A 122,860-nucleotide genomic window follows, 5' to 3' on the forward strand; every position below is an offset into this window, starting at 1 on the left:
GAATTTAGCTGAAACCAAACAAAACAACATGTTTTGGGAACTTGCAATATCATACCTCCTGTATAAAAGTATTTTTACTGTCATCCTCACAAATCCTGGGATTTTGTCAAGAGATCAAATGTTTATATTGTTATTTAGATTAAAATTCAGGAATCACACAGATACAGCTTTTGGTCTCGAAGTTTCTAGCACTTATAGTGTACGTGAAAATTTGAAAACCTTCATAAATCACATTCCCTGTCTTCTTCTTGTCCCCAACCTTCCACCCCCCAATAATAATAATATAATAATAATAACAATAATAATAACAATAATTATTACTATATATTATATATTGTAATAAAGAGGCCCACTATTATTTTTACATCTCTGTCATAATATTCAGATGTCACTTTAACAATATTTTTTCATGGAAAATTTATGAAAATTGTTTGCTACCACTAGTTACATTCCTTGATAATAATCTAAGATATTAAAATAGATTTTTCCTTACATGAAAAAGACTGGAGCATTTAAATTAGCCTTCGAGAATTAGATAGAGATAATTTTCTCTAATTAACCATTCCAATTTCTTCCTAAATGACTTCCCCCAGTAAGTCAAAGATATTTCCCTTCTTAATTCTGCTACTACTGTGTCTAAAATAAGCCTACACTCAGTTTTACATTTCATTTTCTGCTACAGTGGATCTAATAAAGCACCTGATTTACAGAACAGAATGCAAAGTGCTTAGAGGCTGCAGGGAGAGGTTGTCCAACCCATTGGTTTCAGAGAGTAATTAAAATTCACCCTTCTCTCCAGCTCACAGCAAATAAGAGACATTTTGCAAGCTCACTTCCCAAAGGTCAGCAAAGACAACCATGACTGGAAGAAGAAGATACTTGAGATGATGTGCTCTGAGGATCAGTGATTAAGAGCTGGGAAGGAGTGAGAAGTGGTGGTACTCACACAAGGTAACCTGCTGCTTGGTGCTGCAGGGGTAGTCACATCAGGCAGAATGGGCCAGGGAAAGGACACATGCCCTGTGTGACAACAAGGGGCACAGATTTCTGCTGAAGAGGGACAGCTGGGGATGGTGAGGGCAGTTCTGGAGTGGCAGAAATCACTATTCCCACACCATGGAAAAAGAGCCATCATTGAACTCTGCAACCACCTAAACACAAAATGGGAAAAAGGTTTTTCTCAAGAAACTCAGCTGTCAGAGGTACCAAGAAAAGGATTTTAGGTGAATTGTCAAATGTCTCCAAATATTGTCTCCCATATTATCCTTATGCAGAAGATATTTGTCACTGGTGAATGTCAATGTCACTTGTCATTTGTCACCAGTCCAAGACTGGATACTGGAGCTAGGTGATATGTGGTCTCTAGTCCCAGTCAAGCATTTCTTCCATTTCATTTATAGACTTCTCCAGCAAAAGGGAGATCCTAGTCTCAGGGGGAAGGTAATCTCTCTTATCTTGTGAACAAGAGATTTTCAATATCCTGTTAATCATGAAAATACTTTAATCATTCAGTATCATACATATTACCCCCAAAGAGGCCCATCATGTTTCTCCTCATGGAGGGTTTTCTGGGACAGAAATCATGCCCATGCATGGAAACAAACTTTATTAGGACATGCAGTGATAGGATAAGGGGGAATGTTTTAAAATTAAAAGACGAGAACTTAGATTAGATATTAGAAAGAAATTCTTTCCTGTGAGGGTGGTAAAGCACTAGACTACAGCAGAGAAACTGTGGATGTCCCATCCCTGGAAGTGTTCACAGCCAGGCTGTATGGGGCTTTGAAAAACATGATCTTGTTTTGATCATGAATTTTATGATTTGGATTTGGAGTTAGGTAATGCTTAAGGTCCCTTCCAATTCACACCATGCTGTTTCCAGCTCACTGCACAGGACAAGTCCCATCACAGACAAAATTTTGCCATGAACCCCTGGGATCCTGAGTGATTTCCTCTGCATACAAAAGGTTCAACACATCCATTTCAGTGTGTAGCAAATATGGCACTTGCATAGAACACACCAGTTCCTCTGCAGTGCTCCAAGTTTAAATTTCTGCATAACAACTCTGATCAGGACATTGAACATCTGGAATTACAGGCAAACATCCAAATATGGCAGATTTCAACCAAACATCATTTTCAGCAAAAATGATACATGTGGAAAAGCTGGAAGCATAACAGTTTCACGAGCCCAGAGCCAGCCAATCCTGTCAGAACTGAGATCTCCTACTCACTCATTATAAAATTGGCTTTTATTTACAACATAAAACAAGTCTTTTTGGCGTTTTTTACAGAATTTTATATCAAAGAGCTCAGAAGAGCCATCCCATCTCTCTTTCTATTCTTCCTGTGCTTCTGAGGTACTAATTCTCTGGTTTTCCTTGTTCTCACTACTGGCCTGACATTCCATGCCTTATTTAAAGTGTAAGGAGTCACTGAAAGTTTTTCTGTTGATTCAAGCCCTGAGCACACATGCAGTCTCCAGAGAATTTGTCAGGGAAGGATTTGCCTTTATCCAGTTCAAAGCCATTTAGATTGCAAACTCAAGAGAGGCCTCTGGAGTCAATAAAAGGAAGCTGTGTCTCCCGAGGCTCTCTGTGTCCCAGCTGTCTCCTCCCTGCCTTGTGAAGCAGTACAGACATGAGCAGGACAGTGGAGAAAGCAGGTTGCCACCATGGGAAACACTAGGAGTAAAAAAAAGAGAAAGAAAATCCCAGGAGCTGCAGCCAGTTTCCCCACAGACCAAAAACCAGGGGCAATCTGGACAACCAAAAAACATATTTTCCTCCAAAACACAAATCTGGTATACACAGCTGTGGGGCCACTGGAGATGCACATGCAGAGGACACATCACCCGGGTCTGCAGTTTCTAGACTGAAATGTTTATGACAGAGGAAGAATTAGCTTTAGACCTCTGGTTAGAAGAGCATTATAGCTTTGGGTAATAGATAATCACTTTTCATTATCATCTCCGTGAAATACGTTAAAACTGGATAAAAATTTAGGTACAAAAACAGCTTGTATCATGCATACAGTAGCCTTCTCACCTTCCTCCAAGGGAAGAAAGGTTAAACGAAATGATTCTTACAGTCTTCTTCCTGGCAAACAAAGTTTCCTCTTTAGAGTACTTCAGTGTTGCAGTGCATATTTCACGAAGAGCAGAAAATCATTTTGTAGGGAGCAGCAATGTGCTATTAACAAATGCAGTGTTTTACTGCCTAGTGGAGCAGAGCAGCTCACAGAAAATCTCTGTGCTTTCCCTTTTTATTCAAAAGGTCATACAATGTCTCAGAGACAGTATCTACTACTTTCATAGCTACTTCCATAGCTAGGACAGAACTTTGCATAGCTGCCTGAACACTAGAATTAGTCCTTGCCATAGCAGTGAAAATTTGGCCATTGAGCTACCAGTAAGAATTTGACCACTCAGCTAGCAAGGAAAACCTAAGCTTTTGTGCAAGTCTTATAAAATATTAATATATCCAATAGCAGGAATAGCAGTACAGTAGTACTTCAATACAGCCGTAGACAAAGCCATGTCAACAGTCCAGGTCCAGGCTCCAGCCCAGGTCCAACTGTTTCACTCCCACTCTGATCCCAGATCGATAGCAAAGATTTCATTCCATGAAACTCCCTCTCAAAGAATGAACAGCTGACAGGATCATTTTTCCATTATCGTCTCCAGACATGATCATCTTATAGACCCATCCCCTAAAAGTTATCCTGTTTCATGGTGCACACGACAGAGCACAGAATCTAGAACAAAGAAGAGCTGTCTGCCATGAAATGGGGATGTGCTAGTTCCAAGGAGAAGAGAGACGAGTTAGCCTAAGATGAAGTTTGTCTTCTGCAGACCATCTAGAGCTGTGGCAACATAGATAACCCAAACATACATGCTTTGATTTCACACTTGTAATTCCATGTGTCTTGCCAATTCTTCTTCTGTCCATGGCCTCCCTTGCATAGGCCAAAGAAGAACTTCCTGCATGGTCTCTCCATTCCTGAAGTAGCAGAGAGGAAAGGGTGATCTAGCATCCAGTTGTGGCCCCTTTCCCTCTAAATCTTCCCTCTCTCACTTGCGCTCTCAGCAGCACAAGCCAAAGCAGGATAGACTTGCCTTGCACTTGGATCAGCCAGGTTTGGGGCCCAGGAGGAATTGAGGGAGCAAAGGATTATGCTGAGATAGAGGAGGGAAGGGACATGATGTGAGATCCCTTAATCTGCAGGCAGTCGCCTCTCTAGTATTCAAGTGGCTGGGTACCCTGGGGTTACCAACAGTGATATCAATTGCCTTCAGCTCAGATCCCTGGCCAAGCACAGCCAGGAGCTTCAGCTTCCTGAAGCACCAGCACCATGGAGGTTACCAGTGATCCAGCCTGCCCCATGCCCACAGAGCTGTAAAGCAAGCCCTGAGATGAGCCAGGGGGGATGAGGCGTTGCTGCTGCATTCCTATGTGATTCCTCCACTTTGAAGGATGCAACACCTGCAAGCCACTCTGGGGAAGAAGACTGAGCCACTGTGGGGGGTTAAAGCAAGCCCTCACCGCCCTGCCAGCCTTCCCCAGATGAACAGCAAGGTAGGGATTGCTGGTCTGCTAAAGCCCCCTTTCATGTAGCAGGAGTGCTGAGGTTCAAGGACAACCTCTGGAAAAGGACTGAGACTCCACCACAGCCCTCAATTAACCCAGATGGGAAAAACTACCCTTCATGTCAGCTTTGAATTTGTTTTGTTTCAAGCTACAGCAACTGGGTCTTGTTATCTGTCTGCCTGCTTTACTGAAGAGCCCTCTGTCATCACATCTCTGTTTCTAGCAGGTACTTACAGATTTGGATCAACTCAGCCAGTGGCCTCCTGGGTGATATGTCAAATAAATTGAGCTCCCAACTGTTGCATTACATAAGCAAGTTTCCTGGTATCCTACTTGTTTTCCTCCCTCCTCTCAGAGCCTCCTCCAAATCAGCAGCATGTTTCTGAGCTGCAGCTCAGTTTCTGAGCATTTCTGCTGCAGTCACCCCAGTCGCAAGCACAGAGGTGACACTGTTGCTCCACCTCTATCCCAGTGCTGCTGCTTACGTCCCAGACTCACGATAGGATACTCCGAGTGAATACCCAGCAAAAGATCTGTCATGCTAAGTATGTGCTGCCTTCTTCATTGACAAAACCTTTGTCCAACCAGCTTGTCTGCATGCAGCTCAAATGGGCTCCAGGTTCTTTTTAGCAGGGGCATATTTCAGTAATTTTTTTATAATCTGTTTTTATTACAACCTTAGTATTACAATTTCTTTTATGCCTTGATACAATCCAGCACCACATCCTACTGTTATCTGTCTCCTTAAAGTGGGCAGGAGGATCCCTTCTCTTCTTAGAAACAAAGGCAGATTTACCTATCAATGGATATGTTGGCATACATCCCAGGCCATGTCAGCAGGTTTTGTCCCACCAGCTGTCAGTCTGCAAAGGGCTCCTGGGTTTGTGCCACCAGCACACCTTCATCATAGTTGACTGCAATATGCCAAACCAGCCAGAAGAACCTCCTGGAAGAGACAGTTTCTTCAGGGCAGAGTGGGATGCAGCCCCAAGCTCTGTACCTTGTGTAGCAGAAGCCAAGAGAAAGGAAGGAGGGAAGCAGTTCTGTGGCTACGGCCCAACCACCAAAAAACAGCGGCACTGCAGGGAGGATCCATGCTCCTATCCCCCTGCCATGTCAACTGTGCCAAGGTGCTGCCATTCCCTGAGCAGTGACACAGCTCAGCAATTTTACATCATATGAAGGAAAGAATGTCTCCCAGATCCCACCTCATTTTATATTCCTGCATCATGGCCAATGTGTATTCCTTGAGCACTTGGGGCAACCAGGATTTGACCAAGGTGGCAGGTTGATAGTCTCCAAACCTGTGTCATTCCTTCATCCAGCATTCATCTGCAGCAATGTCACAATCACTGCTGTAAAGTGCTGTAAAGTGGTGGCCTCCTTGCAAGGAAAAGAAGGTGCATTAACATTGTCTCTGTATGCCCAGCTGCTGGAAAAAACTTAAAGGTATTTCCAGCTGTTTGAGAGAGAGAGTTTAACGCACAAAAGGGTCTGTCCCAGCTCTGCTCCATAGTTGCATCCTGTCCAAAGGAACAAGAAGATGCCTCCAATTGCTGTACAAGTGAAGCTGTGCTTGGAAATCTGACCTAAGTCCCCTGGCCTGTCATCAGGGAATGTTAAAAAAGAAGGACCATTCCAAGAAGACAACTAGGGCTTTTCTTCCTCATTATGTGTTTTCTCCAGGGAACTTATTTACTGCAAATTTAAAGGTTTTGCTTAGCACTAGTGTGAGCCCAAAACACTCCAAGGCATTGGGGCATGAAGGGCACTGGGAAACATTTTTTAACCAAACAATTGTTTAATGCTTTTTCATTTAGAAGGCACTTCGATGACAAATTCCCCAGGGATGTATTAAAACACTCTCTCAAGATTCATTTAATGTGGGCCAGGTGCAACATGACCATAATGGGTTTCAATTTGATTTGGATTAATTTTACTGCCTTTCCAGAACTCGTTAACAAATGTTTGCTGTGTGAACTTTTTTAACTAATAAAGTATTTTATACCCATCAGTAGCTGTTTGGCTCGACTATTACTCCAGACACCCGAAAAAATCTCACATTCCCTTTGATAAACATGGAGTCATTGTTGCAAGGCACTGAACATGACACAAAGGAGCTTGAGGGCCGAGTTAATCTTGTGTTAGGAGGAAACCTCAAGTGCAGACATTATCCTTCATTTCTAAGAGCACATTTGTCAGCTCATTGAATAAGGAAAATAAATTAACTCAGTAGACTATGGACCATTTTTTAGAATAAATGCAGATCAGACATGTTTAGTTTTGGGGTTTTAGAAGAAGAGCCATGCAGAGCTATGAAACCGTGTGTGTGTATGTTTGGAGTGAATTCATTGATTGAGTAGCAGCAAACTCTGTAAGGAGGTGGACCAAGAGAGAGCTGCAGCAGTCCAAGCAGTAGACAGAAACCTCTGTCCCTCAGGACTGAGCATTCACAGATTTATGCCTAAATTGATGGCTTCGAGCAGCTGGGCAAGCAAGGAAGACCATATGGGTTTTTTCCATGTTGTGGCTTATACCAAACATTTTGTAATGCATGTTGGGGTTTTGGGGAGGTTTAGCACTTTATAAGCACACATTACAGGAAGAGGTCCATAAATGGGGACATGATTGCATAAATGAGGAATGTCCATTCTGGATGCTGCAAGAAGAGTTTAAGGGGTGGTCCTGTGACTTACAAGAGAAAATAGGCACTAGTTTCATCATCCTACAGGTTCTCCCTACCCTGCAATACTTCCTTATCTTCAGAATAGCTCCCAGAAGTTTACAAGAGTACTCCTGGACACTGCTGATGTTCCAGTCTGTGATACAACCATCCCCCTCCCTTCCTCCCAGGACTCCTTCACCAGATCAGCTGGGGATCTTGAAGCTACCTGAGGTTTACAGAGAGAAGAAAATATTAACATTTCCAAAATCACAGGGCTCCTAGAGGGCAGCAGGGTGGCCAAAGCCATATCTGACAGAAACCCACCCCTCTGCGTCCTCATCCAGTACCATGTGACTTTCACGAGCACACACTCCTCCATCCAAAATAAAGGCAGAGGCAAAGGGCTGTTCTCCTTGCTGTGGAAGCGTTGATAATTTTCCCACATAAAGGAAAATTTCCTCCAATGCACAAAAAGAGAAACAGTAAAACCAGCTATGTAACAACAAATAACATTTGTTTTGAGTTGTCAGAACTTAGTTTAGTATCTCCATGTGAAATTCTCAGATCACAGAAACCAGCTCTTAGAGTGAATAACTTTTAAATCTGTTATATATTAAAGGATACTAATAATGCTACAGCACTAGGTTGGAAGAGTGCACACATAAACACTTAATCCTAATCCAGAACACATACATGACTCTAGCTCTCTACATTTCCCACTCTGTATCTTTCAACAGCAGGAATTTCATATTACGATCACTTCCAACACTAGGTATCTTATTTTGGAAATAATCTTTTTAAAATATGTTCATGCTTTAAGCATCCCACACAGAACTGGTTGCTCTGAGTTCTCCATTATTCTTTTAGCATAGTGAATGCACACTTAAAATTTCCTAATAGGTACTAAGAAGCTCAAGGCAGAAAAGATTTCTAAAATAACTCATGCTATTTTCAGAGAATCCAATTTAAACAAGTGCCAGCTAAAATATTTCTGGATTGAAAAGTTTTCTATAGTAACTTGCAAATACAAAATCAGTCACCAGGACAGTTCTAGCTCCTTTTTTTTTTTGTCATAGACCTATACTTCTGTCCAGTTAAAAATTCCTATTTTGAAAATAGGAAGGTGTGGGATGAGCACTGATTTTTATCTAAATGTTTCAAAAAACAAATTCATGTTTCTAAACCACAGATCACAGGTAAGGTCAAAGAATAAGTCTGCCCAGGGGTTACAAGGCTTGCTCCTACAGCTGCTGGAGGAAATAGAGCTATAGCTTCTGAACACAGGATTGATGGTCAAGTTCTGGCCAGTGCAGGTTTGGGCCAGCTGTGGTCAAACACAGCCTTCTCTGTGGATCTCATAGACCTTGTGTTGCAGCATCCCAGACAAGTGCAATTGTAAGATCAAGACCAGAAGACCCACTGTACCTACTCTCTATTTTTCATCCTGACTCCCCCTTTAAATTCACACTGCAAAGCAAAGCAAAAGCTACTCCATGATATAAAAAAGGGGAAAACCAGAGCTGGACATAAAAAGAAGCTGAAAACTTGATGTCAGTCACACAATCCTATTGGGTAGTTCTGTTGTTTTGTTTCCAAGTGGTTGCTATTAAAGCCTTTGGGATATTCTCTGCCCATCTGAAAGTCAGGCTGCAGATCTCAGCCTCTAAGTGTGATTTTAAGCACCTGCCTTTCAGCAAGTAATTTCCAGACTCCAAGCTCTTCTCACAGGCTCTTGTGACCCTTACTGCATGCACCCAAGCCAAAGAATCTGTAGAAGGAGGCATGGATATCCAGGTATGAAAAGTAAGAATGGTGTACTTAAATGCTCAGGCAGGCAGGGAAACATGACACATCCTCTTCAACATGTGCTGCTGCAGTGGACCCTCTTGCCCACACTGGTGCTGGGTTGGGGAGAGGGCAGCCCCTGCTCAGTGCATTCAGGTCCCTGGACACAGGCTCCTCCTTCTGCTCTCAACAGTTTGGAGACACCTTCTCTCTCACAGCAGCTCCTCATGCCCCTGCACCACTCCCCAAACTCCCCTGCCACTTTTTCATAGCTCAATCTTTCTATTTAGCTGCTTTACTTCCAACACCAAAGACTGATCTCCTGGGGCAGCTCTCCAAGTAGAAGCAGCAGATAGAATTGTCTGCATCAAGAAGCAAACAGCAAAAACCAGCTGCTTTAGCCCCAAAGTAGTGGCTGTCAAGCATCTCCCCTTCCTGGAGAGACTGAGACTGTACAGATCTCTAGCAAGACATTAGCTGCCACACAGCAGACTCCAGCACACAGGAAGATTTGAAAGCCTACATCTTAGAAACTCAACAAGATCAATCCCGCTGGGGATGGAGGAGCCAAGGCGGAGCACTGACTAGCACCCACACGCATCACTTCTCCCTCTGTCTCAGCTGGACAGGCAGAGCACAAGCCATCAGGAAAGTTCACACACTGCTGCTTTAAATAGCAGCTAATCCCCAAAGCCCAGAACTCAACAGAAAGCTGCCTGAGGAAAAACATTCAACAGCCTGAAAATCCCAAATTAATTCATTCTGATCGCTGCTGCCAAATAAACTGAAGTGGATTAATGGCAGCACATAGCAGACAACTGAATGTAAAGGCTTGTTTTTGGCTTGTTGCTGGGTTCTCCAGAAGACATCACAGCACATCTCCATGTGGGGAGCTCCAGCTGCTCTGTCCCCAAGCAGCCTTTGTAAGACAGGAGGCCAGGGGCTGGGGCTGTGGGTCCACAGTGTGTGTGGGCATGCATCTGCTTTCAGGGACATGTTGAAAATGCACTGAAATCAGCCTGTGGAGGACCAGGGCTGAGTTTGCACCTAGCCCCAGCAGCCCTACTGCAGCTGTTCACCTTCATACAGTAACACTGCCATTGCCTCAGCATAAGCACTGAAACACCCACCCTGGCCCATTCATGTCTGCAGAGGGTGGCCTCCTCGCCAAGGATCTCACACATTCCCTTCCTGCCATGTTCTGCCTGTGTGAGACCCTCAAGGTAGATCCTCTTAAGACAGAAGCAGCAGTTACTTCCAGGCAGTGCTAGTGCCCACATCATGGATATGCGGTTTATGTCTTCCCTCACAATCCACCTGTGACAGAACTTCACACGTTGCACAATGAAATCCCCCAAATGAGCATGTACACACCTGGGAAAATGGTGGTGGCTTTCTGTAAAGCACAGAAATTAAGAGCTCCCCATCTTCCACTGCATTTGCGAGTCTCATTGTCTGGCAGCCCTCAGCTCCTTGAAACAATGCCCCAAGGAGCTCCACCCTTACCTGTTAGCACCTCATCAACTGACTTCTTGCTTTTGTTGGCTGCACCTGAGAGAGCAACATGGCCAGAAAATTGCTCCCCTCTTAGATCAGACACTGGGGATCCACGCACACCTTCAGATAACTCTATTCTTGACAGTACACAAGCCCCTTGAAACTCTTTGTTGCTTTTCTTTCAGACTTTTCATCTGGACAAGACAACCCTGCTCACTTCATCCAGTTTAAGAAAGTTCTAGCCTTTTCTTCATGCAGTAGTTTAGATTCACCAATTTGAGTTTCCCAGCCAATGCACCAAATAATGTGGTGGGTTTTAGCGCTGGCTAAAATCACCTGGGTACTTATTAATTTCTTGCTGTGAGATATGGATTAGGAGAAGGGCAAAACAGGCCTAAAACTTAAAAGTAATAAGGAAACTTTATTAACAGGACTACAAGAATAAGAGACCAGAATAAAACCTCCAGAAACCTTTCCTCCCCCTACCCAACTTTTCCTTTCCCAACTGACAACGTAGAGATAAAATTTGGGATGTTAAAACAGTACCAACTATACAACAGTCTTTTCATCAGTCTTGGTAGTGAGATGAGTTTTCTCTTGTCATGCCATGGAGACTTCTCCACAAGAAAGTTTTCTCATGGCTCTTCATCTTACAAATAGCAGCTGCCCAGGCATAAATTCTGCCATTGTGCCCTCCTCCCATTTTCACAGCCCTCCTACAGCTGTGTCCATGGACCATGAATTCAAAGGGCATTGTTTTAAGGATGAGTTATTCAAAGGCAAAGGTTCTTTCCATCTGTCTCTGTGATCATCTTTGGGAATAGAGGTTTTCTTCTTCTCTCTGTAGGGGCAGAGGGTCTTCATCAGCTCTCATCTCTCTCTGTTCAAGCATCTCATGGGATCACAGCTACTCCAACATCTGCTTAGCTCCATCAGTGGATGCCTTTGCTCAGATCTACAGCTTGAATACTTCATTCCCCCAACACTCTTTCATGAATTAAAGGAGTTATTTTCAGAACATTATTGTCCATCTCCATGGCCCTACCAAAAGAGTATTTCAGCCTATTAGAGCATCTCCTCATTCTCCTTCCATCTGAGGCTTGACTCCTTCTTTTACTGACCTTGGTGTTTTCATGTTGTCTTTCTACGTGTTGCCACTCCTTTCTCTCCCTTGAGAGAGGATCGAGGTCTGCAAGTCTCATCTGTGTAGTGAAAGGCTTAAATCTTGCCCAATCTGCAGGAGTCACAGTGTTGGATTTCAGGCTGCGCTGGTGCCTCTCTCAGCCTGGCAGTCACTGGGAGGGAGTGGATGGTCCTTGGCCTGGAGCTGTCAGTGTAGGCCAGGGCAGGGTGGAGAGGTGTCGGCAAGTGTCAGCAGCGGTGGCCTGGCCCAGCCTAGGGCTGGGGTCCCCCCTGGGAAGGGCTTTGGTCCCCCCGCTGGGATGGGACCCGGAGGGTTTCCCGGGAGGGGCCACAGCAGTGCCCGGCCCAGCCTGAGGGAGGCCCCGCAGTCTCCATCCCCTGCCCGGGAGCCGCTGAGATCTGAGCCCAGGCCGCACAGGCCGCAGGGGAGTGGGGCCACCCTCAGCCAAGCTCCACTACCTTTCAAAGCTGGAAAAAAAGAGGAAGAAGTTCCCAGGCTTGGATTTTTAAAAGGTGGTATTCACAAAGATGATCTTACTTTTCAGTGGCACAAAATGCTGTCAGTTCTCAGAACTGGCCAGCTGTTGGCCTAATCTTAAGCACAGAAGAAACTCCCAGGAACTTCTCTCAAAGAAATCATTTCCGTGGGTATTTCCCACTTCTTTCCCTGAAAGCCAAACCACAACACTTCACAAATTCTCTTTGAGGTCTGGAAAATAGTTATCTTCAGGTCAGTAAAGTCTCCAACAGTTGGAAGAAACCACTGAAATGTTGCTTCTCACACACTAGAGGAGCAGACTCACCAGAGAAATCACTCCTGGCTAGATACTCATGTGGACATGGACATTCACAAGTCTGAATGGGACCATCCAGAGTCTGTTTGAGCTGAGCCTTAGCTCAAAGGACTAAAGATCACCAGTTGAAAGCTTCCCGCGGGGCTGCAGGAATCTCCAAGCTCTTCCTTCCTCCACATCAACTGGGAGTGACAAGTGCAGGGCTTTACCCAGCCACCTGCAGTGTAGTAAGTTACCTTCTTCCACAAGCCCTTGTAGATGGCCATATCAGGACATGTCATTAGTTGGGGTTACTGGAAGGTGGCATGTTTCTCTTTGGCTTTCCAACTTTTTATCACTGATATTTCCCTCACATTGATATTCTTTGTGTAGCCAGGTGTACAAAAACTTGCCTGATTTTTGCCTTAGCTAATAAAATTTATTTGCTCCCCTGCATACCTTGCCTCTACAAGAAATCATGTCCTTTCTAGATCTGACCTGTAGAAACTGTCTTTGTGCGCTGGAACATCTCACCTGACTCCCTGCAGGTCACACTACAAGCTGTGCTGAGGGTGGTGCTCCTTGTTTTCCCTCTCAGTCCTTCAGCTTGACTAATCAGGTAGATTCCTGTGAATACATTGCACAGAAAGGATAAGGTTAAGTGTTTCTCTTTTGCCCTCCTCATGCCTCCTCCTGCAGGATCAGAGCTAGACCAGCTGCAGTTTCCACTCCATAGTATGCTGCCAGCCTCATCAGTTACCAGAGTTAAATACTCATGTTTTCCTAAGTGTTGTTTCACACAACAGACAGCAGTTATGGAAAAGCATGCAGAAAAGGATGAGTTTGATCTGTCATTTAATTTGGGAAAAAATTTGTCATTTAAAGCAGTAGAATCCCAGACACTTCCCCCTGCCTCATTTTGTCTATATACCACCAAGGCAGTAATTCCCCTGAGAAAGTAGAGGCACAGCACTACCAGTCTAAAACAGCTTTTTCCCCTCTTGAAACATAGTTTCATTTCTCTCAACATAGTGACGTGAAATGCAGCAGATGGATAAACACATACATAGAAAGGCATGCATAAAGTTGTAAGATGCACCCTGAAAGAGGCACATAATAATGGTATTCCCACAAGCTGGCTTGTGTGCAGCTGAGTAGTGCAAGGACTCAGCAGCTGAAGTAGTAAAAGAAAGAGAGGGGTAGAAGTTGCTTGAAAGCCAGAAGTGATGACACAGAAACAACCAAAACAAGCAAATACAGGTGCCGCCTTCCACTTGGAGTGGTCTTGAATGTTCCTGTAAGAGACTGTGTTCAGAAAACAAGGGATTTCTACATACATATCTACTCACAGATTTGCTGTGTGTATCTTCCACCAGTAAAACTCTCTCTCTTTAAAGCAATGAAAATTCTCAACCAATTTCTAGAATCTTGGCTTCAATCTTTTTAAAACAAACTTCCCTGCTTCATTCACAAGCTGTGACAGGACCTTTCTTGAGATGTTACCTTGAGGGAGCAAGCAACTCTGTGAAGTAGGAGCCATAAAATGAGTGTTTTGTAAAACATTCATGCATGAAAAAGGAAATTGCTCTGTACTATCAATTCCAGTAATGCTCAGGGTGAAATGTCTATGGATATTTGTACATTACATTTACAGCTTTCCCACCCTACGCCTGCTTTTCATAGCATCATAGAAAGATCTGGTTTGTAAGGGATCTTTAAAGATCCTGTAGCCCTGCAATACACAGGGACATCTTCAAGTCTATCAGGTAGCTCAGAGAACAGTTCAGCCTGGCCTTGAACATTGCCAGGAATGGAGCATCTACCACCTTCCTGGGAAACTTGTGCCAATGTTTCACCACCCTTACCAGGAAATATTTATTCCATATATCCAGTCTAAATCTCATAGAATCATAGAATCCTAGAGTCATAGAACAGTTTGAGTTAGAAGGGATCTCAGAGGTCATCTAGTTCCAACCCCCTTGCCATGGACCAGGACATATTTTACTAGACCAGATTGCTCAGAGCTCCACCTGGCCTGGCCTTGATTGCTGCCAGGAATGGGGCATCCACAGCTTCTCTGAGCAGTAGGCTCATAGTAAAGAATTTTTTCCTAATTTTAAATCTACCTTCTTGTAGTTTAAAACCATTACTGCAGGTCCAACTAAAATATTTGTCCCCATCTTTCTTACAAACTCTCTTTAAGTACTGGATTTTGCTGTAAGTCTTTTAGGAGGTTTTTCTTCTCCAGGCTGAACAGCCTGAATTCTCTCATTCTGTCCTTCTAGGGGAAGTACTCCAGCCCTCTGATAATTTTTGTAGCTCTTCTCTGGATCCACTAGGTGGATCTGCTTAGGTCCATGTCTTTCTTGTACTGTCTTTCTACCTTGACTACATCAAGAGATATTGCCCTGAAAATGAAACCTTCTGATAATGTTTTCATAATTTTAGTTACTTTCCCATGAAAGTCCTGTAAACATAAATTGTTTATTACATTCCCTCTACGAAACATCTTTTGATAGATGTTTCACATGACCAATGTGCTTGGGAAGGTGGTAACTTAATTATCCAATCCCGGGTCATTCTTGAGAATCTATAAATACAGAAGTCAGAGAATAAAGGGACAGGTTTTGTTCTGACACTGAGAGTGGTTGTGTGAATCATTTTGTGTCCCTCAGCAACAAAGACACATTGTTCTGTGCAGATCTGAAGCTGCACAGAGGGTGATCATGATCAGAGGGTGATCATGACAGGATCCCATGAAGTGCTTACTAGTTGTCACACTATATAAGGACTGGCAGAAGCATGACACAGACTCTCTCTGCTGGGTTGCAAAAGAGAGCAACTTTTATTCTTCCATATCTTTTGTAGAAACGTACAAGAAGGTTCGAGAGGTAAAACTCTCATTGGTCATTAAATCAACACGTCACCATCATTGGTCAGTTAGGAACACCACGCCTTGACTGTTTCTTGCAAGTAAACAACAAGGATCCAAACAACACCTGCAGAGGTTGTTTTCCCTCTCCAAGGACTGTTTGGATTCCTCCTTATGATTTTCCAGGCCACACTTCTCAGGCCAGTCTGAGAAAGTTGTGTGACTTGTATTCACACAGGGTCAAGCTAATGCCTGAAGCATAAAAACTCTTATTTGACCATTTTCAGTTCTTGTAACTAGTCAGCAGGTAAGGCTAAACATAGTGAGAAACCAGCACTCTAATATTGTGGGATGCTGCTCATCAAGAAATCATCCAGTGTGAAACAGAATGAATATTCCATGAGATGGAGAAGGAGAGTTCTTAATTAGAGCAGGTAGTTTTAGTTGACAGTTCTTATAAATGGTACTGTTCTTCAAGCCAGACTTATTTTCCAGAACTGGTCATTTTGTCCAGCCTATGTTTTCAAGCCCCCTTTAGTTTTCTTGCATTTAAGTTCAGAAATAGAGTGGATTGAAGTTTGTCACAAGCCCTCAAGAAACACCTTGAGAACAGACTTCAACCTAGCTTTTTCACATATCCACCAATAAGTTGAAGGATCACTGCTTGACACTGGTTTCACATATTTCAGCCTTCCTCTTTTTCCTCTGTTCATTTGTCTTCACGGTGTTTTCTATGTTCCATCTGATTCCAAACACTCCATCTATACTGCTCCTTTCCTGCCTGCAATTATTCTCACCACTTCTCTCCTGACAAGTCTCTCCCTCCAATGACCAGCCCTGCTCAAGGATAAGATGCAGAGAGCCTCTCCTAGTATCAGTCTACTAAATGCAGACCCAGCCTTGAACACAAGAGTGGCTGGATGTCTGTGTCATCCCTTGAGAAGGCCATCTCCACATGCTTAAGCATTTGCAGGATCTGGGTCTTTGATACCCTTGAATTAGAGAAAGCACCATTCTCTTTTCACGATCAACAGCACTTAAGGCAATTACACTCAGAAAATAATACTCAAGATGCATATGCCTACATAAAAGCAGCATGACACTGACATTTCAAATGAAGAATTAAGCTGATTTAGTCTTTATTTTCTAAGAGTACTTCATACATCTCAAGCAATACAGCATCAAGCAAGTAAGAGATTTCAGTGATGGCAACTGGAAATGATTTGCAAGTTAGGGCTCTCTTGGCACTATGAACAAAACACCCCCGATTTCAGTGGGAATAAGCAAGGTTCAGTTAAAAACCCCATTCCAGGGAATGTTTAGACAGATTTTGGACTGGACACATCACATGTAAGAATGTAAGATAATCTAATTGGTATGATGAAAAGAATTCAGCAATTCAATTTAAGCATCTAACAGCAGGTGAAACATTTCCAGGGAAGTTACACTTGCTCTGTACTCAGCTAAGATATTTTCAAACCATCACATATCAAAATACAGACTAATTATAGTCTTTGCATAAAAGAGGAAAACTGCCCAATCTCTGCGCTTTTGTTTCATCTAATCTACGTTCATTGCACTCCTCATGCAAATGAGTACATTTGTTACAAATGGAGTAAAATTACTTTGCTAATCATCTGGTATTTTATCATCTGAATTTCAGGCTTTAAATATCTTGTTTGTCTATACCTGTCTGCTAGCTGTGGTATATATCACGTGGTATACTTTCGGTGATGTTTGCTCTGCAAAATTCACCCTAGGGCAAGCAAGCAGGCTCCACATAAGTTATCCACAAAATGCAGAAGGAAAGCCAGACCTTTATCAGTCTGTCTCTGCTGATCTGTGAGCTAGGAGAATGTGTCCCTTCGGGTGGCAGACAGCCCCCAGTCATGTCCCTACAGCATTCAGTGAAGAGGAAAAAACATTCACTCGCAATTCACTGTCCAAGTCTCAGGCAGGCTGTGTGACACTCCTGGCTCCCTTTCTGCTGAGATGGGAATCCAGTGCAGACAGTGTCACATACCCTGAGAGATGCAGCAGTGTGGAGGAAAGATGGAAAGGGTGACTCATTTCTATCCTGCACTTGTACTCAGGAATCAAAACAGGCAGCAGCTGTCCAGACTCCACCACAAGGATGCTAAGGCAGAGTTGCAGGTGTTGGCCATGGTTGTAGATAAGAGCCTTCATCAAAAACCCAGTAAAATTTTGCTACTGAGGCACATTTGTCAGATGGCTGTCTCTTTAGTGCATAAGAAGGAACTTGTAGGAGTTTCTTCACTTTGCATTTAAATAAGGTTGTTCCAGGACCAGAGAAACTAGCAAAACCATGTTTCAACATCTGCTCTTTGCCCAAAGCCCATGTGCATGGTCTGGTCAGGCTGCTGCTATGTGGAATGGACAGTAGCTAAGTCCTGACTGCTCAGTCTTTACAGAATCACAGAATTTTTAGGGTTGGAAGGGACCTCAGAAGATCATCCAGCCCAGTCCCCCTGCCAAGGCAGGATCACCCTGAGCAGGAGCCACAGGAACATGTCCAGGTGGGTTTTGACATCTCCAGAGAGGGTAACTCCACAACCCTTCCTGGGTAGCCTATTTCAGTGCTCTACCACCCTCCTTCTGTTGAGGTGGTATTTCTTGTGTTATGGTTATAGCCATTAACCCTTGTTCTGTTGCTGGCATTGCTAAGAGAGTCTGGCACCACTGGGCATGTGCCTTGAAGGTATTTGTACGCACTGATGAGATCCCTCTCAGTCTTTTCTTCTCCAGACTAAACAGGCACAGCTCTCATAGTTTCTCTTTCTTCCCATAAGAGAGGTGCTCCAGACCCCTCATCATCTTAGTGATTCTCCACTGGACCCTCCACAGTAGCTCCTTGTCTTTCTCATACTGAGGAGCCCTGAACTGGACACAGAACTCCAGATATGCCTCACCAGAGCAGAGGGGGACAATCACCTCCCCTGACCTGCTGGCCACACTTTTCTCGATGCTCCCAGGGTCCCACTGGCCCTGCTGGTTGCAAGGGCACTGCTGGCCCATGGACAACTTGTTGTCCACCGGGACCCCCAGGTTCTTCTCCACAGAGCTGCTTTCCAGCAGCTCAGCCCCAGCCTGTGCAGGTGCCTGGGGCTGCTCCTCCCCAGGTGAGACCCTAAACTTGCCCTTGTTGAACCCCATCAGGTTTCTCTCTGCCCAACTCTCCAGCCTATCAAGGTCCCTCTGAGTGGCAGCAAAGCCTTCAGGTGTGTCAGCCACTCCCCCAGTTTCATGTCATCTGCCAGCTGGCTTAGGGTTCATGCTATCCCTTCATCTGAGTTGTTGATAAACAAGCTGAGTAAGACAGGACCCAATATTGGTCCCTGTGGAATGTCACCACTACAGGCCTCCAATTGGATTCTACTCCTCTGATCACAACCATCTGAGCTCTGTCATTTCAGCCAGTTCTTGATCCAGCTCACTGTCTGTTCACCTAACCCACAGTTCCTGAGCTTACCTGCGATGATGTTATGGGAGGCAGTGTAAAAAGCATTGTGTAAAAAGTCAAGGTGGTAGCAAAGGCCTGCCCTGGGAACTTTGTACATGAGACATAGTGGATATTTAGCCAAGACATATGGGAACTCAGAATAACCTGCAACCTCTGTTTTGTTCCAGGTTTGATTCAAACAGGTCAGCAGTACAAATAAGGCTACATACATTTTGTTTGCTTCTGCTCCCCTTTCTCTCCCCTAGCAAAACGTTCTGAGTAGGATGTTGAAATGAAAGCCCACTGGAAGTCAGCTGTTGAATTTATATGTAGCTGAACAATTGGTTCCAGTTAGACAGCTATCTTGATTATGGTGATCGGATTTTTCTAGTTGGGGTTTGGTTTTGGTTTGATTTGGTTTGGTTTGAGGGTTTTTGCATGGTTGGCATTTCCTTTTTTTTTTTTTTTTTTTTCCTGGGTTTTTCATAAAAGGGATTAATTTTGGCTTGCTCAGAAATGCTGCCTACATGTGTTGAAAGGGCAGATGGGATTTACAGCACAGCCCACCCTGCAAAACCTACCCCACAACAGAAAAATTCAACACCACTGCTATAATAACTACCATTTTGTTTCATCCTTGCATATCCCTTATCACAACTCTACTTTCCCTTAAGTGTTCTTCACATCCCATCCCATAAGGTAATCATCTCCGTCTGCTACTGAGAGCCTTGGAAATAAGCCCCAGTGTCCTCACCGGGGTTCCCCAGGCTGTCCTCTGTGCACCCAGACCTGCCAGGCATGCAGCTTCTAATCACACACAGCTGAAGTGGTTCACCACATATTAATCTTTCATACACTTCACACAGCAGACTGTGCTTTGTAAACCAAAGCTGTGTCCCGTGCTGCTGTTCACCAAAGGGTCGATCACCTGCAGGCATCTCAGTGCAAGTGACAACATGAAGTGCTGCACTGTGCTGGAGTCCTCGAGGCACTGCCACCCATTTCACTCCCATGGTGGATCTCCACAGGGTTGCCCTACATGCTTATGGCAAAGCAGGAGACAAGGCACTACTTAAGTGCTGTAGCACATTATTGAGCAACATTAAACAGGAAACATTGAGATTTTCTGCCTACACAGAGCAGAAAAGAGGTGTTTACACTCCCAGAAGCATGTCTTTGCCAGAGTTGTGGACAGCAAATCTCCAGTTGTAACTGCATCTCCAGCTGTGACAACCCTCTCTAACAGGCCTCTGTCTTTCCTCAGCAGCTGCCTCATGTTCCAGCTGGAACCGGAGACCTTACTCCACTGTGTTGGTTTGAAAGACACGTGTCTGCTAGGGAAGGCAGGAGCCCACCTTGGAATGAAAATGTAAAACCCCTCCCTCTGAATGATTATAATTTTGCAATTGAGGGGCTCTCAGGCAAAGCTATGGTGGTAGGAATGTCAGTTCTTTACTGGTGTGTACAATAAAGCAGACAGCAGCAGCTCTGGCACTCACACCAAACAGAGCAGGCCCCAGTGACCCCTCCGGGCCGCTCTCCCCTCACTGCAGCTCCGGGCACGGCCGCCAGGGGGCGCTGCTGCTCCCGCCGGGCGGGGCGGGGATTCCGCCGGGCCGGCAGGGGGCGCTGTGGCGCGGCCCGGGCCCTCACGCGGTGATGGCGGCTCGGCCCGGACGGGAGGGGATGGGAGGGAGGCTTCGCTTCACAAACTCCCCTGGGACAGCCGGGCCCGGTGGCCCCGCAGGACTCGCGGAAGGTCCGAGCTGGGACCGCAAGATGTCTCGGCAGGGAGGGGTTCGGGACTGCAATGCAGCGAAAGCACGGAGCAGCGCGGAAGAAGCGGCGGGAGCGGGACAGCGACGGCCCGGCTCCCAGCAGGGCAGGGAGAGCTGAGCTCAAGATCCCGGGCAGCCGAACAGACGGGGATCGGTCCCTCGTTTAGTGAGGGTTCAGAGGCTGCTCTCAAGAGCAGAGGCTCACCCCACGGCAGAAGAAACAGCTGCGGGCTGGGCTCCAGTGGCAGCAGCGAACTCCCTTCCCCAAGCAGCAGCTCCGACAGATAGAGACAGACGGATGCTGACAGAGAGACAAAGAGATAGCCAGCAGCTTCCCCAGCCTCGTCCTTTACCTGCCTAATCCTCACGGTCTCTCTACACCTCAGAGAGAAACTCCAGATAAGACTAATGCAACCCAATGCCCTCCTCCCCTGAGCTTGGCCGCTTGTTTTTCCCAAGTACCCAATCGTTAGTGTTTCCGAGCAATTTAGGGGAAAAAAATCTGTAAGTAAAAAGAAACAAAAGGAAAGAAACCTAACCCCCTACATCCACTGATAAGGCACTTTCAGCATGGCTTTTGTGGAGGAATTACGCTTTCAGTGCCACTGCCAAAAGGCCTGAGCACTGATGTGTAGGGTGAGTTTATGTGCAAACAAAATCTAAGCTGTTCACCCACTCCTAAGCTGTTCGCTGCTCTGGGCGGTTGACTCCAGTCATGTTAGTCTCTTAAACATTTATTCAAAACAAAAAGCCACCCACAATACAACTAAATACTGCCTGAAAATTTCCCTTTTGTCCCCACCTTTCATTTCTTATCAGCCAAGCACTTCTGGGAGTCTACAGACAACATGTAGGGACTGAGGCAGAATTGGAACCAGTGGATCTGTTTGTCCCTTTTCCTTTTAGCTCCCACTTTTTATTTTTTCCACAAAGATGTTGATTTCCATGGCCCAAGGTATGATTCAGGTATGTTTCCTTTCATCTGGCCTTGTGCCCAGCCACCCAAAGACCTATGGACTAACACTGCTCAACAACTGCTGTACACCAGTGGTGACAAACCAACTTGTGCCAAATCAGCAAGCCAGACACTACACCACTCTCCAGCACTGTCCCTCTGACCACAGACTCAGCTTTTATAGGGGACCGCCGCATACAAACAGCTTTTGCAGGTCAGCAAAAGCTTAAGACCAAGAAGGGCCATTTTGGGTACTGCTTCCGTCTCCAAAGACAGCAGGTTTTCAGGGCTTTTTTTCTATTAGGAAAAGTTGAGCTCAAGTCTTCCTATCTTGACAGATAGAACCAGTTCTCAGGGTGACATGTACAGGGTCTTCTGAATGTTTGGAACCTCCTGTCTTCCTGCTGGTGAGTAATACGCCAACATGCAGTACTGGGTGCGTATTTGCTGTGTGAGTGGGTCTGTGTCAGGTTCTGCATCACCAGCAGTCTTTGCAACAGACATCAGCAAATACACTGCAGTGGTAATGTCAGAGGTCTAAAAAAGACATAGGTGATTAAAGTTTTGCCATGTATAGTTCATCTTGAGATGAAGTACGATGCTTAAAGCCCATCTCTAGTGGCTGGCACCCTTAATTCTTCAGATGACAATGAAGTGATATAAAACAGTGGTGCACTAAGTAACAGATTGAACTTTTCACTGAGTTACACCTTAACAATTGTATCACACTGAAAATATGTCCTCAGTACCCTGCATGTGGGCAAATATACTGAGTGGGAGAGACAGCTGAAGGAACAGGGCTATTCCTCATGGCAACCCAAGTGTGATAGGTTAGCATTTAGGAAAAAAAGTCAGTAAACACCCACGGATGCTGAAGGCTCTTAGAGAGGCTGCTGGGAGTTTCTTCTCTGCCTGAGACCTGGCCAATAGCTGGCCAGTTCTGAGAATTGACAGTATTTTTCACCACTGAAAAGTGAGATCACCTTTGTGAATACCGCTTTTTAACCCTAAGCCTGGGAACTTGGGACTCTCTTTCCAGCTTTGAAACGTATGGGAGCTCTGGTGTATGGGAGCTCTGGTGTGGCTGGCACGCTCCCTTGTGGCCTGACGGGGGCTGGGCTCGGCCTCCCGCATCTCCCAGGTGGGGGGGATGGAGCCTGCAGGGAGTCCCCGGCCCCAGGCTGGGCCAGGCTCTGCTGCACCCCTCCTGGGAAGCCCTCCAGGTCCTGTTCCAGTGGGGTGGCTGAAGCCTTTCCCAGGGGGGCCCCAGCCCTAGGCTGGGCTGACATCTCACCAATACTGCCGCCCCTCTCATAGGCGGCACAGATGGCTCCAGGCCGAAAAGCGAAAAGCATCTGCTGCCCTTCCAGCGCTGCTGAGCTGAAATCCGATACCATGAATACCTACCTTTCGCAGCTTGGGCCAGATTTTCACCCTTTCACTACGCAGATGAGACCTGCAGATTTAATCCTTTTCCAGAGAGAGGAAAGTGAGAGTGATCAACATGTAATGAGACAACATAAACCATCAAAGTCAGTGTAAGAAGGAGTAGAGCTTCCAATAGAAAGAGAATGAGGAGATGCTTTAATAAGCTGAAATACTCTTTTGGTAGGGCCATGGAGATGGACAATAATGTTCTGAAAAACTCCTTTAATTTATGAAAGAGTATTTGGGGGGAATGAAGTATTTCGAAGTGTAGATCTGAGCAAAGGTATCCATTGATGAAACTAAGCAGATGGTGGAGTAGTTGTGATCCCATGAAATGCTGGAACAGAGAAAGAGAAGTGAGAGCTGACGAAGATCCTTGGCCTCCAGTGACAAAAAAGAGAAAACCTCTGTTCCCAGAGATGATCACAGAGTCAGATGAAGAGAACCTTTGCCTTTGAATAACTCATCCTTAAAATAATACCCCTTGAGTTCACAGCCCATGAACACACCTCTGAGCGGTGTGAAAATGGGAGGAAGGCATGATGGCAGAGTTTCTTCTGGGCAGCTGCCATCATGGGAATGAGGAAGGGTTTCTTGAGGTTTTATTCTGGTTCCTTATTCTTGTAGTTCTGTTAATAAACTTTCTTTATTCCTTTTAAGTTTTCAGCCTGCTTTGCCTTTCTCCTATCCATATCTCACAGCAAAAAGTAAGTATTCCAGTGATATTTAACTAGTGCTAAAACCATGACACCAAGCTTTTCATCAAATGTTGTGAGAGGTAACAGGTCCTTTTAGGTGACCCTCTGTCTCCAATCAGGCAAAACAAAAGTAATGATGTCCACAGGCCTATTTCTCAATCTGAAAACAGAAAAACAACTTCAGAAAGTTAGTCACCTATGTGCGTCCTACCAAACATACCCAGCATGGACCTGCAGAAGTCCCAGCCAGGCCACAAGTTTCACTTCAGGCATGATAGACAAGCTGAACATTTTAGGGAGCCATCCAAGTCATGATGACATAATGAAGAGATAAGAGATAATGGCAGAATAGGGCACCTTTTGTAATCAAGTCTGGAAACAGAACAGCTACAGAGGAACTGAAAGGCAGGTGACATTGCAACTAGGGGTAAATGCATGGCTACAGAAACACCAAAATTAACAACAATTTTCAACTGTTTTGTTTATCTATTAATAAAAAAAAAAAATTACACAGACATATTCTTGTTTGGTTTGTTTTTTTTTTTTTTTGTGGTGGTGGTTTTTTCACTTTTTTTTTTTAACTTTTTTATTATGAAATCAGTTATAAAGCTTTTTGACTTCAAGAAGTAATCTGTGAAATGACCAGCAAGAAATTGCAGAGACAACTTCAAACACAGCAAAACCACAGAATTCTTGCTGAGTGTTGGTTGGAAGAGTTCTTTGGAACACACACAGTAAAACTTCCAGCCCACAGCAGGGGCAACTAAATGAGGTTGCTCTGGTGCTGGAAGATGTCCCAGGGTGGAAGCCTGGGCGTCGTCCCCACAGTAAACACCCAAGTAACAGAAGAGTCCCCTGACCTCCTGGAAACTCCTGTACTGCAACTTGTGCCTGTTGCCTTTGAGGCTTTCCCTATGCCCTTCTGCGAAGAATTCACCTCCGTGCCTCCCCTCCTTGGAGCTGACTGCAGCCGAAAGGTCTTTGATGCATCCTCATTCCCAGGCTGAAACAAGGCACAAAATCACTGCGAACTTAGGTGATAACAGACTGTTCATGACTTCACAAAGGTCAGATGGGCAAGGACTTGCTGAGGATCTCAGCCCACCTAATTGCTCAGTCAGCAATTTATAGTAATTTATTTAGATAACAATATAATCAGTCACTAAGCGACTGGACAATTATCCCTGGTGTGAAGCACACCAAGATTAGTCAAAAAAAAAAAGTGTTTCCTCCCGAAGACCTTGCAGACTCAAGGAATTTACTGCCTGGAGGAGCATAGGACTCATGGGATCCACAGAAAAGGCACTTCAGGATTCAGTAAAACTTACAGCATGTGTTTATGGGGATTGATGGAACATGCAAGTTATTACATAATACTTAGAGAAGAGACAAAACGATGGGAAAAAGAAAGACCAAGATGGTTGAGAAAGGAATAAATGTGGGAAAACAGAGGAAAATGTAGAGAAAAAGTGCTGGCTTTGTATAAACAGGCCTCTAGAGTGTGTATTTCTTTGTGAGTCCTTCCCTTCATCACTGCTGAGTGCCTCATCCTCTCATTAAATCCTTCTTTGTAAGTGCATCCTCAACTCTTGATAGATGTGTGAACAGTAGTGAACTTCAGGCTGGACTCACTTTTAAGAGAAGAGGTCTGGATACTAGCAATAGAAGCTGGAAACCTCTGGGGTTTCCTTGTCTGGGTGACAGCAGCAGGACAGGCCACTGGGACCTAGGCCAGGTTCTGGATAAAGTGTCCATGCAGATGTGTGTGTGCTTCTTGAACACTGATGAGCTGGGGAACAGGATCAGGCTGTCACGGCTGCTCAGCAGCCCCTGGGCACCATCCTGTACCATTACCAGCCAGGGGCACATGCCCAGCTGTACTGCAGCCCATTTCTCCAGTGTGCCAAACTCCCTCCAAAGGGTGATCCTTCCCTTCAGCATATACACGCCTCCCCCTACTTGGTACCATTTCCAGATTTGCTCTGGTCTCTCCCCTCATCCAGTTTAAGAATGATCCTAAAGTGCCTTGCCCTAGTAACACATCACTTCTCTGCCAAGCAAGGCTGAGATGGAGTGACTCAGACCTCAGAGGTCAGAGCCCACATATCCAGCCCACCTTCAATCCCACTCATCTATTAGCTCAACTAATACGAGCTCAACTTGGCTGCCAAGTACACCCTACTGAAGGCAATGCTGAAGTTGTCCAACATACAGTGCTTTTCCCTTCTCCACTGTCTGTCATCTCTTAAGAGAAGAAATCAAGTGCCTATGGGCCAGGCAGAAATTATCCTGCAAACTCCCTATCAGTCATTTTCCTTCCATCTAGCTTTTGGCAAAGAGTCTGCCTCTGTATTATCTGCCTGTAGACTGAACAGAGGCAATTGCCCAGGCTTTCTGTAGGTTAGATGGTGCAATGCCAGCCTCACAAACATGCGCTGATAAGTCTTTCACAGTTAGGAGGGTAGGAGGCCTATAATGACACCAGCCAGCTCCTTCTCCTGCCCCGCTGACCAGTGGAAGCACAGTTTCTTTCCTCTCCTGCTGGTGAAGCACTCTGGAAAAACCTTGGTTTTTCAGAGGAAGCCCTTCATTTTAACTTGCAACTATGGCCTCTCCTTTTGCGTAATTGTAGAGCTAAATCTTGCTCTGATGCCTGACATGAGGGATTTCAGAAACTGCCCTGACCCTCACAGGGATGAGCTGGGGATGAGCATGGAACCATGAAGGAACAGTGGCCTACCCTACATGCCCTGCCTGTGGTTCATGCTGTGGATTTTGTGCTGGCTTATGTAAATACAAGGAAAACTGAGGCTTCTTTTCCTAGAGAGCAGAAGTACAAACATATAGTACCTGAAATACTAATAGATTTATTTTTTTTTCGTTAAGCAGGAATTAATTTACAAGAAGGAGGCCCAAGCATCACCCCTGTGAATCCATGGGTTCATACTGGACATCAGTTATAAGCTTTAAGTTGTGCTGACTGGTGGTCAGTTGAAATCTAGTGAAATCCAGCTGAGCAAACTGTAGACCGCAGTAACTTGTTGCACTTTGTGACCAGCAGTGAGGGTTCTGAGCAGAAATATTTAACATGGCAAAACTTTATCCAAATAGAGAAAACATACCTGCTTAGAAGTTAATTAAGGAGGAGTCTGTGTCTGTGCACAAGGCAATACCGAGGAAGCCCAGGCTGATCCCACACAGAAGCAGAGACTACAGGTGACTTGGACAGAAGAAACTGGTATGCTCAGAACAGCAAAAAACATCCCCAGTAGTATTCCTGCTTCCCACATCACTTGTCTCCTTGTGCGAGGGTTTGAAACACGCTGAACATGACAAGAAGTGAGGTGGAACAACTAACTAGTGAGATAAGAGAATTTGTGTTCAGGCATTTGCTTTCTCTGTACATTCAGATCAAATGCCAAAACTTTATGTTGATTTAAAATAAAATTATTATAACATAATCCTCCAGTTAAAGCCTGGTTGCCTGAAGCAAGAATTCATTCCTTTACTGCCTAAGATCTGCATTGCTAGAGCCCATAAGCTCATGAAGCATTATTTCATTTGCCTACACTCAAAGGGAAAGGCTGAAAAGGAGTAAAAATGTTGATTCTGAAGTTGAAAGCATCATGTTTCTTTCCCATGTCATGCAAACTCATCAGCTGACTTGAGACAGAGATGCAGTCTCTTCTTCCTTCCTTTCCTGGTCTTGAAGACCTAAGTAGCAGCTTTCCCAAGCCATTTAATGCTGGATCCAGTCTGGACATCTTTCAACTTCAGAGGAGAAGGGGAACATGAATCATTTAACTAAGTAATCTGAAAAAATGCAATTTTAATACACACACAATAGTTTGGATTCCACTATTTGATAAAAGAGGTATTACTAGAAGCAAAAAAAACCCAAAAACAACAAAACAAAAACAAAAAAAAGAAACAAGCCAAAACAACAACAACAAAAATATAACAACCACCCAGGAGGATTGAATAAAACTTGTAAATGTCATCCCACATTATTTTAGGAATCTGTACACCAGAAGAAACTTCTGCTCTATCCCTTTGATCTCTTTATTAGCACCCTTTCCCTCTGACTCAAATATCTCATAAACATTCTCAGTATGCATTTTAGGGAGGACTGCTTACAAATTAATGACATAAGTAAACAGAGAATATTTAGATAATGCCACATGGCTGCTAGTCAGCAGGTAACCAAAAAATATTGAGATTTGTGAAAATGGTAGATGTACATTTACAAATACAAACTCTTTTAAATAACCACAGTTGGCAGTAAAAAATTATTTATTAGAAGTATTTAATTTTCAATCTTCCAGCAGGTCACAGTAAGTGACATTAAGATCCAGTACTCCCTCTGCCAGGTAAAGAACAATACGTTGCTAGTGTATTGAAAAATTTAATTATTTTATAGCTGAAAAAATATTTCATTATTAGTAATCAAGACGGCCTATTATTAATGCATAAAAACTAAAGGCCTGAGATCTGCATTATCTGTAACATGAGACAAAAAAATGCATCAGTGATTTTAACAACTGTGCTGTAAGCTGTATTGGTCCTGAAAGCTTTCTTTTTCCATATTTGTAACAAAAATTAAAAGGTCTCTGTATGCTTCTCTTCTGATATACCTCAAACATATTAGCCACTAACATGGACAAAAAACATGGACGAAACTAAGAGGCAAAAAGACCTCACATGAATCCTGATAGTAATTAACATGTATCTTCTTGAAAGAAGCAAGGAAAACAATATTGTTAGAAATTAATTACAGCACATTCAAATGAGAAGGCTAGACAGGTCACTAGGGGGGTGATGATGAAAACTGCAAACACACCTTTTACGCCTTTTATTCTGCTGGTAACTTAATCCATTAAACTGTTTTCCTGTTCGCTGCTCACAGCTTCACACCCATGTGTGGAAAACGTGATCAAATGTTCAGTATGGCTGCACCAACCTGATTTATAATTTATACATTGATAAGGAAAAACAACATTTGAGCAGCGAATGGACTCGTCAGAAGATTCATTACTTTGTTAGACAATAAGTATTTCATATTCATTGTCTGAAGTGCAGATCAAAATCCATTACAAATAATGATTGCACTCATCTTACAAAGAAAAATACTGCTTTTAAGCAGAAATGCTTTCTGCCTATGCAAAACAAACAAAATCTCTTACCTGGAATGCTTGTACAATAAAAATTTAATAATAATTTCAATGCATCCACTAGAAAGAAAACAAACATAAAAACACCCTGAGGCTAATGGATTCAGGATCTTTTGAACAGTACCTGCACATTTTTTAGGATTCTATAGTCTAAGAAGGTAAAAAAATTGTATGCACACAAGATTTTTTCAGTGCCCACAAGGCACTGGTCTGTATTTATATTAAGATGTATATTTTTTAATTCAAAACATGTAATATCACCATTCTGTTATTTGGAAAGTGCTATAATGACAGCTACAGAGCAAAAGGTATCCATGAAAAAACAGTGTATTTCAATTCAACATTTTTAAAGAAAACTCAGTTTTAACACAAAACTAATCTTAACTAAAAGAAACAACTCTTTTAACAATTTACTCTTCAAAATCTGCACAACAATTTAAAGCCAGTATTTTCCTTCTTCCATTCCAGTGGCACACTGGACATCGTAACGCAGAGTCACATACCACACTTATTTTCAGTCTTGCACTTTTATGTAAGAGTGGTTCTGATCCATTGCTGTGAAGAACAGGCAGACAGCAGCTGTGATGAACACATGCACTCCCTCATACAGTAGCTTTGGCGAGAAGACACTCCATATGAACAGGTGGTAGCGCAGACCTGTTACCAAAATAACGTAGATGGCAACTGGAATTGAACGCATTAAAGCGTAGCAGAAACAGCCGTGACCCACTGCTGCAGAATTCCTGGTAACAAAAACAGAGGAGTTCATTCTCAGGCAAACTCAGAAAAGACATTGGAGTTCCTCCCCTCTTTAGCATTATTTCACAACACAAGGAGTATTCTGAGAATTCCACTTTGTATTAGAAAGCTGATTGTTTATGCAATGATGAACCAATAAAATTTGTTCTTGTCACCTCTAGATATCCTATAACGTGTATGTCAGGTGTAAGCATAGCAACTGTCTCTGCAATAAAGGCACCCAGGAGTTCACTTCATACTTAGATTGTTCTGTGCTTTAATGTACTAGTTGTCAAAGTTTCAATTAAGTAGTTTCAAGACAGCTTTGTCTCCTGTTAGCCTTATAGTGCTGCTCTACAGAACCTGAATGGTAAGAGGAAGAGAGGACTACAGTACTCCTCACAAAGCTTCCTAACCTGTTCAACAGACAGTTCAGATGGAGTCTGTGTCCCCACCTTGTGAAAAGCATAAAACTTGTCAGAGTACACTGCTGCCCATAGCCAGCAACACTGTACAAAACAACATAAAAATTGTGCTATTGGAAAACTTCACAAAGCTAACATAAATATATTCTCCAAATAATACCACATTCTTAGGTTCACAGGAGTGATGCATTGTGTTTCTGTCACAGCTACTTAGCTCAGCTGGGTCCGCGGCATCCCAAGAAATGTCTGCCCCATGTAGCCTACAAGGTCCGAATTTGCCACATTGATGTATTTTGGTGGGTTACAAGAGCCAGATGAATATGGAAGTGAAAATGTTTTCAGCACTTGGATTGTCCTCCCTCTCCTGAGGCACCAACTCAAAGCAATGATGCTGGGTTGGCCCCTCTCCAACATATATTTATTCCAAGATATATTTGCCCAAAATACATCTGCAGAGATTAATTCACACTAAATTCAGATGTTTACCCCTTCAGACAAAAGGAAGGAAAAAACTATTTAGCTGGAATAATAAGTGAACATTTTCCTCTCCCCATCAAAATATTTTACATCATCAGCTCCCAAAAGAACACACTGGCAGAGTGGAAATGTTTTACAGCGAAATCCTGATCTGAGACTCTGTTCTGCTCCTCCCAGTTTTTAATTCTAATCTTGTTCCAAGTAATAAAAATTTAACATGGCTAGCACTTCTGCAAGATGTTAATTAGTCATTTATGACTAAGTAAGCTACAGAATGCAGTATTTTACATAAACCATTAAACTTCTTATGCTCTAAATAAAAATAACTAGGATACAGCCCTGTTTTCCAGTGAAGTCAAGATCTAAATTCCCAAGGCTTTCTGTAGAAGGAAGAACAGGTCATGAAAGCTGAGTTTTAAAATCAAGAACAGTAGGCACAAATGACTGAAAAACCTACACCCAGTTCACAGAAAACTATTTCCCTTGCTGCTTAGCCAAGGAAACTGAGACTTGGGAGTGAACTAGACTGCTCCCTGCTTCTGCATAACTATCTTAGTCTTCAGTGATCTTGTGTAAATAACCAGCTTTATGTTTAATAACTGATTTTGTGGGCAAGGATTAAATGAAGTGCAGTTCACTCAGTCTTAGCTGTTTTCATGCTGATATGAGTTAAACCAGTATTTGTCATAAAAATAGTATTTGTAATAGTCAGATGACCACTGAATAAACAGAGGAAATGGCTTTTCAATCAGATAAACAAGCATTTTAAAAAACATTTTCTTGAGCTAAAAAATGCACTTGATAGACCATATAGATGAATCCCCAAGTCAATGATACAATTCTTTCTGCATTCTTTATCAAAAATATAGCTAATTCTTTCCTACTTATAGGATACCTCTACTTACAAAAGCTCTCAGCACTCCACCTCTCAAGATAACATCGACATTGTACCTTCAGAGGGAAAATCTGAAGAGTTTCACTGTATAATGCAGTGGTGCAATTTAGAGGAGGCAGCAAAAGCACACTGCAGCCACAAAATTAAACTGTTAGTGGGATTCAACAGCAGAATAACTGGGTTTATCTCAGAGCTGGTTCACACATCCATCATCGTGGACGGAGCACTGGAATGACTGAGCATAAGCAGCTAGACCTTCTTGGCCTGATTCTAAGACAACAGCTGATCCTAAGGCAACAAGGCTCTTCAAACACATTTTTGATCTTACTTTGGCCAGGGACAAAATCTGAACAGCTAACAGTAATGCTTTTGTGTGCTCCTTCTCCTCATTCTACAGTGCCCACAGCATCTCCAGGCCACAAGAAAGGCAGCATCCAGAGATCAGGCAGCCAGTGATAACATGACCATGACAATCCAGCTAGTTCAGACGGTTTCTGAGTTACTCCAAATGAATTCACCAGGAGAACAGAGAAAACTGGCTGTGGGATGCTGCTCATGTATCCTCATGTTTATGATCTGGACCAGCCAGTAATGAATAACCTTCCATATTATCAGTGCTGTTTCCATTAAAATAATGGAACACTATAGGACGCATTTAAGTATCAATCTGTAACTAGTCCATACTGAATCATCTCTCCAACAATTAATACCTTTCATTGTTTAAAGGAGAAGAGATAAACAGATATAAACTGTGCACACTACCTCCATGTTCTGACAAAACCAGTCTGCATTAAGGCCTCTGCACAATGCAGGAGTAACAAAAAGGAATTCTAATATTCTCATCTATAGCTCATCTAGGAAGTTAGCTTATGGGGACTTGAAAGAGAAAACCGTATGTGTTACAGATGACAAAGCATATCCAAACTTCATGTGAGATCCAGGAAAAAACAACTTTTTTGGAGAGTTCTGAAGCAAAGAACACTACAGATTCAAATCACTAAACATGCTGTAATTAGAATGCAAACATTAAGTGTGGTCTAAAGAACATACTGGCTTTCAGCAAAAATAGTCTATTTTTCATGGAAAATGTTTAATACGTAGTAAAATATGCCCAAGAAACAGTTACATTAATAGGTTTACCACTTCTCTGGATATCCTAAACCGTAATTGTAGATGTTTCATCAACAAATCTTTCACCTCTCAGTCCATCTCTAAGGTGCCGCCAAGATGACTAATATAAGGCTTGCTAAATGAAAAAATTATGATACCAAAAAATCCAAAAAACCAATCCAAAAAAACAATAAGAAACTATTTTCTTGTGAAAACATATCTCCTAGTTATATAGAATTCTTGGCAGCTGGTGGCAATAAGTTTTGTAGCTTAAAAATCAAGCAAAGAATCTCCATAGACAGCCCTACAAATGCATCTACAAGGAATTTTTAAATACGCTTTACAGTGTTTACAGTGTTCCAACACTTTTTCTAATACACCATATCAAATAAATGGTTTAGAAATATGCAAGCATATGATGATGGAATACCCTAGGTATTGTCACATTTCTAGGGTTTGAGAAGGAGGGTTGTTCTGGAGGGTTTCAGTATGAATGTGCTGAATCCTTTCAGTGCAAATTACCCTCTAGCATTTCTGCCCTTCCTTTCCCCCTTTTCTCTCTGATTATCACTGCCTAAGTTACCTCCCACGGGAGATACTGAATTTGCCTATTTGAAGGCAATTTTTACTGTATTAACATCTTCAACAATATTAAGCAGCACTTCTCTTTCTTGGCATTCTGCAGTTTCAAAGATCTCCCTGTTTAGTGTCCTCTGAAAAATACTTGGCATTTCATTCATCTGCCCCATATATACTAATGAAGGGTTGCACTCCACATGTCTCCAACATCTTAGAGTATCTGCAATGTGTAAGAAATTTCTCTGATCTAAGCAAATATCAGTTCAGCAGCAAGAACAAATTTGCTACATCTCTCCCACATGTCCCACTCTCACTTAGTGTAATTCTACAATACTATTTTAGATTACAGAACACAATCCTGCATTGTCATGGAAAAACACTTTATATTTTTAGCAGTTCCAAGGAAACCAAGAGTCCTCTGGAAACTTACATGATTGACTCTGGTAGAAACTACCAATCAGAACAACATTCTTAATGCTACGAAGTCACAATTTTTGTCACCACATTCTATCAATGGATAGATGTCAAAAATGGTGGTTGCCAGAAAGATAAAAGGGCTGTAAAGTGTATTCTGCTGCCATGGAAAGGATGGATCTTGGGAATGACTGATTCTTCTCTGCCCTCTGCATTCTCTTTCCCAGTAAGAAAGGCAGAAAAGACACAACTACCCTAGCAAGGTCATGTCTGTAGCAGCAAGTTACAGGGAACTGTAGCACATGTGGACTGTAATACAGAGTTCAGCAGGTTCACACAAAGGTTTAGCTGCAAAAAGCTATCAGGACTTGAAACTTCTCTTCATCTCCATATCTAGAATATGAAAAATATAATTGTATCAATGTTTTTTCCTGTTCTCACTGCTGGCATAATCAGTTGCGCTGTGAGCTTCATGTCAGCAAAATAAAATAAAAAACCCCACACAAAAACCCCAACAAAACAAACAAAAAACATCCACACAAAAATAACAAAAACAAAGCCAACTCAAAACCAAACCAGCCTATTCGCGTTGACACTGGCCCAGATTTTATTGCAGCAAGGTATAACCAAACCATCCTAACAAGCAAAACACAAATCCTAAGTATTTCAAAGCCCAGCCTTGGTCAATTTTCTGTGACTATTCTTCCAAAATTCACTGAACACTTCATAAGTTTCCAGTAGGAAAAAAAACTTATGCATTTTATATTGGCATCATACATGCAAGGAATAATAAGGAAATTTACAGCTTGATTTTCTGTTAAAGGTGCATCTGCAGGCTTTCCTACACATTTTTCTAAGCAAAACAGTTGTTCTTCATGATGTTAGCTAAAGGTATAAAGAAAAATTGCATCCAACAATTGTTATTGACAGATGGGATCTGAAGAAATTTTACACAGAGTGTTAGTGTCCAAGTTATTCAATTAAATTCAAACTTAATAAGTTAAAATATACCAGTATAAGAAGACACATCAACAGTGACACAAGGCATTTCTAGAAAGGCAAAGCACAATTTACTTAAGTAAGGATAGGAAACAAGGCCAAAATGGGTGGTGATCTGTGTTTCTTACTTAGTGGGGCAGCCAGTCACAAGTAGGGTCCCACAGTGTGTGTTACTGAGCCCCAAACTCCTCAACATTTTCATAAATAGACTAGATAGAAGGATTGAAAGCACCTTCACTAATGTGTTGTTGGCACTAAACTGGGTGTCAAGGTGGACACATTAGAAGGGAGACCTGTCTTACAGAGAGATCTGGTCAGGCTATCAAGAACTGTGTGAAGTTTAACAAAGATAAGTACAAGGTCCTGCACCCAGGTTATGGGCTAGGCTGCATGTGTTGCTGAAAGGAACCTGGGAGTACTGAGGGACAACAAGCTAAACATGAGTCAGCAGTGCACTGCTGTACCAACAGGCACTACTAGCTGCATCTTCAGGGGCACTACTAGCAGGGAAAGATGTGATTATCCCAACTCTACTGAGCGCTTCTCAGGCCATACCTGTAGTACTATGTTCGGTTCTGGTCCCCCACCCTTCCAAAAAGACATGGACAGGTTGGAGGGGCTCTAAAGAAGGACTGGAGAGCATGAAAGAGCTCTACAACGTAGGACAGTAAGACTTAAGTCTCTTCTTTATGGAGAAGGCTCAGGTAGACTTCATCACAGCATTCCTGTACTTAATTACTCAAAGATGGCAACAAAGGATGGAGGTGTTCTTCTTACCAGGTGCTACATAAGAAGACATAAGGGAAAAGTTGCACTGGGAGAGGTTTCATCTCAGTATAAGAAAGACATGTTCTACAGTGAGAATAATCAATCACGGATGCAATCTTGCCAGGGATCTGGTAGAGTCCCATGGCTGCAGTTTTTCAAGACAAGACTGGACAGCATGCTAGATGATCTTATGGAGGCTCCTGTTCCCAGAAAAGGTTAAACCAGATGATCTTTTAAGGGCACCTCCAACCTGGGGTGTTCTGTGGTTCTGTGAAGCAATGCTCACTCTTCTGCACTGAGGGCAGAGTCAATTCTTTCTTACATTTTTCCACTACAGTAACTATTTTTAAACTGGTGACTTAGATAAAATAACAGTTCTCTCCTCAAATTACTCCTGCCATCCCAGTAACACATACATTCAAGAAGAATTTGTTAACTTCAAGAAAAGGTGTGAGAAAAGAAGATAGAAAAATCCTAGATAAACACAGAATGACAGTATGTCATGTACAGTCCTATCCACAGCTACCAGAACTAAGCAGTTATGTTGGCCATGGAACAGAGGAGAACAGAAAACTAGTGGTGAAAAAGGAACTAACTTGTAAGAATAGTACAACTAGGCCAATACCAGCAAAAAGTACAGGTTACATCTAGAAACATTGCTACAATAAAGAGGTATGTAAGCAAAGGTCTACAAATATGACCCTCTCTTTCAAGAGAGTAGTGTTCTTCTGAATGACTCTGATTCTACTTGAGCAGCAACATAAACCAGAGTCCAGCATCACCATTCAGCTCTTGCTAATTTAAGAGGGGAAACAAAGTTGGTACTATGCTGCAATCTGTTCCAGAATAAAGAGGAAGGAATATGCAAAGTACTGAAGAGAAAAAGGGGATGGGATAATTTCTTCAGTGCACTGAATTAATGCATTTTTTCAGAATATTGCTCCCAACTTTCTTCACAGTTTTTTCTAGCAAAATGCCCAGCATATTCATCTTCAGACTCTTTATTCCTTGTGGTGCAATGAGATGTCTTCTGGGATTATACAGGGATACTCTTACTAAGCCCAAGTGTCATACTTCAGCAAGTTTATAGGAGTGTTGAACTTCTTAATAATTCAGCTTTGTGCAAATAGCTTTTAAGAACAATACTCAGCATTAGAATAAAGACTGTAGACATAGGCAGAAGGAATGTGCATGAAGGAAACTACATGTGCAATGGAAATGAGGAAAGTGGAGAAACTGGGCAAGAGAGTGGACGGAGGAAGAGCATTGGAGTCAAAGAGGAGAAGTTACATGGGCAAAGGTTGTCAAAAGGGGGAGAAGACATGGAAGCAGAAGCTGAGAGAGAAGAGAGCATAGAAAAAAGGGAGAGAAGGAACAGATAGGAAGACAAAGTAAGGCAAGAAAAAAAATGGATGGCTGTGGGTGACATGACATTAGGAGAGACAAGGATTGAGCAGAGGGAGTGTGAGAGTGATGAGGGAACTGAGGGAGAAGGAGAAGAGAAAATGGGATTAAAAAAGAGGGGACAAAAGAGGAACAGAAATGGCAGAAGGAGCAAGGTAAGACAACAAGATATGCAAAGGAAAGAAGGAAGGTGAGAATGAGGATTTCAGGGATTTGGAAAGTATCACTGGGGGTAGATAGATTGATTGAGATCCAAAGAAACATAAATAGAAGCAGGGCAAAGAAAGCCAGAGTGGGATTGAGAGAGGAGAGAGAAGCCAGATACAAAAGAATGAGAAGGGAAAAAAATGAGTCAAGAAGAGGGGAAGAAAAGCAAAGGTAAGAGAGTAAGAAAGATGGAAAGAGCGAGAAGGAAAGGGCAAGCATAGGCAGAGATTGACAGGGAGCAAACTAGAGAGAAGGACACAGATAAGAGGGAGTGGGTAAGACAGTGAGCATGACATGAGGTAAAGAAGGAAAATTGCACAAGACAGACATAAAAATGCCCAGGGCAACCAGAAATAGAAGCAAAAGAAGCTGTGCACAGGATAGAGTAAAGCACTCATATGCAAGAAGGAAAGAGCTTGACAGAAAGAAGAGGCACAAGAGAAATGGAGCACAAGAAGGAAAAGTGCATGTAAGAGAAAGGGACAGCATGTGCATGTGCAAGAAAAGTGCTCAAAATTAGGAGAAAGAATACACAAGAGAGCAGAATTACATAAAATCTGTAAGAAACTGTAAAGCAGACAGACACATAAGAGAGTGCATGCATGGGGGGGAAGAATGCAAGACAAAGTACAAGGGGTAAACATGAGATACAAGGCAAGCCTGGCACAGAGGAAGCACGTAAGGTAAGAAGAGAAAGTGTGACTGTTAAAAGAAAGCGCAAGGCAGACAAAAAGTGAGATGTGTGACATTTAAGACATGAAGTACCAGTGAGAGAGCAGACAGAGCAGGAAAACAGGCAAAGGAAAAAGGAAAAGCATGAAAAAGGAAATGCAATGACTGGCAACAGTCAAAATATAGCATGTGACAGAGAAAGGATAAATGTGCCTTAGAGAAAGAAATCATAAGAAAGGGCAGGAAAGTACATCAATGAGAGAGTGATGGTGCAAGACAGAGGACATGTATTGTATGCCAGAGAGGAAGGGAAAGCTCATACATTAAAGGAACGTTACAGTGGTTAGAAAAGAGAAAGTGGGGAAGGGAAATCAAGACATTATTGGAAGGTGTGAAGAGCGTCTGAGAGAGGAAGAGATGTACAGGACAGAGGTAAAACATTTAAGAGAGGAAAGGAAACTTTTCACAATAAGAAGGAAGAGAAATGCAAGAGGGACTGAAAGAGGATCAGACAGATGTTCAATCAAGAAGGAAACTTCTTGATTTCCTTCTTAGAGGGGAAACAGACACAAGAGGGGAACATATGTTGTTTGAGACAGACCAAGAAAGTGTAAAAGTGATAAACATTCACAGTAGAGACAAGGGACACTTGAGCACACAAGAGATGTGTACAGGAAAGTGAAAGAACCTGTCAGAGAGGGAATGCACACAATAGAGCAGGAAACTGGAAGAGAAAGCACACAAGAGAAATACGAAAAGTATGCGAAAAAGATGAAAAACAACAGGGAAAAGGAGGGAAAGCATACCAAGGACACACACTGAATGTGTCTGTAGGTGTGAGCATATGGGGAAGCCAGATAGAGAATGAGAGAGTATGTGCACAAGAGAGAGGAAAGGTGCAACAGAAAGAATGAAAAAGTGCCAGAGAGGGGAAAGGCAGGGGAAAATGGATGAAAAAATGAGAGGGAATTTATGTAGAACATACTTTTATTATGAATATACATGTGGAAGATCACAAGCATGTGACAAAACAGGAAAGTACACAAAAGAGATGTAAAGCTTCCAAGTCAGCACAGCAAGGGAGAAAAATGGCTGAGTAAGGGAGAGAAAATATGCCCAAGAGAGAAAAAGAAAAGCAGGAATAAGGGGGTAAGAATAATCAATGGAGAGGAAGCAGAAGCCTGAGATGGGGAAAGCATACTAGAGAGGAAAAATATATGCACTAGATGGGGACACACTAGAGAGAGAGAAGGAAAGCATGCATGCAAGGGAGTGGAAACTTGAAAGATGAGGAAACCAACAATACAGTGTGAGGCAGAGAGGGAGGGGAAGTATACACAAGGGAGAAAAGTGTACAAGGGCAAGAAAGGAAAACTGCCGTAGACCAAATAAAAAGCACATGCAACAAAGTAAAGGCATGAGAGAGAGAATATTCTAGGAACTGAAAGCATTATCTAAAAGGAAAGCATAAAAAATAAACAGGGATGGAATATGTGAAAGACAGAAAGAACGAGCAAAGGAGAAGAGGGGAAGTGAAAGAGCAAGTGAAGGCACGTGTAAGAAAAAGACTGTGCATGAAATTAGAAAAGTACAAGCAAGAGAGACTGGGATACTGTTCAACTGAAACTAAATGCAGTTAAGAGAAAGCATCAAATACAATGAAATATAAAAGAGAAACAGAATGTGTGAGAGAACCCACAAGAAAAGGAAAAAAAATATAAGGAGTGCAATAGGGATAGGGAAGTGCATATGCAGAAGAGTAGGAGCCAAGAAAAGCATGGTAGAAAGGGAAGCCCTGTGAAGCAAGTGTGAGAAAGCAAAGTGATAGAGGGAAGTGTGTGAAAAAATAAAACAGGGTAAGAGGGTGAAAGACTTCTGATAGGGGAGAGGCAAAGGGTACAGTTGGTGGGAGGGAAGGGATATCCACAGAGGGGTGAAGGGAGTGCAAGGGAAAGACCCCAGGGAAGACAGGGTGATGAGGAAGGAGCATGTGGGAGTGACAGAACCTGTGTATGGCAGTGAGTGCCAAGGTGCGTGAGAGGCAAGAAGAGTAAGGAAACAAGAGAGGAAGTGTTAGGGTGAATTTTGGAGGGAAAGTGAGGGGGCAGCAAGATGAATTAAATTATGGAGGAGAGGAATGCAGAGAGAGAGGGAACTAGCAAGTGTACAGTGAGAGGAGTGCTACTTAACCGAGTGAGAGACACACAGGAAGCACAACCAAGAGTGACAGCATGTGCTGGGGATAAAGTGCAAGTGAGTGAGTGACATGAAGCATGCAAGGGAGAAAACTACAAGGTGGCAAAGCAAGAGAGCATGATAGAGGGAAGAGTGTGAGGAAGATGGAGAAAAACAGGAAATCATGTGTCAGAGAGAAGCAAAACAAGAAGAGAAAGAGAGAAGGGAAAGCAAGAAGAGATAATAAAGGATGGAAAGGGGCAGCATGAGAGAGAGGGAGGAAAGGAGCACAGGAAATTGACAGTAGAGTAACAGAAGAAGTACAAGCAGAGGGGAGGAGAACTGTGTGCCTTGTACAGCAGTGCAAGAAAGGGGGGCAGCAGAAGAGCAAAGTGACAAAGGGCAAGATCACACACAAAGAGAAAGATCACACACGCAAATGAGTGAAGGCTTGCAAGCGAGAGATAGAGAGCAAGAGAAGGGGTCAAAGTGCATCCAAGAGAGGGAAAATGCACACTCGAGAGGACATGAACATCAAGGACAGCAGTAAGAGCATATGACAGAGATGGAAACATACCATGAGAGATGTAGAGCTAGGGGAAGTGTGAAGGGCAGCAAGTGGGACAAGGACAGAGCAATAGAGAGGAAGGTAGCAAGCTAGAAGGGGAAAACAAAAGCCAGAGACTGGAAGCACAAGAAAGAGGGAAATCCAAGAGGAAAAATGTGAGAAAGAGGGGAAACTGTGAGAGAGTAGGTTAGTGAGTGAGAAAGACACAAGATAAAAAAGGAAACAGTAAAGCACAAGGGAAAGAAGCAGCATGCAAGGGAAGTAAAACATTAGAGGGCAAGCACAAAGTGCATGTCCAAGACAAAAACCGCATGCCAGACAGCAAAACTGAACAACAGCATGAGGGAAGATGTCTGTGTCAGAGGGAATATGGATGAGGTGAAGATGGGGAAGGGATGTGAGAAAGTGTGAGGTGAGCAGAACATGACATCAGTACACCATGCAAAGTTCAGGGGAAGCACATGACAGAGGCACACAGCAGGTGAGAGGGAAGCAAATCATATACTGCTGGGAAAGTGTGTGAGAAAGACAAGGCAAGTGACAGAGGGGTGGGAGTTGAAGAAAGAGAGAGGTAAGGGAGAATTAAGGACAATAAGAAAGGGAATGAGGAGAGAGGGAAAGCTAGAGAAAAAGAGGGAGCAAGACAAAGGGATAGTGACAGCAAGAGAAAGGGAACAGTGACAATAGACAAGACAAAGCACAAGTGGCATTCAAAGTGCAAACAGGAAGGGTAATTTTGTGAGACAGAAAGCATGCAAGAGAGAGAGGAAGACACAGAAATGAGAATAGTAATAGATGTGAGAGAGAGGAGTGCCAGAGAATGAGAACAGCAAGCAAGGAAAAGGACACATGGGAGATACTGTAAGCATGACAGGCGGAAGTCATATGAAAGGGGAAACACATGAGAGTGAGGAGGATGCCTGTGAGAGAGAGGCTGTTAAAACAGACAGGCACAAGGTGCACCACACATGGGTAAAGGACACAGAGAGAGGAAAAGGTGTGGGAAGCCTGTGAAAGGGAAAGTGTGAGAAAAAAAAGCAGAAGTGAAGAAGAGGGAAAGAGACAAAGCATCAGAAAGGCAAAGCAAACATGGGTACCAGGAAGAGGAGGGAGGAAAAGAACATGTAAAAATGGAAGCAAGAGGAAAATAAAATCAAAAGAGAGATGAAGCATCCAAGAGAGAGGGATGTGAGACTAAGAGATCAGAACAACAGACATTGAGACAGGGAACCATTTGAGAAAGAATAAACATACAGGACAGCAAAGACACAAGAGAGGCAAAGTGAAAGTATGAGAGAAAACACTAGAAAGAGTTGAGAAAGAACACAGAGAGGTGAGATTCACGAGAGAGACATGCAGATGGGATGAAGGAGACACGTGAAAAAGTGTGCCAATTAGAAAAGGAATATACATTGGGACAATGAAGGCAGAGAATGAAGGGGGAGGGAAAGGAAGAGTGCTGGCAAGCATACTAGTTGGGGAGAAGAGACGAGAGAGAGGGGGTTGGTAACAGGTGCAAAGCATGGAGAAATAAGAAAAGCACACCTAAGAGACTGAAAGCATAGGCAAGAGGGAAATCACATCAGGAAAGCAGGAATAAGCTGGAAATCACTGCAGAGAAAGAGCAAGTATGCCAGAGAATGCAAATCCACAAGAAAGAGGTGAAGTAAATCCACAAGAGCGGGCAAACATCTGAATAAGGCAATGCAGGACCACAGCAGGTACAGTGCATTCAAGAGATGAATTATGTCAGATGGGGTGACCAAGACAGGGGGAACGCTTCAGAGAGAAATCTGTGACAAAAGGGGAGAACAAGCACATCAGGGAGGAACAGTATGCCTGAGGCTAAGGGGCAAACGACAAAGGGATAATAAAGGGAAAAGAAAAGGATATTTAGGGAGAATTACTGAATCATAGAATGCACCAGGTTGGACAAGACCTTTGAGATCAAGTCCAACCTATGATCTAACACTCCCTTATCAACCAAACCATGGCAGAGTGCCACGTCCAGTCTTTAAACACCTCCAGGGACAGTGGCTTCACCACCCTCCTGAGCAGATGATTCCAGTGTCTAGTCTTTCAGTGAAGAATTTTTTCCTGACATCTAACCTAAACTTCCCCTGGCTCAGTTTAAGACTGTCATCTCCTTCTGTCAGTTGCTGCCTGGAGGAAGAGACCAACCCCCACCTGACTACAAACAACTTTCAGGAAGTTGTAGAGAGTAATGAGGTCTCCCATGACTCTACTTTTCTCCAGGCTAAACAACCCCAGCTCCCTCTGCCACTCTTCACAGGACCTGTGTCCCAGACCATTTACCAGCCTTGTTGCCCTCCTCTGGACGTACTCAAGCCTCTCAACATCCTTCCTGAACTGAGGGGCCAGAACTGGACACAGCACTCCAGGTGTGGCCTCACCAGTGCCAAGTACAGGGAGAGAATGACCCCCCTGCTCCTGCTGGCCACACCACTCCTGATCCAGGCCAGGATGCCATTGGCCTTCTTGGCCACCAGGGCACACTGCTGGCTCATGCTCTTGTCTGTCACCTGTACCCCAGGTCCCTTCCTGCCTGGGCACTGTCAGGCCACTCTGTCCCCAGCCTGTGGCACTGCAGGAGGTTTTTGTGACTCAAGGGCAGGACCCAGCACTTGGATTTGTTAAATCTCGCTGGAATTGGCCCTTCAATCCAGGCTCTCCAGGGCCCTCCTACCCTATTACAGATCAATACTTGCTCCCAGCTTGGTGTCATCTGCAAATTTACTGATGGTGGATTTGATCCCCTTGTCCAGATCATCAATGAAGATATTAAACAGGATTGGTCCCAGTACAGATCCCCAGGGGACTCCACTGGTGTCCAGTCCCCAGCTGGATGCAGCACCGTTCACCTCCACTCTCTGGGCCTGGCCACCCAGCAAAGAGTGCTCCTGCCCAAGCCTGGCCTGCCAGCTCCTCCAGGAGTGTGCTGTGGGAGACAGTGTCAAAGGCCTTGCTGAAGGTCAGGCAGACAAGATCCACAGCCTTTCCTGCATCCACCTTGTGGGTCAGCTGGTCAGGAAAGGAGATCAGGTTGGTCAGGCAGGACCTGCCCCTCCTAAATCCAAGCTGGCTGGGTCTGATCCCTGGGGCATCCTGTAGGTGCCGTGTGACCACACTCAAGACGATCTGTTCCATAATCTTGCCAGGCTGACAGGCCCCTGGTGTGCTGGATCTTCCTTCCTGATCTTCTTGTGGATGGGTGTCACACTGGCCAACCTCCAGTCATCTGGGAACTCTCCAGTGAGACAGGACTGCTGGTAAATGATGGAGAACAGCTTCACAAGCTCATCTGCCAGCTCCCTCATCACCCTGGGATGGATCCCATCTGGTCTCATGGATTTATGACCATTCCAGTGACACAGCAGTTCTCTGACTGCCTCCTCCTCAATAACAGGGGGACCATTCTGCTCCCTGACACCATCTACCAGCCCAGGACAGTTGTCCTGAGGACAACTTGTCTTTCTGTTGAAAACTGAGGCAAAGAAGGTGTTAAGTACCTCTGCCTTTTCCTCATCTTTAGTTATTGAATTCCCTCCTGCATCTAATAGAGAACAGAGATTATCCTTGCCTCTCCTTTTGCCATTAATGTATTTATAAAAATATTTTTATTGTCCTTCACAGAAGTGGCCAGACTGAATTCTAACTGGACTTTTGGGCTCTCTGAGTTTTTTCTTACTTGATCAGCAACTCTCTTGAACATTTCCTGAGGTACCTCACCCTCCTTCCAAAGGTGATACACCCTCTTCCTTAGTTCCTACAGAGGTTTTTTGCTCACCCAGTTGGTTGTCTTCCTGATGGCTCATCTTTTGGCATACAGGGACAGCCTGCTCCTGTCTGCCTTCAAGATTTCTGTTTTGAAGCATGCCCATCTGTCCTGGACCCCTATGTTTTTAAGGGCTGCTTCCCAAGGAACTCTCTGAATAAGTCTCTTGAATAGGCCAGAGTCTGTCCTCTGGAGGTCCAGTGTGTAAGTTTTATTGATGCCCCTCTTTGCTTAACCAAATACTGAAAACTGTAATTTCATGATCACTGTGCCCCAGACAGCCTCCAACCACCTCATCTCCCACCAGCCCTTCTCTGTTTGCAAACAGCAGGTCTAGTATTGTCTCTTCCCCGGCAGGCTCCTCACCATCTGTCACAAGAAGCTGTCCTCCATGCACTCTAAGCACCTCCTAAGACTGTCTCTTCTCTGCTGTGTTGTGCTCCCAGCAGTTATCTGGCAGGTTAAAGTCACCTATAAGAAAAGGGCTAGTAATTGTGAAACATTTTCCAGCTGTTTATAGAATAATTCGTTCCCCTCTTCATCCTGGCTGGTGGTCTATAAAAACTCCCACCAGTTGGCTTTCCCCTTGATTCTTACCCATAGGCACTCAAACATATAATCATTAATCTCAAGTTCTGTGGCATTGAGAGCCCCCCTAATATACAGAGCCAACCTTCCACCTCTTCTCCTTCTCCTGTCTCTTCTGAAGAGCTTGTAGCATTGCAGCACTACAGTTATGCGAGTCATCCCACTGCTTCTGTGATGGCAATTAAGTCTTAACTTCCCTGCTGTACCATGGCTTCCAGCTCCTCTTGTTTGTTACCCATGCTGCATGAAGTAGTGTACATGCACTTCAGCTTGTACTGGTTTCACCCCTGATTCTGGCTTACTACCCATAGGCTTGTTTCTGGAGAGCCTGGTTGCATCCCCTTCTCCCTCAGAGACTAGTTTAAAGCCCTCTAAACGAGTCCTGCTAACTCACAGGCTAGAATCTTCTTGTCCTTAATAGATAGATGGAGCCTATCTGGCTTCAGCAGGTCAAGGTGCTGTAAAAGTTGCTCCATGATCAAAGAACCCAAAATTCTACTGATGGCACCAGCCCACTTGTTGATAATGTGAGTTCTCCTGTTACTTTCATCATTTGTCCCTGCCACTGAAGGGACTGAGCAGAACATCACCTGTGCTCCTGCCTCATCAACCACTCAACCCAGAATCCTGAAGTCCCTTTTAATTACTCTAGTGCTCTTCTTTTCAATCTCATCACTGCCGGCCTCGAGTATCAGCAGTGGATAATAATCTGAGGGCTGAATCAGCCCAGGAAGTCTCAGTAATATCCTGTACCTAAGCCTCAGGGAGGCACAGACCTCCCTGTGGGATAGGTCTGGTTGACATACGGGGCCCTCTGTTCCCCTCAGAAGGGAGTGACCTACTATGACTACCCTTCATTTCTTTTTAATGCTAGAGTAGCGATCCATCTGACAGATGAAGTGTAATTGGCAGGCTCTCTGAGCAGATTATCTTCTTTAATGTTACCTGGCTGACCCTCTGGATCGAGGGCCTCGTACCTATTCTGAAGTGGCATCTGGGTAGGTGATGGGTCGGAAGGAACTTTTATTAGGTCTCCAAGTAGGGGGACCCATTTCCACTCTCCTTCATTTATTGGGTCTCCTCCTTCTGCCTGATTGTAGGAGGCACAGGAGTCCTCTGGCTCCTGGTGGGTTTCTCTCAGGGATGAAAGGGTGAAACTCCATAGTATTTCCCTTTCACTCTCCCTAATACACTTTAGTCTTTCGACTTCCTCTTAAGCTTGGCCACTGGACAGCAGAAATCATTCACCTGTTCACACAACAGGCAGGCATCTTCTGCATCATTCCCCAGTACTACTGACAGGTTCAAACACTCCTTAAGGAAAGGGTCTGAACAGATGTGTCCTTCTTGGGAGGTTCTGTTTGGGTCGGCACACTTTTACTAGGTATGGCTTTTGATCTTTTGGAGACCGCTGCTGGGAAAAAACCCAAAACCAACTAACCCCCAATATAAAATACAAACCTCACTAGCAGGAGGACGACTGCAACCCTGCCTGTGTGAACTGCCATGCCACTCCCTCAAACACATGCGGCATCCCTGTTCACAGTACTCCCTAGAGCCTTCTTTTAGTTGCACCTCTGATGGCAGGAGGAAGCCCCTCCCTGCTTGAATGGAGGCAGAGACAAGGGAACCACCTGCTCAGATGGCTCTGAGAGAAATCTGTGAGGAAAGGGGAGAACAAGCACATCAGGGAGGAAAAGCATGGCTGAGGCTAATTGGTAAATGACAGCAACAAAGAGAAAGAGGTAACAGGGGCAAAATAGAAGGCTACTTAGGGAGAAGTAAGGGTAGCAAGCAACGGGAAGAGATAGCAAGCAAAAGGGGTAGGGAAAGTATGAGCAAGAGATTGCAAGCATGAGGGAAAGTGCACACATCAAAGTAGAAAAATGTGCCTAAGATGGAAAAGCACCCAAAGGAGAGCAAAGAATGACAGAGAGAAGTAAGAGTGGGAAGAGGGAAGTGCAAAAGAAAGTAACAGCACTCAAGAGAGGCAAAACATGTGACAGAGGGACAAAGGACATATCAGACGCAATGCAAGAGAGGCAAAGAAAGTAAGTAAGGACAATCATGTGAGAGAGTGAATGTGAAAGGGAAAACGTCAGAGACAGAGTAAAAGGAGGGTAAAGAGAGACACAGAGTGGGGAAATGGAAATATCAAATGAGGGACAGAGTGAGGTGGAAGGGAGGGAAGGAAAAATAAACGAGATTGAAAGGTGAAAGTAAGAGAAAGAAGAAGAGAGAGGGATAGCATGAAAGAAGGTGGGGAAGCACAAGAGACAAAGTATGAGGGAGGAAAGGTACTAGCAGGAGAGAAAGGGATTGTGTAATAGAAAGCATGTTAGGAAGATGAAGAGAGAGGAATAAGAAAGGGCAAGAGAATGAAGTACATGCAAGGCTGAGAAACTACGAAGAGATGCAAAGTTGCACATGACTGAAAAAAAGCACCTGACAGTGGGAAAGATAAGAAAGAAGAAAGTAGACAACTTTGTGAAAGTATGGGAAAGAGAGGGAAAATATGCCAGGGGAAAAAATTATACAGGTGAAAGGTAAGCCAGAGACATACTGAGAGCAAATGAGGGGAGTAATGAGATAAAATAAAAGGAAAATAAATCAAGCTGGAGAGAGAGAAGAGTGTAGGGGAGAATAGAAAGAGTGGGTGAAGAGGGGAAGCAAGACAGCAAGGAGTAATGAGGATAGCAGGGCTTAACAAGTGGTCATGCAAGAAAGGGAGGAAAATCACAAAGCACAGGAAGCAAGAGCAAAAGGAAAACTGAAAGCAGGAGATAGGAAAATCGTGTAACGGGGAGAAAGCATGCAACATGAGGAAAGACTAGGAGTGCAAGACAGAGAAAGAAAATGCAAAAGAGTGAGAAGGAAACAAGAGAAAAAGAAACATACAAGAGAATCAAAGCATATGAGACAAAAAGGCAAAGCATAAGAGACTGTTGAAGTGTGTGCAAGAAAGTCATAATACATCCAAGAGACACAGGGATAGTGGTGACACATGCTGTGCAGTAAAGGCAGGATAATGAACCAAAAAGAGGGGAAGGCATGAGAAAAAGAGACTAAGAGTATAAATGCAGGCAATAAAGAACACGTTTCAGAAATAGAAAAGTATGCAAGGGATGGGAAAAATGTAAGACTGAGCACTGTAGCAAAATAGGGAGAGGGAAAGTGAAGCAGAATTAGAAAGTGAAATGAAAGGAAAGATGAGGATGAGTGTGTTCAAGAGAGAAGACAAGTGAACGGAAGGGGTCAAGAGCAGGAAAGTGCACAGGGATACACAAACATACACACCACAATGACACAGCATTCAGAAAGGCAGATAACGAGAGAAGTGAACCATCTATGAAGTAAAGTCAGGGAGAGGTACAGCAGAAGAGGGGGAAAAGTGAAAGGGAGAAAAAGCACAAGGAAAGGTGAGCTGGTTGGAATGTGTGCATGGAATGGAAGAGACAAAACATGCAAGACAGGGAGGAAGTGAGAAACCATGAGAAAATAAGCATGCTAGAGGAAGTCCTAGCAAGCATGTGTGCATCAGGGAGATGCGGAAAACAAGACAGAGAAGAAAAGCATAATCAAGAGGGAAAGCTTACAGGAGAATGGGAAAGTATGTCCAATAGAATGGCAAAGCACATGCAAAAGAGAGGGAAAACGTGTCTGAGACAAATGCAAGGCTCAGGAGAGAGTAAGCATGAAAGGGAGGAAGTGAGCAATTGAGAATGAAATAGTGAACAGAGGACAAACAAGAAACCACAAGCATTAGAGTAAGAGTGCACACAAGAAATGTAAGCACATAAGAAATGTGTGCATCTCAGTGATGGAGTGGCATGTGAGTCACAGGCAAAGTCAGTTAAGACAGAAAATCAAGCAAAACAAGGTGGGTTGGAAGGGCATGGGATGCAGGAAAAGGAATGAGAAAGATGAAAGGGAAAGAGAGAAAAAGGGAAATATGAGTGAGTGACAGCAACAGACAGTAAGGAATAGCACAAGAACAAGAAAGCAAAAGCGTAAAGGTGCAAGTAAAAGAAGAAAACTGGAAAAGCAGGAATATATTAGAGAAAGAGAAAAAAACCTATCAGAGAGAACCTACCTCAGAAAGAAGGGGAATTCGGAGATAGAAGAGAGAAAAATACATAGGGAAAGTGAAAGCAAGAAAAAGAGAAGTCAATGGGGTAACAGCAAGGAGGGAAAGTGAGGAACACAGAAAAAACAGAAAGGAAACATACAAGAGCATGAACATCCACAAGTACCTAAGAGAAAAGCAAACCAAGAGAGAAGCAACATGCGTGTGAGAGGGAATGTATGTGAGGGAAAGCAGATATGTTTAAGGTTGTAGGAGAGGGGAGGGGTCTGTGAAAGAGAAGCCTGATCAGAACAGAAGAGAAAGCACATCTACAAGGAGAAAGAGCTTTTTTTGGGAAGGGGGCAACATGGCCAAGAAGGAGGCAAAGGTTGAGAGGTAAGAGGGAATTGACTGAAAAAAGCCCACTGCTAAGAAGGAAAACAGAGAGGGAGAGAGACAGGTGGAAGGCAGAGAGGAGTCCCAAGAAAGCCTAAGACAAACAGAGAAAGTAGAAGCTATACAAATAGAAGAAAAGTAAGAGTGAGACTGGGAGGTAATTTGTGAGGCGGGGAGGGAGAGAAAACACATCTAAAACAAAGGAAAAGCCCAAGAGACAGATGGATAGAGAAAGGAAGGCAGTGGGATGCCGAGAGCAAGAAATAGCTAGCAGTGAAGAGAAAGTACAAGAAAGGGAATGAAACCATGAAAGAGAGGGAAAGCACATGCAAGAATGTGTCAAAAAGGTGGGGAAGCACATGAGGAATGGAGAAAGTGAAAGAGGCAAAGCAAGGGAGAATGTGAAAAGGCAAGCATAGGAAAAAACACCATGCCAGAAGCGAAGTGAGTGAAAGGCAAAACATGTCTGAAAACAAGAAAAGCTGCAGGGTAGGGACACAAATGAAAAAGGAAAAGCCCATCTCTGGAAGGCAGAAAGATAGGAGACAGAGAAGAGATGAGGGAAAAGAAGGGCAGAGGCCAAAGAAAGATACATTGATGGGAAAGAGAGAGGGAACAAGAGATGCAGAGTGAGATGGAAAGTTCAGGAAGGAGAGGAATGGTTGGGGGGTGTGATTGGGAAGGAGGGATAGTAAGCAGAAGAGAAAAGTACAGTGAGGCAGAGAGTGGGACAGCAAGTGACAGACGGGGGGTAGTGAAAGACACAAAGCTGTAGTGAGACAAAGTACAAGGAGAGAAAAACTGAAAGATAGAAATGCATGGGAGAGAAGAATATTAGACTCTATAGCAAGAGAGACTAGGAGAGTAAAATGCCTATATCAACACATTGACTGCAAAGCACAAAACACAAAGCTGCAAACGTGTATGAGGGAGACAGACTGGCAAAGCACGCACACAAGAGACAAACTGCACATGCATGCACAGGAGGTAAAACATGAGCACAAAACACTGAGGAGAGAGGCAGAAGGAAAGAGAAAAAAGGGAGAAAGGTAAATCACATGACACAAGAGACAAAGCACAAATGAGAGAACAGCAGAGCATGTGACAGGTAAAGCCCACAAGATGCATGTAAAGATGACAGCATGCAGAAGGAAATGAAAGAGGGTAAGTGTACAAGGGAGAGAAAATGCATGCATGAAGAAATACACAAGGGAGGGAAGTACATACAGGAGGCATGGGTCAACACACAAGAAATCAGTGACAGAATAAGAAAGGGAAGTTCAGAGTTACAAGAAAAAAAAGGCACATGAGAGAGACACAGCACAATATTCAGGTGAAAGGCAAGAGAGGCAAAGCATGCAGGAGAAAGCAAGCATCAGACAGCAAGGAAAGAATGAGAAGGAACATTCACGCAAAAAGCATATAGAATCATTTAGGTTGGAAAAGACTCTTAAGATCTTTGAGTACAACCATGAACCCAGCACAGTAAACTCCACCCCTAAACCATGTCCCAGAGTGCCACATCTGCACATTAAATACCTCTAGGGATGGTGACTCAACTACTTCCATGGGCAGCCTGTTCCAATGCTGGACAACCATTTCAGAAAGGAAACCTTTTCTTAACATCCAACCTAAACTTCCCCTGGCCCAGCTTGAGGCCACTTCCTTTTGTCCTATGACTTGCTGCTTGAGAGCAGAGATTGACCCCCACCTTGTTACAACTTTTTTTCTGGTGATTGTAGAAAGCGTCCTTTTTCCAGGCTAACTAACCCCATTCTCTCAGTTGCTTCTTGTAGGACTTGTGCTCCAGATCCTTCACAAGCTCTACTGCCCTCTCTGGACATGCTCCAGCACCTCAATGTCCTTCCTATAGTGAGGGGCCCAGAACTGGACACAGAACTCAAGAAGTGGCCTTACCAGGGTTGAGTACAGAGGGACAATCCCTGCCCTGGTCCTGCTGACCATACTATTGCTGGCCAGGATGCCAATGGCCTTTGTGGCCACTCGATGGTTCATGTTCAGCTGCTGCCAACCAGCAGCCCCAGGTCCTTTTCCACCAGGAACCTTTCCAGCAATTCTGCCTTCAGCCTGTGGGTTGTTGTGACCCAAGGGCAGGACCTGGCATTTGGCCTCGCTGAGTACCATACCATTGGCCTTGGCCCATTGATCCAGCCTATCCAGATCCTTCTCCAGGGCCTTCCTATCCTCCAGCACATCAACACTTCTACCTGACTTGGTGTTAACTGCAAATTGACAGAGCATGACTTGATCCCCTTGTACAGATCACTGATGAAGATACAGATGAGGGGCAGGCAAAGCAAAGCAAATGAGAAAAAGGCAAAGCCTATCAGAGAGAGGGAAATACGGGTGCAGAGAGAAAGAGAGTAGTCTCACAGTGAGAGGGAGAAGAGATGCGGGAAGGGAGCAAGAGAGAATATGAAGAGGAACTAGTGGACATAATGACAGAAGGGAGAAAGGAGGGAAGGACTCAAGAAAGCTTGAAAGACAGATAGAAAATCCCCAAGAAAGAGGAAATGCAAATCTAAGAGGGAGGAAAAGCAGGTTCAACACAAGCCAAAAGTAGGGTATGGCTGGAGAAGCTCTACAGATTTAGAGGAAAAACTATAGAGATGGAAAGGACAGAGAACAAGTGGGAAGAAGAAAGCAGAAGTGAGACACTGCAAGCTTAGGAGAGGCAGAGTGCATGCAGGAAAGCATGTCTGTCAAGAGACTGGAAAGCAAACAAAGGAGAAGGTAAAAGACAAAGAGGCAAAGGGAATGAGGGAGGGAATGAAGTCCTACAGTAAAAGGCATGTGAAAGAAGGGTAGGAGAGAAGATGAGGACTCAGGTAAAAGGACAGAGAAGGAGAGTGCAAGCAATTTGGATTTGAAAGTATTTGCATGGGAGTGCATGGGAGAGCTGGAAAATCTGTGAGACATTGGAAAAGCATGCAAGAAAGAAGAAAAGCTACGAAAGACAAAAGAAGACACAAAAAAGAAAAACAAGAGACATAAGGGTGTACAAGACAAAGACACAAGAGACTGAACATGCACAAGAAAGCAAGAGAAAAACAAAGCACATTCAAATGAGAGGGAAAGCATTTGCGTGCATGCAAGACGGAGAAAGTGCATGAGCAATGAGAGTTACATGCATGAGGGAAGCATACAAGGGGAGAGCTGCAAAATGGGAACACACAAAACAGGATAGAAGTGTGCCAGCCAGGGGAAAAGCATAAAGGTGAGGAAGCAGGCAAGACAGTTGGAGAAAGGTATGTGAGAGAAGGGGAGAAATGTGTGAGAAGATGTAAAGAGGACATAAAGCAGGAAGAACACATGTGAAAAGGAGCAAGCATGATAGGGAGATGGAAAAAGTGAGCATGAGAGAAGGGGAAAGGCCATAATGGGGAGTCAGGAAGCCATGAAGTGTGTGTGAGGACGTGCATGAGGAGGAAAGCTCATGCAGAAGCACAAAACAGGGAGAAGCATGCTTGCAAGGGGTCAGAACCATGAGAGTGACAGGGGTAGACTGAGGAGGAGAGCATGAGTGTGGTGAAGCCCATGAGAGAAAGGTAAGCATAGTGAGGACAGGAAGAACATGCATAAGAGGCAGAAAGCCCATACATGTGGAAAATGGGAAAAGTCTGCAGGTAAAGGAGGTGGGAAACCCAAACATGAGGGATGATGAAAGCACAGCCATGAGAGACAGTGCACAAGAAGGGCAAGTGTCTGACAGGGTAGGAAAGCCAGAGGGAGGAATAATTGAGGGGGTGGAGAGAAGACAGGTGTAGCACCAGACAGAGACAGACTGACACAATGAGAGAGGAGCATGAACAGAGGTGGATGTTAAACCACATCCAGATGCCTCAGTTTGACTGGGACACCTCATATGCATAAATAAATATTTACTCTTGTAATTCTATGCTTTCCGTCTTGGTCTCCCTCCTCAGTCTGCATAGAACAGTCTTGTCTTGATGCAAGTGTGAATTAGGGGGAGAGGTGATGCACATGCAAGTGAGAAAAAGTATGAGAAACAGGTTCAAAGTGTGTCCAAGAGAAGAAAAGACTGGAGTAGGTGGTGTGATGGTGGCAAGGGGCTAAGAGAGGGAAGATACCAAACAAGCTAAAGAAAGGGATACAGAGGAATGAGAGGAGAGATAGCAAGCAAGATACAATGAAGGGAATCAGAGAAAGCAGGAAAGCATATAGGAAAATGAAACTTCATCTTACAGCAGCACCAAGCTTCACAGTCCTTCATCTACTATCAGCTGGGTTGACTAATCAAAGTTTTCTTACATGGCAGTATAGAAAAACCTAATCACTTTCATATGAATTTACTAAAATTCCACTGTTTTTGAAAATAACACACTGCACTACCACCTATTATCCTGCAACTTTGAGGAAAGTTAGCTTTCCTCTGTTAAGCTGAAGTAACCATACCTCAGTAACAGTAGAAAGGACTGCCATAAGTTTATTTACAGACAAAAAACTTACCCAACCTTTCATTATTATCTTTCAGCTTTTCAAGTCCTTTTAGAATCCTGCTAACAGTTTCTGACTAGACTGTCATTTTTCTCTGAGGATACTTTGCATGCTTACCATTGGAACACAGAAATTCCCCTAGGTTACTCATGTCCAACATGGTTAATACCGATTATCTTAATATATTCAATAAGCTTTGCATGTATTAACATTTAGTGAACTCTTTTGTGTAAGCTACATTGGGAAATCTAACCATACAGAAAAATACTGTCTCACAACACAGAGGTTCCAAACAAAAATAAAGAACAAATACTGCACCCTTTTGTACAGCTAAGTGGTACTGCATATTCCAGGTAGTTGCAGGTATAAAGATGCAATGAGAACTGTCAGCCTATGTGCTCTTGAGCAAAAGTCACATGAAAACCAGAAGAGCAAGAGGAAGAAGACAATGTAAGCATAATAACTTCAAATAAGAGCTTGGGCAGAAATAAAAAATATTTTCAGAACCCTTTCAATTCAATATTACCCACAAAGAAAAAGTGATACCCCACTTAAATTAAAAAGTATAGCTGATGTTACTCCAAGTGATCTTTATCTAAGACTGCAGTTCTGTCAATGAGATGATCTCATAGCAATCATAATAAATAGCATCAAGAAGACCATTTGAACACCAAGTGAATATGCCTCAATTATTTGATCAGAAGCTAGCACAGTGGAGGAAAAGTTCTCAATTAGGGTCATCAGTCATTACTGGAAAGCAACCTTAATGTTGGATAGGCTAAATCTATTGAAAATTAGATCACCAAATATATTCAGAGGCTTACTTTTATCTACAGAAAGCAAAAATAACCTAACCTGCCCCAAATCTGGTTAGATTCTGAACACACAACTTTCCCTAATATTTACATAGAAAGTGCTTCAACTCCTAAAACTGATCCACAGAGCAAAAGGATGGTATTTATTTTGGAAATGGCTTTGAAGAAACTTTTTATTTGTTTATAACGGAGGCAACCCTACTTTGCTGGATCACCTTCCAACTAGAAAATACTTTTCAATACTGAGAGTCATGGCTGCCTGGAAGAAGTCTCATAGGAAAAGTCAAGGTCTTGACAACATGAAAAAGAAATGAATGAAAGGGTATGCATCACAGAGCCAACATCAACAAAGTCCAAGAGAAATCTTCAGCCATCTCTACAATGACAGCATCTCAGGAAAAACCTAAGTGAGCAGAATACTCTTCCAGCTTGTGGCAATAAAACCCCAGCCCAGTTTCAGCCAATCACTTTCATATTTCCATGCATATCAACAAACAAGTAGATGATCTCTGTATTTCTTTTTATTTATTTAGATAATGAGACTGCTGGCAGTACAACAGTTAAGTATTACATGAGAAAGCAGCAGCATATACTCTTAGATGCCAACATTTCTTTCAGCCTTAGTTAACCTAAGAGAGGTTCTCTCTAAGACAGAATGGAGTTAAACAGAAGAATTAAAAACTACTTGGATAAAATATTGAAGGGTTTAGTAGAAAATGTTTGGATTGTCATTTGTCTTTAAGGAGGACTCCACTTTCTACGTAGGACTCAAAAAAAAAGGTATATTGAAACACTCACTGCACGCCCAGCTCATGTCAGAAAGAAAACTGATTAATACATTAACATGGGTAGTGAACGGGGAACTCAATCAGTCAAACACATTAGGCTGAAGATGGCAAAAGCTGACATTAACTGTTGAAATTCCTAGCACACCTTCCCAATTCTGTTTAGATCAGCATTATAAAAGAATTCAGAGCAAAATTTAAGTTTTCTGTGCCAGAGTTCTAAATTAACAAAGTAAAGACATAACATTAAAGTTATGCAACTATTAACAACCTCCTGTTGGGCATACACCCATTTTCATTATCTGAAAGCCATTTGCCAACATGAAAGCACATTACAACTTTTGAGATCTGAGGAACAAAAACGAATAGGCATGCAGGCCTCTAGTGCTGGGAAACTCCCACCAGCTCACCCTGACACCTAACCAACTAAACCAACTAAAACACTTATTTCAATGTGCTGGTAATCTGAAAACCATCACGATGCCTAAGTGAAGAGTGGTAATTACACAACACTGTGAACATCACCCACATGACAACTTTGTTTGGGTAGGAGCTTGGAAACTGAATCCATCTGGAGTGTACTGCACAGTGAGGTCATATAATATAGGTCAAATTATCCAACAACATGGCCCTTTTCCAGTTGTAAGGACCCAAAACCCCAGAGTTCTAATTCAGATCAGAGCAATAGAGTGGTTACTGTAAAAACTACCTTTTACATGAACCAGATGCTCACAGGAATTTATGCAAGTCACACATAGAACACTTGGTTAAGTTCAGGCATCAGTTTAATCAGTACTCCCCATCTCAAAAATAGTTTCAAGAGTTATTGCACAGTTTCCATGGAGACTGAACCTAAAGAGTTCTTTCTATTTCTGTCTGTGAAAATCCCTTCACATTTATGCTGCCAAGTTTCTCAGGAGAGCCTGAAGGATTAAAAGTGGCAGTAATATCCATGTTAGTGTCTATCACATGCCACTTAATTATTTTAGAAACACATTTACCTTTCCATATGAGGAGAATATCTTATAGTTTCACAAGTTTCTTCAGATGAAAGCAAATTATTTAAGGACCTCCAACTGCACTTCCACAGCAAATGTACTATCTGAAAACCTCCATATCTTCTATTCTACCTTATTATAGCAGCAAAATACACATGGGCTACATGTATCTAATGCACTTTCATCTCACAAGTAGGCTCTTAATGTCTCTCGTCAGATCTCCACAGACAAAATGATGCAGTCCAGGCTAGGAAAAGTGGACATTCAGGTGAACTGAAAAACTACTGAGATGCTGCAGAAGTTCCATCTGAAGGCCAGTCACCAGTGATTAACCACAGGATATCACACAGGGGCCAGTACTGCTCAGTATCTCCACTAATGAACTAGGTGATGGGACAGTGCCCCCTCAGCAAGTCTGCACACAATACAGAACTGGGAGGAATAGTCTGTGCAGGAGCTGGGTCTGCTACTAATCAGAGGCATCTTGACAGGCTGGAGAAACAAGATCTTTAACAAAGGGAGATGCCAAATTCTGCACCACACACCAGAACAAGCTTGGGCCTGATCATCTGGAAAGCAGCTAGGTATAGAAGCACATACAGCATTCCTGCTGGACAACAAGTTGAGCAAGCACGAGCAAGCAATGTTCCCATGAACCAGCTCAGGGCTGTAATGTGAAAAGTGGAGCCAGCAGGTCAAAGGAGGTGATCTTCCCTCTCCGTTGAGCAGTTGTGAGATCACATCTGGGGTTCTGGATCCAGTTTTGGGGTGCCCAATGCAAGACAAACATGGATGCACTGGAGCGAATGTACTGACAGATCACAAAGATGTCTCAGGGACTGGAGCATCTGACAAAGTGAGAAGCTGAGAAAGCTGGGACTGTTTAACCTTGCGCAGAGAAAATCTGACAGGGTTCTCACCAATGTTCATAAATGTCTCATGGGCAGAAGATGTACTCGGACTCTTTCCATTGGTGTTCACCAAAAAAATGAATGATATTCAACAAATTCCCCTTAAACACCAGTGAACAATTGTTTAACTCCAAGTACTGCCATATGCTGGAACAGGTTGGTCAAGAAGACCCCGGAGTATTTCTGCTTGCTCTGACTGACCCTCCTTTGTGAAGGAGGGTTGGACTCCAGGCTCAAGTATTCTGTGGCTTCATAAGTGCAAAGTGCCAGAAGAGGGAAGGGTATGTATTTGTACTTGCCCCTAGGCAGTGACACCCAATGCAGTGCAGCTTTAAAGAATTTCAGCAAGAAGCTCTGGTAAACCAACCCAACTGATGCAGCTGTAAATTACATAGGCTCTGCTAAGTGATTTAAATTAACAAAGACAGTCCTGGAGTAAGACTTTCCTATCCAGGCCGACCTCCTCAGATGCAACAGCTCTTAAGACTGCAGAATGCAAGGCTTTTTGTTAAGAATGACACTGCTGAGTGGTTCTGGCCACATCTTCATTTTGCTCTCAGGACATCAAAAAATAGGGGTTTGCATTCCACTGACCAAGGCACATTGCTATAAAGCAGTTAATAAGAAGCTTTTATAAAGAATATCTAGCACTTTTTAAAAAATAAGTTCAGTTTCCCATACACTTAAGAAAACACATGAAGCAGCTGACACCCTGCCTTCTGCATTTTCAGCTTTGGTTCCAAGGAGTAATAAGCAAGTAATAAGAATCATTTGGACAGCAATGGCAATGCACACATTTTCTATTTTACAAGAGTAAATAGAAAGCATGTAGACCAAATTCTGAGTAGATTAACATACCAATTTAAGTAAATCCCAGCTGTTAGAGATTCCAGTCCATACTTATTTACTATTTCATTGAAGTAACAGCCTTACCAGTTGATCCAAATGAACCTTAAAATGGCTATAGACACAAACTGCTTGATGGAATCTACTTACATAAGTGATGTGGGTGTTACAGGCCATAGCTACCCACTTGAGAGCAGGTTAAGCCAGCACTGTACCTGGCAACACTACTAGCTGAGATTTAATCTGCAAAAATTCAACCAGGAAAACATCAGAACAACAACCAACACTACTGTAGAGCCATATTATTTGAACAATATAAAACAAGTACAGATACTCAAACATTGTCACCAAAAGTTTTTTGTTATTTTGTTAGAAGAGCTTTCCAAAAACATGCTGTATGTTATCACATTCTCTTCACTGTATGTTAGTGTTCATCACAGTCTGCAGTCTAGGTTTTAAACAACAATAAAACTGCAGTTCTTTAAATTACAGGAGCTCATTTTTTATCTCCTCCTTCCCCAGACAATGCCAACAAGGCAGCGTTCTCTACTCTGCTTGGCTCAAGCTCAAGCAAAAAGTGTCAGTTCCAAATAATTAAGGATGAAGAGTGGGACCACAAGAAAAAAACCCTAAAATAGCAGAAACATGGATGTGAACAGTTAAATGGCACAGCACTATTTCAAACAAATCACAGCAGAGGTATAAAGGCATACCAGGACATTCATGGAATGCAAGCAATACCCAGATTAATGGGTCACACATTTACCAGAAGACAAGTGGCAATACTTTTTATATGTACATGTTCACTATTTTCTTAAATAGAACTGAAAGAATGGAGAAAACTTGAAGAATTTGGACACTGGAAAAATGCATCAAGAAAAGCAGTAGCTAAAGCTAAACTGGGGAGCATTAGAAACAGAGTTCAAACTCAGTTTGGTGTCAAGTCAGCAGGTAGTACAGAAAATTCGAGAAAGGGCTTTCTGAGGTTACACAAATCAAGATACCAATAATTAGTGTGCTCCACATCCAACTCCTCCTGAAGCAAAAAAAATACCAGAATTAACAGAGAAAAGCCTTCAGAGGCTTTAGAGGTATTTTCAGAGGTATTATACTCAAACACCAGTACTTAGACCCTATCAATCTATTTAAGACCTAAGACAACTTCAGGGTTGCTGGCCTCAGACTAAGAGGTAAGGTTCTACAGTGAGTCTCAATTTACACTAAGGAGTGCATGGGCACATCAGTACAATGGCCAGTACTGGTCTGCATAAATCCACAGCAACCAAGTAGAGACTGCTGGACATCTTTACAGAGCCATGTAGCAGACAGGCAAATCAGAGAACAAAGGTTAATCACTGTGAATACCTGCTAAAGAAGCCTGTTAATCCAGAACAATGGACACAGTGACTGTGCAGGAATTTAGTCTGCTAGAACAGACTCCCTCAAAAACCTCCACTGCTCTGTGCAGCTTGGTCAGCTGGTGATCCCATCTCCTTACACCTTTAATGAACAAAACCAAGCCAACACAAGAACACAGTGTAGGCATAGCCTAAAACAAAGAAGCAAAAGAAGTAGCCAGAAAGCTAAAAGCTTTCAAGAAAGAAAGAAAACAAAAATCACTGACAGGGTGGAACCAGATGACACTCTATAGATAAAAGGGAATCAGAAGTTTACAGAGGATGACAATGCATATGGCAAAAAGCTGTGATAAACTACTGTCTAAAATCCCACCTGCCAAGCTTACTGCAATATTTTTTTAATCCCTAAAAAAAAGAAGTAGATTAAGACTCCACAGATAACAGAAAAAAGACTCTGAGATGGTAAGAATTTAGTCACTGTCAAATGTTAATTCTTTGCAAATACATCAAGTTTTGGCATTTGTGTATTGATGTGATATGATGTGGAATTCACAACTCCCCTATTTTAATATATTGTATTGCTCAGTTTAAATACCCTGAATGATAAGTTAAAACCAATTTTAGAGTGTCCAATTGGATTTTATATGCACACTCCTGAATTACATTAGCATTTTACAACTGTTTTCTTAAAATTCCTGTGCATTATTTTGTTTTAACTCATCCACCACACAATATACCCAGAGAAGTACAAATATTTTAGCTACAAATGACTGCAATAACCAGTAATATACAATAATATTCGTATGTTTTATTTATAAAACCTTGCATGTCACTTTGTCAAAGAATGAAATTCAAAGAATATCATGTTAGTTAAGTTTGATTTTTATTATAATACTTTAAAAAACCCTTCTCATGTCTCTAACTCAAAAGGTTTCAAGAAAAATGTTTTTAGGCAGAATGTGCTGTCACAAAAAAATAATAAAATTTTAAGTAATTTAGCACAGCAAACTGAGAACTCACTAAGAAACAGTATTAGTAAAGCATACATGTATATTCCCAGAGCAAAGCTTCTGCAGATAAAATGGAAGTGGAAAAGTTAGGTGATACAAACTTATGCTGAAAAAAGTAACACACATTTTTTTTAGTACAAAACTAACTTTCAGGGCAAAAGATTATGTGAACAAAAATTTCTTTGAAAAGATATACACTTTACGGATGGTATTTATATCTGCAGCGCGGAGCATTACGTTAGTTCGAAACTTATTACCTGCTAACTTCAGAACTCAAGTAGCACAGCAGATGGATGGCCCAAAGGAAAGGTCCTGCATATGTTGCAAATGCTGTGAGGAAAATAGCTGGTATCTCCACATAGCTGTCTAGTCCCACAAAACCTGCTGAAATGTCCACAGTAGCAATGCCATTTGAATTCCCCTGAAAATAGGGATAAAATAGTAAATAACCAAATACCTCAAAAGACACACTTAGAATACATTAGTATAATATTAATTATTGCACCCATTAAGGACTTACTCTTTAAATTGCTTTACAGTACAGCCATATTCTTTACATCTGAATTTCAATAAAACTGTTTACACAACACGTGCTTTTAATTAGAATTTACAGATTAACAAAGAGATAAACAGCATGCTATTTTGTTAGTCTTATTTTGTCTGCAAATTAACATGCCTACCGTTTAATAAGTTAAATTAAAAAAAAATAAATTAAGTAAACAGCTACAGTTGCTGATTTCAGACATATCAATGAAAAATTCATATTTTTCATCAGACAAGGTTGAAACACAAGGTTTTAGGTCTGCTGCCTAAAATTACACCAGGAAATAAATATTTCTTGCCCTTAGAGACAGTGGGACTCTAATTTAGGGCTGAAATGGAACACTGCATCGCCCACCTGCCTGCCTCATGGCACAAGTTCCTGCATGTAAACAGATTAAGACAAGCAAATTTAGAAAGGTTTCTCCCTTCCAGATCGTTATACAACACAAGATTGCATTGAAATAGACCAGAGTTCAGTCTAGATAGCCTGAATCATCAATAAAAGGCTTTTAAATCTACCAAGAGAAAAACAGAAGGAACATACAGCAATTAAAGTATCAAGAGCTGTCAAAGTCTGGTTTTACCTGGTTTTCTTTTCCAGTGACCAGGACCACTGAATACTAAGGAACAATGTAAAATTGAAGGAAGTACTTTCTACTGAAAATCCAAAAGTACTTAACTTTACCCAAATATCTAGAGTAACAACACACCCTATGATTAAGGCAGAATATTTCTTACATTAACAGGTCACAGGTAGGTTTCCTCAGACTAGTGAGAAAGTTCTCAAATATTCTTGCTGTACCTTAAAAACTGATCTGTTTCTACAGCACTGATATTCTAACAGCCATCCAAACCTCTTTTTCCACTCACAGAATCCCAGAACAACACTAATGTAAGGACTGTCATCACCAATAGCCTTAGACTCAATCCCAGCAGAGCATATGGGGAGTGGTGGCTCCCTGTTTCCCTCAAACCTGACCTTGGCTCCCCTTAGTGACTGCAGTCCTCTTGAACTGAAAGTTACCCCAGCAAGGAAGTGCTATCATCAAACACATGCTTCTGTCACAAAGCCCAGAGCACACAGGGAAGCACAAAAGATAGGCAGCTTTTTTAGGTACATAACTAACTAGGCACCAGCAAAAAAAACTCTTCCTGAGGCAGTTCTAAAATCTAAGAGAAAAAAGGCATCTGTGTTGATGGAACTATATAGAGCTCATTATAAGCAGCCACCATCCCCATCAATCCCACCAAAAAGATATCTCCAGAATGTAAAGGGAGCCTGAAGCTGTAAGGGGACTGTATGGTATGGATTTTACCAAAATACCATACAGTAGAAAAATCTTGACTTATGACTGTTAGTCTTCCTCGTTCTGACTTTCATCATGCGCCACTGTAGTGAATCACTGCAGTAGTATAATCAATTATTGTTATGCATTTAATGCAATGTCCAGCAATGCCAGTAGCAAAGCACAGCACAACTAATGATAAGCAGCTAAAAATAAAAGCATGTCTGTATCCTAGAACCTGTAATATGAGACTGTAAAAGAAAGCTGGATAAGACCAATCCTCAGGTTTAAGAGATATAGACTGAGGTCATGGCAAGAGCAGAAAGGGAAGAAGGGAAGTGTAGCACTTTGAACACTAAGCAGGGTGTTGCTTCTCAACAAGCTAGAGTTTGACAGGAACCGGTAGGGAGGGAACCTGCTCTCTTTTCCTCCAGTCCCTGTACACAGCAGCAAGTCTGCTGCCCACCCCATCTACTTATTTTTCCTTCCCCTTCTCCTCTGCATGATGCATATAGAGTAGAAAAGCTGAGACATCAGGAGATCCTTCCTGCTCTTGTCTTGAGGGACTGAAAGACCTCTTTACACTGTTGAATCCACATGCACAGGTTGATCTTGAGCACCTTGGGGCAACTCCCCATGTCACTGTATGTGAGAAGAAGCAAGAATAAATGCAGCACTGCAGTGCATGTCACTGGTCCTGAAGAACCGGTGCAGGCAGAAAGATGAACTTCCCTATGGAAGATAGGGGAAGTAAGGAACCTGGAGGAAGGAACAGGTTCCCCTTCTCCTCAGCTCCCCAACTCCTTTCCACACAGGGCTCACTCAACCTGTCTTTGACTTTGCTTAAAGTGACACAGCTGTAGAACAAGGATGCATGTATTTGGATCCACATACAACTCCAATCACACTCTGAAGTGTCCAAACGTCTTACTACCCTGAATCCGCTGTGCCTCACAGAAACTACTGCCACTGTTACTATTAGAAGATCCCTGGTGAGTAGTAAGCATTTTTTTCTTCACATTAGGTATTTTTCTCCAAGACAAATTAATGTATTTACACTAAATTTTGTTAGCTATAAATTCTAATACTCCACACAATAGGTAACAGACAGTTCAGAGTGCCTCCTTTTATTTTAACTTATCACCCTAGTATTTCAGAAAAGGTTGCCCAGAAAGATTCTGCTGCCTCCAGGCAGACCTTGGAGCTTTGAAGACCCTTCACTGACTCGTTTGACCTCACAGGTGATGCTGATCTGAAAATGGGACTGAACTGTGAGCCTGCTGAAGTCTTTTCCAATGTAAATTATCCTACATTGCTTTGAAATCATAACAAAAAAAAAGTCCCTTTAAAATGCCACTCAGTCCATCTCTTTACCTAAAGGCGAGACAAATTAGGCATAAATGATTTTAAAAATGTACAAACCTATTCTGGTTTCCTCCAGTGATACAAACAACCAGAAACTGGAACTGTACGTTCTTTCTCCCATCCCACAGATATACTACTGCTCTAAGCATGTCAACAAAACCCCACAAGACTAATAAATAAATACATGGAATTTTTGTTCATTTATGAGCTTTCATGCAAAGAAACAAAAATATTTTTAGCAATATTTACTACAAAGTAAGTTTTTTAGGAGCTAGTTTATTAAAGAGAAACAACCAAGTTATTTATTTCTATTCTTACTGCGTTTTAAGGAAAAATAATAAAGATGAAGATACAACATATTTTTGGGAAATGACTGCAAAATTATGAGACATGGGCAACTCAGGGCTTAGGAGAAAACAATCAATTATTCAAGATCATTGAAAAATTTAACAAGATATTCTCAAGCTTGCAATAATATCCTGATAAGTAAGTAGTATTCTGACTAAATGTATTAATTTCATCTATTTTTGACAATACTGGAGTGTTTTAAACTTTGCTTTACCTCATCAATTCACACAAAGTGATAAATAAAGTGAAGACCTTAATTACTAAAAGAAGACTAGAAAACAAATTGGGTTTACGCAGCTCCACATAAATAACACAGCACTTTATCCAGACAATCTCTAAAAATCTCCAAGCATGAAGACTGCACAACCTGTATGAGCAACCTTTTCCTCTGCTTACTATTCACAAAAAACATGCTAAAATACTGGAAAAATGACATCACACATAGTCTTCCCATTTAATTTACAACTATTTAACAAATTTTCCTTTTAGATCCAAATTGCCAGAGAGCAGAAGGGGACAGCTGGTTCTGCAAAGGAAGGTAAGCTGGGAAATGGGTGTGAAAACAAGGCAGGTGAGAGCAGTAAGTCAGGACTCTTCAGTGGCACATCCAGGTCAGGGCTGGATCCAGAGACAGTGATCAGGGCTAGACGCAGTCCAGGGACTGCAAGTCTGTGGTGACAAGGCAAATCCAAGATTAGGCAAGAAAGCCCAACCACCAGGTCCAGGGCAGGATCAAGAAATTACAAGACAGGCACACATATAGCTACTTACACAGCTGGGATACAACAAAGGCAGTAAAGCATCAGATAAAAACAGAACCAGAATGGAAAGAAGGGGCAGGCCCCTTCCTCTGCTTTTCTCCCATCAGCTCCTCTGTCAATCAAGGACACGACCTTGAAGTCTGCTAACTAAACTGCTAACTGAGACAGGAGATGCACTCAGGGTTCTGACACAGAAGAAGTGTAGAATGCAAAACTAAGTGTAAGATCAAGGCATTTGTTTTCAATCCACCCATATTTTTTTTTTCCTACTGACATTCAAAATCAAAAAATTAGCTTCCACACCCAAGCACTTTTTTTAATCCCATGTGCACCAACGATAGCAACTGATTAATGAGAAGTAGTACCTGTTCCTGTCAGCTTAGCTTATACAGTACACATAAGATTTTCACAGATCTACTTACATAAAATCTTGAAGGACCCTACAATACTTTTTGAAAGAACAGTGCCTCATTCATTAAATATGCTACCCTGAAAAAGGCTATTTTTACTACGATATTCAAAAGGCCATCACTTACAATCCACACTCAGCAAGACAGAGTTACTGCTTTAGTCATTATGTACCATATTGTCTACCAAGACTTAATAAAAGCTCAGCAACATAGGCAAGTCTGATTTAGTTCATAATCACACCAAGACATGTGCAAAAAAGTAGTTCTCCAAACCTCTCTCCTATTTCCAGATGGATACATTCCATATTTCATTTATATTTCTCTTCTGCTGCCTCATTTAGCTAGGACAGTTTAAATTTAGTATCCAATGTGATCTACATCACCAAAAATTTCAGTGGTTTTCAATTTTTGTATTTCAAACCCTAAGCCTGCTGGTTTTTTTGTATGCTACATTAGATCTTTATGCCTGTCTGGAAATTAAAACCCTAGTATCACTCTGAACTCAGGCAGTTTCATAGTGACAGCTCTAGTGACCACAAAACTTAGAGAAACAAAGTCAAGGAAGACATTTAAATCTATGCCAGCAGTACACATCACACCCAATAATACAGTTGTGCTTCCTTCACATCTCTCCCCTAGAATTCTAGCACAGGTATTGCTTGCTCCTGAGGCAGTAAAAAAGTGACTGTTACCAAGAGCAAGTTGAACAGAGGTCAATAGTGAAAGTGACAATTTGAAGGATTCCTCCAGCAGAAACAGCCCAGCTGTACTTCTTTAATGTTTATTCAGTATCTAAGAACAAACCATACGTGCTCTGTCTGAAACACAACATGTCCTAAGTCAGTCAAAATGTAAGAACTCAGCACTGACGGTCACCAACAGGACAGGTAGTTGCTAAACCTGGGACAACTGAACTGTAATCAATAAGAACAGTGTCACTTCACTAGGAGGCACAGAAGTAAGGCGGGGATCTGACAGTTGTCAAGCAAAGACCTTCCTGCTTTTCCCAGAAGGTAAATATGAAAAAGATCAAATGGCTTATTCAAACAATTAAAATCAGTTACTAATCCAGTACGGGTACATCCAGACTTCCAACTTGCATCACTTCCTTAAGGAAGAGCTGGAAAATGTACACAACCATGCAGAATCGTCTACGGCTTCACCTGAGTCACCTGCCTATGGTACTCTCAAGATACATAAAGATGTAAAGCTTGAGTGCCTGTATTTGTCAAAGGATGTGTGAGTAAACAGGGAAAACTGCACTGTCTTTAGAAGAGACTGAAACACACCTGAAGGGGAGCAGTTACCTCCATGAGTTTGGGAGAGGGGTGTCCCAGGGCATGGGATAGATTTTTTTTTCCAAATCAGGTACACAAAATGGCATAAATACTGGTGAAAGTTCACCTGTTTTATATCTGATATGGATCTCGCATCTACAGCTCAGTGACTGACAATTAATTACCAATATATAGTTGTCAGTTAATTATGTGTCCATAATAAACCAAAGAAACATTTCAGTCCCGATTTTAAGCTATACAAACTGAGCACTTTTCACTTTGTGACAAGTCATTCACACTCTAGACAGAGCTCAAAGGAAATGAAAGGTGATATTTAAATACATTAAGAAAAAAAAAAGGTAATGAAGAATTCAGTTTTGTATGTTGCTAGCTTTTTGATTTTCCCAGATAATGCAGATCAGAATGCCACACTGAGAAAAACAACATAAAAGAGGCATGAAATTACATATAATTTCTGAAAGAAGATCCTTCCATTCTTGGAAATACGGACTCAGATTGGAAAAGCTATTCTCAGAATAAACTGAGAGAAATTTAAAAATTGAAGAGAGAGCATTTATTAGATTTTGAGGCACCTCTGTAGCCTCTCTAACTGACAACCTACCAGCTTGACCATTCTACTTCTCTATGCAAATATTCTGCATATCAAATAACTGCTTTCAATTGTGAAATGCAAAAAAAAAAAGTCACTCTTACCCTCATATGATTCAATTTCTTTCTTTCCATACCTTCAGAACAGTTTTTTCATCAGAGAATAAAAGGACATGCTAACATCTAAAGATGGGTATTTTGATTAAACTCTTAATATCCATCCTAAAAATGCATCTAGTATAAATGTACTTACAACATTTTTAAAAGAGAACCAAACACTTGTTCTCTAACGAGTGGGGAAGGACAGACTGCAAAAGAAAATTCCATCTGTCTTGACCCTTAAAAGCTCTTTTTTCACTAACAGAACTGATTTCTCTATTTCTGAAACATTTCTAAGATGTTCTGATAGAAAAACAAAAAGAGAAATAAAAAGAGACAATAGAGGAAATTCTTCCTGTTCTATTACAATTCATTTGTCATTTTAATCAGTCTTGGGCATCATGAATAGGCACACACATTCATTTTTGTGGCCAGACACACAAAAAAATCCCAGAAGACTGCAAGCATGTTCTTTTGAAATTTATATATTTTTAAAGGGTCCTGTGCTAAAACAACTTAATGCCTCAAAAATTTTGCTAAGCCATTGCTAATTCAAAATAATCTTTTCAAAGATGGAGCTTTGGAACATGTGATGGGATACAAAAAGGCAGCTTCATATCTGGGCCTGCTCTGTTTCATACAAAGCAGCATGGGAAACAATGTGGCGGAAAAAAGCTTTGTTCTAAACAGAAATTCTAACAGAAGTTTTGATAAGTAATTATCACCCAGATCAGATCATTTTCCAGATTTTACAAGTGATGGGAGATGCATAAAAACCCATCTAGAAATCTGGCTCATAACAAAGCAATGAAGACTTTCTCATTTATGAGATTTGGATGCTGTGACTCAGCAAGATGTCTATGTTAGAAATTCCCTTGTCAGAACTAATTTTTCAAATATCCTAAAGCTTGCTGCAAATCATACTGGAAGTTATTATTTGCAAAGGAAACACTTCTAGAAGAAATGTCAAAATTGCCAGCAAAGTGATGCGGCCGAGGCAGTTGCTCTGAAACTGCAAGATGTCCAAAAACACTATTTGCAGTCAAGTAAAATGGAGATCACTACTTCCAGTCTTCTAAAAATAAAAAAAAAAAAAATCTCAATGGCAAGGATTGTTGAAACTACAAAACATCATGAAAAAGAGCAGTCTTTCCCATAACACCAATTTAAGACCAGTAGAAAGCGGAAAGATACGTTACCTTTATGAAAGATAACAGATCCTGTTTTCTTCTATTGTCTTGCATAAATATATTTTTATCGGTTTAGAAAAAAAAACCTTTGACACAGCACAGTCAAATGGAAAGATGTGTCAAGCTCTTGATAGCTCTAACAGCTTATTTCTGGAAGATGTTTATAGCTGCTTCAAAGTTGATGTAAATTCTTCCACAAAATTGAGTCCCAAATTTTTGGCATCATTCAGAGCAAAAAAGACACAACATGTAACTGCCATATTACACTTCCAAAACAAAACTATTACTTTAAGAAGCTTTTTTCTTTCCCATCATGCTGTACTGGCTGAAGATGCATGAAGATATATTTATCTAAGGCACTTTTACCTCACATACACTTTTAAGCATCTCCTCAGGCAAACAAATGGATACAGTCCAGGCTAGAAAACTGGACACTATTGTGGACTGGACTCACAGGACTGTCAGCAGCAGCTTGAGGTCCACTAGTGATCAGGCACAAGGATTGACACTGAGGCTGATACTGTTTAACATCTTTACCAATGACCTTGGCAGTAGGACAGAGAGTTCCCTTAGGAAGTATGTACACAATACAAACTGGGAGAATGGTAGATTACAGCAGGTGGGTCTGGTGCCGTCAGAGGTGCTCCAACAGCCTGGAGGATTGAAATGACAAGAAATTCAGCAAGTGCACCAAAGGGAAATGTCAAATCCAGCACCTGCGGAGGAATAAACCCCTGACTTTAGTCACACTTGGAACTAACCATATAGAAAGCAGCCTGGAAGAGATCAGACAGCCATTGTCTTATTTGTGCAAAGACAGCAGCACCCAGGACTCCATTAAGGGAGAGCCTCACTAGCTGTCACTCTATTAGGAACGGCGAGAAGAGAGGCACAGACTCTCTATGGAGTCGATTAGGAGAAATTCTCCTAGTTTATTACTTCAGGTCTCTTTTATAGACTGATACACGGAAAGCACAGAAGGAAACTCTTATTGGTTAGCAAACTACTACATTACCATCATTGGTCAGTGGGGCACACACCCCCCAACCTTCTCCTGCAAAGAAAACAAGGGACAGAGAAACAACACCTGCAAGGCTGTTTTCTGTCTTTGAGGATTGTTTTAAATCCTCCCCATGAACTTCCCAGACCAGCTTCTCTGAGAAGAAGTTCTCAGAAGACTGAGAAGCTATATGGCCTGCAGTTTCACAAGCTCTGTTTCAGAGTTAGCATCCACAACTAGCTGTTCAAGGGATATCTCCATTCTCTCTAATAAGCAGTGGTGAGATCCACATCTGGGTGCCGGGGTCCAGTTCTCAAGACCACACTAAAGCCATGGGTGTGCCAGAAGAAGTCCACTGAGGCACCACAGATGATGGTGGGAACAAAGCACGTGTCATACAAGCAACTCCCTGGGTCTTTTTACTCTCAAGAGGAGAAAGCTCAGCAGGGATCCTAACAATGTGTGTAAGTACCTGATGAAGGGAAGTACAGAAAATGCAGCCAGACTGTGACTTTCTTGGTCACCCGATAGTGACTAGCAAAGGGATGAAAAGCAATACACAGAAACAGAAATACAAGAAGTTCTGATTAAAATCAGAAAAAGATTTTTTTACTAGTTAGGGTGGTCAAGCCCAGAGAGCTTGCAGAGTCTTCACCCTTTTGGGTATTTGAAATAGGGAATGGACACAGTTCAGACCAACCTGGTCTGCTGCTTCATGGGGTCAGGTTGAACTAAATGATCTCCAGAGGCATCTTCCAGCTTTAACTCACCTGTAATTTCATGGTTCTGCGAAATTCTCAGCCAAGTGTACCAAGAATTCAGCATCACTGAAAACATTTATAAACCGTTTGCTGCTTTATGAAAAAATCTGAACCATTCTTTATTAGTCTCTTTTCCACAACCAGAATTTTCTTGCCACCCTCCCCACCATTAAATTTCTGGCAGCTGTTTTTGTCTGGCACCTCAGTATAGAGATGGCTCTGTCTTCAACATTTTGCCAGTTGCACTAAGGGGTGCTCTCAGAAGGCTGTAATCAAAGCTGACTGCCTGAACAGTAACATTCAAAACATGCAAAAGCCACTCAACCAAGACATGATATGCCCTCTGAACAGGAAAAGTAGGTAGGAATGGATGAATCATGATGACCTTACCTGCATCAGCAATGCCCTATCTGGACATACACTACTCTCAATCAAGCCAACCCTCAATTTGCAGTTACAGTACCTTAAGCTTGACCAGAGTTTTAACACTCCCAGCCATGCCGCAGAGGTAAAGTCAGCAGAGGTCCCACATTGAAATTTTGTAAATCCCACCTCTTAAACTTGATTTCCAAGTTAACAAATGCCCTCTTTAGACAGCCTACTACACTAAGGTTGCAAAACTACTAGAAGTAAAAAAAAGATCCTCTCCAGCTTCAATGCAAAGAGAAGTTTTTGTGGAATTGCAACCTTATTTGCAATGCAGAGAACTAGGTTACCAAAGTTAGTAAGGCTCCTAAGGAAAGAAGGTATCAACTGACATAATAAAAAAGAAAATTAGTTCTAGTTCTCATAAGAGATATTACATGCCACAGCATTTTCCTTCAGTCTTAAACAGTATATATACCTATTGTAAGCCTCAAGAACCAGTGACAAAAGCTACCTGCCTTTTACTGGTATTAATCAACTCAGATGACATTTTAAAATTAATTATCACCTGAAAAGTACTTACAAGGCCCATTAATAGACCAAAATCATCCTGGTATAGATCTCTGATCCTTGAAATACTTTTGGAGATCTACACTGAGGATTAGACACTAAGGTATGCATCTGTCCCTGATTCTGAAAACAAAACATTAATAAAACATTTAGAAACTAAATCCTTCTGAGAACTCAGTGAACTCTTACACTGTAAGATTTAGTTAGCATTTTATTTACAATGAACAATATTTCTTTGAAAAACTATTCCCTCTCCCACCTCTGCAGTGGAGAGAGCATTCAGCTTACCTGAAAATAGAAGAAAGCTTGACCAAACCAGTAGTGCATGATAGTAATCTGTGCTGCATCAAATTTCAAAGGTATCCAAATATATTTTGTCATCATTGTCTGAATCAGCAGACAAAACACCAAGACTGGTAAATTGTGAGGTCTAAATAGAAGAGCTGCTAGTAGAACCAATCCGCTATATACTTCCCATAATCCTGTGCTCTTCGTGGTGGAGTCTGCAGAAATAACCTGTGACTTTAGTAAATCTTTAGTGCCAGTGAAGACTATGCCAAGAACAAAGACATAAACAAAACGGGCTTCAGTAATCCCCCTGAAGAGAAAATAAAATCAAAAAAAATTAATAAATAAATAAACCGAAAAGATTAGTTGCTTACTAATACCTACTTCAGAGCCTTTCAAGAGAGGTCAAGACCAACCAGTTCTGCCAAACAGGTTAAATCCTAGGCTAGTATTTTTCAAATCCCTAAAAAGTTCCATTACCAAAAAAATTTATGTTTTAAGTTGTAAGTGTAATTAGCACTTAGACTATCTTCAAACCACCTATAAATTCATTTGCTTCTTAATTTCCAGTGAAAGCCAGTTTCTGAAGGAAACACAGCATGTTGTCCAAAAATGCGAACAAGGACAAGGACCGGAAAGCCTAAAAACTGTGACCTGCTATTCTAGAAGTACAAGGTCTGAGAAACTAAGGCTGAAAGGGACTACAGCAAGTCATCTGGTCCAACCTTCCTGCTCAAGGTTCAAGCAGGGTCATGCTAGAGTCATTGCACAGGACTGTGTCTAGACAGTTCTTTAATATCTCCTATGAGGGAGAGTCAACAGCATCGCCATGCAACCTATTCCAGTGTCTGGTCACAGTAGGTGTTTCCTCATCCTCAAGTGTAACTTTCTGTGCATCAATTTCTGCCCATTGTCTCTTGCCCTGTTGCTTGGCACCACCAAGAGCCTGGATCCATCCTCTGACACTTTTCCTTCAGAGACTCTGCTGAGGCTGTCTCTCAGTCATTCTCTTCTCAAGGCTGAACAGGACCAGCTCCCTAAGCCTTTCTTCATAAAAGAGATGCTCCAGTCCACTAACCACTTTCAGAGTCCATCTCTCAACTCACTCTTGAATCTCCCATGTGTCTGTTGTCCTGAGGAACCCAGAACTGGACACAGTATTTCAGATATGCTTCATCAGGGCTGAGTAGAGGGGCAGGATCACCTCCCTTGAACTGCAGGCAACGCTCTTCCAATTTTCCAGAATCCCACTGGCCTTTTTGGCCCCCAGGACACACTGCTAGCTCCTGGACAGCTTGTTGACCAGGATACCCCAGGTCCTTCTCTGCAGAGCTGCTTTCCAGCAGGTCACCCCCAGTCCATTCTGAGGTCTGGGGTTGTTCCTCCCCAGGTGCAGGATCCTGCACTTGGTCTCTGCTAAATTTTGAACAGCTCTCTGCCCAATTCTCCAGCCTGTCGAGGTCATTCTGAAGGGCTGCCTAAGTGTCCACTCATCCAGTCCACACTTCTTGAGCTTGTTCATGAAGGCATTGTGAGAGACAGTGTTGAAATCCTTGCTGAAGTCGGGGTAAACAACATCCACTGTTCTCCCCTTGTTCATCCCTGTATTTGTTTCATTGCAGAAGGTAATTACAGGATGGTCAAGCATGATTTACCTTTGTTGAATCCATGCTGACTACGCCTAATCACCTTCTTGTCATCCATGTGGATAGAGACAAACCCATTCCAGAATGAGATGCTCTCCCATCACCTTTTCAGGGATGGAGGTGAGGCTGCCTTGCTGATAGTTTCCTCGATCTTCGTTCTTGCCCTTTTTGAAGACTGGGGTGGATGAAGACTGGGAAGACTGGAATTCTTCCAGTCCTCAGGCACCTCTCCTGATTGCCACAACCTTTCAAAGGTGATCATTAGAAGGCTCACTATGCCCATCAGCTCCCTCAGCACCTGTGGATGCTTTTCACCACGACCCATGAGTTTGTGGATGTCAGATTTGCCTACATGTTCTCTAATCAAACCTCCTTGAGAAAGTCTTTCTTTCAACATTCTTTCTGCTGGATCAGAGATCCCTAGCTGGTCTTGTCAGTGAAGACCAATACCAAGAAGACATTCAGTAATTCTGACTTCTCTGCATTCTGTTACATTTCTTCTTGCATGTACATAACCAAGAAAAAACCAAGAGAAAAAGGCGAAACCATAACACAACAGTAATGTGGTTTTCCTAAACCTGAATACAGTGCACTGTTCTGTCATTTACCTTTCAATGGTTCAAAGTTATACCTAACAGCCTGTGAAAAAGGGCTTTACTGTTTTATTCTCTTTAATAGCAACCCTTTGTAAAAAACCTATATTGCCCATTGGATTTTTCCTTTAGGGAAGAAAGAATAAAGTTCTCTAAACAATAAAGTTTAGAGAATTCCTGTGTTTCTGGCTAATGCAGAAATTCAGTGCCCCTTCTCAGCATCTCTGGTAAGTCTGATATAATTATTACTGTTATTATTACTATAATTATGTAAAAAATTACATACTTACTTTAGATGTAAAACTTTAGAAAATACATTGAGGTATTTGCCTATTCAATAAATTGAGTGAAAACTGGAATTAACCAGTTGATGGAGATTCAAACTAGAAAAAGTGCTCCTCAGCAAATGCACTACTATTATTTTGTTTGTTTTAGTATACTATATACTCATAATTTTCATTGCATAGGCTACATTTTTTTTTAAATAACTCGGAGGCAAAAAGAGCAAAAATTCTTCATCTTAGAGAGGAATACACTATGCATGAAAATTGCAGTGGCTGCCTACAACGTTTTCTCATATTACACAAAATTACCTCTGCCTTGCACCTGGATCTGGAGCTATTCCACAAATCATGAGTACACTAAAGATACCTCTAGACACATTTATTTATGTTTGCATTTTAAACAGTATTTTATCATATAAATCACATCAACCATCCAATTAATATAAGCAAGTATCACTGTGACAACATGTCACCTATCATCTGAAGGTGAGACAATCTATTAAGATTTGTCTACCATCTCTTTTGACATGCTGTACTGGGAGCCTTGCTGAAGGTAATGTTTGATGAGTCAGTGACCATGCCTTTCTACTGGGCCTTGTACTTTTCTCCTGAGAAGCCCACATGTTAGCACATGGATAGCCAGGGACCATGCTGGAAGCCCTAAGCCAGCCTGGTAGGTAGGTATCGTGATAGAGACAATGTTCTGATCTGGCAGGCATAGACTCAAGCTCATTTTGGATTGTTTGCTGGTTTGTTTTTATGCAAAAGTGAAAGGCAGCATGGTATGTGAGGGAGGCAGAACTTCTCTTCAGATAGGAACCATGTGCCACAATGTGCTACGGGAATGTTCACTTGGGGTTTATATAAAGCTCTGGCATAATTTAAGTAAATCACTGTGTTCACTATTTATTTAATAACAGAAATAATACAAAAGGCTTTGTATTTTGTAATAATTGAGATTCATATGCTGACTATAGAATTAACAAGTTTCAAGTAAATGTTTGACTTCAATACTTAAGTACTGCACTTATTTCTCTAACCACATTTTATTTATGGCTCAGTTGCTGTATTTAATGTTCTGTCCCATGCTGCAAGGATAGTATTATTCTCCAAGGCTTTCTTTCACTGAAAAAAGACACAAAGCAAAAATAGACATCACACTCAAAAATCAGGCATGTTTCAAGCATAGAGCCAAATTCTGCATAAGTAGAGATTATTATTTTCTCATGAAGCAGAACTAACACACAGTGTTAACACTAGTATGGAATTACAGTGATCTTCAATATTTGGAGAGATAGAATGTATGTAAATATATCCAGATACACATATAAACAAGTATTTCTAGTAAAATATGCCATGTTTGCAAACCTGATGTTCATTATTTCCTAAGATCTTAGGCTGAAGGGCTTTTTCCATCTCTACACATCTCGTGGCCCCTGACTAAGAAGCACCAACATCATTTATATTGATAAAAAATTCAAAATGAGTGCAAGAGGAAGTTCTCCATCTAGAAGACAATGGTTTCAATAGCTTCTCTTCCATAATCTCCTACTTCTCATCAAATGTTCCCACTGACTCTGGAAGTTTTCCACAACCCTCTGACATTTAGAGAACTTGAGACTGCAGCGCCAGACATAAGAAAACTGAAGTCACTTAGCTACATGCCAGAAGTAGTCATTGGTGAAAGAGTTAACTTCCTAACAGTTACTGACTAGTTCTTTAACAAACTTAACATCAGAAAAAAAAACCTTACTATGCAGTGCGCTGCACAGGTGAGACCTTGAGAAGAGCATGGTTCATCTTGAAAGCCCATGTTACAGAAATTCAACTGCAAAAGCAAGGTATGGAAAAGCAGCTCTCTGAACTACTAAGCACTTTTGAAACTAAGAAATAGCTAAATGAGCTTGGCTTATGAGCTGCTAGATGTGTTAAGTCCATCTGAAACAACAAGAGATGGTGCATTTAGAGTCTTTTGTAGCAAAAATACAGATTATAACTAGGTCTTCCTCATATTAATTCTTATCTGACTGGCTTCTCACCTGTCACAGTCAAAATAAACTTCATGTGGCTTAAAATTAAGCATGCATCACAAAAATTCAGTGCTGGTCACCTCAAACTACAATTCTATTTGTAAGAACATAATTCCAACCTAGAACATCCTGTCCACCTCATCCCCTGATAGCCAAAGGGTTCAATACCTTGCTAGAAACAGTTACTTATCTGTTGATGAACTTACTTTGAAATATCTTTGCCACCATGTTGCCATGGAAATATGACATTTCCAATAGCTGCCCGGTAACTGTAGACTCCCAGGAGCCCGAGTGCCATAGCAATTTTTGAAACCAGGGAGCATCTTCTTTGAACCAGAAAGAAGATCATAAGAAGGGAGACTGCAGCCAAGAAGGAGAGTTCAGATTTATGCTCAGAGCTGGGAAAGAAAATGAAACAAAAAATTCCTTTTAAAACAGTAATTAGTGCTAAACACATTTGATAGAGCCTTAACTACAGCACTATATTAAATAAACTGTATTAATTATTGCAGCACCAAATTAATCAGTGTAGTGCTATCTGTTACAAACTTTCCAAGAGGTACGGTAAAATATTCTAGTATTTTCAGAAAAGCAGTTTTATTAATGAGGTTTTCTATTCAAGCATGCACATTTGAAAGTGTAATTATTGTGTTCCACCATATGCTAGTTACTCTCTTAATTATATAAAAACTGAGCTGCATATTGCATAATAGAAAAGGTTCTACTGCTTTTATACTAGGGTTTTGTTATTTATACATTTTGAAAAAGTGTGTTTCCCTTATACTACAGCATTGTATTTTCTAACACTACACAAAAGATTTTTGCACTACAAGATTAAAACTTTCTTTTGAAATAACTACATATAGTAACATATAATAACTATATTTGTTTAATTTGACACATTATCTACCCTACTACCTACCTATTACCTATCCAAAATGAACAAAAACATAGTTTAAAACACACACACACAAACTCATTAGCACAATCTGATTCCCTTATGCAATTATAGCACCTTATATTGTGCCAATACATAGAAGAGGTAAGACATAAAATTTGCATCATTGGCAGAGAAGATCACAGATATAGCTTCTTTGTTTGCTCCCCTGCATCCTAAATAGGTAACATTCATTGCGGAATCAAGGGCATTTTATTGAGCTGTGTTATATACGCTGCCAATGTTATATACTTAAATCTTCAGTAGTACCAACTAGCGCCAAAAAATGTAATGGGGTAAGGCAAAGATCTACACCCATCCCTTAACACAGTTTCAGAAAGTCTGCTGTAGTCCAAGAATTGCCAACCCGTGCCTACTGAAAACATTCCCAGTATACCAAATAATATAAAACCACTAATTCTGTTAAATTTGCCTTCAGTTAAGAAGAGCATGTAGATTTTTAAAGCTAAGGGCTCCATCTTCTGTTTTCCACAACTCAAAATCCCATGATAAAAGATTACTAACTTCAGGAAAATAACAGTGTGCCTGGGCTGTTACTTGCATTGAATTCAATCACACTTACGAAATTCCAGTTTTATCTCTGACTTAATAAAAATTATTGTACTTCTAACAGGTTTACTTTCCTATTCCCTGGTATATACTGTATCAGGAGCTTGACCAATAGCTGTTCCAGCTATTGTTGTGCTTGAAAAGTCATGAAGGAAAGTTGTAGAGCAGATAAATTGTCCCATTTGTCCTGCATACAGGACCCAGTCATGTAGTTCTTACACCTTAACAAGATTCCCAAGAGATGCACCATTCTCTGAAAGCCAGTGGAGAAAAGTGAGAGGAATAAGATCTAGAACACTATGAGACAGAAAACGTAGTTCTGATGTTTCTCCTCACAGTTATTCTTCCTCTACACATGGAGAGAGCAGAAACAGTGGACTCCTGCAGCAACCTGTGAAGATAATGCGCCACCTGCTTTATGATCAAAGCAAACAAACTAATTTAGTAACCACTAAACCTTTCAAATGAGCATTTATAGAAAATTTTAAGCATTCAAGTCATATTCTCCTTGTACTCATTGTATGAAAGCAAGACAAATCAGGGATAAATAACAGCACAACATCATCATCATCATCAGCTTTGTCTCTTAATCTAAAAAACTCAACACACATTGAGTTTTCATTCTTGACTGCTAGCACAGGGACTAACATACATCTCATGTCCAGGTTTTCTGGTAACAGTCTTCTGTGATCTCTGTTCAGAAATTTTTTTGAATCATACAAATCTTAGGTTTTGCTTTAAAAAACCTAGCCAAGTGTTTCACAGCATTTGCTGAAGAAACAATTAAAGGATTTACAGCAAGCAAAGTCAGGTCAGCACAAATCACCTACAGTTTCAAGGTTTTCTAGCCAATATTCCTACAGTCAGGCAGTTAAAAGCATATGTAATTATCACATATTTTGAAAGGAGATGGTAGTTGCTTAACACAGAGTCCAATCATTTAGCAAAATTCTAAATGGTTTTGATAGTCTGCTCAGAAATACAAGCACAAACAAGCTACTCTGATCTCAGCTGCCATGTCCTGGGTTTTGCACAAGCCACAGAATTGAAAGTGAAGAACCAATACCTTCCTGAGAGAAAATCTAATGAGAAGGGAAGGAAAAAAGGGCACTTTGGGTCTGTCTTCCTGCTGTAACAGTTTGTGGTCTACACTCATACTTCTGTTAATAGAATGAAGGTTGAAGATATTTTCTTCCACTGCTTGGACCTCACCTCATTACTGCAAATATAAGCAGAGAAAGGAATTGTGAATGTGCATGATTAGTAACTTAAGTAGATAAGGTCTTTTTTAAATGTTTCTTACATTTTAGAACTGAATACATAGAAGTCAGAAGGTGTGTTAGCTTTGAGAGGAAGGGCATTTGGGGATGGTTAGGTACATTATTAAAAGAAAATATTATCTTCCCATGTTGATGCTTCTTGTCACTTCTCTTCCAGCTGACACTGCTGTGTAGCAGCTCTGACACCTTTCAAGTATCAGCACTGACCAAGATTAACAGCCAAATAAAGCTAACTGAGTAACAACCAATCAAAAAGAAAACCTGACTTCCAGACAGATTTAGATTGCCTGTTTTCTTCCATTTCATCTACTGTCTGATTTTCTTTTGCTCTTTTTCCCATCAAAGTATTTTTCAGGTTTCACAGTCTGTCTGCAAATAACGAAGAACGTCTTCCTTATTTTAGCACTGCTGAATGCATTCCTAGTAGCCAAATTCAACATGCTACAGGTAGATTGATTTTCTGTGTTTTGATATTTACATCAAACAGGAAAATCTGTACAACAGTCTCTCTGTTCTAAATGCTGAGCCCCTTAAGCACTGTGTAGTTAAGCAAAAAACTACTCTGAGCATATGCACAGATATCCGAAAGATCAATAAAGGGGAAGGAAAAAAGAGGGCCGTTTGTTCATTAGTTTATCTTAGAGACAAAATGGAAGGCTGGCTAGAAAAAGCCTGCAACCTTGAGTGGCCCAAACTCAAACAACAAGAGCACACATGATCTAAGGCTCCAAATTATTATTAGTAAAAAACATGCTATTAAGACATAACTATGCCAATTAAACTAGTACTAAAAATAGAGTAACAGTTCACCTTATAGACTACCAACGCATTTTGGGAAGAAGTGCTTTATGCAACCCAATTTATCACATACTTTTAATTCCTTCTATAAGGAAAACACATCATCTCAATCCTGATCAAATCACTAGGGAAACAGACATCTCTATGACCCTAATATTATGTGAAGGAGAAAGAACAAAGATGCTAAAATCCTCAACCAAAGAAAATGCAAGCATGCTGGCCAAATAGGAATTCCCAAACACTTTACAGACCACATGATGTGTAAAGATTTAGTTACATTATTGAATAACCTTTCTGAAGCTTGTTCAGTGAGCCGTAACAGTCATACATATCAACTACATCCCATCGTTCAAGTCCAAAAACTGTCATACTTCAAATATTATTAATCTTTTAACACTATATTGCAACTGTCAGAAAGGAGACATACTGTAAATTCTCCTGTTAGGCTGAAAATTGCTCCAGTGTTTTAAGTCAGGATGCAGCTCCACAGCAGCCTGAGTCAACCCGTGCAAAGGCTGTCAGGGTTCTGTCCTTTCACTTGCTCCCGAAACACAGCAGTAGTTACACAAATGAAAGGGTGCAGGCAGAACTGTGACAATGACAGTCCTAATCACACATCCTCTTAGCTTGCCATGCCACAAACACTCTGGACTGCTGAATCATCTTTTTAAGCCTCCCAAAGTACAAGGTAAGGAGTCATTTCTTCTTTCTCAATTAGATTTGAAAAGCAAGTGAGTTTTTATAAGGAATGCTTGAGAATGGCAGAAAGAAAACACTGTTTGTCTGCAGCCCTTCAAAAGATGCAGATACTTCCACATTCTCTTCTCACAGTAATTTCAACAACAGCAGTGCTGACTCGTATTACGCTTCCCTTCCTGCATTCTTGTTACCAAGCCAGCCCATTTGCCTGTGAAGACTAATGGTAGATCAGAGTGAGAAGTGATCCAACTGAAAGCCAAGAGTTTTCCATGCCATCTTGAGTTATCTTTCCAGATATATCTATTCAGTGATTTAGTTCACCATACTGACACAGGAACAGGTAAAATACAGGGCCAGTGAGGTGAGGAGAGAGAGAGCAAGTTCCTTGCCTTGTATAGCAAAAGCTCCTACAGCATACTCTTTTGGCCAAAGATCAGCCATAGCCTAAGTGTACAGATGTAGAATCTTTTCTCTTCTACTTTCCTCAAGACCTAAGCAAATAAACTCAATATGAAGCCATAATTTTATAGGGAACAGAGGAAGAAATTCACCTGTAAAATTCTGACATTTTTATTTTGATATCTAGCTGCTTTACTTCAGCCTTACTGAAGGGGGAGGCAGACAGCTTTAATAGGGTTGTGATGGCTTTATGAAGGAGAATACTTTATCAACCTGACAGTTTTTTGTGATGAGACACACTCAGTAGAAGAGCACAAAGCAGGCATTATTTTTCATCTGTCCTTTAACAAGGTTTTTAACACCAGCTCCCATAACATTCCTGTAGGCAATCTCATGTAGAGAAGTGGACAATCAGGTAGACTGAAAAGTACTCAAATGCTGGATTCACAGTTGCCATTAGTAGCACAAAGTCCACCTGGAGGGCAGCCATTATCTGTCAACCTCAGGACTTGGGCGCTGGCCCCCACTGGTGCAAATGCTGTTTACTGTCTTCACTAATGACCTGAGTGATGGGGCAGTGCCCCCTCAGCAAGTCTGCCCACAATACACAACTGAGAGAAATGGTTGATACAGTAGGTGGGTCTGCTGACACTCAAAGGCCCCTAGACAGCCTGGAGAAACTGCCCACCAGGGATCTTATGAAATTCAGTGAGGGCAAGAGGCAAGTCCTGCACCTTGGAAGAAACAGCTACACGTATCAGGACAGACTGGGGGATGACCATCTTATCAGAGGTGACTCTGAGCACCTGGGTAGACCCTGAAAAATCAGCATGCAACTTGACCTTGTAGCAAAAGCAACCAACAGCAAGTGGAGCTGCATATGAAAAACCTTACCAGAAGATGGAGGAAGGTTATTTCTTACCCTGTGTTCAACCGTGGCTCCAGTTAGGGATTACCCAGTATAGAGAAATATACAGACATATTCAAATTCATATGAATTCCAATTTACAGGGACAAAAACCAAACACAAAAATAGACTTCTCCCTCTCTTCTCCCCTGTCCTTCCTCAACAACAACAAAAGAGTAAGCCAGAACAGGCGTAAAAAGCCTTGGGTTTACCTGAGTGGGTTGAAATTCCTGACAGGCAACTAAGTGTTAGAACTGGGTATATAGGATTTCCCACTTTTGTTATACATTAGGAAGCTTTTGTATCTGTAGTCTACACTCCACCTGTGTTATCCCCTTAAGACCCCCCACAGCCCAAGGCTACAAAAGGATTTGCTGCTTTCCAGGCATACTTAGCACCATGAAATCAGAGATGGGAGCATACTAAAGCAAGACAGGATCTTTGAAAGTCAAGTCCATACATCCACACACAATTTTTAGAAGTCTGGTAACATTTCCAAGAGTAAATAAACATATCCAGGGGACCACATCAGTAAGAGCATGTATCTGAAACAAACCAAATACTTCAGCTGAAGGAGTTTGGTCCTTGTTTCATGGCTTTTGGGCACCAGCACACTCCAAAGAAAAGGACTGACAGTCTGAAGAAAAAGTCTGAATCAGGACATTACTGGGCAAATAAATCTTTTGCAGATGGTCAGGATTAATTGTAAAAATCCTTACAGTCACACCAAATCACACCTCATCCTGCTCATATTGGTTTAGCTCATAATGAAGGAGTGACTTATCTATCATATGGACTTGATGTAGGAAATATGACATTTTTTCCTCATTTCCTCACCTCAAGAGCAGAAATGCATGGTGAAAACTCTGGTATAGAACAACCACTATAATGCGATAAATTCCCTCATAACTCATGTCTTTCAGCACTCATGCCTGTCACTGCAATTAGCATTTTATCTGTGAGGCTGCCAATAAATAACAAGTCTCATTTGCTCATGTCATTTTTAATGAATGATGAATGACATTTCATCCGTGTGTTGTAAGGTACTGGCAAGAAATCTATTTATCTTACACAGCAGAGCCTCTTCATCTGCTGTTTGCAAAACCTTGACTAGACAGCCAAAAAGTATTGCTTCTCCATCCACTAACTGAAGTACATGAGACAGTTCAAGTATCACAGAATAATAACTGTAGATCTTAAAAACACTGAAAGGTATTAGAAAAAGCAGAAGTCCTTCTCTGCTGTACTTTCAGTTATAAAAAATTCCCTTTTTTATTTATCATGTTACACTCAAAAAATTCCTTCAGCTTTTCACCCACACATTACAAGCATGTGATAGACAAGGAAGAATTCTATGTGTGGCATCTTCTCGTGTGATTTCATAAATTTTGGAATTATGCAGAACCTTCCTGCCTTAATTTCAAGAGTTTAATTCTATTAAGTGATTTTTAATTTCTCAAACCAGACACTGTTGAGTTACACATGGAAAATATTTACTTTTTGCTTCTGATAAATCTATCATGTATAATTGGCATTAATTAGATAAGTCATGGTGCAGGGCAAAGATTATAAACTATTGATAGTACACAAGGAATTACTCCTGCATGAAATAGCAATGAAAAATTCCTTATGCCACTTCACTGTTTATCTGCTTTGCATGTTTGCAGCACTTTCTGGTCAGAGACTGTATAGAAAAATACAAATTTCACCAAATGAAGCACACATTAATTTTTAAATAAGACAGAAAGTGTGACAGTAAATCAGATACCCACCTTGTCAACCAGTGTCCAAAGTCTGGCCGATGAGCCCACTGGACACCTGTCTGATTCAAGGATCGAAGCAGCCGACAGCAAATAAGGATGATCCATGGAGTTGCTAAGCTTATCCACTTATCTGATCCTTTTATGAATTCAGATGAAGAGGTGGCCTTGCCCAGTTTTGAATTACTTGCTGCTGGAATGTCTATATTCTTGCACTCGGAGACTTCCCCAATACTATCAAAATTTTGTTTCACACTGGTGCCAAGTTGAGGGTCACATTCTTTCAAAAGAAAATTATTTCTGCAAAGTTCCTGACACAGCACCAAACAAAGTGTATTGATAAGAAAATACCAGGTCTGATGTTCCTCTTCTATAAAACTGCTTGCCCCCAAACTCAAAACATGGCCAATAGTTCCAGCCAGAATCAGCACATCTACTTCTGACCAGCTAGAACTGGACACAGTAGGATTCTGTGGGGGGGAAAAAAAAAAAAAGCAGCAGTGTAAGTTTATAAAAATTTCACTTGTAAGTACTCATAGTGTGCTTACAGCAATTTACAGCAATGAAAACAAAATAAATAGCAGGATAACATATTTCTATCTTAAGAAATATAAAAAATTTATAAAATACTCATTTCAGTGAAGCATACTCAGCACTATAACATAGTAATAATTTTTAAATAATAATAAATTTTAAAGCTTAAAAATTCTGTTTAAGGAATAAAACTCTATGAATAATCATCACAACTGTAGAGATTAAGATTCCCTACCACCCTGTAACAGAAGGTTCAAAGGAAGTTCATGCCCTGTTGCATATTTGTAAAAGTAAAAATAGAAATCCTGCAGAAATCTTGAGATATAGATAAGAGGTAATTCTCTAGTGGTTGAAATCTGTAATATCTTTACTCAATACAGTGATAACCTTCACTAATCAAGTTAACAAAGTTATTGCCTGATGGCACCCCTTCACCTTGCTTAGTTTGAAATGCATCTTTCATCATAAAATCTACTTTCAACCTTTAGCCATCTATTACTTACTTCAGAAACTATGCTTATCTAAAACCACAATATTTTTTGTCTAATACCTTCATTAGCTCAATTTTCTGTTCTCAGCAGTTAATTGGAATTGCTTTACTACCTTCAACAACAGGGCTAAAGAGAAAGTATAAGGGCATGAGGAAGTTTAGAGCCCCCGGTTCATTGTTATCAGGTAAAGAACCATTTCAGCACACAGGGAAAGCCATAAAAAGACTGCAGAGGCACAACCATGATAAGTATGCACTAAGGAAGATCATAAAGATGGCCAAAACTCTTCAGCTGTTAGCTGACAGGCCAACAAGAAACCACCAGCATAGCTCTGCAAGGCATCAGTCTGGACTTCACAACAGCTAAGGGGGAAGTGACAGTGCACGGGTGGTATCTGATAGCGCCTGTGGATCTGTACCAACTCATTACGTAGAGCTTCTAGAAAGTCTCAAGGGTGGGGAAGATGGGGTGATGAGGAATATACTGGAAACAGGGGCAAAGTAAGAGGAGAAAAAAGGAAGGATTCCATTACATTACATATAAGCAGGAGCCAGTATACACATCTTTGACCGAGCCCTGTGCTACAGGTCACTGTAGTCCATCCTGTCTCACTAAATTGTATCCTGCCTTCTGTTCCACTCCACTCCCTGTCCCACCTGTGGGTGTTGCAAGATGCCACTGCAAGTAGCTGGGGACAAGCCTGCACATCAAAAACTTGAGACCAGAGAAAATAAAAGCAAGCACCAGAGGACACTGGGACCAGCGGAAGCTTCCTAACAGACCTTAACAAATAGGATAGCATACGTGCTTGTGAAGAATTTTGGGAAAGACACTGTCAAAAATCATACATTACTGTTTTATTTTATCTCGTCTTGCACTATTACAGAATATCATGGCGTAACTATTAAACTATATTTTAAGACCTAATAAAAAAAAAGTTTAAAAGCCAGATTGAAATTACTGCATGCCATTTTTACTTCAGAACAAAGATCTCTGAAACTGCTTTCACATTCATTTCTTTAACTCTGTATTTTAACCACATCATCCTCCTACATTTGACCTATGAACAAACTTACAAAAAAATCTTGAATATTCATAGGGATAAATTTCACAGAGAACCTACTAAATTGAAAGATGCACAGTGTACTACAATTCCTGCATGGTTTAAATCATGTTGAAAGAAAATCAAACCAAACTGACCTTTGAACAGTTAACAAGAGAGCAGGTATAAGCAATACAAGTATATCTGAGCATCTTAAATGCAAGCGTCACTTGTGTTCATGACTTACTGACAGCAGCATATGTATTTTTGTTCAATAAGCAAGACAATGTAACACAGAGAAAACAACAAACACATGATGCAAGAAGACAGTTAACATTATTAGGAATTTTGCTTTAGGGAAAAAACTTTTGCAAAATCAAAATTGAATGAGTTGTATGTGAAAGAATGCAGGAACTATAATTAAAATTATGACCTATTCACATCTCTTTCCTTTCTTCTGTTGTTAAAGACATTACATCAAAATAATTTCACTTTTAAAAAACCCAACAACACAAACACACAAACAAAATCCCACAAAACCAGAAGTCCCCATTACACACAACAGTAATGGAGGGGGAAATACTAATAATCTGAAAAAATGTCCAGGTTCAGTCTACATTTACTAGCATTTGAAACTTCTTTGGTTTTCTAAAGACCACTCAGTTTGTTTAGTACTCTATTCTGAAAAGCAAATACCATAAGCTGGTATTTGGAACAAAAGGACAAGGTAGTCTCTCCAAAGACCAAAGAGCATGAAATTCACAAAGCTGAGACAAGAACAGTACATGATGGATCTTCAGCAAGTTTAAATTCCAGTAATTCTATCATGCTGACCTTAAAGATCTTGGCTAACTAAATAAATGAGCATGTAAGCACCATCTGCTTGCAGAGACAAAGGAATCTGAGATCCTAAATAAATGAGAATGAACGAGTCTGTGATATAATTTGTCTTCTTTGTAAGACATAACATAAAATCTATAGAAGGATTGGTCTCTCATATCTAGTTGCTGTCAGCAACTGGTATGAAAACTGAAGTGATGCATTATCAATGGGGAACATACAAAAACCTCATCAAACTTATGGCATTAATGTGAAATGTTCCAGGGTCAGAATTCAGTTATTTCTCACCTGCTTGTATCTCTCAACTTCAGTGAAAAGAAAAAAAAACTACACTTACATTCACATCAAAGGATTCAAATCCAGTGGTGTTTACTGATAAACCACATTTCAGATCCAAGTTAAATCACTATGCAAAATTAAAAATTATTATGCAATTTATAATCTCCTGAGCCTTGATAATCTCAAGAAAATCTGGAAATACCTTCACCAAGGTTTTCTAAATTTACTTCTAATCCTTTATAGACAAACTGTGTCTTATTATGAATGCCATGAGTATGGTGTCATATACATTCTGATCTTAGATTATTTAGATTGCACCTAGTTTTTAGATTTGGTTTAAAGGCATTGAAATATAGGTCTTACTCTGATAATCACAGTGCTGTTTCTCCCACTGCTGAACATTCCCAGCCCTCAGGAACCCAGCAGAAACTCTAGATACTAAAAAACCTGTATGACTCAATTTGGTATCTTAGCAAAAAAACTTAGAACAGAAGCTTTTGTTTAGAAATCTTTAAGTGCCAGGCTTTAAATGATGTAAGCATATAATCTCCCAAGCCAAGGCAGCTTTAACAACTGATGTATCAGCACTAGAATTTAAGCAATAAAAAACTGACCTCTCTGCCCTATCTTTGAACATACCTTGCTAGCTTGCAAAAGTGTCAGTACATAAATGACAGAGTACATGCACCTTTGATCATTAAATTTTGAAACTTCTTCACTTTGAAATAAAACCTGTAGTAGTCTGTGCTCCGAGTCTTATTCCAGTTATCTGGGTTTTTCGTGATTAACCACCTACAGTTAATGCCTGAGAAATTCCACAACTACTTTTCAGATGAGAAGCATTTTCTTCTTCATGTTCACCATCACTCACAATTTAAACACTTATCATTATGCTCCCTTCTGATACTGGAGCTCCCTGAACCCAGTCTTGATTCTCTATGATGGTAACTTTCCCATGACAAAGTACTACAGATCACACTTGTTCCTAGATTTTCAAAGCAGTTTGGGATAATTTTTGAACACTGTCTGGTAAAGCCACCAACCAATCAGCTTTATTCTCCACAAGTCAGAAAATGCTGAAAATATTTCAGGTGCAATTGCATAAAAATGTAACATTGCTCAATTCATCAAGAATATCAAACAAACGAGGAAAACCAAAAATACTGTTAAATGAACAGGTACTTTAAAATAAATGAAAGAAGAACATTTCACAGATGTAATAAAAATCCACTATAATTCTGCATAATGAAAATTCTCAAGACCTCTACTTGACAAGACTTTACTTCTATAATCTAGTTTCAAAACAAACCTGTTAGTTTTTATTTCTATCAGAAACAGGGCAAAAACCCCACAATTAGTAGTAGTAAATACCATGCTTAAATCAACTACCAAGCAATTACAGTGAAACTATGAACAAGAAATTAGAATTTTTAACAATTTTCTGGAATTCATAAAGGGCTGCTGAACTATTTAAAGCCTGAAGTATCATTAAAAGAAGGGACTGGTTCTGCTAGAAACACAGCAATCAGAATCTATAAATAACAGTCAGGAAGCAGATGCTAACACTGCCTGCACTGGTCTTCAGAAAATTCATGAACTTGGTAATCAGTTTCTATATTCAGCCACAGTGGGGGAAAAAAAAGCATTACAAATGAGAAGCACTTCAGAGAAATCTTTAGATGTGAACGGAAACAATTTGAAGGAAAAAAGCTCTGAAGCCATTAACAGGAGCGCTTATCTTAATTACTTTTAAAATACCTACATTTCATCATATAGCTTGAGCTTAGAAAAGGCTTTTGAGCTTCTTTTTAACCAGAAAGGCCAAGATTCGGGATTCTACTCCCACCATCAGAAGACCAGGGCTTCAGAATTCTTTCAGAAGTGGACTCCAAATGCAGATTTGCAATGTGGAGATGCACAAGTTACAAAACACTTGGATTCAGAGGTATTTTAGCATAAGTGGTACTCATAACTCACACAGAAGACCCTTCAAGATCAACACACAGCGTACAAAAACAACCCATTTCTCCCCCAAAATCCAGGCATTCTACTGGAAAGAAGATGAAAGACAGAGATGAATGTTTGGAATGCATCTGCATTATAAGCAGCGCCAGATTTATACACTGCTCCTTTCACTTTCTCCACACTCCGTATTTGTCTAAGCAGACACAAAAAAAGCCCCACCACATCATTCTACAACAGCCCTGAGAGTGGTAGAAGTATCAGAACCAAGTCACTGCTTTTATACATGTCTGGAATGAAGGCACATACTAACTAAACTCACAAAATATTTCAAGCTTTCTTTGGAACTTGAACAGGGACAGAAACGCCTCCCTGACTGATGCGATGAGACACATCCAGTAATTCAGTCACCTATGAAATAGGAGTGAAGACAGGATGACAAAAATGTATTTTTACAGGTCTGAATACAAACAAAACCTCAAATTCTACCTCAAACAGAATTAATCTTGCCTAAACTTCATAAGATATACTTAAGCTTCCCACTTTTTCAAATATATCTCAGGTAGGAACATGATCACAGAACAACCTGGGATGGAAAATACAGTATTTTTTATTTCTATCTGCCCCAGCCCCGAAAAAAACCAACATACACACAAACCTGGCTGAAAACCTCATTTGTGTATTATCAACTTGAAGCAGATGATCTGAGGGTGAGACACTAGAATGGGCTGCCCAGAGAAGCTGTGGATGCCCCATCCCTGGAAGGTCAGGCTAGATAGAGCTCTGAGCACCCTGGTCCAGTGGAAGGTGTCCCTGCCCATGGAAGGGGTTTGGAACTAGATATCTTTCATATTACTTCCAACCCAAAGCACTCTATCATTCTGAGATTGAGACTGTCCAGCTGGAGAAGAAATATATCAACTGTAGTCATTGCTCTCCATGCTATTGAAGTGCCATGTTTGTAAATTTTATGCAGGTCTACAAAACTCATCGTATTTAAATTTCTACTGTTTACCAAAATTAGAAAAACTAGTAACAAGATGACAAGTTTATCTTTCATAGTTGTGTTTCTCTGTCATTGCACACCAAGTACACATGAGATTTCTACACTGGAGCATTAATTATTATTTCAAGGTTATATTCTTCTTCTTCTACGGAAAAAGACCACCTAGTCAGAAATTACAGAAAAAAAAATATAATCTAGTATAGTTTGAATAAAATATATTAGCAACCTGACTTATAAGAATTTAGATTTAAATCTACACTCAGGAATTACAGCACATGTCTGCACAGAGTGCAGAATGAATCTTTACTCAGGAACACTGAAATTTTCTGAATTGTAAGAAATACAGCTGTTACAAAATGTTTCTTCAAGTCATAAAGTTTGCTCTTCTCCTTAACAGAGCATGCTGTCATATCATTAAAGCAATGGATATATTAGCATATTTTGTCACACACTTAAAAAAATGTACTAAACCCCCAAGCTTGATTCTAAGAACATAGTTGATGAAGGACTGTACTGCACAGAGGTTGCACCATTGAATGGAATACTATAGGCAGGAAAGCTATTGAACATCAGGGACTCTTGAAAAATATGACTAACAAGCAGCAGAAAAAACAGCTAGAAGCTGATTTTATGGTGTGACTGACAGCTCTTGGCACACTACATTTCACAGTGGAAGAAAAGACATTGCAAATTTTATTTCCTTGGAATTACCTGTATTCTATTGAACACAACAATAAAACTCATCGAATAACATACATAGAAGGTAACTCCTCACACTGAGAACACTTCGAGAACTCCAAAAACTTTAACAAACTGTATTTCTTAACCTCTAAAAGACAGATTAAATCAGCTCCCTCTATTGCATGCTCAAAACTATTTAAAAAAACCCCAAACATTAATAACACCAATACAAGGAAAGGTAGAGTGGCAAAATATATTCTTCTTAGAGCATTACTGTCTCCTGTATTATCACTGTCCTTTGTGCATATTGTTGTAAATACATCTTGTTTTAATTGCAATTGTGAAACCTAACTATATAAAAGCATACAATTTGTACAAGGCATAACTGTTTCTGATCTCATAGTCAACCGGAAAATATTGTACAGTATTTAAAAAATTTCTTCAAATTATGTCAAAATAAGCACTTCTTAGATCTTCACCAGCCAGTATCATGCCACAGTGACAACAGCACATTTCAGTTATAATTTTAAATAATAATACATATTCATATTACATTACAAATAAGAATTTCTTTAAGCACACACAGAGAAAACAAAATTGTAACTGACAGTATTATGAAAGATAAAAGACAGTATATGAAAGATAAAACATTTTGAATCATAATTAATGCATGCCCTCACCTTCACTGGAAGTCTGGAATTCTCCAAGATCTTTGCTATAGCAGATAAAATACCACACATGAGTGCAGAAATCAGCATCATCACTCCAACTGCTGTTAACCAGGACATACTGCAGAAATAGCACAAACTTTCTGCCGATGTGCATACAATGACATGTACAGCACACAGCATTAGACACATCAAGTAAAACAGCAGAGAGAACAGTGGAGGGGAGAGGGGCACTTCAAATTCTGCTCGCTTACTCAGGGCTTTTGGAACACTGAGCAAAAGTAGTAGCAGAACCTAGAAAAGAAATAGAGGATTAATACTTTAAAAATTTGGGTTAGCTAAAACATACAGTAAGAATTCACACAAAAAATCATGCTGTTGTCATCCACATCACACTGCTAATATGCATACTTTATCAAAAAGAACTCTGAAGAATTATGTTGGATTTCTTTTGCCCCAGTAAGGTATTACTATATAAATGGGAGAACCCAATATTGTCTTTTCATCTATTAAGGGCTCAAATACACGAGTTCCCAGGTTCAATAAATCATCATCTGCCTCTTCACCTGTGGCAACCAATGATATGTATGACCTTCATTCCCTGTAAAAGACCTTGAACTCCCAATATTGAAATAGCTCCTAGGCAAACAAATTTGACCCATTGTCACCTGCAAATGCCTGAAGTTAATACACTCTGTCAAAGGCAGTTTATTTATTTCCTGTATGAGAAATACATATGTATGATACCCTGCTGAGCTAAATAGCTTCCCAGACAAGGGGAAGTTCTCATACTATCCAACAAGTGTATGCTGAATTTCTAGCTTACTAATTCTCACAGTATTTACTTCTTGTTTCTCTCTTTATCTTAATTTAATTTATTGCTTTTACTTTCTTGGCTCTGACCTGCACACAGACAAGGCAGAATTCCAAGCTTCCTCTTATGTAACTGTAGCAGCAGAGATGAAAAATAAAATGAAACTTTCTGCTACTCAGATACAAACCTTTACCAAAAAGTGGGAAACTTCAGCCACATGCTAAAATGGTTTGCAAGCTGCAGAGATGGAGCTAGGACTAGACTGACCTCAATCAGCTGGTGCTAGAGCTAGATTAAAACAAATCAAAACAAAAACAACTATATCAGACTACTGTCAACCTGTAATCTTTCACTGTCACTTGCAAAAAACTGCAGTGAGACATAGTATAGTAGAAAAAAAAAAACCAAAACAAAAACCAACAAACAAATGCTTTGCAATAGTCTGCTACTTCTTTATATTCTACTGCATATTTCATCTGGTTATGCAAATATGCAGTTTTGAGTATCATACTGGCTTAAGTATTATATTTCAGCCCATCACTCAAAATTTAAGCTAAAACTTATGGCACTCATGGCGGGAAAACACTCAAAGTGTAGATATCTACCAAGCTAAACTTAGGACTTTGGAGCAAATGCACTGTTACCAGTTCATGTCTCAGAGGTATTCCTCTCAATAGAAATACAGGATAATTGGCATTTATAGCATGGTGTAGTTTGAAGCAATATCTGAGTTTCTCTAGTCTTATTTATTCAGTGAAGGTGGAAAATCAATATCTAGACAAAAACATTTTGGAAAGCAAGGCAGTTTCTTGAGTATTGCACTGGAGAAAATAACAAACTCCAGCCTTTTTGCTGGAATCTTACAGTTATTCTGAGCATACACTCCTAAACAGAAATTCCTGTGGTTAGTAGCTGCATTTTCTTTGATGAAAGTTGATTGCTTATAACACCTAAGATTTGTTTTCCAAAAATAGCAAGCATCTGTAGATTCTACATTCCAGAAAAAAAAAAAAATCCAGTGCTTCAGATCTAAAGTAACTCTCAACAGCTTGAATGCATAGGTTCTGAAAACAAAGGAACAAAGAAAGATATGCACCTTCAGCTTTGCACTGAACTTTGTCCACCTCCAGATCTTCCATCTGTAGAGCAGGAACAGAACCTACCATCTCATCTACCCAAGGGTACCGTGGAACTCATTCCTGTGAAATGACCAGCAGAGTGACAAACCCTACTGAGCAGTCTACCAGAAAGCCATTTCAGAAGCACTCTGTATGCAGAGAGCAATGCATGGGAGACAAGGCACAGAGCCCAGACAGGACAACGGAGATTCAGCACTTGAGTTTTCCCCATAACCTCAGCTGGAAAGATCCACTTAAAATTAAAGATTTGGTTTATTATCTTATCCTTACAACTACAGGAGATATGAAGAGGTAATCCTACAGCAAGTATTTATTTCAGGGCTCTAGATCTATCAGTACGAGGAACAATTCCTGGAAATCTGAAAATTTTCCATATAAGGTATTGCTTGTTTGGAGCAGCTATACTCAACATTAGATAAAGAAAAACAGCTAAGGATTTACTTTCCAGACTTTTTTTTTCCCTAATGCAGTAAAGCTACTCAAAAATAGAAGGCTAACTAATAGGGAAATAAGTTAAGTTGTAGCACATCTGCATCTCTACTATAGCTACCTACACTAAAACGTAACTAATTTGTATCAAAAGCTGTCTTGAATCATTTTGGAGGCCAGATTTTATTTTAAAAGGAGCATTAATCTTATCCAAGCAGGATGTCAGCCAACCCTAAGAACCCACACTCAGTAATTTTAAAGACCAGTATGTGTATACATTACATATCCAACACCAAGATACTTTACTTTAGTGCAATTAACTTTTTCACAGAAAGTTCTATTTTCATACCTCCATAATGATCACAGTCCCCACCATCATTGAATACATGTCATATTGTGCCACTTGTTTGCTTAATGAGGAACTCAAAGTCTTGAGGGCCTCCAGGTATTGCTTCAGGATCTTCTTGCCAAGATTTAAGAGTATTTCTGAATTGTTCCCCTCTAAATACAGTTTGATCCAATTACCATGGGATTTTTCTGCTATCTTAAAATATTCATATCCAGGATCTGGAGAGAAGAGGAAAAAAGAAAAGAAGCAAGAGGAGCCATGAATAAAGAAAGATTACTTGAAGACGTGATCATATTTTTATATTTGCTTGTATAGTTAATAAAAATATATAATTGCTATGGCAGTTGAAAATTTTTTCACAGGTACAAAATTACACTATCTTTATCTTCCTGCAGCAATACCAGTTACTTGGAATAAAAGCAATTAATTATAACCTAATAAACTGTCAAGACCTCTAACAATTGAAAAACTCATTTTAATAGCCATTCATTTTTACAAGGAGTTTCTAGGATAAACGATTCTAATGCTTCAGTTACTGTGGGGGAGGGAAGAAAGCAATGTTGTCCACTGGAACTACTCATCATCCAGAACACACTGTATAAACTAAGTAGGAAATTATCAAATAGCTGATGTCAGGTCCAGTGGAGGGCAACAAAGATAATGAGGGGATTGAAGCACCTCTTTCATGAGGAAAGGCTGTGGGAGCTGGGCCTGTTCAACCTTGAGAAGAGATGGCTGAGAGGGGACTTCATCAATGTCTGCATGTATCTGAAGGGAGGGTGTTAAGAGGATGGAGCCAAGCTCCTCTCAATGGTGCCCAGCAATAGGCTGAAGTCTGCCTGTTGACAGGAGGCAACACAGGAACACAGGAAGTTCTAACTAAACATGAGGAAGAACTTTTTTCACTCTGTGGGTGGCTGAGCACTGGAACAGGTTGCATGGAGGCATTGCAGATATGCAAAAGTCATCTGGACACATTCCTGAGTAATGTGCTGCTTGAGCAGAGGGGTTGGACTAGATAACCTGCGCGACCCAGTCCTACTTTACCTAATCTGTGATTCTGCTTTTCAAATATTGGTCATTAAACACAGTATGCATTCAGAACACAAATTCAGTTGATAGCACATGGAAAGCAAGAGTGTTACTTCAGAAACTCGTATCTCACTGGAAGTTATGCTATACATGAATATTAAATTTATCTGCATTTTTCTGAAAAAAAGATGTTTAATTTCACTTCACATTAATAGTACTTGATATTTCCCTGCAATTTCAGTTGAAAAGTAATGATAAGTATAAAACATGAATTTGGAAATTTTTATATAACTTGCAGTTCTTCCCTTCTTAGCTGAAAGTGGGGTGAAACATTTTCTGTACAGTTTCAGACAAGAAAGATTAAAACAATGACTGAAACAACTCTGGTGTCACAAAAATTTAAGTTACAGCTCTTTTTCAGTCCTTGTAAATGAATAGTAGTGTATTCTACTTGGAAAAAAAACCACTTTATTTTTTGTTAAGCCTTTTCAGCAAAAGTACATAATTAATTCCAGAAACATTTGAAATTTTATTTCAAGTGAATGAAGGTGAATTAAGTATTTCTATTCACAATTTGTATAGTCATGAAAGAATCGTGCTTACTATTTGCAAGTCTCTTACCATACAAGACACTTCATCATCTACTGTGGGCTGAACTCAAAGAGAATTTTAAAAGGCAATGTTTAACTCAAAATGTCCAGTTTTCCCAAGACTTCCAGAAGACTCCAAGACATGCTGACCCTGTTATGCAGAGGGTTTGCAGGGATCTGCTAGAAAGTACAATCCAGCCAGCAACAAAGAGCTGTATATCAAGATAGATGCCAGTGCACACAGAGGATTTCATTTCTTCCCTGTAATTCTTTTAACTTCCCTATAAAGTTTCTCTTCCAGTATATTTGAAATAAGGTTAAATATTCATATGTTTGAGGACATCCATAAAGGATCATCCAAAATGAGCTTTAATCAAACTGAGATTTGACAGGACACTTTTTCATTACACAGAAGACTGAAATGAGTTCAAGATATATTTTGAAATATAAATAAATTCCCTCAACATCTTCTGCTCCTGTTCTGCTCCATTTTACTGACTCTTGACTAGACTCCCTCTTCATTCCTTCTAGCATTTTTCTTTCATCCTCATCTACTTCTTTCCATGCTAACTGTTCACCAAAACCATTGTGTTCATGTTATGAAAGATGACTTTTAGTCAAACCCTCATGAATTAATGACTTCACAACCTTGCAGACAGGAATAAAATACCATGGTTCACAAATTTTGTTTGAGAACTCCAGTTATATTGGTTCAGTGGCACATTTATATGCAGGAAGCATAAAATAAGAAGGGTCATGGACACTAAGTTGCTGGAGAAGCATTTTGGTAACAGGCAGGTAATATTGGTAAGTCAGTCCCATATGGGATACTTACAAGACAAGTCAAAATAGAAGCAAAATCCAAAGCAAGCTTGCCAAGCTTGCATTTCCCAAAGCACTGGCAATGTTTTACTTGCAAAGTATTACATTAGCAATTTGTGCTTCAGCCTCACTACCATCTTATCACAACCAAATAGGCAAGAGTTGCAAGCTTCTGTTCAACAACAAATTCAGTTCCAGTCACAGGCAGCAATCATTTAAAAAGAATTATAAGGAAAGAATGAATAATGTAAAAGTGACTTCTCCAGTTTCAATATATAAACGTCCCAGTAAAAGTCAAATTATTTCAATCTAATACAAGTTCAGGATGAGTCCCAAATGGAAAAGCTTGCACTCATTTTAATAACACCACCCAACTTGCTCTCAAGCACGACTCTTCGTTCCACTGTAAAATGTCTTTCAAAGGTCCTAGTTTATAATTCAACTACATGTCCAGAAGTTCAGAACACAAGGGAAGCATTGCTAGATACCTAGGCCTGTCTTTCTTACACTGAGGTATGAACTTGCTCAAAAACCCAAAATGTCTTTTTAGATACATCTTTTTTCAGCTTTGTAATTTTTGCTAGCTATTTTTATTCTTATTTTTCAGACTTTACCTGCATGTATCCACATCTATCAAAAGAAAAGCTCATGCCTCACATTACAATTTATTAGCATGTTTCAAAAAGATGTGTTTTAAATAATAAAGCCCTTAGTCAAGCTTCAAGTTTCTCATGTAGAATTTAATTTAACTGAGGATCAGTTTAAGTGTGAGGATTCTTCTGTACTTCAATAAAGGAAAGCCCAAGTCCCATTAGAGGGTGTAAAACTTCTTAGTTTGAAAATGATTGCTTATATGAACAAACACAGAGGGGAAAAAAGTTACTGACCTGCCTTCATTCTGTTCTTTATTTATTAACAGGTATATTTAAAACACACTTGAAGATGAAAAGATATTTTTATGTACTCTTACCATTTGCTTTTAACACTGGAGCAGGTGAATCTATGGCTTCTTTATGAAACAGCTTGTAAAGGTCATTCTGCCTTCCCATCTGACTGTTACTCAACTCAACTGATATCTGTCTTCATCTCATTGTGTTAAGAAGGAAACTAATATTCCACCAAAAATGAATGCATATTTTATGATACAGCTTAAAATGGGTAAGTCTTTTCCTGCCATGACTGACTTAATCATCATCCTCATGGTACCAACGTTGTGCTCTAACCCCTGCGCTGTAAATTACAGCACTGGAGAAGAATGCCATGTTTTCCCCTTCTGCAGAGCTTACTGATTTTGACATCAAGAGTTCAAAATTTTGTGTTTGGGTTTTTTTGTGTTTTTTTTTAAAAGCAGCAAGGCTTATGCTATCCTTGCAAGCATTTTCAAGAATGCCTTTCACCTTAAACTGAAGTTCCAGTCATAGGCATTTTTCTTAGCATTGAACTGAAATGTTATGGTCCACTAGTTGTTACTAGCTGAGAATCTGCATTAGAAAGCTTGAAACTGCAGCATCAGTTTCAATGAGTGATGTCCAACTAAGCAAATGTGAATGACATCCAACTGATTCCAACTATGTTTTGGGCAGCAGACCTTGTTGGTGGAATTCAGAAATTATGTACCCTGAGAGCTGTCAATATAACTCTGATGAGTGTTCAGATGTTCAGCAAATGAAGATCAAAAGGTTCTGAGCAGGGTGAGCTAAAGAAGACTGCTCAGATCTGTGTCCAGTCAGTTCTTGAATGTTTACAAGTAGGAAGCCTCCACAACCTTTCTTCCTAACTCTATCTAGTGTTTGACAAATCCTAAAAAAGTTTCCCCCAAATTTTTTGTGGGGACCACCATTTAGACCCCAGTTCCATCTTTTCTATTCCCTCCCATCACGTATTACCTATATTGGTAAGACCCCTCCTGAACAGTCCTAGCACACTCAGTCCCTTCTGATATGACAGATGTTCCAATCCCTTCATCACCTTCATGACCATGCTCTTCACCCACTACATTATATTCACTGAATTACGGTACTGAGAAGCCCAGCACCAGACCAAAGACTCCTGATGTCTGCTCACCACAACTGATACAAGAGGCAGGATTGACCAGCTGATGACTGTCGTCCTAATGCCACCATGGATGCTACTGCCCTTCCTTTGACAAGGGCGCTCTGCTGCCTGATGTTCAATTTTGTCACTCCATGGTGGTTCTTCCAGCTGTTTCCAGTCAGTCAAAATCCAATCTGCACTGGTACATTGGGATTACATCTTCCCAGGTATAGGATTTGGCATTTCCCTTTGCTGAACCTTTAGAGGTGTCTGTCAGCCCATTTCTCCAGCCTGTTGAAGTGCCTCTGAGTGACAGCAGACCCACCTACTGCATCAAGCGCTTCTCCCAGATTCCTATTGTGTCCTTCCCTTGCCGAGACACCACTTTGTCCCACTGGCCAGATCAGTGATGAAGATGTTAAATAGTGCTGGCTGGAGTCAAGCCCTGTGGTTGATCACAACAGTTTTCAAGAGGACTTTGTGCTGCTGATCACATGCACATGTGAATCCAGCAGCTTTTCAGTCCATCTCACTGCCCAGTCATTTAGCTTGAAAGGCAACAGGATGGCTGAAGCACTACATGAGCACCACGGAAGGTGAAGGTAGGACTTCCTCTAGCTGTCCGAAAACCTACAAATTACAATCCAACTGTCTGCACTAGACACCCACACAATATTGCCCAAGTTGATCTGTGCACTAATCCTGAGCTAGAAGTTCTCAACTATTTCATCATCCACTCCCAGGCACAATTACATGCCAGCCACCACTCTCTCACATAAAGATTGATTTTCCCTCACATTCCCAACTTTACAATCTTAGAATTCTAGAATTATTCAGGCTGGAAGACTGCTTTTAAGACTATCTCATTCATTGCCAGCACTGTTAATGGAGACATATTTTGCTAGATCATCACCCATTATTGGTTTCCAATTAGACATTAAGCCACTGACTTTACATTTACATTTACACTTATTCATTACAGAGTCCATTTGTCAAACCCTATCACTCCAACGGCAGCAGCAGAAATGTTCAAGGAGGCTTTACCAAAGGCCTTACAGAAACCTAAGTGGATGACACATCTTTTGTCCACTGATGCATTTACTCCATCAGAGAAGGACACTAAATTAGCAGGCACAATTTGCCCATGGCAAAGTAGTGTCAGTTGTTACCAATAACCTTTCTATCCTTCACGTGTTTTGATATGTCTTCCAGGAAGATCAGTTTTGTGAACTTACCAAGCACAGAGGTGAGGCTGACTGGCTAAGCAGTTCCCAGGATCCTCCTTTTTACCATTGTTAAAAAGAGGTCAACTTCTTGAACATGATTCAGATTACTTAATATAATAACTTCTCTGCTAGGTAACCTCTTTCTAGGGGAATCCTAACAGATGTGTATGTGCCTGTAGTGGGAGGGTAGTTATCTTCACTTAAAAGCCATGCAAAACAAATTCATGCATGCTCATATTAGTCACTAAGTTAGTGACATTGTCTTTTAGTATTTCTAAGCCTGAAGTATCCACATCAATCAAACAACACTAAACAAACAGAACGTATTGTTTCCCTGCCAGTCTTAAATGAACAGACATTAGCCTATAGCCTTGCACATCTAGGACACTCTAAGAAAAACAAGGTTCCTCTCTGAAGTCCACACCAACACAGGAAATTGACATTAAGACTGTAAAAAAAGCTACCATGACTTGGACCTAGACTTGAACCGTGTTATTGAAACTTTCCAGTACTGAAAGGAGATAAAGTCATTTGGATGCTTTGCCTCCCAAACTCTTTCCAGTAAGGCAGCATTTCTAATAAGTTTGCAACCACAAGCAAACAGCATAAAAGATTCTCACATTTTTATCCTCAGCAATTTTGACTTTCATTTCTCATATGAAAGCTACAAGTTGAAATTAAGCTGTTCTGAGACGAAAAATAAAACTGAAATGGAGATATAAATCAGAAGCTGGTAGAAATTCCAGTTTGTTTCATCAGTGTTTGCAGAAATACTCTAAGATGGAGTTTTGTGATGGCATTTTCAACAATACAGTCATATCCTGAAACCCCTCAACAGGGCAAGTTCCTCACTTGACACAATTGGGTTGAGTGAAATCTGTGCAGAAAAAAAATGCCAGAAGAGATGAAGCATGAGTCCTGCTGTAGGCATGTTGCGGCAACAAATGGAATTTATTCTGTTGAGATTCCTGGACAAGGTTTAATTATGATTAGGAGCTGTGATGTTGAAAGATAATTGATTCTTGACCTAGAATTATCATTTTGCTAAAATTTACGTTGCTATCCACTTTAATTATTCCTAGCTGTAAAACAACTCTGCATTCTCATCTAGTTACTTTAATAATTCAACAGATTATAAATCAATTGATAAGCTTCACAGTCACTTTAAGACAACATCTTCTAATGTCAATGGTAAAATATTCTTCACCCTCTGACACAGTTTTTTTTCACAAAATTATCATATTAACTTCATTATTTATACTGCAATTTTTATCATGTTTCCTAATGAAATACCACATTTTGCTAGGTTTGGTTTATTTTTTCTACTTGTTTTTTATTCTTTCCTCCAAATACACACACATACACTTACTTTTAATAAGCACTTCTCTAGGTTCTCATTCCAAGTAAATACATAAAAATGAAATTAAAAGAAAACTTACCCTAAATTATATCCCAGCTTTGCTTGAAGCATCTTTTTATTTAAACTAGAAAATTCGGTCCATTGTGTTAACTCTCCAAATAGCTCAGAGTTAGTGCCCTATATAGGACACCTCACAAAGAGCAGTTATGAAACCACTGAGATTTAACTACACTGGCAGTTTTACTTTAATCTTACTCCATCATTATTTTTGCTCTTTTGCCAAAAAGGAATAATAGTAGTCATTAAAAAAACTGTATTCAGAAGCAGTGTATCAAAGTAGGTTGCATTAAAAATTGAATTCGGTACAGTTGTTCCAAATACTGCTCTCAAAAGAGTAGCTAATTTGCAGTGCAATGCCATACTATTGAATTTAGAAGACCAAACTGCTTTATAAACAGTATATCTGTAACATTTTTTTAGCTAATTTACCTTTTTCATATGCAGGTGTATTCTCTTGCAGCAATCTGCTAAGCTGGAACCCATTCAAGTGCATGAAACGTAGCTGTTCTCTCATTGTCTTGCCTCCAACAACTGGCAATATAAGGTTCCCAACACTGTTTCTTGAAATTGGAAGGCCAAGACCTATTGCCAATGTGCTAGCTAAATCTGTTTGCTGCACATGTTCAGGTTGGGCTAGAGGAGCTAGAATGAACAACAACAAAAACAGAAAAAAAAAATCAAATAAAAAGAGAGAGGAAAAGAAGTATTTCAATAACAGGCCCATTCTATCCCATTCTATTTCTCCAGAGACAGCTGGCACCTTATTGTTTCATTGGTGTTAGATCAGTTATTTTAAGTGGTCTGCAGAGAGCTGACTGATCTTTTTCAGCTGCTATTCTTTGCTGCTGTAAATCCAATATTTATTAAATTCTTAGCCAGCACCACTCTTCAATGCTAACAACTACCATAAACACAATATAAATGTTATACAAGTAAAAGTACAAAAACAGATGGTCCAGGACATCACCTTAATATCAAGTTGTAGCCTAAGAGAGTTTCATAACTTTTACATTAGAAATAATAGAAAGCACTACAGTAGACTAATCTAATGTATTAACAAAGAATGAGAATCTTAAATAATGTTGACAGGATTCCAGAAACTTCACAATGTAATGACAACAGCTCAAGATTTAATTAATACCAGGTGGCTAGGCAAACAGAATTAGACAAAAGAATTAGAAAGAATGTTGAGGCTCAAAATCCATGGCTATATCCAGGCAAACCCAGTGACTTTTAAAGGATCCTGTGTAAGATTCCACTAACTTACTGCAGTTACCAGGATTAGCCTTCAGTCCCACAGAAATCTACAGACATGAATGATTTTATTAACACAGGTAACTTCCTGTTTTTAAACTGTTTTGCTAGCTGTTTCTTTTTGTGCTAAACTAGTTAGGCAATGGTAGTTTTCTATTATGATTTTATTTCATCCTTTTTGAAACTTCAGGTATTCAGTGTTTTGACTTAAATGCAGTATATAGTAAGAGTTCTATACAGTCTTTATTCCTCTCAAAGCTCCTTTTAAGAGCCTTAAAATTTCCCTCATTTCTCATCTAGCTCTGATTAATCCCATACTTGTACAGAATGCCATCTATAATCCATAAAGCCTCTTTGCATGAGTGCCTGTATGTCAGCAGTTTTCAGATTTTATCTTTAAAGGCAAGTTCTTAACTGGTTAAAAAAAGCCAAACTACCAAACACATTTAGCCAATCATAGATGACACATCTCTATAGAAGGCTATACAAGTAATACTCTGACAGCATACTAAATGGAAAAAGCCCACAGGATTACTATTTTGAGGTCTACCAAATTAACTACAGTACATTTTGTTTACAGTAGGATCATAAGAAGCAGTCACTAGAATCCTGATTACTGTACCAATCAAAAGTAAACTGCTGGATATTTACAAAGGCATTAGAAATCAAGAACTGCGTCCCAAAAGACAGGTAAATAGATATATTTCACTGTATTGTAAAAACTGCTCATTCAGTTTAAGCCTCATTGAAACTAATTCCAATGAGCAGAAGACTGCACTTACAGAATCTGTGCTCTTCCTGGCTGTCAACACATGCTAGTGAAATTCATAAAATAAAAATTTAGCCAAGAGCTTTGATGCACTCTTAACTTTGTTTTGTTTACAGACCTGAGAAGAGATCAATGACTCCTCAAGTAGTGCTTTCTATTGCAGCTCAATAACAACTTTCCAAACAACAGAAAAATCTACCTCCACCATGCTGCAGGAACCTCCAACAAGATAAATAAATCAAGGTTCTGCACACAGGTTTTAGAAGAAAAGAAAGCAGATGGAAATGGGCAAGTGGCAGAATGAAAGGCAGAAGGGAGAATTATTTTGGGGAAAATATTCACTCTTGGTATAACTACATTCTGGCGAGTCACTCAGTCAAGGAGTTTAAGCACAACTCTACAAAATAGACTAAAGATTCTCTACCACTCCATTTCTTCACTGCATCCTAACTATCTGGCTTTTATATTTTACTATCCACATGTAGAAAATCAATCAGCTTCAGAAACATGTAAACTCACATCAATGATATAAAATTAACCAGCCCATACAGTAAACACACTCATGATCCATATTCCATCCTTAAGTCTTAGTAATCAATAGTCATGTTATCAGTGCCATCACCTCTCACCCTTTCACAAAGGTCAGATCAATTTAATGTTAAAAATATAATCCTCTTCCTAATAGTCTCTAGCCTCCTAAGTGCTGTCTTCTTCCTTCATGTTAACTCTGTGTGAGAAATTGTCATTCATTCCTCTATCCTAGCTGTCTGAGAGGGAAGAATGGAGGCCAAGCAAATATTCTGGCCATGAAAGAAAAATTGAAACCTACTTCACATATGATTTTGCGTCTACACCTATTCATTTACCATTAGCCCAGTATCCAGACAACAGACCTCATTTACTCTCAGAATTCAGGGCAGGGCTGTACAAGACTTTCATCTCAGAAATATACCAATTCTCTACAATGCTTGATTCATGGTCTCTGCAAGATACAGATGTTCACTTTGGCTGAGTTTTGGATTACACAGAACGGGTTTTCCCAAATAGCTGTAGAATAAACCAAAGCACTTTTCAAGAAGAATTCTAGACTATATAAATAAGAGTTGCCAGTGTGTTCTTGTCCTGGTTTCAACTGCAAGAGAGTTAATTCTCTTCCTAGTATCTAGTACGGGGGCTTTGTTTTGGATTCAGTATAAGAATAACGTTGATAACACACACTCAAGTTTTAGCTGTTAGTAAGGAGGGCTTACTCTAAATCAAGAACTTTTCCACTTCCTGTGGTCTGCCAGGGAGCATGAGAAGCTAAGAGAGAATGCAGTTGGAGCAGCTCTATGGTATGGACTATTCCTTCCACTAGTTCAGGTCAGCTGAACTAGGTGAAGGAATAGTCCATATCATACAGCGTTGTAGCCAGTACACAAAGTGGAGGGAGTTGACTGGAGGCGGTGGATTGCTGCTTGAAGGTAGGATGGGCACCGATCAGCAGGTGGTGAGCAATTGCATTGTGAATCACATGTTTCCCTTGGGTTTTATTCCTCTCCCTCTCCTAGGTTTTATTCCTCTCTCTTTCCCCTCTTCCCATTACAATAATTACTATAATCTACATATAATTATTATTGCTGTTCTTGTTACATACAGTAGTAATGTTCCCATCCTATTAGAGTACACTATGCACTGGTATCTACTGGAACCTTACACCAAGTACCACAAAGCCACTCGGTCACTCACAACACCCATCCTGGTGGGGAGGAGAAAGAAAAGGTAAACCTCATAGGCTGAGTCTAGAACAGTAATAAAATTAAATATTATTATTATAATAATAATAATAATAATAATAATAATAATAATAATAATAATATTGAAAAGGAGACAAGGAGAACAAAAAAAAACAAACAAGAGAAACAAGTGATTCACAATAAAATCTGTCACCAACTGCTGATGAATGTCTAGTCCATCCCTGAGCAGTGACTGGTAGCCCCAGTTTACATACTAGGGATGATGTTCCATGGTATGGAATATCCTTTGGCCAGTTCAGGTCAGCTGTCCTTGCTATAGTCTTTAATGGCTCCTTTGGCACCTGCTTAATGGCAGAGCATGGGAAACAGAAAAGTCCTTGATTCAGAGTAAACATTAAAGCACCAGTGTGTCATCAGCATCATTCTCATAATGAATCAAAAAAACAGTCCTGTACCAGCTACTAGAAAGAAAATTAACTCTATTCCATCTGAAACTGCGACAGTTCTAAAAATGCTTCTTTGATCCTTACCACTTCTCTTCTCAAAAGCAGAGCTGATAAACAGCAGTGGTGTGTGCACTTCTCCTTCTGAAGAACCACCATGACTGCCTGTTTCAGACATCCCATGATCCCCACAAACAACTAACAAATTGGGCAGAGAAGCTTCCTCCTGTAAATCATAGAAAAAAATATAAGTTACCATACAAACACAATTCATTTATATAATTTCACTATCTTCATCATTTTCAAACATGATACGTCTCAAAATTAATTAAGTTTTGGAAACTTGCTCACTGTGGGGCAGATAACAAGAGACAGCTGCAATTAAGTGTAACTCAGTAATAGTAATTTTTAACAGTTAAGGCACATTCATATCTAACACACTTGTCAGTATCTTAGCAAAAATAAAGCATAAAATAAGCTTAAAAAAAACAAACAAACCTGAATTTACAGAGTTACAAGAAACTCTCTGAAAGATTAAAAAAAGGTTATCACACCATGAAAAGAAAATCAAGAGTACCAGAAAAGCATCATTAACACAGAAATATTCCCCCTCTTTGTTTCTTCAGCTTCACTAGCTTTTAATATAGTTGCTGAATTATTGATACTGTAAATATTAACATAATATCAACTCAATATTAAAAAGTAATCCTATTTCTAACAGGATTTCTAGTTTCCCAAGGGCTTTAGAGGTTGAAATCTGACTGATTTAGGGTTGAAATCTGACAGTCAATGAAGACTGTCTGTTAATGATTGTTGAAGAATGATGCTAAATGACGTGTATGTTTCTGAATAAAGAGAAACAGAAACTTAAAATACTTAAAGTGAGGTCTGTCCAAGAATTTTGAGCTAACAAATCAATGTGGCAGAAAATTAACACATTCAACAACAAAGTAGCTTTTTATTATCTCTAGTTATTACCAGTACTATTCTATCCAAAAAATAAAGTGAATAAAGTGCTTTTATTATGTCTGTATTCTAAAATTGAGATAAAGGCTTGAATTTAAATGGAAAAAGTAAAGATACCAAAAAAACAGCAACAAAACAACTGTAACATTCATACAACTTAGACACACAGGATTTAACCTCTTTTCATGAAATAGTATCCACTTGACTAAAAATACTATTGAAATTTCAGGATCAGCTATTCTGAATTGCAGTAGCCAAAACCAAACAATTAAATAAGTTTCATGCCACCTGGAACTAGGACTTGATATTTCAGAATTCAGACTCCTTAGGTAAGCAATAACTAGTATTTACAAATCTAAAAACAGATTCAGACGTGCTACATTCACCATGAAAAAAATGCAGATTAAGACTACCACATCCATTTGAATTTATCAAATATCTAAGAATTAGGTATGCCTTCATAATTCTGGGCATCAGAGCCATTAGCTATACATGCCCATTACTCCTTCTGCAGAATTTCATTACTAGAAAGCATACCAACAATCATTTTAATTCACAAGTGATGCGAGAATTTTGGCAGGCATTCCTCTCCTGTTCCTGGACACCAAGGGGGTGTTATTTCCCACAGCTGCCCAAAAGAGGCTGTTAACAGATGTTACTAAGGTCAGCCACCAAATCCTTAAAAATGCTACACTAGGAAATGGCCCAGGAAGGCAAAGAACAGAATACACACTTCAGTCTATGAATAAAGAAGGTACTAACAACAACCAGCAAGCATTTAATTGTCAGTCCACAACTAAGAGATACTGACCCAAGAGGAAGCTGTATTACCTTTGAAAGAAGGGAAACATGAATCTTCTTCAATATGTTATCCATTTCACGAAGTTTTGGTCCCACTAATGGGCTGTTTGGCCCAGTCATATGACCAATATGGTCCAACCCCAGGTAATGCAGTATTAGCAGATCCCAGTCTTCTCTCTTTAACACTCTATCCAAATGTCTGGTAACATTATCATCAACCTCAAAGAAAAGGAAAACAACTACAAGGTAAAAAAAATCCCTCTTGTAAAAAGCACAAGAAATTAACTACAGTACCCATGAAAATTCCATTGAAGTTGATGAAATTACGCAATGTTATAAGAAAAAAAACTGAGTAGTTCATTGTCAGGCAGTCAAATATATTTGTATTATAAAATAAATTCTTCACCCCATTTAATCTTTTCTGGTAAGGATGCATCAGATTACATACAGACAAGGCAAATGGGTTGCAAAGCTTCCACAGAAACTTTTAGAAACTGTTCCAAGAGCTTTTCAGTCACTTTCGCCCTTCACACCCCAGTTTATCACTTCACACGTGATACATTAAATATCACAAGAACAACAAAAAGTCTCAGTTTAGTGATGGGAAGCTCAGGGGTACAACAGACCCTAATTTTTCAACTCTATTTTTGCTAGTGTGCAAACACAAGAAGATTGCACTTGCTGTGAGTAAAAGAACTGATAACATAGTGAGAAAGAAAAACTATTTGAAAAGTGCTATTTGGGGCCTAACTCACCTCTTTTCCTGCTTAGGTTGACAGTACATCTTTAGTTGCATATAGTCTCTTCAGTTATTAGAAATCCCTACAGTATTTCCCGTGTGATACTACTTCGTTGAGTCTATACATAACTACCAAAAAAAACTATAAAGAACTGTGTGCTTAATACACTACATGAAGGCAGTATAAAGAGCTTGAGAACCACATAACCACAGATCCAGTAGAACATTTGTACTTTTTACTCCAGGTTAAAGCTTTTGCATGTCTTATCAGCATAACCAATCAAACATGTCTTCCAATTCATGTTTGACCTTTGTAACTTCCTCAAATAATAAAATACTTCAGACAGTAGCAGGTCAATGGCTTGAGGTTTTAGAAATAATAAAGGTTCAAAAATGAAGTAAATTTGCCAAAGCATTTACTCTTCTAATGTGCCCAGAGTAAGAATTTTCAGAATTCGTTTCATTTACTTTCTGTGCTCCCTCTTTGACAGCATAAAGAAACACCACCCCCATTGCAATTACAAAAGTGATGCAATAGTATGAAAGTACCTCCAAGAGACCAAGCTAACATATTAATGGACCTCTTAAAGATTGCACTAATTAAAAATATGATAGCAAACTGAAAATTTTTAAACAAAGCAACTAGTCTCTTCCAACCACAACAAGTTTTGTGAGAAAATGGTATGTTTAGGAGTTACAGAATGATAAATTGACTATCACTGTATCATCCCAACACTTTTTACAGCTTATGCATGAGGGACTGAAATTCTTAGCTTTACAGTGCCCACACCAAAAAGACATACAAATTCAATTTCTATCTATTGACAGGTGAACATTTCAGAACAAGGGCAGCTTTACTCACTCATTCTCAGAAACTGATACTGTTTGTTTGTGCTCACTTTATTTAACTTGGAATCATACAAAGCCTCTCACCTCTGTAAAGTCTGACACAAAAAATGATGTTGTTCCATCATATTCCACAAAGTGCTTTGGGAACAATTTGACCCAAGTATCATCACCATAAAATATTATTCTTTTCCCAGCTGTTTTTGCTTGCCATATCAGATTGTCATCCAACAGAGCTGGAGAATTGAGGTTCACAACAACATCGATGAAACCAGGTATGCTACCTGTCATCAAAGCCTAATAAAAAAAGAAAAGTGACACATTAAACAAGAAACTTCCAGTGCTCAGAAGACAGTAGCAATGTAAATGGGAGGAAGCAATAAGCCAGATGGCAGACAAATTATATTTTTGATAAGGAAACATAACAAAGTAAAAGAACACAAGCTGTCTTGTCACATAACCTCATCTGACACAACGAAGTGCTAGCTGATGTCAGAGATAACTGCTTTAGAGAAGGTAAAAATATCACTGTCTAAATTAATGGACAGAAAAAAAAAACTTTCTGTGACAGTTGACGTTTGTTTCATTTACTGGTCGTTAAACCACCAAAAGACAATTTAGGTGTAAGTAAACTGACTCAATATTAACAACAACAGTACCCTCAAAACAGTAAAAACTTCTAGAAAAAGCAAAGAAGTCCACCTATAAAGAGTTACCAGACTGTCTCCCCCTCACTCTCTCACTCGCCTGCTAGTTGACCTACCAATGATCACTCCCTCAGCTTCTCCAATGCAGAGGTGTTACTCAGATGTGCCACTGACAAGCCTGGATGATCAAGTATTTTGGTGACACCATCACAATTAATATTTTAGCTATCTGGAACTTGGCAGAATTTCCTTTTTAAGCTCTTCAGAAACATCCCTATGACAACACAATTTTATACTAAACTGGATTTTCTCTCAGAAGTTACAAGAACTCAGAGAAATACAATAAAAATGTTCCTAGATAGAAGGAAAACTGGAAAACTGGACAATTAAGAGGCTACTGCCTTCCAATGATTACAATAAAAAGGCTATGTCAACCATTTAAGCCTGCCCTAGGGCCTTATCTGGCCTTAACCTCTTGACCATGGCAGATCAGGACTCTATCACATGCACTACTACAGCGAAGAGACGATCAGCCATAGACTGCACTAACACCACGAATGTCTTCTACGCCAACTCCAAGCATATAAAACAACTCATACTTCAAAAGCTTGTCCAATGAAACAACAGATAAAAATGCCACTTACCTTAATTCGAGGCATGGTCACAGTGGGTGGCTTGGCTTCAGCAATGAAACTATAGGAAGTCCCTTTTTCAACAACTTGAGTAGTATACGGCATGAACTGTTTACCTTTGGATCCAAACACAAAGTCATCTCTCAAAGCATCTATCAGCACAATGACAACTTTTTTGAAGAGCGGTGGAGGAATCTTGGTCCAGTTAGAAACCATTCCTAAGCAACAAAAACAGGGCATACAAAAAACATCAACAAATTTTACTGAGGACTAGCCAGAAGTCAAAGGACAACTTCACCATGTAAATGAGTGCTTTCAACTTCTTTATTAATTCTACACCCAGAAATGGGAAGCTGCAAACAGCAAACCTGAGAAGTAATCTGAGGAAGATGAGTTTTCAAGCCATCCAGCACAGGAATAATATGACAACAACTCCAAAGCCACATCTAGGAAGTAAAACAAGATGTGAACAGAATGCGTGATGTGAAATTGGGGAAACGAAGGAAAACTTTTGGAATGGAGAGTGTTCAAAGTAATAAGAAGGGATAGCTGCTACCTTCTCTCTTCTTATTTCAGAAAAGCTGAACTAATTGTATCTGACAGACAACATCTGTTAGAAAAAAGACATAGCATTCACCTGTGCTAATACCCAATTTCGCACATCACAACATAAAAAATGCCTCTTTATGAAATCTCACCATAAGGTAACAGGAAGGTTACAAAGAAAGAGACAACTTCACTGAAACTTGTATGAAACAGATTTGTGTACATTCGTTCCCTTCAAGGTAGAAGAATGTATGAACCCAATTCCAGAATTCCCTGAACAGGGTATATAGGTGGGTACAGAAAAATGCTGCTGTGTGTCAAGTAGTAGGCAGTGCCATGCCCCCAAGCCCCACCTCTTTCTCTTGCATGGTCTTAATTCTGGCCACAGCAACTCTTCATCTGCATTGAACGTGGTCCACATGGTGACATTTATGTCTTACAGCAGCCTTTTTGTCCCAACTCTACAGATCTCATTTCCCTATCAGGAAAAAATGCAGAAGGGAAAATGGAAGCAGAATGCATCCTACCCACAGGTCTCTTACCCAGACACCATTGTATTGAATCAACTTCTCAATACACGCATTATATAAAGTTAGGGGTTTTACAGTCTTTTTAGAGTAAGGGCTTTTTCTGCTTAAGTGGTTGACAATTTGGAAAGGTTGCAGACAATGGTCTAATACAACATCAAAAACAATCCCAGAAATTGTATTCTGGGGTATATAGATAAGCCTCAACAATCACATTCACAGACTAGTTACTGTTAGTGATTTTTCCAGATCAGGAAATAGGGGAGGAGGGCATACCAGGCAGAAGAAGGAAACCTCAACAACAAAATGCAAGCAACCCTAATCAAAATGATAATTTTGTTTTTTCCAGGACCTAAATTATCAACTTAGTAGGCATGCTCTGGCTCTCCATGAAAAACATGAAGGCAACACTGGATGCTCTGTTAGTTACATCTCTCCCCTATCCACTTGCTTAGTGAAACAAAGCTCACTGAACACCAAAAATGTTCAGATCACAACCACATATACGCTATTCCTAACTTCCTCCTGCTGTGTGATTTACCAGAAAGTCAAAGTTGAAATGAATTTGGAGTCGTTTACAAGCCATGTGAAAATACTAACTGTAAGATAGCTAAAGCAACACATTGCCCAGGTCTGGCCCTGCAGCATGTTTATTTATCTCTGCCAGGGTTACTTAGAAAATAGTTACTTTAAATGAACCTGAACTTCCGTGAAGAAAACCACAGGTTCTCTACCAAGAACTTATAATAATGTGCTGCAAGTGTTCAGTAGCACAACCCTCTCACAGTCAAGACAGCATGTACTCAATGGCAGCCAGGACTCACAAAGTAAAACATGCAGGATTTAGAGAAGCACTGGAGAAATGTTATTTTCTGAATAGGTCTAAAGTAGGTTGAAAGCCTTCTGCATCATGGTTGAGTAAGCAATACCCTGGCTTTAGACCTTATCATCCAGACATCAATGCGCAAGTACATCGTAACCAAGAACTACAGAAAACAAGTATTCCTCTACTGTCACTCCAATTTTGCCTACTACTCTTAGCTTCCTCGTGACATGCCTAAATTTAAACTACTTGTAGAGCCCGACTTCCACTCTTCAACACAAACCAGCCCTTTCAAAACCAAATTGTCCAACATTGCCTTCCCACCCACGTAGTCTCCATCTACATTAGTCTCCTGCTATTATCACATGTGAATGCAGTATTTCAGTCATAGCAGTCTAACAAATATCTGTGACAGTCTTGGTAAACTCCAGCTAAAAATCAACCTGCCTTTCAGCAGAAACCACTCAGTCTGCCACCAGATTAGATTCCTTCAGTGTTCCTGCTTAACCAATACCAGCACATCACACCCTAAATCACACAACCTTCTGCTCCCTTCACTCAAGTTAAGTAAGTCCATCCCCAGATGTGGGGGCATAATGCCACACACTTCAGAAGAATTAACAGTAAATATCAGGCACCTGAAGACCCATTTTAGCAGTTACAATCCTGCTCCACAAGTTAACCATAGTACACATCCTGACCAAGAGCTTTGTATGAGCAAAATACTACTCGATCCAGCTGCCAAGTGACCCTGAAGTTTCATGCCACAAGCTCCAAACTGGTCAAAAAACAGTACCTCAAGTACACAGTCCTCCTCACATTACTTTAATACAATTTGTGACCGAACAGGTAAGACGACTACATTATTAGCACATCCTCTAATGACTCCTCAAAAAGATTCTCCAAAATTTTGGTTTCACAAATTTAGCTCTGGAACAGAGCAGGACGTGTAAGGACAGTGATTTCACAGAAACAGTGATGGATGGCAACACTGTGCGTATCGCGACCTGCATTACAACAGTTGCATTGTCACTACTGAGATAAGCCTCACTGAGGTGGCATTACACACACACCATAGAAACATCACAGAGATAGTTAATCTCGGGCACAAAACAGCCAGCGAATGACCACAGGAAAAGCGTGAGGGGTTTTAGCTGAGGCGGCATCACTTAATGCAAACAACTTGCCATTGAACAGGACCAGGTATCACGGCTCCATGAGAGTCACGGCAAGGGAAACAAAACGACAGGAAAACACATCCTTCAAAAAAGTGACAGCTGACGGTTGAGGCATTTCGACTGCCAGCAGATATTCCTGCCTGTGATCCATAACTGTGTGAATACCAGTTAAGTTCTAAACCACTAAGGAAACTGGTCTGGAAACACGAGGGCGCTACAGAAAGATGTTCCCTGACACCGAGCGACGGGGCCCGCCCGGCACCTGCTCGTGTTACCTGGGCCGGGAGGGGCCGGCTCGGCGGGAGGGTCCGCGCGGGCCTCTCTGCGGGGCACGGATCTGACGGGCACCGGGAAGAAGCCGCGGAGGAACAGCGCGACGCCTAAGGCCTGCACGAGGAGGCAGGAGGAGGCGAACACGCCCGAGCGCAGCCGCATCTTGGCTCGACACCAGCGACGGCAACACCGACCCGACCCGGCCCGGCCCGGCCGGCGCTGCGCCGGCTATGCAGGGCGGCACCAGCGCCGTCCCGCCCCTCCCGCCTGGCCCCGCCCCCGGCCCGCCGCCCGCCAACCACCGGCCATTGCGCACTTCCACCAAGCCTCGCTATTGGCCAGAGGCCCGACAGCCCCTCCGCGAGCGCGTAACGGCAACACCGAACCGGAAGTACAGCTCCGCGTCCCGCCGCCATATCCCTCCCCCGGGCCCGCCCTCACATCCCTCCTCCGGGGCTGCCTCCCGGACCCGCGTCCCACCTCCTGGACCCGCCTCTCAGCCGCGCGTCCCACCTCAGTATCCCGCTTTCGGGGCCCATTGCGCATCCTATCTCTGCATCCCAGCCCCCGCTTGCCACTCCCGCCTCCCGGTCCCGCACCTGCGACCCAACTCCGCATCCCCGCGTTCCAGCCCCTCGTCCCATCCGGCGTCTCGACCCCGCGTTCCTCGGCGGGAGGGGAAAGGAGGTTTGATGGATTGTTGCAGCAAAGGGTGCTTGGTAGGTGAGGAAGGAGTCCTGGACGGTGGCTGTTGCAAGTGTTTGGCAAGCAGGATCTTTCCCCACGCAAACACACACCTCTTACTAAAACTGAATAGTGACGTCTTCTAGTCTTTCCGTGGGAAAGGAAATGGACTGTGGCAGGCAGATCATGGCAGAGGAGTGAGGAGAAGTAAGTTTTAAAACTTCAGTTTTCTCCAAAAGGAACCCAAAGTGAAGCAGAGTTTGTATTGGTCTCACCTATATATAGTGTCCTCAAAATTTCATTCTCCCAAAAAAACCTGCTCCTCATTTCTACCCAAGCAGTTTCTGTACGGCCCACCACTGTGCTGGAAATATGTGGCATGTATTTCTGTAGTGTACACACATCCTTGGCTTTACCTGTGAGTGCTACATTTTCCCTGACCCCATAAGCTGAGCACGCTGCCAGCTGCACCTCCACTTACACCTGGACGTGTCTTCTTGTAGTCAGTCGGGACAAAGCTGCACAGCCACAGTCTGCTGCTGGCACGGCACCTGTTTGCAGCCAGCAACCCAAGCTGTGTGCACGTGCTACTACTGAAAGAGCCATGTAAGCAGACTCCAGAGTGCTTTTCCCAAGAGGTCATGGTTCCCTCAGAACAAAGCATGATCTGTTTTGTGTAACACATGCCAAGTGCATCGTACCATGCTTTGAAAAACGTTTTCCTGCTGCAGTTGGTCAATTTGTGATTTTACTGCCAGTTTCACTGGCCAGCTGTTAATTCTGAGCTTTGCAACAGCTGCCGCAAGGATAAGTTGCTGTGATGTGAGGTGCGTGTGTGAGTGGTTTCAGGATAAAAGCTTTGCATTTGGCCTTTCCTGGAGTCTCCAAATACAGAGGAAAAAAAATCAAGTCCTATGGATTCATGCTCTTTACATTTGAGCATCCCTAAGCACTATGCTACCTTTAGTAAGTGCTTTTCTGGCCACTTTTACCACTTCATGCTTCTGCTGAGGATACCACTAACATTTTCATTTCCTAAGATGATACAAAACCATTATTTTTAAAAGAAATTGCATTTTTGCAGACACTGTTCATTTGTTTCTTTGCAGGAGCATGACTCTGAAGGCCCATGAAAGTTAGTATTCAGTAATTAACTTCAGTGAATTATGAGCAGTGCAATAAAATTCAGAAAAAACATGCAAGGAAAGTTGCTTGAATCAGTAGGAAATGGCAAAAGGCAACTATGGCCGTTGCATTCAAGCATTAAAATGGCTTTAGGTAATGTGTCTTAAAGTTACATTATTTGTATGTCCAATAAAAGCTGTATTTGTTGCTTTTTCTGGGTGTTTTCCTCTCCTTTAAACCTTGAACTAGTGAGACTATCCAACCAGAAACTCGGAAAGATTGCCTAACAAATATAAAGCAACCTAATGTAGGCTACATTTATGCATCACAAAACAGCATCTAAGAAATGTCTGTCTTCTTTTTATTTCACGTGTAAAATTTACTTTCCTTTTCAGTAAGTGGAAATTCCCCAAACTACATCTTTCTCCCATCCTTCAAACCTTCAAATTCCCACATAAGATCAGAATTTCTGTGTTCAGGCAAAAGGATTTCTCCACAGACATAAAAACAGTATCTAGCATGTGATTCACACTCCCTGGGACCTATCACTGGGTATTTACTGCATACCATCACCATTTGGCAAGTTCTTGCAGCAACACGCTTTCAAGTCCATTAGTGTAACACATAACTGCAGGAGTCAAATACAGGAAGAATTCTGAATGTTGTACAAGACTTTAAATCTGACTGTCTGTGAATCTACAAGCATGTAACAACATAATATATTGATAATCACTGCTGTGCACTGCTGTGACCATTTTACAAGCTCTTGGGTATAACCTCCTCTGTTGTGCATAGCGCATTTATGCCCAGAGAGCTGGTGATTCCATGAGCATTCAGAGGAAGTGTTTGTGTGCTTCCTCAGTTTGTAAGCACACAATCAGTGTTGCATGCATCAGTTTATGTCAAGGGGTACTGGCTGACTTAAATAGCCTTTGGAAGGTTAGAGGTTCATGTTGGAGTATCAGGAGAGGTGCAGTATAGTGCAGTTCATGTGATTCAGAAGGCTTTTGTTTCATCAGAGGCAGCAAGCGTTTTAGAGCACAGTACAACCCATCCCTGCGGGAGATGAATTTGCATCTTTCCCTACGAGAGAACACGTTGCTACTGCTGCTGTTGAGAAGAGCCACTCAAGCAAACTTACATCTCTGTGTGTTGAGGAAGAAGAAGGAATTTAGCACTCTGTACAAAGCCCTCTGTAGAGGCATTTTCTCAAGTCTGCTGAGGAATCAGCAGACCGAAATCCAACCAAGCTTTGTCTTCGACAGGAATATACTGTACCACTGGTTCTGCTAAACCAGTAGGAGCACATTTTTTTAACTGCATTTTTTTAACTGCTTTTGCAACCAACATTTAAAGCAGCCAGGTGATATTGTTAGTCACTCTGGCATCCCTCAGGCTTTTCTTTACTGAGGCAGCTAGTAGGTAAGATAAAAATTTGGTGCGTCCCATGAGGGAAGAGCACACCTCTTTCCAACAGTCTCTGTGTCCTCTGCGAGCACTTAACGAAACACAGTTCTTTAGACAGCAGTCAGCATGTCTGCTTCCCCAGCTCCTTTTTGCCTGATTATTTCATTTCTTATTTCACAATTTGACTAGAAAAACAGGCCCTATCTTCCCTTCTCCTCTTGTTTCAAGTACAGACAACATGCAGTCCGTTTTCTCAGGGATTTTTTGCAAATTTTCCATTTTCTTACTTAGATTTATTTTAACTAATTCCCTTGTATTTTCTCTCTCAGGCCTCTTTACCTGCTGTTGATACATCCTGGGTATCTGCAGCTCACTACCTTGCTTTTTGAACTGCCTCAGTTATACTCCCTCTCTGGGCCTAATTTAACAGGATTTCACATCTGAATGTGCATGAAACCTGCACATTTCTTCTGATGCTGACAATATCAGATATGTGAACATCTCATGTCAACGGTTTAAACAATCATCTCTTTTCTACAGCCAGTGGTATCTCTTAAACTTGTCCCTAATACATTTAATATTGTATTGGGAAACACACAAGTGGAGCAGGAATATGGACAGTGGAAAAATTGATATGTATGAGTAGAAGCAAACAATTTTACATACAAGGGGTGTGAGACAGAATTAATTCAAAATTAGTGAAGCTGTAATAAAAAATGAGATTACCCAAGGTGATTTGACACTCTGAAAGCATTGTGATGTAGTTAGAAATTCAGAAGGACACGTAGTAATTTTTTCTCTCCCATCATTTCTCCATTCTTCAGTACATTGCAATTTGAATGTATGTCAGGTCTCTGCTGTATTTAAGCCACAGTAAAACATCAGAAAAGGTTATAAAAGACTGTCTGCTGAAGTGTGACTCTCCCTCCTCCGTTCTGGTGCACTGCAAAGCCTCCAGAGATTTGTAGTTGCTGAGGCAAAAGACAAAGCAGAAGTACTGCATTGTAAACCCAGCTTCTGAAATCTGAGACTGAACAGGAATTTCTTCACATAGAAAAAAAAACATGTTAAGAAATAATTATATACCTTTATCCGCATCAAATAATTGGTTATCTGTCTTTGTGCACACATGCACGCGTGCACACATGCACAGAAATCTACCTTCAGATTTAGCTATTCTGGAAACCCTGCTTGCAGATCTTATGGGATTTGAGATTGAGGCAACCAGGGATCACTGAAGAAGGTAACTCCTGATAACCCCTGAGCTGGTGAGCTGTAGGGAGCCAAAGCCTGGCTTGTTTCTGTAGGCTGCAGACTTGTTACTTGCCGCAGTATGAGATTACTTGCTTTTGAAGGGGAAGCAAAGCTGCAGAGCAAGAACTAATTGAAGAAAGAAGCTGCTTGTTAGTTTCCCCCAGAGCCCTGCACTCAAAGTTTACATGGTTTAGTAGCAATATCAGCATCCCTCTTTCTCTACACAGGGTTGTACAGATACATAACCAGTCATTCTTGCTTAAGAAAGCCCTGGCTTTAGAGCTGCATCTGTGCAATCACCCTAGTAGGTTCTCTCAGAGCTGCAGCCTTAAACTGGGGTCACTGAGCATGAACCCCATATGTGCTGCTGATTAGAACACATCGTGGGATGCTGACCCAAGTTTTTCATTCAGTCTATGAATGACTGATGAACTAATGAACTGGTTAAAACATGAATGACAAAGAATAAAACCTCAAGGATAACTTCCAAAACCACTTAAGTAGATGGACTGAGTCTGGTAGTATAAGTGTCTGAAACTGCCCCCAAATGTCAGTAGATACCACAAGTTAGAGTAATGCCAGTCATCTAGCCTTCAGAGCAGTCTCTGAGAGAAGGAGCCAAATCAGGGCTCAGCTGAAGCAACATCTTTACATGAGACGTGAAAACTAACCATAAACTCCCCTCCCTACAATTTTACCCATTTATCTAGCAGTCCCCTCCTTTAATCCCATTTTCTTTCATAATCTGCTTTTTCTTCCTAAAGTAAAAGCTTTTGAAGTCATGCTTTATGTTTGACAGTCTCTCTGCTTCTCTTCCTGACAGTCTTAGCTACTTTTTAGAGATGTAATAAACAGGGAACTCAGTGATACTAAGTTTTTCCAGATTTAATGAGGACTGGAAACGGCAAACAGACTTTGTCAGTGCCCCTACCATGGAAATTGCCTGTTGTATAAGCTGACTCCTTATCAGATGCCAAAGCTTCCCATCCAGAAACATGTGTAAAACAACCAAATGTTTGCATCTTGGTTACCAGGGAATCCAGCAACTCTTCCCTGCAACTGCAAGGAACCAGACTGTCCCTTTTCCTGCTTAGCTACTGCTTCTCCATGGCATTAGCATATCATACTCAGCATGCAGGTGATGACTTCAACTCCTTCCAGTCCTCCTTGCTTCCCTGATCCACCTAGTGCTATAGGGCTTCCTTTAATCACATGGTCTTTGTCCTACTGAGAATTTCTCATGCTGCAGAAATCCTCTCTTCCTGTGTCCCTATAAGCAGTGGTGATAAACAATTACAGCAATGAAGTAGGAAATGTAGCTGCATTCTTCCATGACATATGACTACTAAAATAACCTTCCTAAAATATCCTAGTAAAGCATTTTTTAATCTTCATAGACTTCTTGACTCACATCTTCCCTTCTCTATTTGAAGCCTTCTTTTTAAAGTGATTCACCTGCAGGTACCAGATGTTCAATGACACTGCCTTTATTTACTTTAGGCCTAGTTATTTTGTACCAGCTAAATGCTACACTGAGTTAAAAAATACCAACGTGTAATGTAAGTACTTCTAGTTTCAGAAGCCATCTTCTCTGACACCTCTTAACTGCACTTGTTTCCAGGAGAGAAGTCTTTATGTGTTGCTTTTCACTGCAGGGAATTGCCATGCTGTGCCAAGCCAGCATCATAGCCTGTTCATCTTAATGATGAACATTCTTCAACTGTCTGAGCTAAGAAAGCAGAGAGTGAGGAAGGCTGGCAGGCATTGGGAGTGCAGGCTGTTGGTGCGCTTGCTAACTGAAGTGTGCACTTTGTCAAATTTCACGCTGAATAGTCAAGTCATGGCTGAGGGAGAAGCTGAAACTATACAAGGGACCTTTATAAGATGTGTTAGTGGCTGCAGGGAGGTCAGGGAAACAAGAATCTGTCAGCTGGTAAATTATCCGAAGAAAAAGGGTTTGTGAGGGGGGAAGAAACAGCAACTTAGCTGTCTTTAGTCACCTAGGGTAATTAATCAGCATCATCAAGCCCTGGCCTCAGTAAATTCTGTAAAAAAGTTTTCAGGTATTTATAGTTTCAGGATAAATTTCTTCCAGTGCTGTGTAGCTAGAATTTCTTGCTCTGAAAGCTTTGTAGCTTGACATGCAGATGTACCCATCTCCCCCTCTGTGGGAAAAGTCTAGCTGTTCCTTCGTGGGCCAGAGTCATCACACCTGGGCTCACTCTCCTCCACATCCTGAATTAATTAGCTCTATCTATAGATTGAATGACTATCGATTTTGGGGTTTTCCCGGCTTGCTTCTGCAATGGCAGAGTGGTGTGTTTTCCATGGTGGGAAGCTGTCAGCTGTTCCCCACCCTGTGAAGGAGCAGAGGGGATCACAGGGAACTTAACCTGCCTGAAGGTTGCAGGGGGCCAGGTCTGATGCAGTGTCACCCAACAGAAACAAGATCCTGAGACAGGCTATCTGCATTACCACATTTCAGTTGCCTATCCCTGTGTTCACACCTTACCTCTGCAGCAGTCAGGCCAAGAAAGCAGTGCCAGGCAGAAAAACTAAACCATCTAAGTTTTCTACAGTTTCATTTCTTTAGATGGCTGGAGCTCTTGCTTCCCTCGCTTAGTAATTGAGCCAATTATGATGTCTCATGGACTTCTAAGGTCTAACAAGACAGAAGTTTGCCTTAGTGCTTCTCTTGTCCCAACTGCAGGCTCCTTTCCATGTGCACAGCAACAACTCACACAGCCAGGCAAGGTATTTCTACCTCTTACTCTAGTTTGTGCAAAGGAGGGAGCAGGGTGGTGGTCCACAAAAGGCTGGCTCCCCAGTCATCAAAACTTTATCCCATTTGTATGTTTTAACAAACAAAGCATCGGCATCCATTGCTTACAGATTATGTAACTTTAATTAGTATTCAACCCCCTATTTGCCCTGCTAATTAGTCTGCAGGTGCAGTTCTTCCCTGTGTCCGACTCCAGGGTCTGTTGGGGGTAGGTGGTCGCTGAGTTGGGGGTCCACTGCTGGAATTTCCTCTGCCCCAGTTACTGCTCAGTCCTGGTGGCTCTCATCCAGACAGCCCATTCATCTTGGGATTGTCTTCCCTTTTCTTAAAACAAACACTAGCCTAGCATATAATGTTCACAATGCAATTGCCTAATCATAAGTGTCTAGCTACATCTGCTGACTGACAACAACAAAACAAATTGTGAAGTTTGATTCAGATCTTGAGGGGCTCAAATATTGAGTGGCTTGATATCGCTTCCAGCCTTTCATAGGTCCTCTCTACCTTACTCAGCCACCTGTCTCCTCAAGTCATGCAAGATTGCCTCTCTGAATGTTTCTTTGTATTTGATATGCGGAATAAAATGCTAAGATGGGCTGACAATGATGCATAGAGATATTATAAGCCTGTAAATCCTATTTCTAGAGGAAATCAGTCAAGAACTTCTTACATCTGATTGCAGGCTGTTAACCTTATCTGCTCTATTAAACTGAAAAAGTTTCCTTGTCTGAGGTTTTGTTTTTTTCATTTCCAAAACAGCTTCTGGCATATCCATCAAATGAAACAAAGCTTAAGCAGGATTTCTCCCTTACTTAGACTGTTCTCAGTGCCTGTGTTCTCAAAATGTAGATGGAGAATGAGACTTAGGTCTCAGCAATGCTGAAATCAGCTGAGCTTTTGGAAGATGTTCAAAGATCACCAGTGCTCCTCTCAGTAGAAATATAAAAAAAATTGTAGTATCTGAAGAGCTTCTCCCAGTTGTGCCCCACCAATTCTCTGATCATTTTGTAATTGGCATGCTGTCATGCATTTTGTTTCTCCTACACAACCTCTGATGTATTTCCAGCTGAACACAGAGATTCCAGCTGCTGGTTGTCAAGACAATAATCTTATCACTTTGGGTTCCTGAAGCTCATGTTGTATCATTGCTCTCATCTCCTTAAATAATCCAGTTCTAATTCTTGTGCCAAAAATCACTAATAAAATGTAAACAAGTTACCATCCACAGGACAGCACAGATCAGTCCTGTCTCTGGGCTACTGCAGTCAGCACCTACCACCTTTGACTTCTCTTAACCAGCTATTTCTCAGAATCCCAAACTGAGTACCTATAAATCTGTCTCCCTCATTTTGTTGTGCTAACATGACTTTACTGAATAGACACATTCTTTCCTTCTGAAGCTCATAATTTCCCATACTAGATGAGAAAGTTTATTCCTTCCACCCCAAAATAGGTTTCACTGCCACTATGGGTGGCATCCTTCCCCGGGTATTTCTGCCCATTGTGTTACTCTGTTTTTATCTGGTGCTGGGTCCCCTTCCTGAGTATTGAATGCAACAAGAAAAAATATTCTTTAGCTTCTTCTTCAAACCACAGCAGTAGTAATATTAGTAGTTATTAAGAGTTTAGAACTCCCTTATTAGCTTGAAACTCTGTCCAGAAAAAATGTTTCAAAGTCACCTTGGTTTCCTTATAAGTAGTTGAAGTGTGACTTAACAATGGAAGCAGTCATAAAAAAAAAAGACTTAAAAAAAGTAATGGAATATAGCCTTGAGAGTATAAGTATGGGAATCTGGAGCTGCAAAGAAGGAAGACAGGTTGTGAGTATGATGCTTCAGGATATGCTACCTAGCCAATTACAGACAGGCCTTGCTGTCAGCTTCTTGCTGCCTGCAATTCTTGAAGAACATTCTAACACAACAGAGATCTATCATGGGAGGAAGGGGCTGCTGGAGAGCAGAGAATTATGGAACACTGACATTCGACAAGAAGGAAGCCATATCTGTTGGGGAGACTCTGAAAACAAGAAGAAATAAATAATACCATCATCAAGCCATGGCTCCTAGCTAGCAGTCCCTTCTTTCTGTATGGAGAGAATCTGTAACATTTCTTCAAAAACTACATTGCATATGAACGTTAAAAAAAAAAAAAAAAAAAATTAAAAAAAGCAGGCAAGAAAAAATCTCATTAAATGGCCGAACAGTGCCATCTGGGGACTACTCTCATAAGAATAGCATGAACAGAAGGCAGTAAAGTTAATGAAGGACCTGCTTTTTCACTCAGAATGAGCAGAACTTTATTCTGTGGGAAGTTTTGATTATTTGCACGGGACCAGTCTTGGAGTCAGGCACTGAGTGGCACACAATGCTCTATTAACTGTCAGGACAACTCCAGCTAACACCAACACATCTCTAAATTCAAGAGCTGTGGTCAAGCAGCAGCTTTTTTATATGTTCTTGATACAAAGAATTTCTTTATTTGAAGCTTGTAGGAAACAGGAGACTATATGGAAATCAAGGAAAGGACAATATGATGTAGTACCAATGGAGAAATGCTTTCAGAGCTTCTTGTTTTACTATGCTATGCAACAGAAATTTATTTCACAAAGCCTCCAGGGCACAGTGATCCCCCATTTAAAGCAGGTCTTTTCATATGAGTGCCTGAGACTTTGCCTAAGGACTGCAGTAAAATCACAGAATCATTTCATCAGATGGGTTTGGGTTGAAAGGGACAAGAAAGATCATCTAGCTCCAGCCCCCACTGCAAAGGGATACAGCAAGCAATACCACATAGCTGTTTGTACAAGCAGTGGGAATATGTGGCTTTCCAGGCTGGTGCAGATGATACAAATGGAAGCAGAGATCTCTTGTAAGGACAGCTGTGTTGTTTCAGAAGTGGCATGAGGGAAAGGAGGGTGCAAGAACAAAGCACCTGGTGCTGCCTTCAGGCGGGCAGATTCTGTCTGGGCTCCTGAAGGAATACAAGCTTGATGGCTGCCTGG

At 41.0% G+C, this 122,860-nt stretch overlaps 1 protein-coding gene and 1 long non-coding RNA gene across 2 annotated transcripts; one reads left to right on the forward strand and one right to left on the reverse strand.

Moving 5' to 3' along the window:
• Window positions 1-27,918: 27,918 nt before the first annotated feature.
• Window positions 27,919-112,888, reverse strand: PIGG (phosphatidylinositol glycan anchor biosynthesis class G (EMM blood group)). The gene is made up of 13 exons (XM_023943779.2): window positions 112,610-112,888; window positions 109,273-109,478; window positions 108,069-108,278; window positions 106,427-106,615; window positions 104,717-104,855; window positions 100,857-101,069; window positions 93,304-93,521; window positions 90,585-90,866; window positions 83,082-83,539; window positions 75,926-76,117; window positions 71,167-71,476; window positions 60,551-60,714; window positions 27,919-29,557 (listed from the first exon to the last, which is right to left on the reverse strand). Exons 1-13 carry the CDS (start codon window positions 112,767-112,769, stop codon window positions 29,329-29,331), a joined length of 2,970 nt encoding a protein of 989 aa, XP_023799547.2. The 5' UTR covers window positions 112,770-112,888; the 3' UTR covers window positions 27,919-29,328.
• Window positions 112,889-113,029: 141 nt separating this feature from the next.
• LOC111940902 (uncharacterized) lies at window positions 113,030-114,627 on the forward strand. Its single transcript, XR_002869761.2, has 2 exons — window positions 113,030-113,498; window positions 114,401-114,627. It is a non-coding gene; the product is annotated as an uncharacterized LOC111940902 (long non-coding RNA).
• Window positions 114,628-122,860: the final 8,233 nt, after the last annotated feature.

This window comes from Cyanistes caeruleus, chromosome Z (genome assembly GCF_971803275.1).
Source record: "Cyanistes caeruleus chromosome Z, bCyaCae1.hap1.1, whole genome shotgun sequence".
In the NCBI taxonomy this organism is placed as follows: Eukaryota; Metazoa; Chordata; class Aves; order Passeriformes; family Paridae; genus Cyanistes; species Cyanistes caeruleus.

Bases quoted from the DNA above. Each gene is read 5' to 3' on its own strand.
- PIGG (XM_023943779.2), bottom strand. From the start codon at position 112,769: ATGCGGCTGCGCTCGGGCGTGTTCGCCTCCTCCTGCCTCCTCGTGCAG. The intron at 83,540-90,584 runs GTGAGGGCATGC...TCCCCCCCACAG, and splicing joins ATTCCAGACTTCCAGTGAAG to AATCCTACTGTGTCCAGTTC. The intron at 60,715-71,166 runs GTAAGCTGAATG...CCCTATTTTCAG, and splicing joins AAGCTTTCTTCTATTTTCAG to GGGAATTCAAATGGCATTGC.